Raw genomic sequence first — 144,179 nt, 5'->3', positions numbered from 1 at the left:
AGACTGCTCTATCAAATCATAGACTTAATTATAACATAACACACAGAAATACGAGCCTTAGGACATTAATATGGTCGAATCTGAAAACGATCATTTCGAAAACGTTTATTATTTCAGTGAAATACGGAACCATTCTGTATTTTATCTAACGGGTGGCATTCCTAAGTCTAAATATTCATGTTACATTGCACAACCTTCAATGTTATGTCATAATTACGTAAAATTCTGGCAAATTAGTTCGCAATGAGCCAGGCTGCCCAAACTGTTACACAATCCATGTCAGGGTATATGCATGTGTGCCATAAAGCTGGTGAATGTGCAAGACAAAATATTTAAGTGCCTTTGAACGGGATATGGTAGTAGGTACCAGGCGCACCGGTTTGTATCAAGAACTGCAACGCTGCTGGGTTTTTCACACTCAACAGTTTCCCGTGTGCATCAAGAATGGTCCATCACCCAAAGGATATCCCGCCAACTTGACACAACTGTGGGAAGCATTGTAGTCCACAAGGAACAGCATCCTTGTGGAACGCTTTTGACACCTTGTAGAGTCCATGCCCTGATGAATTGAGGCTGTTCTGAGTGCAAAAAGGAAGGGGGGGGTGTAACTCAATATTAGGAAGGTATTCCTAATGTTTGGTATACTCAGTATAAACAAGGATTCTATTTAAAGGCTTTTGCTGAACCCTGTTGTGTCAGATCAGTGATCTGTTCAAGGCTGTTAAGAAGCCTCCAGCCAGGCCTCCACACAGGACAAGGCTGTTAAGAAGCCCCCAGCCAGGTCTCAGACCTCCACAGTAGTTTCCATAATGGGTGGATGATGGACAAGGCTGTTAAGAAGCCCCCAGCCAGGTCTCAGACCTCCACAGTAGTTTCCATAATGGGTGGATGATGCTCTCGCTCCCTCTTGCATCCCCACAGAACACAGTCCTGACGGAACACTGCAATTCATCCCTTTCCCGTTTCAGCAGAACGACTGTAACCGTGTCTCTCCCCCACCCTCTCCCTCTCTCTCTCTGCCTCCCCCTCAATTCAATTCAAGGGGCTTTATTGGCATGGGAAACATATGTTAACATTGCCAAAGCAAGTGAAGTAGATAAACAAAAGTGAAATAAACAAAAATAAACATTACACTCACAGAAGATTTGAAATGTCATATGTATATATACAGTGTTGTAACGATGTGCAAATGGTTAAAGTACAAACAGGAAAACAAATATGGGTTGTAATTACAATGGTGTTTGTTCTTCACTGGTTGACCTTTTCTTGTGGCAACAGGTCACAAATCTTGCTGCTGTGATTGCACAGTGGAATTTCACCCAATAGATAAAGGCGTTTATCAAAATTGGATTTGTTTTCTAATTCTGTGTGGGTCTGTGTCACGACTTCCGCCGAAGTCGGTCCCTCTCCTTGTTCGGGCGGCGTTCGGCGGTCAACATTACCGGCATTTTAGCCATCGCCGATCCATTTTTCATTTGTTTTGTCTTTCACACCTGGTTTCAATCCCCCAATTACTTGTTAATTATTTAACCCTCTGTTCCCCCATGTTTGTTTGTGAGTAATTGTTTATTGTATTGCGGTCCGTATTTGTGGCCTTGTATTTATACGACGTGTATTGTGATATATTTGAGTAAAATTGCTTTCATTGCTCATATCTGCGGTGCTGCGCCTGACTCATCTCACCAGCTACACACAGACGCATTACAGAATTACTCACCACCGAATGGAGTCAGCAGGACCAGACGACCTCCCTGTGGCGGTAGAGGAGCGCGTCCAGCAGCACGCGACCGTATTGCAATGTCTGGGCAACACCATGGATCGGGTGCTGCAGACGATGGATCGTTGCGAGAGAGGAGGAGGTCGTCCAGCGCCTCCACCAGCCCCACTACAGCAGGCCACACTGTCCACCCCTCCTTCACCCGGTCCCAGTGGGATTCGGCTCGCTCTCCCGAGGGAGTATGATGGGACGGCTGCCGGATGCCAGGGGTTCCTACTCCAGCTGGAGCTCTACCTGGCGACCATCCACCCGGCTCCTTCGGGAGGTAAGAGCGTGTCCGCCCTCGTCGCCTGCCTCTCAGGCAAAGCCCTGGAGTGGGCCAACACCGTATGGAGTGAAGGAGAAACGGAGTTGGACAATTACGCTAAGTTCACCCGCTGCTTCGGGCAGTTTTCGACCACCCGCCTGAGGGTCGAGCAGCAGGTGAACGTCTGTTCCACCTGAAGCAGAGGACGAGGAGCGCACAGGATTTCGCTTGGGACTTCCGGACCCTGGCCACCAGCGCGGGATGGAACGACAGGGCCCGGATCAATCACTACCGGTGCAGTCTGCGCGAGGACGTTCGTCGGCTGTTGGCCAGCCGAGACACCACCCTCATGTTGGACCAGCTGGTGGATCTGTCCATCCGGCTGGACAACCTGCTGGCTGCCCGCGGATGTCCGGATCGGGGCCTGTCAGTTCCATCCCCCAGCACCTCCGCTCCGACGCCCATGAAGCTGGGAGGTGCTGCGCTTAGGGCGACCGGAGGAGGGGCCATTCCCTGCACCATCTGTGGCCGCAGAGGGCACACTGCTGGTCGGTGCTGGGGAGGTTCCTCAGGGAGTCGAGGCAGCAGGCAGAGCACTACCGTGTCACCCCAGGTGAGTCGGCACCAGGCTCACCCAGAGCCCCCTGTTGCTCACATGTATGTGTTTATTACATTTCCTGAGTTTTCCCCGCATTCTCAGCATAAGGCGCTCGTAGATTCAGGCGCAGCTGGGAATTTTATTGACCGTTCATTTGCTCATAGTTTAGGGATCCCCCTTGTTCCTGTGGTTATACCCTTCCCTGTGCATGCCCTAGATAGTCGACCATTAGGGTCAGGGCTGATTAGGGAGGCGACCGCTCCACTAAGCATGGTTACGCAGGAGGGTCACAAGGAGAGAATCAGTCTCTTCCTTATTGATTCTTCTGCGTTTCCCATGGTGCTGGGCCTACCCTGGTTGGCCTGTCATCACTCCACTATTTCGTGAAAAGATAGGGCTCTCAAGGGGTGGTCACGAGAGTGGTCTCCGTCGGTGCAACTACGGTGGAAAGTCCAGACCAGGTCTCCACCGTGCGCTTCCCCTCAGAATATGCCGATTTGGCTCTCACCTTCTGCGGCTTCTGCTCTTTGTGCGATAAATCTCCTGGTAGACGCAGCACTTCCCAGGAGTCATGTGTATCCTCTGTCACAGGAGGAGATGGCGGCTATGGAAACGTGTCTCCGAATCCCTGGGGCAGAGATACAGTTGGCCCTCCACTTCACCTGCCTCCTCGAGTTTCTTTTTTTGTGAAGAAGGATGGAGGACTGCACCCGTGTATTAACTATCGAGGTATCAATCAGATCACAGTGAGGTACAGCTACCCACTGCCTCTCATCGCCAGTGTGATCAAGTCAATGCATGGGGCGCACTTCTCCACAAAATTGGATCTCAGGAGCACATACAACCTGGTGCGTATCCGGGAGGGGGACGAGTGGAAGACGGCATTTAGTACCACCTCAGGGCACTATGAGTACCCAGTCATGCCGTACGGGTTGATGAATGCTCCATCAGTCTTCCATTCCTTTGTTGAAGAGATTTTCTGGGACTTGCACAGGAACCTGCAGGGTGTAGTGGTGTATATCGACAACATTCTGATATACTCCGCTACACGCGCCGAGCATGTGTCCCTGCTGTGCAGGGTGCTTGGTCGACTGTTGGAGCATGACCTGTACGTCAAGGTTGAGAAATGTCTGTTCTTCCAACACTCCGTCTCCTTCCTAGGGTACCGCATTTCCACTTCAGGGGTGGAGATGGAGTGTGACTGCATTTCAGCCGTGTGTAATTGGTCGAGTCCCACAACGGTAAACGAAGTGCAGCGGTTTCTAGGGTTTGCAAACTACTACCGGAGGTTTATCCGGGGTTTTGGTCAGGTAGCGGCTCCCATTACCTCAGTGCTGAAGGGGGGGCCGGTGCGACTGCAGTGGTCGGCTGAGGCGGACAGGGCTTTTGGTCACCTGAAGGCTCTGTTTACCTTGGCTCCCGTGCTGGCTCATCCGGATCCCTCTTTGGCGTGTATAGTGGAGGTGGATGCGTCCGAGGCTGGGATAGGAGCCATGCTCTCTCAGCTCTCGGGCACGCCACCAAAGCGAAACTATGATGTGGGGGACCGAGAGCGGTTGGCTGTTGTCAAGGCTCTGAAGGCATGGAGACATAGGCTTGAGGGGGCTAAACAAATCAAATCTAATTTTATTTGTCACATACACATGGTTAGCAGATGTTAATGCGAGTGTTGCGAAATGCTTGTGCTTCTAGTTCCGACAATGCAGTAATAACCAACAAGTAATCTAACTAACAATTCCAAAACTACTGTCTTATACACAGTGTAAGGGGATAAAGAATATGTACATAAAGATATGAATGAGTGATGGCATAGAGCAGCATAGGCAAGATACAGTAGATGGTATCGAGTACAGTATATACATATGAGATGAGTATGTAAACAAAGTGGCATAGTTAAAGTGGCTAGTGATACATGTATTACATAAGGATGCAGTAGATGATATAGAGTACAGTATATACGTATGCATGAGATGAATAATGTAGGGTATGTAACATTATATTAGGTAGCATTGTTTAAAGTGGCTAGTGATATATTTTACATCATTTCCCATCAATTCCCATTATTAAAGTGGCTGGAGTTGTGTCAGTGTGTTGGCAGCAGCCACTCAATGTTAGTGGTGGCTGTTTAACAGTCTGATGGCCTTGAGATAGAAACAGTTTTTCAGTCTCTCGGTCCCAGCTTTGATGCACCTGTACTGACCTCGCCTTCTGGATGATAGCGGGGTGAACAGGCAGTGGCTCGGGTGGTTGTTGTCCTTGATGATCTTTATGGCCTTCCTGTAACATCGGGTGGTGTAGGTGTCCTGGAGGGCAGGTAGTTTGATGATGGTGATGCGTTGTGCAGACCTCACTACCCTCTGGAGAGCCTTACGGTTGTGGGCGGAGCAGTTGCCGTACCAGGCGGTGATGCAGCCCGCCAGGATGCTCTCGATTGTGCATCTGTAGAAGTTTGTGAGTGCTTTTGGTGACAAGCCGAATTTCTTCAGCCTCCTGAGGTTGAAGAGTCGCTGCTGCGCCTTCTTCACGATGCTGTCTGCGTGAGTGGACCAATTCAGTTTGTCTGTGATGTGTATGCCGAGGAACTTAAAACTTGCTACTCTCTCCACTACTGTTCCATCGATGTGGATAGGGGGGTGTTCCCTCTGCTGTTTCCTGAAGTCCACAATCATCTCCTTAGTTTTGTTGACGTTGAGTGTGAGGTTATTTTTCTGACACCACACTCCGAGGGCCCTCACCTCCTCCCTGTAGGCCGTCTCGTCGTTGTTGGTAATCAAGCCTACCAATGTTGTGTCGTCCGCAAACTTGATGATTGAGTTGGAGGCGTGCGTGGCCACGCAGTCGTGGGTGAACAGGGAGTACAGGAGAGGGCTCAGAATGCACCCTTGTGGGGCCCCAGTGTTGAGGATCAGCGGGGTGGAGATGTTGTTGCCTACCCTCACCACCTGGGGGCGGCCCGTCAGGAAGTCCAGTACCCAGTTGCACAGGGCGGGGTCGAGACCCAGGGTCTCGAGCTTGATGACGAGCTTGGAGGGTACTATGGTGTTGAATGCCGAGCTGTAGTCGATGAACAGCATTCTCACATAGGTATTCCTCTTGTCCACACCCTTATCTCATCTGGAATGACCACTGCAATCTGGAGTACATCCGAGCGGCGAGGAGACTGAACCCTCGCCAGGCAAGGTGGGGCATGTTCTTTATACGTTTAGTTTTCACTCTGTCCTACAGATCAGGTTACCAGAACGCTAAGGCAGACGCACTTTCCCGGATGTATGACACAGAGGAGCGGTCCATGGATCACACTCCCATACCTCCGGCCTCTTACCTGGTGGCACCGGTGGTGTGGAGCTGGACGCGGACATTGAGCACACTCCCCCCCCCCCCAGTGTCCAGCTGGGCGCCTGTACGTTCCGTCTGCTGTCCACGACCGTTTGATCTATTGGGCCCACACGTCACCCTCCTCTGGTCATCCTGGCATCAGTCGGACAGTGCGTTGCCTTAATGGGAAGTACTGGTAGTCCCACTAAACCCACTAAATTCTCTCTCTTCCAGTGCATACTGGGGTATCAGCCGGTTCTGGCACCTTGGCATCAGAGCCAGAACGAAGTTCCTGCGGTAGACGAGTGGTTCGGAGGAGACCTGGGACGCCGCCCATGTGCACCTGCAACGGGCCGTGAGGCGGCAGAAGGCGAGCGCCAACTGCCACCGTAGTGAGGCCCCGGTGTTCGCACCGGGGGACCAGGTCTGGCTCTCGACCCGAAACCTTCCCCTTCGCCTGCCCTGCCGGAAGCTGGGTCCGTGGTTTGTGGGGCCATTCAAAGTCCTGAGGAGACTGAACGAGGTATGTTACAGGTTACAGCTTCCCTCAGATTACCGTATTAATCCCTTGCACCATGTGTCTCTCCTCAGGCCGGTGGTGGCAGGTCCACTCCAGGAGTCTGAGGTGCGGGAGGTCCCTCCACCCCCTCTGGACATCGAGGAGGCCCCGGCGTATGCTGTGTAGAGCCATCCTGAGCTCGAGGCGTCGGGCCTTCATTACCTCATGGAGGGGTACGGTCCAGAGGAGATGCTGAGTGCCGGTGGAGGACGTCTTGGACCTTTCGTTGCTGCGGGAGTTCCACCGTCTCCATTCGGATCGCCCTGCTCCTCGTCCCTAGGTCTGTGTCGGTGCGTTGCTGAAGTCGGGGGGATACTGTCACGACTTCCACCGAAGTCGGTTCCTCTCCTTGTTCGGGCGGCCTTCTAGCCATCGCTGATCCACGTTTCATTTTCCATTTGTTTCGCCTTTGTCTTACACACCTGGTTTCAATCCCGAAATTACTTGATCATTATTTCACCTTCTGTTCCCCCATGTTTGTTTGTGAGTAATTGTTTATTGTATTGTGGTCTGTATTTGTGGGCTTGTGGCCTTTGTGGCAATACACAACGTGTATTGTGATATACACTGCTCAAAAAAATAAAGGGAACACTAAAATAACACATCCTAGATCTGAATGAATGAAATATTCTTATTAAATACTTTTTTCTTTACATAGTTGAATGTGCTGACAACAAAATCACAAAAATTAAATCGATGGAAATCAAATTTATCAACCCATGGAGGTCTGGATTTGGAGTCACACTCAAAATTAAAGTGGAAAACCACACTACAGGCTGATCCAACTTTAATGTAAATTCCATAAAACAAGTCAAAATAAGGCTCAGTAGTGTGTGTGGCCTCCACGTGCCTGTATAACCTCCCTACAACGCCTGGGCATGCTCCTGATGAGGTGGCGGATGGTCTCCTGAGACCTGGATCATCCTCCTGGACAGACCTGGTGGATGGAGCTGAAATGCATCCTGGGGAACGGGACAGTCCATAGCATCATTGCCTTCCTCTTGCAGGAACTGCTAACACACTCCAGCCACATGAGGTCTAGCATTGTCTTGCATTAGGAGGAACCCAGGGCCAACCGCACCAGCATATGGTCTCACAAGGGGTCTGAGGATCTCATCTCGGTACCTAATGGCAGTCAGGCTACCTCTGGCGAGCACATGGAGGGCTGTGCGGCCCCCCCAAAGAAATGCCACCCCACACCATGACTGACCCACCGCCAAACAGGTCATTCTGGAGGATGTTGCAGGCAGCAGAACGTTCTCCACGGCGTCTCCAGACTGTCATGTCTGTCACATGTGCTCAGTGTGAATCTGCTTTCATCTGTGAAGAGCACAGGGCGCCAGTGGCGAATTTGCCAATCTTGGTGTTCCCTGGCAAATGAAAAACGTCCTGCACAGTGTTGGGCTGTAAGCACAACCCCCACCTGTGGACGTCGGGCCCTCATATCACCCTCATGGAGACTGTTTCTGACCGTTTGAGCAGACACATGCACATTTGTGGCCTGCTGGAGGTCATTTCATTTTGCAGGGCTCTGGCAGTGCTCCTCCTGCTTCTCCTTGCACAAAGGCAGAGGTAGCGGTCCTGCTGCTGGGTTGTTGCCCTCCTACGGCCTCCCCCACGTCTCCTGATGTACTGGCCTGTCTCCTGGTAGCGCCTCCATGCTCTGGACACTATGCTGACAGACACAGCAAACCTTCTTGCCACATCTCGCATTGATGTGCCATCCTGGATGAGCTGCACTACCTGAGCCACTTGTGTGGGTTGTAGACTCTGTCTCATGCTACCACTAGAGTGAAAGCACCGCCAGCATTCAAAAGTGACCAAAACATCAGCCAGGAAGCATAGGAACTGAGAAGTGGTCTGTGGTCCCCACCTGCAGAACCACTCCTTTATTGGGGGTGTCTTGCTAATTGCCTATAATTTCCACCTGTTGTCTATTCCATTTGCACAACAGCATGTGAAATTTATTGTCAATCAGTGTTGCTTCCTAAGTGGACAGTTTGATTTCACAGAAGTGTGATTGACTTAGAGTTACATTGTGTTGTTTAAGTGTTCCCTTTATTTTTTTTGAGCAGTGTATTTGAGTAAAATTGCTTTCATTACTCATATCTGCCTGACTCATCTCACCAGCTACACACAGACGCATTACAGTCTGTGTAATCTGAGGGAAATGTGTGTCTCCAATATGGTCATTATTTTGGCAGGAGGTTAGGAAGTGCAGCTCAGTTTCCACCTCATTTTGTGGGCAGTGTGCACACAGCCTATTTTTTTCTTCAGAGGGTCTGCCTACGGCGGCCTTTCTCAATAGCAAAGCTATGCTCACTGGGTCTGTACATAGTAAAAGCTTTCTTTAAGTTTGGGTCAGTCACAGTGGTCAGGTATTCTGTTTAGGGCCAAATAGCATTCTAGTTTGCTCTGTTGTTTTGCTAATTACTTGACACATTGGAAATAATTATCTTTTTGTTTTCTCATGATTTGGTTGGGTCTAATTGTGTTGCTGCCCTGGGGCTCTGTGTGGTCTGTTTGTGTTTGTGAAAAGAGCCCCAGGACCAGCTTGCTTAGGGGACTCTTCTCCAGGTTCATCTTTCTGTAGGTGATGGCTTTGTTATGGAAGGTTTGGGAATCGCTTCCTTTTAGGTGGTTGTAGAATTGAACGGCTCTTTTCTGGATTTCGATAATTAGCGGGTATCGGCCTAATTCTGCTCTGCATTCATTATTTGGTGTTTTACGTTGTACACAGAGGATATTTCTGCATAATCTCAATTTGGTGTTTGTCCCATTTTGTGTATTCTTGGTTGGTGACAACCATAAAGGGCAATGGGTTCTATAACTGATTCAAGGGCCTCCTTGGTTCTCTCTCTCTCCCCCTCTCCTAACGCTGGGGCCGCCGCTACTGACTACTAACGCTGGGGCCGCCGCTACTGACTACTAAAGCTGGGGCCGCTACAACTAACTACTAACGCTGGGGCCGCTACAACTAACTACTAACGCTGGGGCTGCCGCTACTGACTACTAACGCTGGGGCCGCTAATACTAACTACTAACGCTGGGGCTGCTTCTACTACTAATGCTGGGGTTGCTGCTACTACTAACGCTGGGGTTGCTGCTACTACTAACGCTGGGGTTGCTGCTACTACTAACGCTGGGGCTGCTGCTAGGGCTACTACTACTACTGCTGCTACTACTAACGCAGGGGCTGATACTACTACTACTACTACTGCTGCTGCTACTAACGCTGGGGCTGCTACTACTACTGCTGCTACTAACGCTGGGGCTGCTACTACTACTGCTGCTACTAACGCTGGGGCTGCTACTACTACTGCTGCTACTAACGCTGGGGCTGCTACTACTACTGCTGCTACTAACGCTGGGGCTGCTACTACTACTGCTGCTACTAACGCTGGGGCTGCTACTACTACTACTACTACTACTGCTGCTACTAACGCTGGGGCTGCTACTACTACTACTACTAACGCTGGGGCTGCTACTACTACTACTACTACTACTACTACTAACGCTGGGGCTGCTGCTACTAAAGCTGGGGCTGCTACTACTACTGCTGCTACTAACGCTGGGGCTGCTACTACTACTACTACTACTACTACTAACGCTGGGGCTGCTACTACTACTACTACTACTACTACTAACGCTGGGGCTGCTACTACTACTACTAACGCTGGGGCTGCTACTACTACTGCTGCTACTAATGCTGGGGCTGCTGCTACTACTACTACTACTACTACTACTACTACTACTACTACTACTAACGCTGGGGCTGCTACTACTACTACTACTAACGCTGGGGCTGCTACTACTGCTGCTACTACTACTAACGCTGGGGCTGCTACTACTGCTGCTACTACTACTACTAATGCTGGGGCTGCTACTACTACTACTAATGCTGGGGCTGCTACTACTACTACTACTACTACTACTACTACTACTACTACTACTACCTCTAATACTGGGGCTGCTACTACTACTGCTGCTACTAATGCTGGGGCTGCTACTACTACTGCTGCTACTAACGCTGGGGCTGCTACTACTACTGCTGCTACTAACGCTGGGGCTGCTGCTACTAACGCTGGGGCTGCTACTACTACTGCTGCTACTAACGCTGGGGCTGCTACTACTAACGCTGGGGCTGCTACTACTAACGCTGGGGCTGCTACTACTAACTACTACTACTACTAATGCTGGGACTGCTCTGCCAGGCCTTCTGTAGTCTGATAAGGGCTGTTATGTGGACAGTGTTAGTGGAGGAGAGAATGGTATAGTGAGATGTCGTCTCTGTGTGTGAATATGCGTGCATGTGAGAGGGTATTCTGTACCGTGTGAGTGGGGCAAGGGGAGCTCTTGGACAGGGGTTGGGTGGTGTTGTGCTGGAAAGTGATGGTGGTGGCTTCGTGGCAAGGCTCCAGGGTGGGGTCCTCATCCTCTATTTCCATTCCCTCGCCGAACACGCCTTCGCCCAGATAGAGGCTCACTGGGTTGAACTGGTTACACAACTGAGAGGACAGATGGGATGAAGAGAAGGTTATGGGAGATTGCATTGAATCACTAAATGGGAAATGCCTTGACATTTGATAGGTTTGTATGTTCAGCACGTGACTGACCGCTGCGCTGACGGTGGGTGCGCAGCAGAGCCCATGGCCCTGGGCCTGCAGGGCGCTGTGGATGTACACGTCCTCCTCGGTGTGTGTGTCGCACAGAAAGAGCTGCAGGAAGTCGGCGTGGTAGCCATGCAGGGCGGCCACCAGGGTACGGTCACAACATAGCTTCTGGAAGGAGGTCTTGGCGTTGGCACTCCAGCTGCCCTGGGAGGAGAAACACACGGTGGGTTTCAGTTCTTCTCAGACCAGAGACTGTATGTATTAAGAGGGCGGGTTTCAGTTCTTCTCAGACCAGAGACTGTATGTATTAAGAGGGCGGGTTTCAGTTCTTCTCAGACCAGAGACTGTATGTATTAAGAGGGCGGGTTTCAGTACTTCTCAGACCAGAGACTGTATGTATTAAGAGGGCGGGTTTCAGTACTTCTCAGACCAGAGACTGTATGTATTAAGAGGGCGGGTTTCAGTACTTCTCAGACCAGAGACTGTATGTATTAAGAGGGCAGGTTTCAGTACTTCTCAGACCAGAGACTATGAATTAAGAGGGCAGGTTTCAGTACTTCTCAGACCAGAGACTGTATGTATTAAGCCTCTCAGAGAAGTAGTACTGATATAGGATTTGTTTGATATTATATGGACAGCAGGGTGGGGGATCTGATCCTAAATCAGTAATCATACTCGAGACACTTAATTCATAAATCTGGGTCCACGGAAGGTAGATTGTGTAAACAGTAGCGTAGAAGGTCTTACACCGAAAGGCTTGATTCCAGCCAGCGATGATGGGACTGCTTGTGCTGGGAGCTCTGAGTAACAAGACCTGAGGGGGATAGACAAAACTCTCTCTGTTACCACCTTGCACAGAGTAACGCATTGATCAACACATGGTGACATCAGATACTAGGGATACAAACAGTCACTTCCAACACCTTTCCTTCTCAGTTCTACAGCTGATGATTAGTGGGCAAAAGAAAGGAAAACATTTGTCTTCATCCCAAATGACACCCTATTCCCTTTTCAGTGCACTCACTACCTATCCAGTCCTCTCAGATCTAGACAAGATCTTAGACAAGTACCTAAGGAGTAGGGGTCTAGGGTTCTGGACATGACCACAGGCTACGTCCCAAATTACACACTACCTATCCAGTCCTTTCAGATCTATGCCACGGGCAAGGGGAAAGGGGTTGGTTGTGGACAGGGGATTTGTCCCAAATGGCTGGTCAATAGTAGTGTACGATATACAGGGTTCATACACATTTTGACAGATGGAATTTCATGACTTTTAACCAAACACGTATTATGCCTTTTGAAATCATTCGCTGATTCAATATATCAAAGATTAAATGGAAATGGTAGGCTACAAATCTTTATATTCAACCAGACCAAAAATGGACTTGAGGAAATGTAACTTCGCTATGCATCTTAGCGAACTTAGAATAAGTGTTTACTTAGCAGGCTGACAAGCATCTATTGAGTTGCAATGTCCCCTACATTGGATGTCCAAATCAACTGGAAGTATCTACAAAACTAGTTTTGAAGCCACATAATCCAAAAGAAAGGCTAGATATATTTTTTTTCTAAAATTACTGTTTGCGATTCACATGATTCGATTCACCGCAATTGAACCGAATCCCAACTAATACAACGGCGTGAATTGTTTGTTTCGTCAAAAAGGTTAACTTTCTATGTCCTTGTTCGCAATTGTCGTTGGAAAGTTTTTTGGAACATGCCGAAAAAATGAATATACGCTAATAATAGGTTAACAGTTACCGAGCGTGTACAAGATATGTTTTGAATTGGCTACCAAGTTATTAGTCTGTTCTCCATCATATTCTAAAGGCCTACCTGCTGCTGCAATGTCCGACTGTCCCTCTAACATAGACGCACTAAAGATCCTGGCTGATATGATAATGTGCCTAAATAAATTACATTAACAGACATTTTGAAATTAATTACCATTACTTTTCCAAAACATTTCAGATTTGATCAATACCCAAAACTTTTCCAGGACTGGAAAACATCATTTTAAAATTGTATGACTTTCCCAGGATTTTCATGACCTTACAAACCCTGTATATAGGAAATATGGTGTCATTTGGTCACAGTCCTACTTGAGGAAGTTGAGGCTGCTCCTCTGGACAGTGGTGAGGTCTCCAAAGTCCACGTAGTAGACCTCTGCATGGGTGTTGTTGAGGACACGGTGAACCACCACGCGGTAGAACCAGATGCCCTGGGGCGCCACGCAGCACACCTGGCCTGTACGCACGTAGCGCTCCGGTAGACGGTAACGCTCCAACACCTCGGGACAGGTGTAGCAGCTCCTGGAGGGAGGGAGGGAGGGAGGGAGGGAGGGAAAAGAGAAGGTGGGATAGAGGGAGGACAAGAGAGCACCACCACATAGCATTCGGCTTCTCACACCCCTAGTCTCTACTCTTTCATGTGCATTGACCTAAAAACACATGAGCTAGTTGAGGGTAACACAGTGGACGACTACTAGATATGAACAGTTACTACACATTCATACCAAATAAGCCAATTGGACTACATGTCAAATCCCAGCCACTGAGGCAGGGAAGCCTCTCCTCCCTATCCCTTCAGTCCAGCAGAGGGCTGTTGTTCACCTCATCTCAATCATCATGTTCTCCAGGGCGCGGGCCTCTTGGCTCTCATGAAAGCGGATGTAGAAGTTCGAGGGAGACTCCACATGCTCCACCAGCACGGCCACCAGCTCCCGAGGGCCCTTGCACGTGGGGGCCCTCAGCCTCTGGCCCCGCATGGCGTCCGGGGGAATCACCGCCCCACGCCGACAACGCACCGGCAACGAGCCGTACAGATCCACCACCTGAGGGAAGCAGCCATAAACAGAATGTGTGTGCACACTCTTATGCATGTGAAGTATACATAAACACATTCTACAGATATGGACCATAGTGAGACAGATTTTCCTGTCTGTTAAACTGCAGCAATGGGTGCAGGCTTACATTTGTGCCCAGCACGTACACACTAAATGTATTTTATCAGGACTTTGAGCGTTGTGACCTTCCTTTCCCCAGGCTCCAGCTCACCTGGTAGAAGGTCTTGGTGGTGATGCGGAGCTCCAGGTCTTCCTCCAAGTTGGGCTTGGTCTCGCCTCCCTCTCCCTCCCAGGGAGACTCCTCACAGCTGAAATAGTAGCCTGTACCTGACGGGTTCAGAGCCTTGACACACTCAACGGGGCCTTCGGGCTCCGCCGTTCCTACCACACAAATAATACCAAAGTGACATATTGAATGAGATCAGTCATGACACACTTAGACCCAAAAATACCTGTTTTGTTGAATCTTAAATGGGCAGCAAAAGTTATACTTTTTGGTTATAACAATGAGTTAGTAATCAATCAAAATGTGATTGTCCTGTACTATCATATGGCTAGGAATAAAGTGGATAGGTGTTGTGTGTGAACCAGATATTTCCCTCTAACCACTGATCTAAGGTCAGATATTTGTTTACCCCCCTGATGGTTCATTTGAGGATTGGTAATGGTGTAATCTGATCCTAGGTTAAAGCCAGAGGAGTGTAGCAGACCTGGTTGTTGAGGCGTTGTGTGTCCAGGGACATTCTGGATGTCCATGACCACCCAGTGGTTGCCCTCGTCGCCCGCCATGGGCCGCAGGTAGAGCGTGTCGCTCAGGGCACCCACCATCTCCGTGGTACTCAGGAAGCCACTCTGGACCACCGGCAGCTCCTCCCCAAACACCCTCTGGGGTCAACCGTGGGTCATAAGGGCAACAAAGGTCAGAGCAACATACAAGACACTAACAAGAAGTAATACTTGGTGATTTAAAAAAACTCAAAAATGATTAGTCTTCATTCGGCATTGGCTAGTATGTAGGCATTCCAAAGGAAATGTATTTGATTTGTCAGTATAAAATACCTTGAATTCTGCAGGGAGATCGTGGACGGACAGTCCCTCACTGTTTTGGGCTACAACCTATATGGAAGGTTCGTTGTGTTAGAATCTCTACTGTCATTAGATGGATTTGGTATTTAGGTGAAGACAACATGTGTCCCAAATGGCACCATATTCCTTATATAGTGCCCTGGTCAATAGTAGTGTACTATATGAACCCTGGTAAAATTGGCCCTGGTCAATAGTAGTGTACTATATGAACCCTGGTAAAATTGGCCCTGGTCAATAGTAGTGTACTATATGAACCCTGGTAAAAATTGGCCCTGGTCAATAGTAGTGTAATATATATGCCCTGGTCAATAGTAGTGTACTATAAAGGGAATAGGGTGCTCATTGGGATGCAACCAGTGGACTGACCTGGCGAAGCTTGGCCTTTAGTTCTGGACTGACAGTGCCCGCTTCCCCGTTCTCCAGAATACGCTGCCTAAGCTCCTCCTCCAGCTGCAGATGCCAATCAACACAAGCAAAACATGACGAAGAGGAGGGGCTACAAGGCATTTGTTCTACTTTTCACTACTGCTATTCAGAAGCACATTCGATTCCCTTCTCTAAAAATCAGGACTTTTGCCCTCTAAAGCTTCAGCAAAAGCACAGACCCAATATACAGCACAGTAACTTGGTTGTAAGCCTGGTGTTGGCAGATCTGAATGTTACGTTGGCAGGCTTTGCACCCAATCAAAAACCAGATCACGGGGGAAACTATTTTTACGTGGCTGAACACACACACCAGAGCTACAGACAGCAGTATACACACCTTGATGACACACTTCTGAAACAGTTGTTCGTCCTGCGTGGGTTCAGGTTCAGGCTGTGGTGTTGTGTAATCCATTGGCAGAGAGCCCTGGTCCCCCTCTGGGCTGTTAAGGACTGCAGCCTCAGGGAGTGGCGCTGGTACCACAAGATTCTGAGTATTGGACACTGGATTCGGAGTACTGGACTCAGTGGTGTGTTTTTCTACTGGGACTGGATATATAAAACAGATTATTTTTTTAAATCAATGTGTACTGTACATGAGCAGCAATCAATTAAATTCAACACTATATGCTTGAAATGGAGTTATAGCTTTCACTGTGGGACCAACCAACCTGAGTTTGTCTGGGTCATCTGCCTTACGATAGGAACAGTTTTGAAGGTCTGCTTCAATGGGAATAACGGCTTTATGGGTCCAGTCCTCCGTGATGCCACCCCTGCCCCCCTGAGGGACAGCTGGGAGCCCATCCTGCTTTGTGTCACTGCCACCAGGTCGGCGGCCGCCGCCAGCATCTCGGCGATGGAATAGAAGCCGTAGTTGTTGACTCGTAAAGGGAAGCCGAAGCGGCGGACGAAGGCTGTCTCCAGCTCCGATAAACCCACGGCCCCATGGGAGAGCAGCTGGTGGAGCTGGGCCCGGAGTTGAGCCGGCAGGGCCGGGGGTGCACGGCCACGCCGCGGCAGAACCATGGGGTTGTGATGCTGGTAGCGTGGGGAGAAGAAGCCCACACCGCCACGCTGAGCAGGGGTCTTCTTGGCACTGCGCTGCTTGGCCACCAACTCCACTATGCCTCTGGTGGTGTCATCAGCCACTGCTGCAGAATGGGGAAAAAAAGATGCACTGGTGAAAAAATATACTCCCCCCCGCAGGGCAGGAGGGCCCACAGGCTCTGGGGACCCCCGCCCCCACCAAAAAAACAACAACAAATAATGTTGGTTGGGGCCCCCTGGAGGTCACCCCCCCTTCCCAGATAGCATATGAACAGAACAGGTCATAAGCCATGGCAAAAATGTTTAGAATTACAGAACATTTGCTGTAAAATATTTTCACTCAGCCTCAATGCAAAAAGGCCTTGCTCAGACCTTGCAGAAAACTACCTTGAAACTACGGTATGCCACTGGTGTGATGGGTTGATATGCTGGAGTTGAATTGATATCTGTGTTCTGATATATTCTTCCTCTCCTGATACTGTGCATACTACACTCAAGCACGAGGCAAAATGTAACTCTTGTCAACAAATATGAAAACTATAGCATGCTGTGTGCCAAAACAATTCTGCCTATAATGTCACATGTTAAAGACAAAACAAACTTGCTTTGACATAACAGTCAGCAAATCCACAGTGGGAGGAGTACTCAGTACTTACCCTTCAGCACTATGCTGCCATCTCCCAGATAGAGGATATGCACCACGTCGGGCATCTCGCGGATCATGTCCAGCACGTTGCGGAAGCCAAGGATCCTCAGGGGCATGGGGTGGCCCAGCATGTTGATGTAGTCTCTCTTCAACTGATCTGGGGTCAGGCCCTGCTTGGCTGAGATGAGCAGGGAGCGCACATCCTTCTTCAGGCTCGAAAGCAACTGCTCCTGGGTCATTCTGCGAGACTTGACAGAGGCTACAGTTTAGCTAACTAATGCATTTTCTGAACAATAAACACTGAAATGTGCAAAGAATCCACCCCCCATTGGACCAACTAGCTAATTAGGCTAACGACTGTTACAAGCGATCACAATGTGAAACGTATTTCATCAAAGTACTGTAGGTTGCTCACAAAAAAAAGATAGACTGGCTAGCCTATTTCAACAAGCATTCAGTTTCCATATTTTAGCTAACTTACACTAACAACTCGTGAAGACCAACCTTTCCTACAGGTCAATCAGCCTGTCAATTTATTCCACGGTACTCGTCTGAAGTCTGCAGGTGCAGATAAATTAATGGATTCAATTCGTTAACAGCATGTAGCCAACACTGTCCAAATAGCATCAATTAGCACAGCTGGAACAGGTGGTTAGCGGTGTTCCATTCCACTTAGCTCTGGTGAAGGGCGTTGGTAACGTGCTGGACCAGAGATACATTCCACTTAGCTCTGGTGCAGGGCGTTAGTAACGTGCTGGACCAGAGATACATTCCACTTAGCTCTGGTGAAGGGCGTTAGTAACGTCTGGTGCAGGGCGTTGGTGCAGTTAGTAACGTGCTGGACCAGAGATACATTCCACTTAGCTCTGGTGCAGGGCGTTAGTAACGTGCTGGACCAGAGATACATTCCACTTAGCTCTGGTGCAGGGCGTTAGTAACGTGCTGGACCAGAGATACATTCCACTTAGCTCTGGTGCAGGGCGTTAGTAACGTGCTGGACCAGAGATACATTCCACTTAGCTCTGGTGCAGGGCGTTAGTAACGTGCTGGACCAGAGATACATTCCACTTAGCTCTGGTGCAGGGCGTTAGTAACGTGCTGGACCAGAGATACATTCCACCACACTAGCGAGACAAAATCAGAGCACGTCACGAGCCGTACAGTTAGAAGATAACTACTTAAAGATTAATTTAGATTTTTTTTTAAAATGCATTTGGCTTATTCACACCTAGTAGTCTCAGAACACATGTTTTCTTCCAAAGCTGTGCAATATATAGGAAAATTGAATGGTTTACTCACTTAAGACACATTTTCTGGAATCACGAACACACACGTGTACGTGCAAGTATGGCGAGCAAATACAGACAAAATCACTTCCAAAATCATGATTAACCTTGTTATTGCCATGGCAAGTTGCTTAACGTTATCAAAAGTTATTACATACATCTACAAAAGTTACTACAACTATGAATACAATACAATTATTATATTAAAACAATTAATTATTTCAAAAGCTGAAACAACGGAGCCATAATTAATAGCCTAATATTAATGAACAATAATAAGACATATGAATGACAGACTATTCAATCATTTGTTCATCAAATCTAATAATTTCTAATAAACTAAAATACTTTGTTTCTTGGCCTAGGTGAGGGCCTTGATGAGAATTCATTACAGAAGGGGAAATGTAGGTCAAATACTTAATTTACAGTTTAATTCAATGATGTCTGGGAGGATGTGTGTCTTTCCTGCACGAAAAACCAACACCTTTTTCTAAAAGACAAACATCTGAGTCTGCACATTCCCAACAGTGACTCCCAGACACAAGCACAAACATCTGAGTCTGCACATACCCAACAGTGACTCCCAGACACAAGCACAAACATCTGAGTCTGCACATACCCAACAGTGACTCCCAGACACAAGCACAAACATCTGAGTCTGCACATTCCCAACAGTGACTCCCAGACCCAAGCACAAACATCTGAGTCTGCACATACCCAACAGTGACTCCCAGACCCAAGCACAAACATCTGAGTCTGCACATTCCCAACAGTGACTCCCAGACCCAAGCACAAACATCTGAGTCTGCACATTCCCAACAGTGACTCCCAGACCCAAGCACAAACATCTGAGTCTGCACATTCCCAACAGTGACTCCCAAACCCAAGCACAAAGATCTTCAAAGTAATCCCTTTTCCAATGATATTCCTCACATGACTGGGTATGATCATGTAAACAAAACAAAAAATTACAACTTATATTTCAAACTAGCAGTCCTTGACAAAGGCCTCCTTCCTGTCCTATAGGTGATCACAACTGAGGAAGGGAGGGCCGTTGAAACCAAGACAGCCACTCAAACAGCAAACCAACTAGCAACAAGCTTTGGGTTGCAAGCTTCTCACCAGCCACAGACATGCCAAGAGGGATGGAAACACCCGGAGTCAGCTTCCCCTCGCCGTGGGCATGGAAGATGGCGAAGAGAGAACATTCTGGGTCCCCGACTTTCAGGGGCCGCCGTCACAGGGGCACCAAGACAGTGAGGCTCCCTGAGGAACATGAGGACGGTAGTACCAAGAGGGATTACCCAGGAGACCAAGGGAGAGGAAGAGATAGAAGACAGGCCAGTCATGTCCACCTCAACTGTTGTGGACGTGCACAGCGTGAGAGAGAACGTGAGCGGGGAGGAGAACAAAGAGTTTATGGCCTTAATAGAGAGTGAATGGCAGGAGGAGGAAGGTAAGACGTTATCAATATCTTAAATGTCACTATAAACTGGTTGGTTCGAGTGCTGAATGCTGATTGGCTGACAGCCATGATATATCAGACCGTATACTACGGGAATGACAAAACATGTATTTATACTGCTCTAATTATGTTGGTAACCAGTTTATTTTATTTTTTATTTCACCTTTATTTAACCAGGTAGGCCAGTTGAGAACAAGTACACATTTACAATTGCGACCTGGCCAAGATAAAGCAAAGCCGTTCGACACATACAACAACACAGAGTTACACATGGAGTAAAACAAACATACAGTCAATAATACAGTAGAAAAATAAGTCTATATACAATGTGAGCAAATGAGGTGAGATAAGGGAGGTAAAGGAAAAAAAAGGCCATGGTGGTGAAGTAAATAAAATATAGCAAGTAAAACACTGGAATGGTAGATTTGCAGTGGAAGAATGTGCAAAGTAGAAATATAAATAACGGGGTGCAAAGGAGCAAAATAAATAAATAAATAAATACAGTAGGGGACGAGATAGTTTTTTGGGCAAAATTATAGATGGGCTATGTACAGGTGCAGTAATCTGTGAGCTGCTCTGACAGCTGGTGCTTACAGCTAGTGAGGGAGATAAGTGTTTCCAGTTTTAGAGATTTTTGTAGTTCATTCCAATCATTGGCAGCAGAGAACTGGAAGGAGAGGCAGCCAAAGGAGGAATTGGTTTTGGGTGTGACCAGAGAGATATACCTGCTGGAGCGCGTGCTACAGGTGGGTGCTGCTATGGTGACCAGTGAGCTGAGATAAGGGGGGACTTTACCTAGCAGAGACTTGTAGATGACCTGGAGCCAGTGGGTTTGGCGACAAGTATGAAGCGAGGTTCAGCCAACGAGAGCGTACAGGTCGCAGTGGTGGGAAGTATATGGGGCTTTGGTGACAAAACGGATTACACTGTGATAGACTGCATCCAATTTATTGAGTAGGGTATTGGAGGCTATTTTGTAAATTACGTCGCCGAAGTCGAGGATTGGTAGGATGGTCAGTTTTACGAGGGTATGTTTGGCAGCATGAGTGAAGGATGCTTTGTTGTGAAATAGGAAGCCGATTCTAGATTTAACTTTGGATTGGAGATGTTTGATGTGAGTCTGGAAGGAGAGTTTACAGTCTAACCAGACACCTAGGTATTTGTAGTTGTCCACATATTCTATGTCAGAACCGTCCAGACTAGTGATGCTGGACGGGCGGGCAGGTGCGGGCATCGATCGGTTGAAGAGCATGCATTTAGTTTTACTTGTATTTAAGAGCATTTGGAGGCCACGGAAGGAGAGTTGTATGGCATTGAAGCTCGTCTGGAGGGTTGTTAACACAGTGTCCAAAGAAGGGCCAGAAGTATACAGAATGGTGTCATCTGCGCAGAGGTGGATCAGAGACTCCCCAGCAGCAAGAGCGACATCATTGATGTATACAGAGAAGAGAGTCGGCCCAAGAATTGAACCCTGTGGCACCCCCATAGAGACTGCCAGAGGCCCGAACAACAGGCCCCCCGATTTGACACACTGAACTCTATCAAAGAAGTAGTTGGTGAACCAGGCGAGGCAATCATTTGAGAAACCAAGGCTATCGAGTCTGCCGATGAGGATGTGGTGATTGACAGAGTCGAAAGTCTTGGCCAGGTCAATGAATACGCTGCACAGTATAGTTTCTTATCGATGGCGGTTAAGATATAGTTTAGTACCTTGAGCGTGGCTGAGGTGCCCTCATGACCAGCTCTGAAACCAGATTGCGTAGCGCAGAAGGTTGCGTGGGATTCTAAATGGTCGGTAATCTGTTTGTTGACTTGCCTTTCGAAGACCTTAGAAAGGCAGGGTAGGATAGACATAGGTCTGTAGCAGTTTGGGTCTAGAGTGTCTCCCCTTTTGAAGAGGGGGATGACCGCAGCTGCTTTCCAATCTTTGGGAATCTCAGACGACACGAAAGAGGGGTTGAACAGGCTAGTAATTGGGGTTGCAACAATTTTGGCAGCTAGTTTTAGAAAGAAAGGGTCCAAATGGTATAGTCCGGCTGATTTGTAGGGGTCCAGATTTTGCAGCTCTTTCAGAACATCAGCTGACTAGATTTGGGAGAAGGAGAAATGGGGAAGGATTGGGCGAGTTGTTGTGGGGGGTGCAGTGCTGTTGACCGTGGTAGGGGTAGCCAGGTGGAAAGCATGGCCAGTTGTAGAAAAATGCTTTTTGAAATTCTCAATTATAGTGGATTTTTTAGCTGCCCACTGCACTGAGTTTCCTATCCTCAGTGCAGTGGGCAGCTGGGGTAGGTGTTCTTATTCTCCATGGACTTTACAGTGTCCCAGAACTTTTTTGAGTTTGTGTTGCAGGAAGCAAATTTCTGCTTGAAAAAGCTAGCCTTGGCTTTTCTAACTGCCTGTGTATATTGCTTTCTAACTTCCCTGAAAAATTGCATATCACGGGGGCTGTTCGATGCTATTGCAGAATGCCATAGGATGTTTTTGTGTTGGTTAAGGGCAGTCAGGTCTTGGGAGAACCAAGGGCTATATCTGTTCCTGGTTCTAAATTTCTTGAATGGGGCATGCTTATTTAAGATGGTGAGGAAGGCATTTAAAAAAACAAACAGGCATCTTCTACCGACGGGATGAGGTCAATATCCTTCCAGGATACCCCGGCCAGGTCGATTAGAAAGGCCTGCTCGCTGAAGTGTTTCAGGGAGCGTTTGACAGTCATGAGTGGAGGTTGTTTGACCGCTGACCCATTACAGATGCAGGCAATGAGGCAGTGATCGCTGAGATCTTGGTTGAAAACAACAGAGGTGTATTTAGAGGGCAAGTTGGTTAGGATGATATCTATGAGGGTGCCCGTGTTTACAGCTTTGGGGTGGTACCTGGTAGGTTCATTGATCATTTGTGTGAGATTGAGGGCATCAAGCTTAGATTGTAGGATGGCTGGGGTGTTAAGCATCTCCCAGTTTAGGTCACCTAGCAGCACGAGCTCTGAAGATAGAGGGGGGGCAATCAGTTCACATATGGTGTCCAGGGCACAGCTGGGGTCAGAGGGTGGTCTATAGCAGGTGGCAACGGTGAGATAATTGTTTTTAGAGAGGTGGATTTTTAAAAGTAAAGTTTAAATTGTTTGGCTACAGACCTGGATAGTAGGACAGAACTCTGCAGGCTATCTCTACAGTAGATTGCAACACCGCCCCCTTTGGTGGTTCTATCTTGTCTGAAAATGTTTATAATAACAATTAGGCACCTCGGGGGTTTGTGGTGTATTCAGGCACTCTGCTTGGGTCTTACATAGTTACAGCCATTAGCCATGGTATATTGGCCATATACCACACCCCCTTAGGCCTTATTGCTTAAATATGCTGGGCCCTTATTCACAAAGTGTGCCAGAGTGAGAGTGCTGACTAGGATCAGTTTAGAAATCATAATGAATAAGAGGGAGGAGCTGATCCTAAATGAGCACTCCTACTCTGAGACACTTTGTGAATACGGGCCCTATTTTTTTGTTTTCAATTATAATTTATTTGAAAGGACCTTAGTTTACTGTTACTGTACAGTACATCTGAATGCAGTGTACTGTAAGTCAATGTACTGTGCAGTAAATCTGAATGTACTGTGCAGTAGGTCTGAATGTACTCTGCAGTAGGTCTAAATGTACTCTGCAGTAGGTCTGAATGTACTGTGCAGTATGTCTGAATGTACTCTGCAGTAGGTCTGAATGTACTCTGCAGTAGGTCTGAATGTACTCTGCAGTAGGTCTGAATGTACTGTGCAGTAGGTCTGAATGTACTCTGCAGTAGGTCTGAATGTACTGTGCAGTATGTCTGAATGTACTCTGCAGTAGGTCTGAATGTACTGTGCAGTAGGTCTGAATGTACTCTGCAGTAGGTCTGAATATACTTTGCAGTAAGTCAATGTATTGTAAGTCTGAATGTTGTTATTTGTCTCCACCAAGCTTGAAGTCGTGGAGTCTTGGAGTGTGTGAGTCACTACTCATGATGTCATCTCCAACGGGGTCTGTGTGAAGGTAAGCTTTTTCCACCTTCCCTTACTGTGGACAGACGACGCGTATTACACACAGGATGTATAGTACAGTATAAACCTTGACGTTGACTGTGTAAAAATATTTCAGGCAATAGTTCTGCTTAAAATATTTCTGGGTTTGACTATTTTCCACATTGAGTTGAACAGCACTCATCAAATGGTAGATTTCCTTATTGTATTATGTAATCATATCATTGTATTATGTAATCATATCATTGTATTATGTAATCATATCATTGTATTATGTAATCATATCATTGTATTATGTAATCATATCATTGTATTATGTAATCATATCATTGTATTATGTAATCATATCATTGTATTATGTAAGCATATCATTGTATTATGTAATCATATCATTGTATTATGTAATAATTGTATATCATTGTATTATGTAATCATATCATTGTATTATGTAAGCATATCATTGTATTATGTAATCATATCATTGTATTATGTAATCATATCATTGTATTATGTAATCATATCATTGTATTATGTAATCATATCATTGTATTATGTAATCATATCATTGTATTATGTAAGCATATCATTGTATTATGTAATCATATCATTGTATTATGTAAGCATATCATTGTATTATGTAAGCATATCATTGTATTATGTAATCATATCATTGTATTATGTAAGCATATCATTGTATTATGTAAGCATATCATTGTATTATGTAATCATATCATTGTATTATGTAATCATATCATTGTATTATGTAAGCATATCATTGTATTATGTAAGCATATAATTGTATTATGTAATCATATCATTGTATTATGTAAGCATATCATTAATATTATGTAATTTAATCATATCATTGTATTATGTAAGCATATCATTGTATTATGTAAGCATATCATTGTATTATGTAATCATATCATTGTATTATGTAATCATATCATTGTATTATGTAATCATATCATTGTATTATGTAATCATATCATTGTATTATGTAATCATATCATTGTATTATGTAATCATATCATTGTATTATGTAAGCATATCATTGTATTATGTAAGCATATAATTGTATTATGTAATCATATCATTGTATTATGTAATCATATCATTGTATTATGTAATCATATCATTGTATTATGTAATCATATCATTGTATTATGTAAGCATATCATTGTATTATGTAATCACACATCATTGAAATGTAATATTTTGTGAATGACTACATTTACAAGGATTCAGAAGCCCATGTATTTTTTAAGAATAATATAAACTTTAGAGTAAGAAGGTGTTTGGTTCTTTGTATATTTCATTGACAAACACAGTGGGCTGTCTTTCTCTGTGTTATTCCAATACGGCAAGTATAGATTGACATATAGCCACTGTGTTGATTGACAGGTTGTGAGGGAGCATGAGAGAGCTGTGATCTTCACTTACTGCGAGTGAGACCCAGGGGACTTGTTATTATAATATTATTTGATGACTCATTGAACGAGTCATTCATAGTTTCTACGAATAATTGGATTGTCTTGGGGACACACCTTGCGGGTTACTCGTAAAATGGTGACACAGGAAAACACAATGACAAAAAAAAAATTAGAACATGGAAGAATTGTCTTAGGCGAGATGAGACATGCATCAAACAAATCTCTCTGAATTTCTCAAATGGGTTTAAAATGGATTTGAAAAGGTAACTGGAAAGATTTACCACAGCACTTGTGAACAACCTCCATTGTCCATATGTTCATTATACTGTACACTACACAGTAAGTCAGTACCTCTCCAATCCCTATCTACTGCTTCCGGGACCAAGGCCTACTTTAATACCTCCCACTTTTAGAAAGTGGAAATCCTTCCAAAAATGCTCAATTGTTATCCAATTGGTCACAGTACAGTAACTCCTCTGACAACACAAACTACATCAAATATTCAAATATAATTTTCTCTGAGCATGAATCTTTTCCAGGTGGTAACCAAGGATCTGATGAGCAGGGAATGTTATATTTACTGAAAGGAGAACATGGCTCTATGCTGGACTGCCCTGTCAAGTGTGAGTGCCGTGCTGCAGGTGACAGACAGACATGCTTACCTTTAAGTGCCTTGCTCAAAGGCACCATCACCTAGTCGGCTTGGGGATTCAAACCAGCGACCTATCGGTTAATGGCTTAACTTTTAACCGCTAGGCTACCTGCCGCCCCATTTTAGCCCACCACAACTTCACCCACATCCTTCTGGACAGGAAGAGGACCGCCCAGGAGATCCAGGTACCTAACCTACAGTTCACTCTTTGATACAGGTCTGTATATTTTCCAGACCTGGTATCAGATACTATTTAAAATAGTTCAAATACTGTTTGCTCAGTCGAACCTAACTAGAGTGCCAGATAGGTGGGGTTTACAGTTTGAACTATCCAATTGGTCCATTAATTGGTCCATTAAGCCAGGCAAGCTCTGAATGGATGGTGGTATATATTCTCAACACTAGAGTGAATCATGCTGCCTTTTATATCTACATGTGGCTATTGATTCTGTAGCTTGCCAATGTGGGATCAAGATGGACAGAGCAAAAATGTAAGACTATCATCAATGACTGATTACAAATGGGCATTTGTAACATTTCCTGAACAAAACAACGCAACAACTTTTCAAAGGCTGGTTCATTTTCAAAGGCTGGTGTCGTAAAACATTCTGCGAATGGAGCAGGTACATGTTGGAATTTCCAAAAATATGTGTCCACTGTGTGCGCATTTCACCATTGTGATGGACTGAAAGGGTGGGTGTGTGAAGGCCGTTCTATTCCTGCTCGTTGGCGACATCTGCTGGCCAGAAGAGAGGTAGGCCTGGAAGGGTAAGAGCCTAATGACACACACCAGAATAAAGCTTAGCTTGGAGGTTGGGTGGTGTTATTAATTATTTTTTGCCTGGCTTTAGCCAGATCTGTTTTTGGCTTGGAGCAGCAAGAGCTGACATACAAAGCCCTCCAACGCTGGGAGGGATCTCGAACCCAACTGGACAGGAACCTACCGGATGTTATTTGGCCCTAGACCTGACCCCAGTAAGATTAAGCCTGTTGGATTTCTGTTTTCTTTTGTTGGATATGCCGGTAAACAGCTTAGCTGTCCGGTAGCTGAGAGGGACCGGAAGACCTGTGTAGAAAGGCTCAAAGACGAGCTAGGTTTTGGTTTTATTGTTTTGCGGCGCTATGGCCAAAAAAGCAAGCATTGCCAACCCTAGCCTCCCCTCCTCCCTGTCATGTAGGTGATTGTTGCAGCCTGTGAGACTCTGAAGTCTTCCCTGAACGCCCTCTCTGGTTCCCCCCCGCCACCACCACTGTCCACCTCCTGCTACACACCCTCACCATCCCCTCTGACCTGCCCTCTGATGCTTAACCACCCCAGCTCCAGCCAATCCCATCTGACAGGAGAGACCAAAGAGAAAGACCGATGGCCCATGATGTAGTAAGTAGACAGACAAAGGGAAGCGTCTTAATTCAGATGCAAGAGCTGCATGTTGGGTCCCAGGGAACCTGATTTTGCCACTCGTTGTTTCATATCAGTGCTGATGAAGGGAAGGAAGCAAGGAGAGGGGACACCATTTAAGATTGAGATACACCCTTCATATCAGATTGAAGAAGTGTGAAAATATAACTGTTTTATATAACTCAGTAGAAATAGGTTTTAATTGTATGATTCATTCAACATACTGATGACGACACACTGCAAACCAGCTAAATCAGACAGGGTAATATGAAGGTAAATAGGGTCCATAATAAATAAATATTATTATTATAATTATTGAAAAGGAACCATATAGTATAAACATGACTATAGAGGGAACCATAGTGTAAACATGACTATAGAACCATATAGTATAAACATGATTATAGAACCATATAGTATAAACATGACTATAGAGGGAACCATATAGTATAAACATGACTATAGAGAGGGAACCATATAGTAGAAACATGACTATAGAGAGGGAACCATATAGTATAAACATGACTATAGAACCATATAGTATAAACATGATTATAGAACCATATAGTATGAACATGACTATAGAACCATATAGTATAAACATGACTATAGAGAGGGAACCATATAGTATAAACATGACTATAGAACCATATAGTATAAACATGACTATAGAACCATATAGTATAAACATGACTATAGAACCATATAGTATAAACATGACTATAGAACCATATAGTATAAACATGACTATAGAACCATATAGTATAAACATGACTATAGAACCATATAGTATAAACATGACTATAGAACCATATAGTATAAACATGACTATAGAACCATATAGTATAAACATGACTATAGAGGGACCATATAGTATAAACATGACTATAGAGGGAACCATATAGTATAAACATGACTATAGAGAGGAACCATATAGTATAAACATGACTATAGAGGGAAACCATATAGTATGAACATGACTATAGAGGGAACCATATAGTAAAAACATGACTATAGAACCATATAGTATAAACATGACTATAGAACCATATAGTATAAACATGACTATAGAACCATATAGTATGAACATGACTATAGAGGGAACCATATAGTATGAACATGACTATAGAGGGAACCATATAGTATAAACATGACTATAGAACCATATAGTATAAACATGACTATAGAGGGAACCATATAGTATAAACATGACTATAGAGGGAACCATATAGTATAAACATGACTATAGAGGGAACCATATAGTATAAACATGACTATAGAACCATATAGTATAAACATGACTATAGAGGGAACCATATAGTATAAACATGACTATAGAACCATATAGTATAAACATGACTATAGAGGGAACCATATAGTATAAACATGACTATAGAGGGAACCATATAGTATAAACATGACTATAGAGGGAACCATATAGTATAAACATGACTATAGAGGGACCGTAATAGTATAAACATGACTATAGAGAGGGAACCATATAGTATAAACATGACTATAGAACCATATAGTATGAACATGACTATAGAGGGAACCATATAGTATGAACATGACTATAGAGGGAACCATATAGTATAAACATGACTATAGAGGGAACCATATAGTATAGACATGACTATAGAGGGGAACCATATAGTATAAACATGACTATAGAACCATATAGTATAAACATGACTATAGAGGGAACCATATAGTATAAACATGACTATAGAACCATATAGTATAAACATGACTATAGAACCATATAGTATAAACATGACTATAGAGGGACCATATATAGTATAAACATGACTATAGAGACCATATAGTATAAACATGACTATAGAGGGAACCATATAGTATAAACATGACTATAGAGAGGGAACCATATAGTATAAACATGACTATAGAACCATATAGTATAAACATGACTATAGAACCATAATAGTATAAACATGACTATAGAGGGAACCATATAGTATAAACATGACTATAGAGGGAACCATATAGTATAAACATGACTATAGAGGGAACCATATAGTATAAACATGACTATAGAGAGGGAACCATATAGTATAAACATGACTATAGAGAGGGAACCATATAGTATAAACATGACTATAGAACCATATAGTATAAACATGACTATAGAACCATATAGTATAAACATGACTATAGAACCATATAGTATAAACATGACTATAGAGGGAACCATATAGTATAAACATGACTATAGAGGGAACCATATAGTATAAACATGACTATAGAGGGAACCATATAGTATAAACATGACTATAGAGGGAACCATATAGTATAAACATGACTATAGAACCATATAGTATAAACATGACTATAGAGGGAACCATATAGTATAAACATGACTATAGAACCATATAGTATAAACATGACTATAGAGGGAACCATATAGTATAAACATGACTATAGAACCATATAGTATGAACATGACTATAGAACCATATAGTATAAACATGACTATAGAACCATATAGTATAAACATGACTATAGAGAGGGAACCATATAGTATAAACATGACTATAGAACCATATAGTATAAACATGACTATAGAGGGACCGTAATAGTATAAACATGACTATAGAGAGGGAACCATATAGTATAAACATGACTATAGAACCATATAGTATAAACATGACTATAGAGAGGGAACCATATAGTATAAACATGACTATAGAGAGGGAACCATATAGTATAAACATGACTATAGAGGGAACCATATAGTATAAACATGACTATAGAGGGAACCATATAGTATAAACATGACTATAGAGGGAACCATATAGTATAAACATGACTATAGAGGGAACCATATAGTATAAACATGACTATAGAACCATATAGTGTGAACATGACTATAGAACCATATAGTATAAACATGACTATAGAGGGAACCATATAGTATGAACATGACTATAGAGGGAACCATATAGTATAAACATGACTATAGAGGGAACCATATAGTATAAACATGACTATAGAGGGAACCATATAGTATAAACATGACTATAGAGGGAACCATATAGTATAAACATGACTATAGAGGGAACCATATAGTATAAACATGACTATAGAGGGAACCATATAGTATAAACATGACTATAGAGGGAACCATATAGTATAAACATGACTATAGAACCATATAGTATAAACATGACTATAGAACCATATAGTATAAACATGACTATAGAGGGAACCATATAGTATAAACATGTATAAACATGACTATAGAGGGAACCATATAGTATAAACATGACTATAGAGGGAACCATATAGTATAAACATGACTATAGAGGGAACCATATAGTATAAACATGACTATAGAGGGAACCATATAGTATAAACATGACTATAGAGGGAACCATATAGTATAAACATGACTATAGAGGGAACCATATAGTATAAACATGACTATAGAACCATATAGTATGAACATGACTATAGAACCATATAGTATAAACATGACTATAGAAACCATATAGTATGAACATGACTATAGAGAGGGAACCATATAGTAGAAACATGACTATAGAGGGAACCATATAGTATAAACATGACTATAGAGGGAACCATATAGTATAAACATGACTATAGAGGGAACCATATAGTATAAACATGACTATAGAGGGAACCAAATGTCACATAATCTTGTTGTAAGGATATGATTGCTTAACAAATAGCATGCAAATGACAGAACAACCCAAAAAAAGGCAACTGATTAAACATTGTTGAACGCCAAGTCATATAATACTTAGACATCACTTTGCGTTTATTCGTTTGTCAAATACAAAGACGTTGGATCTTCAGAGGAGCAGAGTTTCACATTACATCTGAAGCTACAGTACTGTTTTCAGGGTTCAGCGTTTCTTGGGCTTGGTTTGTCTGGGGCTAGGCTCAGGCTTCTGACTCACTGGTTTGGGTTCAGGGCTGGACACCTTTGACTTGGGAGACGCTGCCACAGACTGCTTGCTCACTGCAATGCAAATTGTATGGATGAGTGTCCAAAACACAAATTCAACAGTTTTGACCTATCACTGAAGGGGTGTTACAGTGATGACCTATCAATGAGGTGTTTTACGGTGTTGACCTATCACAGCGGTGTGTTGACCTATCACAGAGGTGTGTTATGGTGTTGACCTATCACAGAGGTGTGTTACGGTGTTGACCTATCACAGAGGTGTGTTACAGTGTTGACCTATCACAGAGGTGTGTTACAGTGTTGACCTATCACAGAGGTGTGTTACGGTGTTGACCTACCTTTGGCCTCCAGACTGGGCCTGCCCTGTAGCTGTCTCTCCAGATCTTGGATCTTCTCCAGCGCAGCCTGGAGGGCCTCCTCTGCCTTTAGGGCCCGTTCCTCTGCTCGCTGGACACGAGCCTCAACCCCACTGACAGACAGACAGACAGACAAACAGGCACACAAAATCAAAAAAGCACACAGGCAAGATGGCCCTTGTTGGACAGAAAAATAAAGTGAAGCACTGTAGATAGTGTGGCCGCTCATGAATGACAAATAACTTACAGTAACTCGTGCTGCAGAACCCCTACTGTGGCCAGGGCATCAAAGGCTCTCTGACCGTTAGGTGTGTGTGGACGGGCAACCATGTCTTCGGTCTGCCGAGGGCCAAACAAAGAAGATTTGGACATTGGATCTGAATGTCTGTCTTTTTACAACAATGTTTTCATAATGAAATTATATACTGGTAAAACACACAGCACCATGTACTGACCCCATCCAGCTGAATAGTATCCTCCCCCAGGGTTCGCTCAATGATGTTACCATCATGGCCTATCAGCTTCATAATAGAGCCGGCCAGTGAGCACTCCAGGGCCTCTTCTGGGTACTCTGCCTCCACCTACAGGTCAAAAATAGGTATTGCAGAACAATTCCAAAACTGCAGTCGATGAGACATCCAACCTCTGGCTCTCTGGACAATATTAAATCGTGAGTGAAAATATGTGAAGGGTGAAGTTGCTAATAGAACTAGGGTCCTTTTAGCATTTCCCCATTAATGGTAAATATTAGGATTAGGGGATGGGAAGCGCATTCTAGATCTCACCCCGGAGCTGTATAAAAACAAGTCACTTGCAAGTCAAATCAAAAGTTATTTGTCACATAGCCAAATATAACAGGTGTAGACCTTAACGTGAAATGCGTACTTATAAGCCCTTAACCAACAATGCAGTTCAAGAAGTAAAGTTAAGAAAATATTTACTAAATAAACTAAAGTTAAAAAAATCAAATAAAAAGTAACAATAACGAGGCTATATACAGGGGGTACCGGTACCAAGTCAGGTAATTTCAATGATTTGGATTAGGAGTCCTTGTTGAACACCTCTCAGGTACTGGAATAGGACATGGCCAGTTTTGTTTCAAAATGTGTTTTAGTAGTATTCTTTGGTGTAGCTACTGCAGGTGTAAGCTCACCATGTGTACGACCTCAATGAATTCCATTGGACTCTTCTTGTTCGGCTCCTCTTCTTCATCCAAAGCTTCTAGTGGGACAACTGCCGGTAGGTTCATCTGAGGAAAGCAGGTGATGTAATTATAAACTGCGCAATAAAATGAACTGCCTTTTTTAGGACCCTGTCTTTCAAAGATAATACGTAAAGATCCAAATAACTTCACAGATCTTCATTGTGAAGGGTTTATACACTGTTTCCTATGCTTGTTCAATGAACCATAAACAATGTATGAAGATGCACCTGTGGAACGGTCGTTAAGACACTAACAGTTTACAGACGGTAGGCAATTAAGGTCACAGTTATGAAGACTTAGGACACTAAAGAGGCCTTTCTACTGACACTGAAAAACACCAAAAGAAAGATGCCCAGGGTCCCTGCTCATCTGCGTGAACGTGCCTTACAGGCTGACTACATCGCTCGCGTCGTGTGCACGATCGTTGCAAAATAAATGTAGAAATCTATATTATTAAATTATTGCATCCACACTGCTTGCTCGCGCCAACGAGCGTCTGCGTTGTCAAGGGCTAAAATAGAAGTCAGTTCTATTTCTGACGCAGATCACGCTGCAAGTCCTGCCTCTCCCATCTCCTCATTGGTTTATAGAAGCAGGTACCCACGTGGCATCTCCTCATTGGTAATACCCACGTGAGTGACTGAAGACAAACGATAATGTGGTGGTAATGCAACTAATTTATGAAAGTTGCCAATTGCAATATAAAGTCAAGAGAAGAAAAAGCCTGGAAGGATGAGAGATGACTAGAAATGATTCGGTTGACCGTTTTATGTGTGGATTAATTGGTGGAGTAGAGGACCTTGTGCATTTCAGGTAAAATAACAACTCAATGTTTGTATCCCAGGACAAATTAGCTAGCAATTGCAAGCTACCTAGCTAAATTGCCATAAAAGTTTCATGCTTTTCAACCTGTCCCCAAATTAATATAATTGGTTTGTTTTGATATTTTAACCTGAGTGTCGTGATCGCGTTTGGTGTGGGGGGACAAAATACATTTATGCACGATGGCGCACGCACACAGCCAGTTTGGGTTCCGTCTCTTAGGCATGCTGCAAGGAGACATGAGGAATGTGTCCAAATGTGTCCAGGGCAATAAATTGCAATGTCTGTACTGTGAGACGACCGCTGATCGTCCTCGCAGTGGCAGACCACGTGTAACAACACCTGCACAGGATTGGTACATCCGAACATCACACCTGCGGGACAGGTACAGGGTGGCAACAACAACTGCCCGAGTTACACCAGGAACGCACAATCCCTCCATCAGTGCTCAGAATGTCTGCAATAGGCTGAGAGAGGCTGGACTGAGGGCTTGTAAGCCTGTTGTAAGGCAGGTCCTCACCAGACATCACCGGCAACAACGTTGCCTATGGGCACAAACCAGACAGGACTGGCAAAAAGTGCTCTTACTGACAAGTCATGGTTTTCTCTCACCAGGGGTGATGGTCGGATTTGCGTTTATCGTCGAAGGAATGAGCGTTACACCGAGGCCTGGAGCAGGATCAATTTGGAGGTGGATGGTCCATCATGGTCTGGGGCGGTGTGTCACAGCATCATCGGACTGAGCTTGTGGTCATTGCAGGCAATCTCAACGCTGTGCGTTACAGGGAAGACATCCTCCTCCCTCATGTGGTACCCTTCCTGCAGGCTCATCCTGACATGACCCTCCAGCATGACCATGCCACCAGCCATACTACTCGTTCTGTGAGTGATTTCCTGCAAGACAGGAATGTCAGTGTTCTGCCATGGCCAGCGAAGAGCCCGGATCTCAATCCCATTGAGCACCTCAAGGACCTGTTGGATCGGAGGGTGAGGGCTAGGGCCATTCCCCCCAGAAATGTCCGGGAACTTGCAGGTGCCTTGGTGGAAGAGTGGGGTAACATCTCACAGCAAGAACTGGCAAATCTGGTGCAGTCCAATGAGGAGGAGAAGCACTGCAGTACTTAATGCAGCTGGTGGCCACACTTACTTTTGACCCCCCCCCTTTGTTCAGGGACACATTATTCCATTTCTGTTAGTCACATGTCTGTGGAACTTGTTCAATATATGTCTCAGTTGTTTAATCTTGTTATGGTCATACAAATTCTTACACTTATTAAGTTTGCTGAAAATAAACGCAGTTGACAGTAAGAAGACGTTTCTTTTTTTGCTGAGTTTATATCACATAAACAAAGCACTTGACTTTTTAAAAATGTTTCAAATGACATCAAAACAGCCATCAAGCTAGTTGAATCAACGATGTTTCCACGTCATTTCACCAACAACAATTTAGGCTATATTTTTCCTACAGATGTTCACAAATGAAAACGGAAAACTGATTGGGTTTCAAAGAAGTCATCAACGTGAAGGAATTTGGGATTATTTTTTTACCCAGCTTTTTACCTACATCTATATATTTAACCTACAATGATATGGCAAAAAAATTCATTCACTTTGAATTTACATTAGTTGACATCTCAATCAAATGTAAATCAAAACTAAACATTAAACTGATGTCAGTGCCCAGTGGGATGGTATTCACACATCAGGTGGCTAACTGCAAGGTAGCGAGGGATAGGTAAAGGATTATGACAGGCTCACCAGAGATTCCATGCTGGGCATCGCAGAGGGAAGGAGTTCCGTGAAAGAACGATGGACCAAATTCAGTGTGACGAGCAGCTCCACGGGACTGCCCTTCTTGTCGGACAGCAGGATCCGACAGGACTCCATCCACTCGCCACATTCCCTCTGAGCAGCGTGAATGCGCACACACACACACAAACACATACACGCATGCACACACGAGCACAAACACACAAGCTTAGCATTCACATCCTTGAGTGCAAAACAATGAGAATGTTAGCAGGCTCTACACAGCAAGCCTCTGTGTGGGTCAGTGAGTACCTGCAGTTTACTAAGCTCAGAAAGCTCATTCTCTGAGTCATCCCGAGCCATGCTCCTCTGAATCTCCTCCTCCACAATGGCCCGACAAGAGCTGCACAGAGAGAGAGAAAAAAAAGCTCTGAGTTAGTGTGAACCATCTTCTTACACCCGAAATCCCCATGATCCACTCATCGTTATGCTTACAAAATTTACGATCCAGTGTGGCTCAGTTGGTAGAGCATGGCGCTTGCAATGTCAGGATTGTGAGTTCGATTCCCTCTGGGGCCACCCACACGAAAATGTATTCACGCACTACTGTAAGTCGGAAAAAAGCTTCTGATAAATGGCATTGAGGAGTATACCACCTCAGTCATCGGCTTCTTCAATAGGTGCATCGACGACGTCGTTCCCACAGTGACCGTATGTACATACAGTGGGGCAAAAAAGTATTTAGTCAGCCACCAATTGTGCAAGTTCTCCCACTTAAAAAGATGAGAGAGGCCTGTACTTTTCATCATAGGCACACTTCAACTATGACAGACAAATTGAGAAAAAAATCCAGAAAATCACATTGTAGGATTTTTGATGAATTTATTTGCAAATTATGGTGGAAAATAAGTATTTGGTCACCTACAAACAAGCAAGATTTCTGGCTCTCACAGACCTGTAACTTCTTCTTTAAGAGGCTCCACTGTCCTCCACTCGTTAGCTGTATTAATGGCACCTGTTTGAACTTGTTATCAGTATAAAAGACACCTGTCCACAACCTCAAACAGTCACACTCCAAACTCCACTATGGCCAAGACGAAAGAGCTGTCAAAGGACACCAGAAACAAAATTGTAGACCTGCACCAGGATGGGGAGACTGAATCTGCAATAGGTAAGCAGCTTAGTTTGAAGAAATCAACTGTGGGAGCAATTATTAGGAAATGGAAGACATACAATACCACTGATAATCTCCCTCGATCTGGGGCTCCACGCAATATCTAACCCCGCTATGCCCTATTACGGACTACAAAGGGAAACCCAGGCGAGAGCCTACCAGATGAGCTAAATGCCTTTCACGCTCGCTTCAAGGCAAGCAACACTGAAGCATGCACGAGAGCACCAGCTGTTCTGGATGACTGTGTGATAACGCTCTCGGTAGCCGATGTGAGCAAGACCTTTAAACAGGTCAACATTCACAAAGCCGCGGGCCAGATGGATTACCAGGACGTGTCCTCAAAGCATGTCCGGACCAACTGGCAAGTGTCTTCGCTGACATTTTCAACCTCTCCCTGACTGAGTCTGTAATACCTAAATGTTTCAAGCAGACCACCATAGTCCCTGTGCCCAAGGAAGCGAAGGTAACCTGCCTAAATGATTTCCGCCCCGTAGCACTCACGTCAGTAGCCATGAAGTACTTTGAAAGGCTGGTCATGGCTCACATCAACAGCATCCTCTCGGATACCCTAGACCCACTCAAATTCGCATACCGCCCCAACAGATCCACAGATAACGCACTCAACACTTCCCTTTCCCACCTGTACAAAAGGAACACGTGAAAAAAAAAAACGTTCAACACCATAGTGCCCACAAAGCTCATCACTAAGCTAAGGACCCTGAGACTAAACACTTTCCTCTGCAACTGGATCATGGACTTCCTGACAGGCCGCCCCCAGTTGGTAAGGGTAGGCAACAACACGTCTGCCACGCTGATCTTCAAAGCTGTGCTAAGGACCCTGAGACTAAACACTTCCCTCTGCAACTGGATCCTAGACTTCCTGACGGGCCGCCCCCAGTTGGTAAGGGTAGGCAACAACACGTCTGCCACGCTGATCTTCAAAGCTGGGGCCCCTCAGTGGTGTGTACTTAGTCCCCTCCTGTATTCCCTGTTCACCCACGACTGCGTGGCCAAACACGACTCCAACACCATCATTAAGTTTGCTGACAACACAACAGTAGTAGGCCTAATCACCAACAATGATGAGACGGCCTATAGGAAGTAGGTCAAAGAACTGTTACAGTGCCTTGCGAAAGTATTCGGCCCCCTTGAACTTTGCGACCTTTTGCCACATTTCAGGCTTCAAACATAAAGATATAAAACTGTATTTTTTTGTGAAGAATCAACAACAAGTGGGACACAATCATGAAGTGGAACGACATTTATTGGATATTTCAAACTTTTTTAACAAACCAAAAACTGAAATATTGGACGTGCAAAATTATTCAGCCCCCTTAAGTTAATACTTTGTAGCGCCACCTTTTGCTGCGATTACAGCTGTAAGTCGCTTGGGGTATGTCTCTATCAGTTTTGCACATCGAGAGACTGAAATTTTTTCCCATTCCTCCTTGCAAAACAGCTCGAGCTCAGTGAGGTTGGATGGAGAGCATTTGTGAACAGCAGTTTTCAGTTCTTTCCACAGATTCTCGATTGGATTCAGGTCTGTACTTTGACTTGGCCATTCTAACACCTGGATTAGTTTATTTTTGAACCATTCCATTGTAGATTTTGCTTTACGTTTTGGATCATTGTCTTGTTGGAAGACAAATCTCCGTCCCAGTCTCAGGTCTTTTGCAGACTCCATCAGGTTTTCTTCCAGAATGGTCCTGTATTTGGCTCCATCCATCTTCCCATCAATTTTAACCATCTTCCCTGTCCCTGCTGAAGAAAAGCAGGCCCAAACCATGATGCTGCCACCACCATGTTTGACAGTGGGGATGATGTGTTCAGGGTGATGAGCTGTGTTGCTTTTACGCCAAACATAACGTTTTGCATTGTTGCCAAAAAGTTCAATTTTGGTTTCATCTGACCAGAGCACCTTCTTCCACATGTTTGGTGTGTCTCCCAGGTGGCTTGTGGCAAACTTTAAACAACACTTTTTATGGATATCTTTAAGAAATGGCTTTCTTCTTGCCACTCTTCCATAAAGGCCAGATTTGTGCAATATACGACTGATTGTTGTCCTATGGACAGAGTCTCCCACCTCAGCTGTAGATCTCTGCAGTTCATCCAGAGTGATCATGGGCCTCTTGGCTGCATCTCTGATCAGTCTTCTCCTTGTATGAGCTGAAAGTTTAGAGGGACGGCCAGGTCTTGGTAGATTTGCAGTGGTCTGATACTCCTTCCATTTCAATATTATCGCTTGCACAGTGCTCCTTGGGATGTTTAAAGCTTGGGAAATCTTTTTGTATCCAAATCCGGATTTAAACTTCTTCACAACAGTATCTCGGACCTGCCTGGTGTGTTCCGTGTTCTTCATGATGCTCTCTGCGCTTTTAACGGATCTCTGAGACTATCACAGTGCAGGTGCATTTATACGGAGACTTGATTACACACAGGTGGATTGTATTTATCATCATTAGTCATTTAGGTCAACATTGGATCATTCAGAGATCCTCGCTGAACTTCTGGAGAGAGTTTGCTGCACTGAAAGTAAAGGGGCTGAATAATTTTGCACGCCCAATTTTTCAGTTTTTGATTTGTTAAAAAAGTTTGAAATATCCAATAAATGTCATTCCACTTCATGATTGTGTCCCACTTGTTGTTGATTCTTCACAAAAAAATACAGTTTTATATCTTTGTTTGAAGCCTGAAATGTGGCAAAAGGTCGCAAAGTTCAAGGGGGCCGAATACTTTCGCAAGGCACTGTAGTGTGGTGCCAGGACAACAACCTCTCCCTCAATGTGAGCAAGACAAGCTGATTGTGGACTACAGGGAAAGGCAGGCCGAACAGGCCCCCATTAACATCAACGGGGCTGTTGTGGAACGGGTCCAGATGTTCAAGTTTCTTGGTGTCCAAATCACCAACGTACTATCATTGTCCAAACACACCAAGACAGTTGTGAAGAGGGCACGACAAAACCTTTTTCCCCCTCAGCAGACTGAAAAGATTTGGCATGGATCCTCAGATTCTCAAAATGTTCTATAGCTACACCATCGAGAGCATCCTGATCGGTTGCATCACCGCCTGGTATGGCAACTGCTCAGCATCTGACGATAAGGTGCTACAGGTGGTAGTGCATACGGCCCAGTACATCACTTGGGCCAACCTTCTTGCCACCCAGGACATATATAACAGGCGGTGTCAGAGGAAAGCCCATAAAATTGTCAGAGACTCCAGTCATCCAAGTTAGACTGTTTTCTCTGCTACTGCACAGCAAGCGGTACCAGAGCGCGAAGTCTAGGACCAAAAGGCACCTTAACAGCTTCCACCCCCAAGCCATTAGACCGCTAAACAATTAAACAAATGGCCACCGGTACCCCCTCCATTTGTTTGTATACTGCTACGACTTGCTGTTTATTATCTAGGCATAGTCACTTCACCCCTACCTACATGTACAAATTACCTCAACTAACCTGTACCCCCGCACACTGACTCGGTGCCAGTACCCCTGGATATAGCCTCGTTATTGTTGTGTTATTGTGTTACTTATTTTCAATTATTATTATTACTTTAAAAAATGTATTATTATTTTTTACTTTAGTTTAATTGGTAAATATTTTCTTAACTCTTCTTGAACTCCGCTGTTGGTTAAGGGCTTGTAAGTAAGCATTTCACGGTAAGGTCTACACTTATTCGGCGCACGTGACAAATAAAGATTGATTTGATATTTACCTGGTGATATATTTGGAGAAGTAGTCCAGTTTCTCTGAGAGGTTCTTGGCGTCTTCCTCTAGTTGCTCCAGGGAGACCTCCATGATGGCGGTGGTGTTGATCCCCGGCAGGGCGTCTTGCTCCTGGTCGTCACAGTGGTCTGGGACCATCTGGAGGAGCATGTCCACCATCCAGCGAGTCAGAGCCGTGTGGATGGAGTTCACCTGGAAACACAGGCCAGAGACAATACGTAGGGGCTGGAGGGGTACTCTACTCCTTTTATAGTGACCCTATTCCCTCACAGTAGTGCACTATATAGGGAATAGGGTGTCATTTGGGACGCATCTAATATCTTCCCAGAAGGTCTCTGGTCAAAACCAGTGCACTATAAAGGGAATAGAGTGCAATTTGGAATGCATCCATAAAATCAAATGTACACACATTCCAATAGCAGGTAAAGGAATTGCTATCCAGGGACAGCTATGCCCGTCTCCAGTACCTCCTCACATAGCCTTCGGTTCTCACAGTCAAAGAAGTTGGCTTGGGTCAAGATGAACTCCCGGAGAGTGTTGAAGACATCATTGATCTCGATCCTAGAATACACAAATTGTTTGACAAAAAAAAAAAGAAGCTTTGCAACAAACGGGCTCTGGTCAAAAGTAGTGTACTATACAGGGAATATTGTGCCATTTGGGACAAACATATAGCATACAAAGAGGAGCCAGGAGAACTCACTGGACGTGTGGTTTGTGCTTGACCCTCTCATTCTCAGGCTGGGTGCTGTGGACGTGCTTCAAGGACTCCTCCGCCAGCAACATCCAGCTACCCAGGGCCTTCTCCAGCTTCAGCCAATCACAGTGGGGCAGCCTCTCTGTGCGGCCAACAAGGGCCTTCAGTCGGGTGGCCCAGAATTCCATCACCCCGACCAGACTCATCAGTTGCTTGTGGATTCCTGAAAGGGCCACACAGACCAGTTGGTAAGGGATATTCAGGTATGTATTGGATTATCAGGGTTCTTCAGTATGGACCAACATTTGTTGAATCAGGGGGGGTTCGTGATGGGATGAAAAAAACCCTGCACACCCAGTACGTAGTTCTCCAGAATTCTACCTTCGTGCTCCGGTTTCCTGGGATCTGCTGTATATTCCCTCCAGACTGCGTCCGTCTCTCACACTCTCTCACCGCCATAGAAATACAATCTATAGAACATGCAGCCCAATTCTAATAAACTTTTCTGTGACGATGGGTCATTCCATTTCTAAGCTCACCACTCTCGCCGTTGATGCGCGTGCCCAGCTGCTTGTGGAGCTCCGACACGGCCAGGCCCAGCTCCCTCATGGCCTCCTGGCCCCTGGGGGGCTCGCCGTCTGGGGCCGGGTGTCTCCTGAAGAGCCGGAGGCCCACCTCCTCCCAGGCCTCCTGCAGCTGGCCCAGCATGTTGAGGGTCTCCTGGCAGGAGAGGAGGTCTTCGCCCCCGTAGCGCTCACACTGAATGGTCAACGCCTGGAGGATGGGGGAGAGGATGGAGATGTCAGTGGGACTGTCCATTATACCTGACTCACAGCAGCAGCTCCCGAGTGGTGCAGAGGCTAAGGCATTGCATCTCAGTGCTCTAGAGGCGTCATTATAGACCCTGGTTCGATTCCAGGCTGTATCACAACCGGCCGTGATTGAGAGTCTCATAGGGCGGCGCACAATTGGCCTAGTGTGGTTCAGGTTTGAGTTTGGCCTGGGTAGGCAGTCAATGTAAATATCTGTTCTTAATTTTTTTTAAATGTGTATTTATTTTATTTCACCTTTATTTAACCAGGTAGGCTAGTTGAGAACAAGTTCTCATTTACAACTGCGACATGGCCAAGATAAAACAAAGCAGTTCGACACACTCAACAACACAGTTACACGTGGAATAAACAAACATACAGTCAATAATACAGTAGAAAAAAAAGTATATATATACAGTGTGTGCAAATGAGGTAAGATAAGGCAATAAATAGGTAAGGCAATAAATAGACCATGGAGGCGAAGTAATTACAATAAAGCAATTAAACACTGGAATGGTAGATGTGCAGAAGAAGAATGTACAAGTAGAGATACTGGGGTGCAAAGGAGCAAGATAAATAAATAAATAAATACAGTATGGGGATGAGGTAGTTGGACAGGCTATTTACAGATGGGCTATGTACAGGTGCAGTGATCTGAGAGCTGCTCTAACAGCTGGTGCTTAAAGCTAGTGAGGGAGATATGAGTCTCGAGCTTCAGCGATTTTTGTAGTTCGTTCCAGTCATTGGCAGCAAAGAACTGGAAGGAAAGGCGGTCAACGTAGGTATTGGCTTGGGGGTGACCAGTGAGATATACCTGCTGGAGCGCATGCTACGGGTGGGTGCTGCTATGGTGACCAGTGAGCTGAGATAAGGAGGGGCTTTACCTAGCAAAGACTTGTAGATGACCTGGAGCCAGTGGGTTTGGCGACGAGTATGAAGCGAGGGCCAGCCAACGAGAGCGTACAGGTTGCAGTGGTGGGTAGTATATGGGGCTTTGGTGACAAAACAGATGGCACTGTGATAGACTGCATCCAATTTGTTGAGTAAAGTGTTGGAGGCTATTCTGTAAATGACATCGCCGAAGTCGAGGATCGGTAGGATGGTCAGGTTTACGAGGGTATGTTTGACAGCATGAGTGAAGGATGCTTTGTTGCGGAATAGGAAGCCGATACTAAATTTCATTTTGGATTGGAGATGCTTAATGTGAGTCTGGAAGGAGAGTTTACAGTCTAACTAGACCCCTAGGTATTTGTAGTTGTCCACATATTCTAAGTCAGAACCGTCCAGAGTAGTGATGCTGGACGGGCGGGCAGGTGCGGGCAGCGATCGGTTGAAGAGCATGCATTTAGTTTTACTTGCATTTAAGAGCAGTTGGAGGCCACGGAAGGAGAGTTGTATGGCATTGAAGCTCGTCTGGAGGGTTGTTAACAGTGTCCAAAGAAGGGCCAGAAGTGTACAGAATGGTGTCGTCTGCGTAGACGTGGATCAGAGAATCACCAGCAGCAAGAGCGACATCATTGATGTATACAGAGAAGAGAGTCGGCCCGAGAATAGAACCCTGTGGCACCCCCATAGAGACTGCAAGAGGTCTGTACAACAGGCCCTCCGATTTGACACACTGAACTCTGAGAAGTAGTTGGTGAACCAGGCGAGAAAATCATTTGAGAAACCAAGGCTGTTGAATCTGCCAATAGGAATGTGGTGATTGACAGAGTCAAAAGCCTTGGCCAGGTCGATGAATATGGCTGCACAGTAATGTCTCTTATCGATGGCGGTTATGATATCATTTAGGACCTTGAGCGTGGCTGAGGTGCACCCATGACCAGCTCGGAAACCAGATTGCATAGCGGAGAAGGTACGGTGGGGTTCGAAATTGTCGGTAATCTGTTTGTTAACTTGGTTTTCGAAGACCTTAGAAAGGCAGGGTAGGATAGATATAGGTCTGTAGCAGTTTGGGTCTAGAGTGTCACCCCCATTGAAGAAGGGGATGACCGCGGCAGCTTTGCAATCTTTGAGAATCTCAGACGACACGAAAGAGAGGTTGAACAGGCTAGTAATAGGGGTTGCAACAATTTTGGCAGATAATTTTACAAAGAGAGGGTCCAGATTGTCTAGCTGTCTGATTTGTAGGGGCCCAGGTTTTGCAGTTCTTTAAGAACATCAGCTATCTGGATTTGGGCGAAGGAGAAATGGGGGAGGCTTGGGCAAGTTGCTGTGGGGGGTGCAGGGCAATTGACCGGGCTAGAGTTAGCCAGGTGGAAAGCATGGCCAGCCGTAGAAAAATGCTTATTGAAATTCTCAATTATAATGGATTGGTGGTGGATCGGTGGTGACAGTGTTTCCTAGCCTCAGTGCAGTGGGCAGCTTGGAGGAGGTGTTCTTATTCTCCATGGACTTTACAGTGTCCCATAACTTTTTTGAGTTTGTGCTACAGGATGCAAAATTCTGCTTGAAAAAGCTAGCCTTAGCTTTCCTAACTGCCTGTGTATATTGGTTCCTAACTTCTCTGAAAAGTTGCATATCACGGGGGCTATTCGATGCTAATGCAGAATGCCACTGGATGTTTTTGTGCTGGTCAAGGGCAGTCAGGTTTGGAGTGAACCAAGGGCTATATCTGTTCCTGGTTCTATACTTTTTTAAAGGGGCATGCTTGTTTAATATGGTGAGGAAGGCACTTTTAAAGAATAACCAGGCATCCTCTACGGACGGGATGAGGTCAATATCCTTCCAGGATACCCGGGCCAGGTCGATTAGAAAGGCCTGCAAGCTGAAGTGTTTTAGGGAGCGTTTGACAGTGATGAGGGGTGGTCATTTGACCGCAGGCCCGTTACAGATGCAGGCAATGAGGCAGTGATTGCTGAGATCTTGGTTGAAGACAGCAGAGGTGTATTTGGAGGGCAAGTTGGTTAGGATGATATCTATGAGGGTGCCCATGTTTACGGATTTGGGGTTGTACTTGGTGGGTTCATTGATAATTTATGTGAGATTGAGGGCATCAAGCTTAGATTGCAGGATGGCCGAGGTGTTAAGCATGTCCCAGTTTAGGTCACCTAGCAGCACAAGCTCTGAAGATAGATGGGGGGCAATCAATTCACATATGGTGTCCAGGGCACAGCTGGGGGCAGAGGGTGGTCTATAGCAAGCTGCAACGGTGAGAGACTGGTTTGTGGAAAGGTGGATTTTTAAAAGTGTTAAAATTTTAGATTGCAACACCGCCCCCTTTGGCAGTTCTATCTTGTCGGAAAATGTTATAGTTAGGGATGGAAATTTCAGGGGTTTTGGTGGTCTTCCTAAGCCAGGATTCAAAGGCTATAAGAACTGGTCGTCTAGTATGTTTGAAACAGAGAGTAAAAGGGGTATGTTTCTGGAGGCGATAGAATAGATTCAAGGCATAATATACAGACAAAGGTATGGTAGGATGTCGATTCAGTGGAAGTAAACCTATGCATTGAGTGACGATGCATAGCCGAGTGATCACAGGAGTCCAGTGAGTAGTGAGGCTGGCTGGAGACACGGCGATTCAGACAGCTAGCTGGCCGGGGCTAGCAAACTAGCAGGAGGCCCTTAGAGGGACATCGCAACGGAGGAAGTCTGTTATAGCCTCCTCGTGCGGAGACTCCTCGTCAGTTGTGATGGATTAGTAGGGTTCAGTGTGGTAAAGGGGTCCAGTTCCATGTGGTAAAGGGGTCCAGACTAATTGGCAAAATAGGTATTGTGGCCAAAGAAATTCAGCTAACAGTCCGATATGCTCTAGACCGCTAGCGGGCCGCGGCAAGCAGGCTAGCAGATGGTCATTCAGGGGACGTCGCGACGGAGGGGCCAGTTGAATAACCTCCTGGGGCAGATTACGTCGGTAGTCCTTTCGTGAAGGATCGGTCGGGGCTTCGTACCGGCAGTAAAAGGGGTCCAGGTATATGTATTGTAGCCCAGGAATGGCTGATGGACCTCTTCAGTTAGCCGGGAGATGGGCTTAGCATGGACTAGCTCCAAGCTAATTGGTGATTGCTTCGGGACAGAGACATTAGCCAGGAGTAGCCACTAGGATTGCAGCTAGCTAGCTGCGATGATCCAGGTGAAAAGGTTCAGAGCTTGCGGTGGGAATCCGGTGATATGGAGAGAAAAATAGGTTTGGTATGCTCTGGTTTGAATCGCGTTGTGCAAACAGGCGAGAGTTTTCCGAGCTAAAGGATAGCTGATGACCGCTAGCAGTGGTTAGCTGACTACTAGCTAGTAGCTAGTTAGCTGGCTAGCTTCTGTTGGGGGTTCCGATTCAGAAGTAAGGAAAAATACTTTAGAAAAAAGCAGATCCATACCACATTGGGTGAGGTGGGTTGCAAGAGAGTATTTTGAAGTTAAGGTTTAGAAAAATATGCAAAGAAAAAATATATAAAAGATATATATATACACATGCGACACGACAAAGACGAGGACAAAGACATCTGACTGCTACGCCATCTGGGATTAAGAAGAACTGATTTGCCTAGTTTAATAAAGGTTCAATAAAATAAACAGGCCAGCTCAGTACAGCTAAGCTTGGCTCAGCACGGTTTCACTCAGTAGTGTGAAAAGGGTATTACAGTGGTGCTACACTAGTGACATACAGTTGAGCAGTATTCTTCAATCCTGGTCCTGAGGACTCACAGAGTGTGCAGAGTTTTGCTCCAGACTAGTACTAAAATATATCCGGTGATACACATATGAAAGTGTTAAAAACCTCAACATTAAAACAGGAACAGAAGAACAATTCTTACATTGGACCACTGTTTCAAATCTGAATAAAGCTGTTCTTCTGAAACTTTCTCAAATTTCGGATCCGGGCTCCTACAAAACAAACAAGCATCACAATGATATGAAGACAAAACAATGACAACTGCTCTCGTGACAGGCTGACAGTCATTTCTATGAGTAGGTGCCAGTGGGCATGTCTACGCTACCTGATGTTGGCGCCAACGAACGTGTGCCATTTGACGATGTCAGCTTGTATGCTACTTATCCCCTCACAGTGACCGTGCTCAGCCTCTCTCAGACTCTGCACAAAGGACGTCAGCTGCTCCTTCCACTGCTCTGTCAGCTGCATGATATGGTTCAAGTCTTCTGTGTCCTACGAGATACAAGGTTTATGTTTCATTATTATTTTCATCAGTATGAAGTTGTTTTATTCCAATTCAGTCAATTTGAGGGACGAGACCAGGACAACATAGAAAAATAGAATACCTTATCAATAATAGATGATTTCAGAAAAGCAGGAATTCCCATCCCAGTGAATGGCCTATGACAGTGTGGAGTTTACCTTGGAGGTCAGGAAGAGTGTAAAGTGCTCAGCAGTCTTGGTCCAGGTCTGCTCACTGACGTGAAGCCTGCTGGCCAGCTGGAGGTTGTTCAACTTGATCACCTGGGAGGAAACAAATCAATATGAACAACTCTGACACATAGGCAAATAGGGTTGTATTCATAACGGTACTTCGTAGCAAAATATTTTGCAACGGAAAACTAAAATGTCCTGGTAGCTCCTCCCTGTTTCTTCCATTTGGTGCCAAAAGAATAAACCCCAGTTAACACTAGGATCAGGACAAGAGAAGTCTGCGGTTCTGCTCCCTTCTCTCCTCGTCTTCACTTTGAAATCTACAATACCAGTCAAAAGTTTGGACACACCGAGTCATTCAAGCGTTTTTCTTTATTTTGACTATTTTCTACATTGTAGAATAACAGTGAAGACATCAAAACTATGAAATAACACATATGGAATCATGTAGTAACCAAAAAAAGTGCTAAACAAATCAAAATATATTTTAGATTTTAAATTCGACACAGTAGCCACCCTTTGCCTTGATGACAGCTTTGCACACTCCTGGCATTCTCTCAGCCAGCTGCATGAGGTAGTCACCTGGAATGCATTTCAATTAACAGGTGTGCCTTCTTAAAAGTTAATTTTGGGAATTGATTTCCTTCTTAATGTTTGAGCCAATCAGTTGTGTTGTGACAAGGTAGGGGTGGTATACAGAAGACAGCCCTATTTGGTAAAATACCAAGTACATATTATGGCAAGAACAGTTCAAATAAGCAAAGAGAAACGACAGTCCATCATTACTTTAAGACACAAAGGTCAGTCAATGCGGAAAATTTCAAGAACTTTGAAAGTTTCTTCAAGCGCTATGAAGAAACTGGCTCTCATGAGGACCGCCACAGGAAAGGAAGACCCTGAGTTACCTCTGCTGCAGAGGATACGTTCATTAGAGCACCTCAGATTGCAGCCCATATAAATGCTTCACAGAGTTCAAGTAACAGACACATCTCAACATCAACTGTTCAGAGGAGATTGCGTCAATCAGGTCCTTCATGGTCAAATTGTTGCAAAGAAACCACTACTAAAGGACACTAATAAAAAGAAGAGACTTGCTTGGGCCAAGAAACACGAGCAATGGACATTAGACCGGTGGAAATCTGTCCTTTGGTCTGACGGGTCCAAATGTGAGATTTTTGGTTCCAACCGACGTGTTTTTGTGATGAACTCCGCAAGTGTGGTTCCCACTGTGAAGCATGGAGGAGGAGTTGTGATCGTGCTTTGCTGGGGACACTGTCAGTGATTTATTTATAATTCAAGGCACACTTAACCAGCAAGGCTACCACAGCATTCTGCAGCGATACGCCATACCATCTGGTTTGCGCTTAGTGGGACTATCATTTTTTTTCTCAACAGGACAATGACCCAAAACACACCTCCAGGCTGTGTAAGGGCTATTTGCCCAAGAAGGAGAGTGATGGTGCTGCATCAGATGACCTGGCCTCCACAATCACCCGACCTCAAATCAATTGAGATGGTTGGGGATGAGATGGACCGCATAGTGAAGGAAAAGCAGCCAACAAGTGCTCAGCATATGTGGGAACTCCTACAAGACTGTTGGAAAAGCATTCGTCATGAAGCTGGTTGAGAGAATGCCAAGAGTGTGCAAAGCTGTCATCAAGGCAAAGGGTGACTACTTTGAAGAATCTAAAATATATTTTGATTTGTTTAACACTTTTTTGGTTACTACATGATTCCATATGTGTTATTTCATAGTTTTGATATCTTCACTATTATTCAAGTAAAGGAGTAGGTGTGTCCACTTTTTGACTGGTACTGCATGTCCTAACCTAGCTATGCATTCTATTGTATTTCAACATGTCCTAATGTTGCTAATGCTACGACAAGATGGCTGACAAGGACTGACAGACAGACAAGATAGATGGAAAGATAGACGGAAAGACAGACAGAAATACTGACAGAAGTACAGCAGGCCGACAGACAAGACAAGACAAGACAGGCAGACAGACCTTGAGTGACAAGTGGTAGGAACGGACAGGCGGACAGACTGACACAGACAGACGGACAGACGGACAGACAGACAGAGGAACAAAGAGAGACGGACAGATAAACGGACAGGCGGACAGACAGACAGAGGAACAAAGAGAGAAGGACAGATGAACGGACGGGCGGACAGACAGACAAAGACCGACCTTGAGGGCCAGGTTGTAAGTGACTCTGCTCCACAGGTCCCTCTCGTCCGTCAGTCTGGCCACCTGTCCCTCCAATCTCCTCCTCTGCATCTCATACAGGCCATGGTACTCTCCCACCACACTGAGGACACAGGTACATAGAGGTCATAGGTCATACATCCAAGTACAGTTTATAGTATAGTAGATAAGAGTTGTTCCTACTTGTTCATATTTAGCCATTTGTGTGCATATTATCCCAGATTATTTTCAGAGATTTCATCTTTGCAAAGTTTGCACAATTTAGATAGGGGTTAGAAGGATAGGAGACATAAAGCATATTCAGATAGGGGATAGAAGACAGGGAGCAAAGCTTAAATCATTAAACTTAGTAAATAGTGTCAGCAGCAGGTATGATGGCCAATCAGTCACTTACTCAGAGTTCTTCTGTGATTGTTCCAGAGCCTTGGCCAGCTCCTCCTGTGCTCTCTCAGCCTGCTTGGACACATACTCGTCATGCTCCCTCATCTTACACAGCTCTCTGAAGTGCACACGCACAATAATACACAGACAAAAATCATATTATACATAGCTAAAGGGAAAAAATCGTATAAATGATGTACTGTATATATCAATATAGATTCTGTAATTGCAGACACACACAACCACAGTCCCAGGCTCACGTGTTAAGCTTAGAGATGGAGCTCCTGAAGCAGATGATCTCCTCTGTGAGCCTGCGGTCCAGAGCTCTCTGGGCCAGTGTCTCTGTGTGGAGACCCTTCAGCTGCCTGGGGATACGGTCCAACAGAGCCACATACCTCTGTCTGGACCACAGGAGAACACAGGGAGGGACACAGTTAGACCTACACTGAGTATACCCCCCCTCTTCCTTTTTGCACTCAGAACAGCCTCAATTCATCAGGGCATGGACTCTACAAGGTGTTGAAAGTGTTCCACAGGGATGTTGGCCCATGTTGACTCCAATGCTTATCCCTACCGGCCAAACCCTCCCTAACCCGGATGACGCAAGGCCAATTGTGCGTCGCCCCATGGACCTCCCGGTCGCGGCAGGCTGCGACAGAGCCTGGGCTCGAACCCAGAGTCTCTGGTGGCACAGCTTAGACCACTGCGCCACCCGGGAGGCCATTTTTAATACACAAGGGAAAGTGTTGAGTGTGAAAAACCCAGCAGCGTTGCAGTTCTTGACACAAACCAGTGCGCCAGGCACCTACTACCGTACTCCGTTCAAAGGCACTTAAATATTTTGTCTTGCCCATTCACCCTCTGAATGGCACACATACACAATCCATGTCTCAATTTTCTCAAGGCTTCAAAATCCTTCTTTAACCTGTCACCTCCCCTTCATCTACACTGATTGAAGTGGATTTAACAAGTGACATCAAAAAGGGATCATAGCTTTCACCTGGATTCACCTGGTCAGTCTGTGTCATGGAAAGAACAGGTGTTCTTAATGTTTTGTCCACTCATTGTATGAACTGGATCCTGGATCACATTCATAAGGGCACACTGCAGAAAAAGGTTCATGGAGTCCCCTCCCCCCTGTACTTACCTGAGCTTAGCCAGGAGCTGTCCTCTCTCTGCACACTCCACACTGACCTGTCTGATCAGCTCATGGAACACTATGTTGTAGATGTTCTGTTCCACACGCACCAGCTCTAGAAGGCCTTGCATCTGGGTAGGGGGTCACAGAGATGATGTGTGTCTCAAATGGCACACTATTCACTACATAGGGTAATACTTTGACCCGGGACCCATAGGGCTCAAATGGCACCCTACTATAGGGAATAGTGTGCCATTTGGAACGCAAACGATATCATCAAACATATTTAGTGGACAAGGCACAGAGAACAAAATGAGCTAAAATGGTTGAATTAAGTCAAAGGGAATGTCCTGTCTAATCCAGTTACCTACATTATGTCACTTCAGGAAACTTACATATGTTACCTATGCCAATTCGGTCACACTTGATTTGAACTGTATGTCATTACAGTGTCATAATCATGACAACAAATGTGATAAAATGTCAGATACAGAAAGCTATAGAATAAACATGATACTGTTTGCATCCCAAATGGCACCCTATTCCCTATATAGTGCATTATTTATATGCCCTGGTCAAAAGTAATGCACTACCTAGGGAATAGGGTGCTATTTGGGATTGACCCTGTGTCCTGTTTTACCTGTGACAGTCCAGTCAGTGCTCTGTACTCCTGGTTGACCCCTGCTCTGTCCAACATCTCATCCATCACCTTCATCAGCTGCACTGCCTCCAGCCGCCCACTGGGCCTCCTGTGGCACACACATACACATACACATACACACGTATACACACACGTACAAACACACACACACACACACACACGTATACACACACGTACAAACACACACACACATATACACACACGTACAAACACACACACACGTACAAACACACACGCACGTACACAAACACACGCACAGAAACACACACATAACAGTGGTCACCAACCCTGGTCGTGAGAGCTACAGTGTGTGTACAGATCAAGAATCTGATCAGCTGAATTAGGTGTTAGTGCTGGGATAGAACAAAAGTCTGCACTTCCTGTAACTCTGATTACTGCTTTAGACATTTGCCATGTTGTTACACCCATCATGATCCAGTCATTCAGAACACTGCATGTTGACATGATCACTTTTTCACTCACATTGATGGAAAGACTTTGAGCATCCTTTCGTCGTCCTCCAACAGTACTGTGAATTTACTAAAACGGGAGAGAGGAATAGAAGTCAGAAGGTGAGGACATTATCATTATGCGGAGGGGGAAGATACAACACACAGTAGAATCCTCCACACTCACTCGTCATAGCACTCCAGTCCTTGAACCCCTTTGTTTTTCACAATGTGATATTCCTCTGGGATGAGGCTCTCCATAAGGCTCATGTCCTGGGGAGAACAACACAAAGGCCTGTTAAATAACACAGAACAGACTGTGTCTGGTAATGACCGTGTCTTGAATCAGATCAATTCATTGACGATGGCCACACATTTAAAGGCAATGGCATTTGGGTGCACTCATTTGCATCTCCCGCTTCCCCGGTGCGTGGAGATTTCACTTTAGGACCAATGGAATGGTCTAAAATGAGCAGCCTACGCCAATCTAGGGCACCGGACATTGCAAAATATAAGCGTCCATTTGTGGTTTTATATGCATGTCCGGGCTCTGCTTGCCTTTTGAATGCCCTGTGTGTGGGTGGTGCCCCTGTCAGCCATGGGTGGCAGGGGAATCCTCTCCCTCTGAGAGGCCATGGAATCACACAAAAAGGAGATGTCCCTGAGCCAACACACAGTACACAACACAAAACAATCACAGACAGAAAATGAGTAATGCATTTTTCTATAAACATTTAGATACACTGATATGGCAGCTCATGTCCCCCCCTTCCATTGCAAATTCCCAACAAGGATTCTTATTGGTCAAACCTGCCCGCTCCAGTCAATGACGTTGGTTGGTCGAGAAAGTATTTGTATTTCTTGCGTCCAACTGGGTGATGCCAAACCGCGTCCGTGTGTCGTATTCCATAGACCTAAGGGAGGCAGTTAAACCAAGAATAAACAACCATAGACAAACAAAAAAAATGATTTGTAGTGTGGCATGTGACAGGAATCTGGTTAGACTTGACTCTGGCATTTGACATCTATGCTGGACCAAACCGCACTAAAGCCCTGGATCAGAGTTACCATACATAAACCATACCTTGAAGTCTTTGGGGGTCTTGGTTAGCTTTGGGGGTCCCAGCCTATCATGGGGACAGATGGTTGAGGTGAGGGTGGCCAGGAGCTCATCTGGGATTAAGTCATTCTGCATCGGGACAAGCTGCATCTTTGATCGATCTGTCACTGGCACCTGTTTCTCTTTCAGCTCAGGGAGTTCTGAAAGGGCTGAGGACAGTACACAGACATACAACATAATGCTCAATTGAGTCAATCAATCAAATGTATTTATAAAGGTGTTCTGCAAAGTATTGTATTGTAAGGGAAACTGTCTGGAAGCTGAAATATTGGAATTCATAGGTACATGATAGAGAGAGAGCACATGTCTACCTGGTTAAATAAAGGTGAAATAAATAAAAAATAAAAATGTTATGCCACAGCTACTGTTGCAAGTTATGTGTAACTAGGTTCAGTGCTATGCAAGATCCTTGGGGCGTCCCCCCCAACCTTAACCATTTTAAATGTCAACTCCAGGGACGTCCGAAGGATCCCAGATACCACAAACGGTGTAGCTAGTAGCTAGCTTAACAAGCAGGATAGAAACAACACGCATACACCTGTCTGTCCATAGTTTACCTCTGTCATGATCTTCCACAGGCGATACAAGAGAATGACTTGACTTTATCCTTCGGCCCTCTGGTTTCGGTAAGACAGGAGGTGACGGGCTTGATTTTATGGATGCAGACATCCTCAACTAACATTAGCTAGCTAGCTACAAAATGTAAACAATAATACTAATTATAGCGAGCTATCTAACGTTAGCCAAAAATAGCCCAATTAACGTTAGCATGTTCGCATGTAGTCGATAACTCGCCACTTCCAAGCAACTTTGTTCTGCATAGCGTTGTTATAAATATTAGCGTCCATGAGAGAGCAAAGTAGCTAGCTAAAACCTCACTAAAGAACTTTAGTGTCACTGGAACTATTTCAAAACTCCTGTCAGTCACTTCCCCCCCATGGAGTTGTTGCTATGGACGCTCAACTGCAGCAAATGGGCGTGTCTGTAGACGAGGAGGGTCGGAGGAAAGCCCTCGTTCCCATGGAGAGTCAAATTTCATAAACCCAGTCCCAGGAGGTTGGTGGCACCTTAATTGGGGAGGACGGGCTCGTGGTAATGGCTGGAATGGTATCAAATACATCGAGAGCATCCTGACCGGTTGCATCACAGCCTGGTATGGCAACTGCTCTGCATCTGACCGTAAGGTGCTACAGAGGGTAGTGCGTACGGCCCAGTACATCACTGGGGCCAAGCTTCCTGCCATCCAGGACCTATATACTAGGAGGTGTCAGATGACAGCCCCCAAAAATTGTCACAGACTCCAGTCACCTAAGTCATAGACTGTTCTCTCTGCTACTGCACGGCAAGCGGTACCGGAGCGCCAAGTCTAGAACCAAAAGGCTCCATGACACAGCTTCTACCCCCAAGTCATAAGACTGCTGAACAATTCATCAAATGGCCACACGGACTATTATTTTTGTTTTTTAATGCATTGGTCTCAGAGCATTTCGTGTTATATTATATGTAAATCAGAGACTATGATATGTTACGAACTACAAATCGTATTAAATGTTACGAACTGCAAAACGTAAAATATCTTACGAATTCTAGCTGGTTAACGTTAGCTAAACTAGGGTTTAGGGCTAAGGTTATGGATACTTTTAGGAGTTAAGTTAAAAGTTTGGCGAAAGGGTTAGCTAAAAGAGAGAGTTCATGTTAGGGTTAGGCGATGAGAGGGTTAGCTAAAAGGATAAGGGGAAGGGTTAGCTAAAAAAGTTGTAAGTAGTTGAAAAGTTGCTAATTAGCTCAAATTTGAACTCGCAACCTTTGGGTAGCTAGACATTCGCGTTATATTGAAGCGGATTAAACAAGTGACATCAATAAGGGATCATAGTTTTCACCTGGATTCACCTGGTCAATCTATGTCATGGAAAGAGCAGGTGTTCCTAATGTTTTGTACACAATGAAATTGTTATTGTCTAATGCTGACTATTCTAACTATTTGCGGTATAATCAAATACAAACAATTTATGAATTTTAAAAAAACATGCGACTAATCACAATAGCAAGTAAATCAATGTTAGTAGACAATAGTTAATCAGGTGGCAAGGCATGGGAATGTTTCCTGGGGAATGTCAATGCTTGTTATCACTTCAGTGTTGTTTTGCCCATTTAGCCACACCGATCTTAGGTTTAAGCATATTTTGTAACGTTTTGAGCAGTGGTGTAAAGTACCTAAGTAAAAATACTTTTAAGTACTACGGTATCTGTACTTCACTTTACTATTTATATTTTTGACAACTTTTACTCAACTACATTCCTAAAGAAGATAATGTACTTGTTACTCCTTACATTTTCCCTGACACCCAAAGGTACTCGTTACATTTTGAGTGCTTAGCAGGACAGGAAAATTGTCTAATTCGAGTACTTATCAAGCGAACATCCCTGGTCATCCCTACTGCCGCTGATCTGGCAGACTCACTAAATACAAATGCTTCGTTTGTAAATGAAGTCTGCGTGCTGAACTGTGACCCTGGCTATCCGTAAATTTAAAAAACAAGAAAATCGTGTTGTCTGGTTTGCTTAATATAAGACATTTTAAATTATTTATACTTTTGATCTTTAAGTACATTTAAAACCAAATACTTTTAGACTTTTACTCAAGTAGTATTTTACTGGGTGACTTTTACTCGAGTCATTTTATTTTAAGGTATCTTTTACTTTTACTCAAATATGAAAATTGGGTACTTTTTCCACCAGTGGTTTTGAGTTTAAAACATGTTAAAATGATTCAAACGTAGGCCTATGCTATGTTAATGTGTACGTCCATCCACATAATTATATATAGAACAGTATTGTAATGTTTCTTTATTGACTTAAAATATTTAAAAAATTGTAACAATGTCGTTTTTTGGGTCCAAGATTTTTTTTAAAATAAATGGAGTTAATTAATTGTCTTCATATCTGTGTCCTCTATCTATATCCTCTATTCTCACATTTCTATGACACTCAGACATATCCGACAATTGTAGGGACTAAATGTACTATATTTTTAATTGGTTTCTAAATGGATTATGTAAAGATTCGAAAAACCGCCTTCATCTTTGGTTTATGTCTGTAGTCCACGCTGGACAAGCGCGTGCGCATTGTGTGCAATGATTTCCAACAAGCAACCCCATTGGGTAAGAATTTGGAAACGTGATTGGCGTAGTACTCTTACGCAGTCTTGTAGTGCGGAATGCTTCTTCCTTTACGGTAGGTTGGAGTCTCTATTACAACTGTAACGTTATAAATCCTCTAACAACATCAACTGACTCATAGACAAATGCCGCGTGTCTGTGTGGATTAGGGTACAAAATATTTGGAGGTACCTTGCTGTAACAAGATTGTCAGTCCATTTGTGGGACACAATGTCGTCTTCCGTTCCTTTTCACACACAGCTCACCTCCATTATGGAGGTCTTGATGAACGCGGCCGTGTCAGAAATATGCGAACTTGTGGACGATGGATACGCCGTTTTACACTTGGAAATATCTCGAAGTCAAAAAGAAAATGACGTTTTGAGGGAGAAGTTACATATAATGGAGACACGTAATGCGCATGGACATGGAAAGAAGTCAGTTGGCCTAGCTCACGAGCGCTCCATCAGAAATCACCTCCCAGTGAGACCAGTCCTCAACTTGGGTAACTTTTGTTTACAATTGCAGGGATTTAACCAATGTTTTTGATACCACCACTAGTTTACTATCCACCGTAGTCAATTCTATAGTTTGCATGGGTTTTCTCCTAATTTCTGTTGTGCCAGGTCCGTTTTGAACTCTTTTTTTTGTGTATTTAGAGACGGGTGAAAATCGATATAACGGGAGTCCCATGGGGAAAGAGTTGAACCACCTTTGCAACGATGAGGAGCATCCAAGCAACGAAAATGAAGATTCTATAAAACAGTCTTGTGCTGTCATGAAGGTAGATGACTAATAATGTGGAAAATGTTAACTACGGTTTCAGGCACCCTAGTTAAAAATGTAGTACTGGTATGATACTCTAGGACAGGGATACTCAAGTACTATTTGAGAAGGTCTGGTCACACAAATTTCCTAGGTGGTTAAGATCGGATTGGATAATGCAATTTATCGGCGTAGTAACAAACCGTCACGTCGCAACCCATGCAACCCCAATCTGTTCACACCCTCTTGTTTGCGGAGAGAAAATGTTGCATTTTTTAAAGCAGATTTCACACAATTCTGCACATTTTGCATGGGGTAGAGATTTTTTTGTTACTGTTGTAAAGTGAATTTCCTACGCATTCTCCCATGTCTTATGTGTGTTTATATGATACCAGAGGACGAAGCCCCGATTGAGTAAAAAAGCCCCAACTTTATATTTAATTTTTTCAGAACCCGCAGTCCGAATTGACCGCGTTCTGGGTCCAGATCCAGTCCGCAGTCCGCCAGTTGAATATGGGGGGTCTAGGAGTCCTTCTCAATGGACTATTACATTATTACTTTCTTTACATAATTGGAGTGACATGCTCTTCTTGATATGTTATTGACAATTTTTTTACTGGCATTGGTCATAAAAAAGTGCATATTCAATACATACAACAATACAGACCATACTTATATAATGATCTATGAGACGTCATATTATTGAAAACTTTTAAAGAAAGGATGAATCTGGTTCCCTTACAGTCTATGGTGAAGGACATGCGTAAGCCTGGGTGCATCCAAATCAAAGAGGAAAGACTGGAGGGCACCATAAGCCTACACAATTACCCAATGATAAAGGGGGAGAGTAAGTGCAATGGAAGCCTATAATAAATTGTAAAATGCCAGTCATATGGAATTATCTACAATAGAAAATACCAACCCCATCTTAGGAAAGGAAAGGCAATTATACACTATGATTCACTGTTCAGTTATATTTAATCAATTATTTCCTCTCTATAGGCAGTGTTGAATCAGGTGCTGATGAAGACAAAAGAGATGTGATTGGGCACACTCAGACCGACAGTCTCTTTGAGGACTATGATTCTCACATCAACGCAGACCAAGAAAGTGAGAGCACGTTCCAGAAGCTTCAGCATACGAACGTTGCACACCACGTACAGAGGCAGGGATACTCAGGCTTGTGGACACCAAGAAGCACTGAAACAGATTCTGAGGATCCAGCTTGCTCTTATGCTGCAGAAATGAGCCCCACTCGTGTCACAGCTCACACAAAGCAACAACGACAGACTTCCGTAGCTGAGGAAACGTTCGCTGTTGAATCTCACAATGTGAAACCAGAGGCTGCAATGCTTGATTCTGGACCCTATGAAGAAAAATATCAATCTAGCAGTAATGATAATTATTATGATAATGATAGCAGTAATGATTTGCATCCGCAAAACAGCATCTCTTCCGAGGCTAGTGAAAACTTTGGAAATATTTTCTCTAACAGTCAAGAAAATATGAGAGAGAACACCGCAAGGTCAAAGGTGGGCATAGTCCAACGCTACATGGCAGGACATACAATTCAGCACAGGGTTGGCAAGCGAGAAAAACGGTTTGTTTGTGGCTTCTGTAGAAAAAGTTTCACTTGTCCAAAGTATCTTCAGTCTCACCAGCGGGTTCACACAGGAGAGAAACCCTTCAGCTGCTCTCAGTGTGGGAAGAGGTTTGGCCAAGCCGGTTATCTGAAGAAACATCAGAATGTCCACACGGGAGAGAAACCATTTGTTTGCCCACTGTGTGGAAAGCGGTTTGCGGACTCTAGTAATCTCATCAGACACAAGAGTGTTCACACAGGAGAAAGACCCTTCATCTGCATACAGTGTGGGGAGAGGTTTGCTGCGAAAGACAACCTTAGAATTCACCTAGAGAGAAACCATTCTGGTTGCTCAAGTGCTGGAGATGTGATGTCACCGAGTATACCGTGAACACGATTAGTCATGAATAATTCAGCATTTTAACATTTTTGACTGAACTCGTTTTGTCTTTAGTGGGCTATTTGACATTTACAGTTGAGGACTAGTTTTGTAACAAAATGAATGGAATATATGAAAGGTGCAATAAAGGTTTTTCAGAATTGCTTGTGAAAATGTATGTTTTTGTGAAGTAAACAATTTGAAGAATAAGGCCGTGACCTCTGCGATTTCCCTGCAAATGAAGGCCATTTTTTAAAATTGGTTTTTATTACAAATGGTCGAAATTTGTAAGACTTATCATTTTGTTTAACAATACGAAAAAGCGGCCATCAGCAGTAGAAATGATAACAAAGCGGACTGTCCTTGATTTAGTAAAAATCTGAGGGATGAGGCAGGGGATATGTAACCCCTCTCAAATTCATAGACAGAACTATGGATGACTGACCATCTATGATATCAAAATTATAGTTTGAACCATGTTTTGAGGCTATATTGTTCACATGTTCTATGTTTACAAACATTGGAGCGAAACAAGCTTATATTTTGGGATCTGATGGGGTACGACAGTTGAACAAAGCTCATGAGGCATTTTATAAGTTAAATTCTTCAAGAATCAATGAATACATATTTTTTATAGGTCCAAAAATGGATGTAACAACTGCTGATTGCCCCTTTAATAGCACAAATCATATTATAGCATTGACAATAGTTACAAGTAGTGATTATAGTAACAGTAATACAAATAAAACAATGCTATTCTTAATAGTATTTACAATATTATAATATTACAATTATAAACTTTAGGAAACACATTTTAAACACATTGTTATTTAGCCCATTCGTATTGCACGGTGTCCAGTACATTTTTCATTTTGGGACATGCATATTGCACAGTACATAATTGCCTGCACGTTGTGTCGCAGCAAAAGGGAGTCCATTCTACTCAGGAGCAATTCTAGTTTATAATCCATCAAAATAAACAAGAAAGTAACTCAACAATATTAGAGAATAACACATACCGTACAATACATTTCAATATTCAGGCCTTCGTATCTGCAGAATCTCTCTCTACCTGTACAACTGTACTTGTTGTTCGTATGAGTTTCTCTCATAATACAATATGCTCATTACATAATTGTACGGTTGGTCCTACAGTTATTTACATTGATTACCACAATGTTACAACATGTACAATATCTGTGAAATTGAGATATTTACAATAGATGTGTATTCACAGTCCTGCTGCAACATAAAGATAAGTGTCACCTTGAAACAACGTTTCATATTCATTTTTTTCAGGTTGATATGCCAAAACTAACAATGCACACACACACGCAATGCTTCATTATTCTCCATTCTCAAATCTACTTGTTAGACATCACATGCATTTTCCTGCATTTCTGGACATTGCATCCAGGAGCACGTAGAATGTCTCGTCTTGACAGTCTTTCGTCATTCCTGCAGTTACTTCCCTGGTTTCTCCCAGGATGGCAGGATGTAAACTTCACAGATATTTTACATTCTTCAACATCCAGATTGAAAGGACTATATATATATATATATATATATATAATTTAAACTCCTCGTTGCATCAGCATTTCCAATATCGCTGGATGTTTCTCCAAACACTAGAGACTCAAAGTATATACAGCTCTGAGGTCGAACTCTGGCAGTAACCTCATTAGTCATCACTCTCCCCAGTAAGAACACTTGTTGTTTGGTGCTGGCGCCTATGCACACTGAGTAAAACACATCATTCTCATTCTTGTCTCAATGAGTAAGAGAGAAGTATTGAACCGTATTACTAAATCGCAGTCTCTACCAAATATAACCCAGAGGATTGGAAGAGTAAAACATCTGCCTTCATGGTAGTCTGGTGGCTGTTTAACAGAAAAAAGTAGCCTATACTACAAGTATCCTAATGGAAACCATGCAGGCAGCAATCCAGTTTAGTTAGGTTTAATAACTCAGAAGGCAGGTAACTTAAAATGCAGTCCACAGAGCTACTATCTGCTAGTACTCTTGGCTAGGTTTGTCATATTAGCAGACACTGCTAGTTAGTAACACCCAGTTAATGATGCTGTGCCTAACTAATAAATCCCAGATAGATCAGACATCGCTACGGTTTCTGAGATATATCAAAAGTCAATAACATTCTCCTTTCCTAGTACAAATACTCACGATCGTGGACTGTTTCAGTACAAACAATTAGTATTTCAGAGTAGCATGTATTTTTCCCCCTTTTTTTGCTCTTCACATGAACAATTCCCATAACTGTGTCAACTAGGACACTGCGGTAGACAGCCGTTTGTCCGCAGCAACATAGGGACTATTCTGCCCTGCAACAGCTGCTGTCTCTTTTAAAAAATTAAAAATAAATCAGAAAGTAAGTACTTTCGGAATTGAAAGATTTTTTTGTCTCAATGTTGTTGTTTTCTCAAGTGTCTCTAAACCTCAGGAGGTCATTCTCACGGTTGTGGTGAGGCTGGCTTGTTGGTGGTCTGGCTCACAGACAGGGCCTGTGCAATGTTCTCACTGGTAGACTGAGTGACTTTGGTACAGCCTGAAGGTGTCGCCTGTTTCGATGAGCGACGTTGCCGTGTTAAGTTTCAACAACGTAGGATCTCAACTCTGGAGACTTGCTGATGACCACTGCTAGTGTTTTCCATCCCTTCTCTCTGTCCAGCTTGACTCTTATTTTGTAAAATTTTATTTAACCTTTATTTAACAAGTCAGTTAAGAACACATTCTTATTTACAATGATGGCCTAGGAACAGTGGGTTAACTGCCTTGTTCAGGGGCAGAACAACAGATGTTTACCTTGTCAGCTCAGGGATTCGATCTAGCAACCTTTCGGTTACTGGTCCAACGCTCTAACCACTAGGTTACCTGCCGCCCCAAAGATTAGTTCCCTTACACTCTGTCAAGGTTATAGTTCAGGTAAGGGGCGCACTGAATACCTCCTGTTGTAGAAGCTTGTTTGACTTTCTGATCCTTATGTTTCACACTATCGTGGCTGATGTGCTTTGGTTGTAGTTTTTCAGCATGGGGACGGTCATCCGGTTCTGCCGTCCTGTCATGAGTTGCGCTGGTTTGCTCCCGTTGCACTGATAGGCGTGGCTCGGTAGCACATCAAAGCTGGTTGTTTGAGAATTTGTTTCGCTGTTTGACAGCTTTTTCTGCAGCGTCGTTTGCCTGCAGGTAATAGAGGCTGGAGGTGGTATATGGATGAAACCATACCTCTTTCTGAACTCGTCTAACTCAGTACAAACAAACTGGGTAGCGTTGCCGCTAACGAGTTTGGTAGGAATCCCCCATCTCACTTGTGGTAGTTGGTAGATGGTCTATGTCTCTGGAGAAGTATTCCAGCACTTCAAGGTATTTCTTGCCCTCTATTGCTCACACAGGTCAACCGTGATCTTCTGACACATACCTTTTAGATAAAGGTGTCGTGACAAGTGGCCCTCTCTTTTGAGTTGGTTTATTCTCTGTACAGAACTTGCATGATGTCACTTTTCTTGCTTTGTGGGTGCTGATGCCCGGCAACCACACAGACATCTTGGGCCTTTCTCTGGCACTTTGTCAGCCCCATGTGACCTTTGTGTATCGGTTGTAGAACATCTTCTTCTTGTGAAGCTGGGATGACGATCCCGTCTTGATACAGCACTAGTCCATCCAGCTCTCGCTGTGTGGTATTCCTGTAGCGAGTAGGGTAGCTGCGCTATTCTCTGAGGACAGCCTTTCGGATGTGGCTGATAACCATTTGGAGGTCTCTGTCGCTGCATGTCACCTCTCTGATGTTATCCAGCCTGTGTGTAGACTGTAGACACTGGTCTGCTTTCCACCACGTGCTTGGACTTCTTGTTCTTCTGACTGCTTTGTTTTCTTTCAGTGGGTTTCTGGCATTGATTATCCTTGCCTCCATTAAGCAAATGTGTTTTGGACGGTGTCTTGTTTTTTTGATTGTCAGGTTGTGGTTAATCCATACTTCCCCCATTGACCACACTCTTGGACCACAACATACAGTTGAATCATTGAGGCCTTTTTAACATGGGCTTCTCATAGCCTATTCCTACTTGATATCGTATGCAAGTGGTCCATCTATGGCAAATCCTAAGAAGAACGACACCTTTTCAGTGCTGAAACCACTTCTTATTCCACCCAGATAGGCTGGCCGAACTGGGATTTTGAGGTTGCCGTAATTGGCATAAAGTTCTGATTGCTCAACGGTTCCATTGACCCTATAGAGACGGTCAACGATTTCCCTCTCCTTAAAAATGTTTCCACTCCGCCAAAGTTGGGCCAAATCAGCACGTGGTAGGCGTGAAAAACACTCATCAAGTTTGGGTTTAGTTACAAGTCTTTGTAATCCTTCTTTTGGACCCAAGTAGAAGTGAGCAATGGTGCTGCTCTTTCTCAACAAATAAGACATTTGCCTGTGGGATGACTTCCCAAGTGAGTTCACATATGCCCTTATATTGGTGTCTTCTGCATTTGAATCTGGCCAAAGCAACAACAAAGCCAGATAGTATGGCTCTGGGTAGGGATGTTGCAATCCTATATCTTGCAATGTTTTCATAAGAATATCACTGAGTTCATTGTGTCTCTTCACGTGTTTAGATCTTGGCTTCAGTGTGTGGAGAATTATATTTACCAAAATGAAATTGGTTTCTACTTTTCTATTTTGCACAGAATTATGGCGCAGGAATGTGTAGCATTCTGTGATTTTTTCCACTTCCTCTGCAGTCTTGTCGATCTTTTGATGCAACTTTGCAAGTATCCCTGCAAAGGTGTCTGCATTCTTTTCCTCCAAAAACATCCTATGCTCTTCAATATCCATGCTTAATCTGAGTTCAGGGTTGTCCGCTCGTTCTTTAAATATTTCCGCTGGGGAAGAGCAGACCAGTGTTATGTATCTGGTGAAATGATCAGAGATTTTCTTCTGATTCAGTGATTCAAGCTCTCCTGTATTGTTTCCTTTTATGTATGTGAAGTAACCATTGAAGAATTCAAAAACTTCCTTGACCTGAGGTTTCAAAGCAAGGAGAAATTGTGTATGTTCTTTGATAATATCAACATATTTACTGTTGATTTCGTTATCTTCTTTGGGCACATGTTTGATGGATAATGTTCCTTTCAGAAAGCTCTGCATGTTCATCCTTTTCACTTTATCAGTACCTTCAAAGAACGGCAGGTTGCTTATCATTTCAAAGACTGTCAGTGTAGTTTCCATCTCTCCCACATAACCAGAGGTGTTGTAGGGTGTTTTTGTGAGATTTTCATCAGTTTGCTCTTCCGTTTCATTCTTCATGGCCAGCTTTTGAGCCATTTGAAAGGCATTTGAGGCTTTTTGTGCTATCTTTAGGTTAGTCTCAAAGTCCTCTGGCTTGAGTGGAGTCTTTAGCTTTTCACTCTGAATATTATGTTTAAGATTACTTTTGTAAACCTGTCCAACTGTATCAGCTGTGTATGAGTTTTCTTTGACGCCCATGGCCTTTACTGCCCAAATGAGTGCTTGGGGAAAATCTTGCTCATAGAGGTAGAGATACCTTGCAAGAGCTTGAGGAATAGATGCCCTTGTAACAAACCGGGAAGATGCTTTCACAAAGATGTCTCGGATGTTTTGTCCTCCCGCTTGACTGTGAATCTTTTCTATCAATGGAGAAAAATGAGTCGCTCCAACTTTTTTGCGCTGCCTTTCAACTAGCACGCGTTGAATTGTTAGCATGAGGGTGTCTTTTACTACACGGGGTTTGAACAGTATATCACAGTGCAGCATGTCCAAGGTTATTTCACTCCGTTTAATGTTGTAGCGTCTGTCCAACTCTTCAAGACATGCAGAGGCTATATCATGATGAAGGATTCGAATTGCTTTGTATCTTCCACGTTCCTCAACATTGAATTGTTTTAGCAAATTGGAGTAAGGCTCCATTCTGTCAAGTACATGATCTTGACCCCAGTAAGCCATTTGCAAACTTTTCATCCCCAAAAATTCCTCACAGAGAGACATAGATATGTCTGATTCTGCATCATATGAGTTCAACAGTGCTAAGAAAGCAAGGAGTTGAGCTTTCTTTGTGCTCATGTCCAAGTCCTTCAGAGTGTTGCTCACAACATCAGCTATGTACTTCTTGTCAAAGTTACTCTTCATGATCATAAAACTGTAGAAGTTTTCAGGTTTTTCATGACTTCCTTTAAGTTCCACCAGTTTTTCCTCAAAATTATCTTGTTCCTTTTTGGTCAGTTTAGCAGTTATCTGCAGTCTGTTTGTTGAGCACTGTTTGAACTGGTCCTCAGGGTTATGGCAACGAACACAACTCACAATAATGACTTTTGAGTTTGATGAATCTTCTACAGTTCTGCTTGTGTTTTCCTCTTCAAAAGTTTGGCGAATGCAGTTCTGGAGAGCTTGTGTGTTCTCTGCTTCCTTTGAGTCATCTACTAACAGCAGAACTGGTGTGGATTTCTGGCTCCCGAGCCTCATTAGGTTTTTGACTTGAAAAGCCACTTCAGCTTTTGGTAATGTATTGTCCTTCAACACAGCACATCTGAACACTCTGCGTAAATCCCACATCACATGCATGGCTAAGGTGGTGCCTCCGCAACCTGGGTGATGGAACAAATTCAGCAAAACACATGTGGTTTTGGGATCTTGATATTTCACCATCTTTTTCAGATTGTCATATTTGTCTCTTCTAATGAAAGGCTTTGCTTTGGGTTTCTCACAAAAATAGAAGTTCCACCAGTTGACTTTACCCCCTCTGTAGAACTCCTCTTCAACTTTAATTTTGAAGTCTTGAAACTCTGTGCAATTTTCATCATAGACTTTCTCACATTCATTCTGACACAAAATGTCTAGAGCTGTCATCCGGTCTTCATCCTTTTGTTGGAGAACAACAGTGCTGGAGTCAGAAGATGGAAGGAGTCTTCCTGATGGCTGATTGTGTGGTCCAAGTGACATTATAGTACCATTGACTTCACCGAGTGTTAATTCAAATATTGATTGCCTGGTGATGTCAGACTCACATTTCTCCTGTATCAAGTCTTTCCATTTCTCAAATGTGCTCCTAGATTCACAAATACTCACAATGCTTTCCTCGGCATGTGAGTAGAATGCCAGGAAAGTATCAAAGACAGGATCTCTATCAGTTACAGGTGACAGTAAAAGAAATATGACAAGAGTTCTTCCATTTGGAAGAACTTCAGGTTTGCAAATGAATGAAACCATATGCTCAATCTCTCTGCGTTTTCCCCTGAACCAGTCTTTGTAGTCCAGCTGTCTATCCGATTCCCTGTCAAGGTCATGCCTCCCATTACAAAACACCCAGCTGGTCTGCTTATACAGGTTGAGATTTTTTATCACAACATTTGGTTCGCCTTGGAATTGGGCTGGGAGATGGAGATTTGCCACTCTTGATTCTCTGTATGAACTGCATACGCCACCAGGAGCTGCAGAGTCAGGATCAAAGTCCAGGACACAGAACAATTTCAACTTGCTCAGAAACTGTAGATGTTCTATTTGCTCACTGTGACACTTGTTCACAACAATAACGAATTGATCATAGTAGTCCATCATATTTCCTCCACAAGTTAATACGTTTTTCAATTTATCACCCTGATTGGTCTCTCTCCTCAAATCCTTTTTGGGGTCCTGTGCGGTCATCATTTGTGAACCTGAAGAAATAATTACAAAACGAAATCAATTACTGGTGATCCTAACAAATATTACTGATGGTCTTGTTTGTGACAAACTGACAATTATGACTTTTTAATGTAAAAACAGTTATTGTATTAATACAGGTCCAATGTTAATTGGCTGTGATTGAGATTCAAAGACTCATTTGACTGAATATTGTTTCACTTACCCATATCCCTTTTCAGACGGGCAGCCAGTTCATTGTGTTCGATTCTCCCTAGAATCTGAAGAGTGACATTTAATGCCTCTTCCTCATAGTGCTTTGTCATCGAGTCCGCTACTTCTGTGCGGGTCTTGCTGTCTTCCAAGTGACTCCGTGCAATCAGTCTATATCCGTTCAGTTTTAGGTCTTTCAGAGAAGACTTAAAGCGTTTAAACTCGTCCTGATGTAAGTCGTCAAGGGTATTCTGGAGCAAGGTAAGTGAACTTGGCGTGCTTGAGATCTGTGGGAATGAAATAGGGTTCGTTTGAAATGTGTTTTTTTGGGGCCGAGAAGTCAATCAAAATGGTAATGGTTTGCTGCCACACACATGTATCGTTGTGTTTAATTTGCAAATATAACCTGCTTTACTAAGCAAGGACTTACTGTATGTTGAGTGTGTGTGTGTGTGTGTGTGCGAGAGAAGCGTACCTCATTAAATAAGCGAGATGCTAAACAACCCCTACCTTGGACGGTAACTTTTCTGCAACCATGGCCTGTGGTTTTGGTTCTTCCTTCTTTTGTGTAACTGTTTTCCCTGATGGTTTCACTATTTTGAGCTCTTCTATGTTTGGTTCGCTCTTCATGGGGGATACAGTCTGAACTGGTAGAACTTGACATAGTTCTACTTGCTTCTCAGGTGTTTTCTGTAGATTGTCTTGGTCACCGTTGATGTGTGTGGGGGGTTGTAATATAGGCTCTGGTCCATTGTTTAACTTTTCTAGCATGCCAATTATTTTAACAGCAGGACCATGTTTAATGCCTAGTTCCACAAGATCATTCTTTTTGAAGCAAAACAGGCAATTGCCTGACACTTCCTCTTCCAAAATACGGTCTACATATTGGTGGTATACCTTCGCCTCTTCCCTTAACCACTGACAAACTTGTTCTTGTGTCCATTTCTTGATGTATGCAGGAAATTGTGATTTATGCTGTAATCCACTCTTCAAATTCTCAAGCATTGACACAATTTTCACAGCCGGACCATGTTTTATGTTCAGATCCAGAAGATCCTTCTTTTGGAAGTATTCTAGGTCTTCCCCTGATACCTCCTCTTCTAGCAACTTGTCTGCATAGATATGGTGAATGTTAACCCGCGTCGTCAACCACTGATGAACTTCTTCCTTCGTCCACTTTTCAATCTGAATTGCAGACTCCATTGAATGGCTCATTGTGAATAAAATATTACTGAAATAGAAAAGAGAGACAAACCAAATTGTTTAGTTTTTGCTGTATGCTTCCCTGGTAGTTTTTTTTGCCTATACTTCAAGATTATATAATACAATTCATGAAAATGTGGTAATTTAAATTAAGGTAGCCTATATCTAAAATATATATAGTGCATTCAGAATGTATTCATACACATTTGACTTATTCCACATTTTGTTGTGTTACAGCCTGAATTCAAAATGCATTAAATTTATTTTATTTCATGCCCATCTACACACAATACTCCAAAATAAAAAATTGAAAACAGGTTTTTTGAAATTGTTGCAAATGTATTGAAAATTAAATACAGAAATATCTCTTTTACATAAGTATTCACACCCCTCAATCAATACATGTTAGAATAACCTTTGGCAGCGATAACAGCTGTGAGGCTTTCTGGGTAAGTTTCTCAGTGGTGTAAAGTACTTAAGTAATATTTTACTTTCTTTTTTTTAACTAGGCAAGTCAGTTAAGAACAAATTCTTATTTTCATGGCGGCCTAGAAACAGTGGGTTAACTGCCTTGTTCAGGGGCAGAACAACAGATGTTAATTTTTAATTAAGTCGTTTTTGGGGGGGGTATCTGTACTTTACTATTTATATGTTTGACTACTTTTACTCCACTACATTCCTAAAGAAAAAAAAATGGTCCAATTCACACACACTTATCAAGAGAACATCCCTCGTCATCCCTACTGTCTCTGATCTGGCGGACTCACTAAACACAAATGCTTCATTTGTAAATTATGTCTGAGTGTTGTTGTGTGCCCCTGGCTATCCTTAAATTAAAAATAAAATTTAAAAAGTAAAAAGAAAACTGTGCCGTTTGCTTAATAATATAAGAAATGTGAAATTATTTATACATTTACTTTTGATACTTAAGTATATTTAAAACCAAATACCTTTAAAATTATACTCAAGTAGTATACTCAAGTAGTACTGGGTGACTTTCAGTTTCACCCACTTTTTACTGGGTGACTTTCACTTTTACTTGAGTTACCTTAATAGAAAATATCTTTACTTTTACTCAAGTATGACAATTTGGTACTTTTTCCACCACTAAGAGCTTTGCACACCTGAATTGTACAATATTTGTACATTATTATTTTAAAAATTCTTCAAGCTCTGTCAAGTTGGTTGTTGATCATTGATAGACAGCCATTTTCAAGTCTTGCCATACAATGCCGTCTTGGTAAGCAACTGTACATTTGGCCTTGTGTTTTAGGTTATTGTCCTGCTGAAAGGTGAATTTGTTTGCCAGTGTCTGTTGGAAAACAGACTGAACCAGGTTTTCCTCTAGAATTTAGCCAGTGCTTAGCTCTATTACATTTATTTTTATTCTAAAAAAACTCCCTAGTCATTGTCGATGAAAAGCATACCCATAAAATGATGTAGCCACCCCCATGTTTGAAAATATGAAGAGTGGGTACTTAGTGATGTGTTGTATTGGATTTGCCCCAAACATATCACTTTGTATGCAGGACAAAAAGTAAATAACTTTGCCACATTTTTTGCAGTATTACTTTAGTGCCTTGTTGCAAACAGGATGCATGTTTTGGAATATTTTTATTCTGTAGACTTCCTTCTTTTCACTCTGTCATTTAGGTTAGTATTGTGGAGTAATAACTACAATGTTGTTGATCCATCTTCAATTGTATTATTTTATAACCATTAAACTCTGTAACTGTTTTAAAATCACATTTGGCCTCATGATGAAATCCCTGAGCGATTTCCATCCTCTCCGGCTAGTGAGTGAGGAAGGACGACTGTATCTTTTTAGTGACTGGGTGTATTGATAACCCATCCAAAGTGTAATTAATAACTTCACCATGCTTTTTAGAAAACATTTCTTAAAACATCCATTCCACTTTGACATTATGGATATTGTGTGTAGGCCAGTGACACAATCAACATTTTATCCATTTTAAATTTAGGCTGTGGAACAAGTCATGGTGTGTGAATACTTTCTGAATCATTGTATTTGGTAGCCTAGAGACAGATTAGTCTTCTCTTTTCATCAGAATCCATTTGCTTTCCAACCTGTGATTTTATTTTAAGGCCTGTTTTGGCTGCATGTAGACATGCCTTGTGATTGGGCTACACAATCCACAGCAAGGCTATGAAAAATTAAATAAGCTATTGATCCTCTGTGGCTAAATTGTATGCCTACTCCTGGTGTAGTACAGTTGTGGCCAAAAGGGTTGAGAATGACACAAATATTAATTTCCACAAAGTTTGCTGCTTCAGTGTCTTTAGATATTTTTGTCAGATGTTACTATGGAATACTGAAGTATAATTACAAGCATTTCTCAAGTGTCAAAGGCTTTTATTGACAATTACATGAAGTTGATGCAAAGAGTCAATATTTGCAGTGTTGACCCTTCTTTTTTAAGACCTCTGCAATTCACCCTAGCATGCTGTCAATTAACTTCTGGGCCACATCCTGACTGATGGCAGACCATTCTTGTAAAATCAATGCTTGAAGTTTGTCAGAATTTGTGGGTTTTTGTTTGTCCACCCGCCTCTTGAGGATTGACCACAAGTACTCAATGGGATTAAGGTCTGGGGACTTTCCTGGCCAAGGACCCAAAATATCAATGTTTTGTTCCCCGAGCCACTTAGTTATCACTTTTGCCTTATGACAAGGTGCTCCATCATGCTGGAAAAGGCATTGTTTGTCACCAAACTTTTCTTGGATGGTTGGGAGAAGTTGCTCTCGGAGGATGTGTTGGTACCATTCTTTATTCATGGCTGTGTTCTTAGGCAAAATTGTGAGTGAGCCCACTCCCTTGTCTGAGAAGCAACCCCACACATGAATGGTCTCAGGATGCTTTACTGTTGGCATGACACAGGACTGATGGTTGCACTCACCTTGTCTTGACAAGCTTTTTTCCGGATGCCCCAAACAATCGGAAAGGGGATTCAACAGAGAAAATGACTTTACCCCAGTCCTCGGCAGTCCAATCCCTGTACCTTTTGCAGAATATCAGTCTGTCCCTGATGTTTTTCCTGGAGAGAAGTGGCTTCTTTGCGGCCCTTCTTGACACCAGGCCATCCTCCAAAAGTCTTCGCCTCACTGTGCGTGTAGATGCACTCACACCTGCCTGCTGCCATTCCTGAGCAAGCTCTGTACTGGTGGTGCCTCGATCCCGCAGCTGAATCAACACAAATCAATTCTTACACAGAACCCTAACCGGCTGCGCGCGTGCGCCATCGTAAGCCATTGTGCGCCATTGTGCATAAATATATTTTGTCCCCCTACACCAAACGCGATCACAACACGCAGCTTAAAATATCACAACAAAATCTGAACCAATTACATCAATTTGGGGACAGATCGAAAAGCATTAAACATGTATGGCAATTTAGCTAGTTAGCTTGCACTTGCTAGCTAATTTGTCCTGGGATATAAACATTGAGTTGTTATTTTACCTGAAATGCACAAGACCCTCTACTCCAACAATTAATCCACACATAAAACCGTCAACCGTTTCTAGTCATCTCTCCTCCTTCAGGCTTTTTCATCTTTGAATTTATATTGTGATTGCCATCTAAACTTTCATAGTATTACCACAACGACCGGCAAAACAGATCATCTTTCCATCACCCACGTGGGTATAACCAATGAGGAGATGGCACGTGGGTACCTGCTTCTCTAAACCAATGAGGAGATGGGAGAGGCAGGACTTGCAGCGCGATCTGCTTCAGAAATAGAATTGATTTGATCTATTTTAGCCCTTGGCAACGCAGACGCTCGTTGGCGCGCGAGCATTGTCTGTCCAATAATTGAATAACATGGATTTTTAAATTTATTTTGCAACGCTGGCGCAAGCGACCAGAGCGGTGTGGTCAGCCTGTTAGAATATCAGGCACTTTTCTATGACTCAAAAGTCTAACTGGCGCAAGATGGCACACGCGAGCAAGATGAAACATAATTGCTCGAGCAAACACTTGAGTCTAGAGAAGAAATGTGGCGAGCAGAGGACAGGCCAGTGTGGTGCGTGCAAATTATCTTGAGATCTTGCTAGTGTGACTGAGCGAGAGAACTGCATTTCCACAATTAATTAGAGAGTAGAGATTTTTGTTCACATGAAGAAATACTTACTTTATGTCAAGACTTTACTGCACTTTCATAAATACGCCACATCCCGACTCCCCACAGGGATGTCTTCTCTCTCCCGTCACACCAATTTTCCAGTTTGCTCCCCAATGACCAATTTGCTCTCGCAACTGCTTACTTTACTTTTTAACAGGGAAATTCAAGACAATGAAGATAGCCTGTAGCAGTCCACTGAAACGCAATTGGTCAGGTTTTTGGACCAATCACGGCCTGACTGCTCTCCGAACCGAATTTTCGACCAAAGAGATGAAAGGAGATGGTGAAAGGTGAATGATGGCTGATAATAATACAGAGCTAAGTTTGATCGTTTTTTTAGTAGAGAAACTACACTCAAAAAAATATAGAAACGCAACATGCAAAGATTTCTAAGATTTTACAGAGTTACAATTTATATAAGGAAATAAGTCAGTTGAAATCTATGGATTTCACATGACTGGGACTACAGCTATGCATCAGTTAGTCACAGAAACCTTTAAAAAAGTAGGGGTGTGGATCAAAAATCCAGTCAGTATCTGGTGTGACCCCTATTTGCCTCATGCATCTCCTTCGCATCGAGTTGATCAGGCTGTTGATTGTGGCCTGTGGAATGTTGTCCCACTCCTCTTCAATGGCTGCGTGAAGTTGCTGGATATTGGTGGGAACTGGAACACGCTGTCGTACACATCGATCCAGAGCATGTTAAATATGCTCAATGGGTGACATGTCTGGTGAGTACAGTACGCAGGCCATGGAAGAACTGGGACATTTTCATCTTACAGGAATTGTGTACAGATCCTTGAGGCCGTGCATTATCATGCTGAAACACGAGGTGAAGACAGAATGAATGGCACGACAATGGGCCTCAGGATCTTGTCACGGTATCTCTGTGCGTTCAAATTGCCATCAATAAAATGCAATTGTGTTCATTGTCTGTAACGTATGCCTTCCCATACCATAAACCCACCACCACCATGGGGCACTCTATTCACAATGTTGACATCAGCAAACCGCTCGTCTACACGACGCCATATTGCCATCTGTCCAGTAAAGTTGAAAGCGGGATTCATCCGTGTAGAGCACACTTCTCCAGTGTACCAGTGGCCATCGAAGGTAAGCATTTGCCCACCGTGTCAAGACCCTGCTGAGGATGACGAGCTTTCCTGAGACGGTTTCTGACAGTTTGCGCAGAAATTCAGTGGTTGTGCAAACTCCGTTTCATCAGCTGTCTTGGTGGCTGGTCTCAGATGATCAAGCAGGTGAAGAAGCCGGATGTGGAGGTCCTGGGGTGGCTTAGTTACATGTGATCTGCGGTTGTGAGGCCAGTTGGACGTTCTGCCAAGTTCTCTAAAACAATGTTGGAGGCGGCTTGTGGTAGATAAATTAACATTCAATTCTCTGGCAACAACTCTGGTGGACATTCTGGCAGTCAGCATGCCAATTGCACACTCCTTCAAAACTTGACACATCTGTGGCATTGTGTTCTGTGACAAAACTGCACATTTTAGAATGGCCTTTTGTCCCCCGCACAAGGTGCACCTGTGTAATGTTCATGCTGTTTAATCAGCTTCTTGATGTGCCACACCTGTCAGGTGGATGGATTATCTTGGCAAAGGAGAAATGCTCACTTACAGGGATGTAAACAAATGTGTCCCAAACCTTTGATGGAGTAAGCTGTGCGTATGGAACATTTCTGTGGTCTTCTATTTCAGCTCATGGAACATGGGACCAACACTTTACATGTAGCGTTTTATATTTTTGTTTAGTATATATTCATTTGACAGGTCTTTGATGATGCATCCAATCAGATCAGAGTTTATGACTCAAAGGGCTCCCTCCAAGGCATCGGGTCAGATGGTCTAGACTTGCTGACGTACCTCAACCCTCTCTATACTTCAATTCCAAAACATAGGAAATCGTGGATGTGGTATATTAACCCTTTACACTTGTGGGATTTGGCCTACAGTTGAAGTCGGAAGTTTACATACACCTTAGCCAAATACATTTAAACTCAGTATTTCACAATTCCTGACATTTAATCCTAGTAAAAAATTCCCTGTCTTAGGTCAGTTAGGATCAACACTTTATTTTAAGAATGTGAAATGTCAATAATAGTAGAGAATGATTTATTTCAGCTTTTATTTTTTTTCATCACATTCCCAGTGGGTCAGAAGTTTACATACACTCAATTAGTATTTGGTAGCATCGCCTTGAAATTGTTTAACTTGGGTCAAACGTTTGGGATAGCCTTCCACAAGCTTCCCACAATAAGTTGTGTGAATTTGGGCCCATTCCTGCTGACAGATCTGGTGTAACTGAATCTGGTTTGTAGGCATCCTTGCTCACACACGCTTTTTCAGTTCTGCCCACACAATTTCTATGGGATTGAGGTTAGGGCTTTGTGATGGCCACTCCAGTACCTTGACTTTGTTGTCCTTAAGCCATTTTGCCACAACTCTGGAAGTATGCTTGGGATTGTTTACGGTTGTCCATTTGGAAGACCCATTTGCGACCAAGCTTTAACTTCCTGACTGATGTCTTGAGGTGATGCTTCCCCTTTTTCCTCCCTTTTTCCTCCAAACATAACAATGGTCATTATGGCCGAACAGTTCTATTTTTGATTCATCAGACCAGAGGACATTTCTCCAAAAAGTATGATCTTTGTCCCCATGTGCAGTTGCAAACAGTAGTCTGGCTTTTTTATGGTGGTTTTGGAGCAGTGGCTTCTTCCTTGCTGAGCAGCCTTTCAGGTTATGTCGATATAGGACTGTTTTTACTGTGGTCCTTTGCTGTTGTTCTGGGATTGATTTGCACTTTTTGCACCAAAGTATGTTCATCTCTAGGAGACAGAATGTGTCTCCTTCCTGAGTGGTATGACTGCTGCCTGGTCCCATCATGTTTATGCTCGCATACTATTGTTTGTACAGATGAACGTGGTACATTCAAGCGGTTGGAAATTGCTCCCAAGGATTAACCAGATTTCTGGAGGTCTTCAATGTTTTGGTTGATTTCTTTTGATTTTCCCATGATGTCAAGCAAAGAGGCATTGCGTTTTACGGTAGGCCTTGAAATACATCCACAGGTACACCTCCAATTGACTCAAATGATGTCACTTAGCCTATCAGAAGCTTCTAAAGCCATGACATCATTTTCTGGAATTTTTCAAGCTGTTTAAAGGCACAGTCAACTTAGTGTATGTAAACTTTTGACCCACTGGAATTGTGATACAGTGAATTAAAAGTGAAAATCTGTCTGTAAACAATTGTTGGAAAAATGAATTGTGTCATGCACAAAGTAGATGTCCTAACAGACTTGGCAAAACTATAGTTTGTTAACAAGAAATTTAGGGCTAAACTGAAATGTTTCTCACAGAAGAAATATGAAATGCATAACCATGGTAGCAATTGTTTTGAGATTATGGGAAAATTATTCAACCAAATAGTTGAGGACAACAATAGCAGAAGCATAAATATTAACGAAATCTGATTATACTCTGGATACAATCAGTAACATGAGAATAATATTCCTGGCAAATATGGGGTAGGTGCAACATAAGACAAAAACATTTTGAGTTTGAGGGTTTGAGTGAGATGACTAACTGGTGTCTCCAAGTGGACAAACCTCTCCAAAGTGTGCATAGTTCCTCAGTAATTTCAATGCACTTTTATGACTCAAAGAAGAGTCTAGGACTATAGGGAGCTTTTTTGAGCTCTTCTAGCTGTCGTTGAGGAATTAGAGCAAGCACAGTTGTAGTTGTTTGGAACACAACCCTACATCCTTACCATCACACAATTACTGTTCACGCAAACCAGAAACGTTCCATTATAAATCGCAATCTAGGTCAGGTGGGCATCATTTGAAAGCGTGTTATAAAATACGATATTAGGGTGTTAGGCTTTCACAATGCAATTCAGGAAAACATATCGTTGTGAGGAATCATCGAAAGGAATCATTGTGAGTGCATTCAGATGTGTGCCACGGTTATTTTTCTTCACAAAAGTCAATTGATGCAGCGGTGTGTCAATCTAAGTAACATAATTTTAAAAATCTCCATCAAAATCCGTCAATTTAATTTAGACATATCCACCGATGTCGCACTTTCGCATCAGCAGTGAAAGGTGGCAGAGCTAGATGGTGTGTGAGACATTCCGAAAATCAGTCTTCTCTCGAAAGCGTCTGTAGTGTCCGAACACTCTATGGAAGGGGGAGACTCTCACAATGGTTCTCTCTGTTTGGTTCTATGACCCCCACAAGTGTCACGGGACTCGTCTGCAGGTAACCTGTACCGGTTAAACATTTTTTAATGGAAGTACATTACAGTTTTTGGTTCCAACCGCTGTGTCTTTGTGAGACACAGAGTAGATGAACGGATCATCTCCACATGTGGTTCCCACTGTGTGCCTACCCAAAAAATGAGTTATATGTGTAAAAAAAAAATATATATATACACACACACACACACACACACACACACACAGTACCAGTCAAAGTTTTGGACACATCTACTCATTGAAAGGTTTTTCTTTAGTTTGACTATTTTCTAAATTGTGAATAGAAGTGAAGACATCAAAACTATGAAATAACACTTATGGAATCATGTAGTAACAAAAGAAGTGTTAAACAAATCAAAATATATTTTATATTTGAGATTCTTCAGAGTAGCCACCCTTTGCCTTGATGACAGCGTGAACCCAACATTTAATTTGTTAAGTTGTCAACAAGTTAATAGGCTATTTACCGTATTGCAAAAGTGATATTGAATTGTGTTTGATTTTCAAAGCAACCAAATATCAACTTTTGAAGGAGATGTACTGTATTACGTTATATGTTTACTGTATGAATTTAAACATAATCCACCCTGACATTTATTTTGTTTTATTATTATTCCATAGGAGCTTGTCAATTTATTGCTGTGTGGACAGGCTGTGTCCAATGTCTTCAACAACAATATGGAGCTGGATTCAGGCAATGGAAACCTGACCCTTCTCAAGGGAATAAGATGTCGCAGTGACATTGGACTGCTGTAAAAACACATGGTTACATGACACAGTATTAATGTCTACACTTCTCAACCAAGACGTTCTATTTCCAGATACCTTTTTTTTTCTAATGATCATGTATGGTTTGATACATTTTGAAGGTTGGCTCCAACCTGAAGACTCCCAAGTTCCCTATCTGGGTGGTGTGCAGTGAGAGCCATTTCAGCGTGCTCTTTGGTGTGCAGGAGCTGCTGAGTGAGTGATCGGGGAGTTTGACCTGTACTACTACGATGGCCTAGCCAATCAGCAGGAGGAAATCTGCTTAACTGTCTGTACGTATGGATCACCGATGATGATGATCTGGGTTGGTTTGATCTGCTAGAGAACTCAACACAGATACATCCCTTTCTTATGTACTGTAGCTATTTGGGTAATTCTGTTATTGATGTGAAATGATCAGGCTCTATTCATTCATCTCACATATCACTCATATGTATTTCACTTGAAAAATGAATGACTTACAGTGCTAATCATAAGTTAATATCAAGTTAATGTTCCTCATGAAGAGTTTGTATTCTTGTATTTATGTCCAGTTGTAGGTACCTCAGGAATATCTGCTGGCTGCCAAGGTGTGGACACTGATCTCATTCCTCCTCTTGAACACTGTATACGGACCAAGTGAGTCAGTTCATTTTTCTTGAACTTAAAAAACCCCCGAGAGTCTATTGATGCACCGGTGCTTATATATAAGGAACATAATAGAATCATTCCCATCAAAATCCATCAGTTTATGCTAGTGACTTGTCTGAAGGTAACCAGTACTGGATTAAAGAGATGAATGGAAGTATGGAGCTTAGTTTTGTGCCTACTCCCAAAAAAGTGTTTAAATATGTATAAAAAAATATTTATATATTTTCTGTTCTGAGCTTTCTTATATCTCCTAGATATAGGACAGACACTTATTTTTGGACTGTCATTTTTGCCATTTATGAATGTGTTATTCAATGCGTTTCTATGTGCTATAGTAGTGAAAGGCCAAATTCAAACGTTTACAAACAATTTTATATTTTAAACCTAAAGAGGTCCTAAAACTCCAAATCAAATAGCTAAATGATCCATAGTATGACCATCTTATAACAAATCCACATGTCAGCTTAGAACCCCCGCCCCAACAGCTTAGACTTAAATACACAACATGTGTGTTCCAGGTTCTGAATCAAGGGTCTGAATGAAGATGTTCAAACTCTATCATATAGTTGCGTATGTATTACAGATGGCAGAACTTGAGATTCACGGCCTTGGTGAAGACACAGGAACTCGATGAGTCAACATTATGGCATCTTCGTCGATACCATGCCGCGTCTCTGGCAGAGTATGCGGTGATGAAGATGACACACCACAGGTATGTAACTGGAGTCCACCTCATAGTTTATGCATAATTTTGCAATTGGAATGTTTGATCAATAAAATATTATTGAACTTTATATTTCCAGAACATTTTTTTTTGTTGTTGAATTTATACCTCCTTTTTCTCCCCAATTTCGTGGTGTCCAAATGGTTGTAGTAGCTACTATCTTGTCTCATCGCTACAACTCCCGTACGGGCTCGGGAGAGACGAAGGTTGAAAGTCATGCGTCCTCCGATACACAACCCAACCTAGCCGCACTGCTTCTTAAAACAGCGTGCATCCAACCCGGAAGCCAGCCGCATCAATGTGTCGGAGGAAACACCATGCACCTGGCAACCTTGGCTAGGGCGCACTGCGCCCGGCCCGCCACAGGAGTCGCTGGTGCGCGATGAGACAAGGACATCCCTACCGACCAAGCCCTCCCTAACCCGGACGACGCTAGGCCATGTGCGTCGCCCCATGGACCTCCCGGTCGCGGCCGGTTACGACAGAGCCTCGGCGCGAACCCAGAGTCTCTGATGGCACAGCTGGCGCTGCCGTACAGCGCCCTTAACCACTGCGCCACCCGGGAGGCATTTCCAGAACACTTGCTCTCCACTGCCACCTCGGCTCCAAGTTAGCTTATGCTGCAGTCTCCAAGTGCCAAGAGGCAACCGGCTTCATTAATAAGTGCATTGACGATGTCATCCCCACAGTGACCGTACGTACATATCCCAACCAGACGCCATGGATTACAGGAAACAGCAGCCTTGAGCAAAAGGCTAGAGCTGCCTCTTTCAAAAGAGCGGAACACTAACCCAGATGCTTATAAGAAATCCCGCTACGCACTCTAACGAATCATCAAACAGGCAAAGAGTTCATACAAGACTAAGATCGAATCCTACTACACCGGCTCTGATGCTCGTTGGGTGTGGCAGGGCTGGGAAACTATCACGGATTACAAAGGGAAACCCAATCACAAGCTGCCCAGTGACACATGCTTACCAGATGACCTAAATGCACTCCATGTTCGCTCTAAGCCAAGCAACACTGAACCATGCACGAGACCACCAGCACAACACATCCACCACACTGACCCCTCAGGAGGACGTGCTTAGTCCCCTCCTGTACTCCCTGTTCACCCACGACTCCAATACCATCATTAAGTTTGCAGACGACACAACGGTGGTAGGCCTGATCACCGAAGAGACAGCCTATATGGAGGTGGTCCCGACAGTGTAATGCCAGGACAACAACCTCTCCCTCAACATCAGTAAGACAAAAGGAGCTGATCGTGGACTAAAGGAAATGGAGGGCCGAGCATACCACCATTCACACCGACAGGGCTGTAGTGGAGTGGGTCAAGTTCCTCTGTGTCCACATCACTAAGGATCTATCATGGTCCACACACACCAACCGTACAGCTTCACCACCGAGAACATCTTGACTGGCTGCATCACCATTTGATTATAGCAATTGCAAGGCACTACGGAGGGTAGTGCGTACGTCCCAGTACATCACTGGGGCCGAGCTCCCTTCCATCCAAGACCTCTATACCAGGCGGTGTCAGAGGAAGGCCCAAAAAAATTGTCATAGTCTCCAGCCACCCAAGCCACATACTGTTCCCTCTGCTGCCGTATGGCAAGCAGTACCATTGCACCAAGTCTGGAACCAACAGGACCCTGAACCCCAATGCCATAAGACTTGTAAACAAGACTGTTAAATACACTACATGACCAAAAATATGTGGACAGTCTGCGTTTCAATTCATCCCAAACGTGTTCGATGGGGTTGTGGTCAGGGCTCTATGCAAGCCATACAAGTTCTTCCACACTGATCTCAACAAACCATTTCTGTATGGACCTCGCTTTGTGCATGGGGTATTGTCATGCTGAAACAGGAAAGGGCCTTCCCCAAACTGTTGCCACAAAATTGGATGCACAGAATCGTTTAGAATGTCATTGTATGCTGTAGCGTTAAGATTTCCCTTCACTGGAACTAAGGGGCCTAGCCCAAACCATGAAAAACAGCCCCAGACCATTATTCCTCCTCCACCAAACTTTACAGTTGGCACTATGCATTGGGACAGGTAGCGTTCTCCTGGCATCCCAGACCCAGATTCTTCCGTCGGACTGCCAGATGGTGAAGCGGGATTCATCACTCCAGAGAACGCTTTCCACTGCTCCAGAGTCCAATGGCAGCGAGCTTTACACCACTCCAGCCAACGCTTGGTATTGCGCATGGTTATCATCTTAAATGTCACCGACCGCCACTGATGCCCACACACACATAACATGCACTGTCTATTATCTATCCTGTTGCCTAGTCATGTTACCCCTACTTATATGCACAGCAGAGGAGGCTGGTGGGAGGAGCTATAGGAGGACAGGCTCATTATAATGGTTGGAATGGAGCCAAACATGTTGCTTCCTTGTGTTTGGTACCATTCCATTAATTCCATTCCAGCCATTACAATGAGCCCGTCCTCCTATAGCTCCTCTATAGCCTCCTATGATGTACAGTACATAGCAACCTCAAATACCTCATACCCCTGCACATCGAATCGGTACTGGTACTCCCTGTATATAGCCATGTTATTTTCTACTCATGTTATTTTTATTCGTGTCACTATTTCAATATTTTATATTACATTTTGTATTAACTGCATTATTCGACCCGTAAGTAAGCATTTCACTGTTAGTCTACACCTGTTGTCTATGAAGCATTTGACAAATAAAAAATGTGATTTGATTCCGAGTCATTACTAATGATTGTTTGGAATGGCAAGGAGTGGAATGTTAACACCAACAGACTGGATTTCTCCATGCTACTGTTAACGTGCTTTGCTCCAATTTGAAATACAGGTGTGCCAAGCTTGTGGCGAGTCAGGTATGCCAATGACTCAAGGCTGTAATCGCTGCCAAAGGTGCTTCAACAAAGTACTCAGTAAAGGGTCTGAATACTTATGTAAATGTGATAGCAGTTGTTTAGTTGTATCAATTAGCAAAAATGGCTAAAAAACTGTTTTTGCTTTGTCATTTTGGGGTTGTGTGTAGGTTGATGAGGGGGAAAAACGATTTAATCCATTTTAGGATAAGGCTGTAACGTAACAAAATGTGGAAAAAGTCAAGGGGTCTGAATACTTTCTGAATGTACTGTATAGGCCTAAGGCTGAGACAATAAGAAGACACCGTGGCAGAATAAATTAAACCACACCTTAGTTTTAAAACAAAACCGGAGAGCAACCTCTGTCCGGTGAAGTCCACAAAGCATAATACATGTAACAAACAGTTATGTGACCTACAGCATGGTCAAGCAAGTTAATGTTAATGACATTTTCGAGTTACCGCAAGTCTCAAAGAAAACAGGAGCTACCTCCAGTATTCCGGCACCAATTCAACATCATCTAATCACCTATGCTTAGTCTAATACTGTGACAACTAAAAAATTACAAAAACAATTTATTCCAATCAACGTAAGCTAACAATTATGTGGCTGTCCATGGTTCTGTTGTGTGTTTGTGTGTGGGTGTTCGCAAGTAGAAAAAACACGTTGACTCACCCTACTTGTAGAGAAACGCCAATGCCATCCTCCACACTTTCATGTTGATGAAACAGTCTATGACTGTCCAACAGTACATGCTTTTTTTGTTGTTGTCCTAGGCTACCTGGCTAAAATGCTTGCTCGCTAGCCTTTCTTTTATGGAGAATGTTAGCTAGTTAATATTAGCCTACTACATCTAGCTATATATTGAACGTCCATCCTCTCAGGCCAGGGGAACAATGTATGAATGGATCAGAATCGCCGTTATAATCATTGGACAGTACAGAGAATTAAGAAAATCCACAAGTCCAAATCCCCATCCATGGCTAATTTAGGAAAAATACAATTTTAGCTAGTTATCCAACAACACAACGAGATGCAACAATTCAAGTAGTTTCTGTCAATGAAGTATTGCTCTCGATGTGATTGAAGTGAAGCCAAATTCAAACTGGCTTCCCTTGACACTTGTTTTAGTGCGCCAGGACCATTAACAGTTTAGCTCAACACTGATTGGCTATTATTTAATACTTGTAGTTTTTTTATCAAGGGAGGCCAAATGCTCACCGACTTACCTTGCATTCAATGCTACAGGTGGCAACAATGTCATACTCTTTTTGACCAGACAGCATCAGATAGATGGGCTACACATACAGAGACAGAGGGGCGCTGTTTCGCTTGCTTTCTAATGATGAGATACAGTTGAAGTCAGATGTTTACATACACTTAGGTTGGAGTCATTAAAACTTGTTTTTCCAACCACTCCACAAATTTCTTGTCAATAAAATATAGTTTTGGCAAGTCGGTTAGGACACCTACTTTGTGCATGACACAATTCATTTTTCCAACAATTGTTTACAGACAGATTATTTCACTTATAATTCACTGTATCACAATTCAAGTGGGTCAGAAGTTCACATAGACTAAGTTGACTGTGCCTTGAAACAGCTTGAAAAATTCCAGAAAATGATGTCATGGCTTTAGAAGCTTCTGATAGGGTAATTGACATCATCTGAGTCAATTGGAGGTGTCCCTGTGGATGTATTTCAAGGCCTGCCTTCAAACTCAGTGCCTCTTTGCTTGACATCATGGGAAAATCTAAATAAATCAGTCAAGACCTCAGAAAACAAATTGTAGACCTCCACAAGTCTGGTTCATCCTTGGGAGCAATTTCCAAATGCCTGAAGGTACCACGTTCATCTGTACAATCAATAGTACGCAAGTATAAACACCACAGGACCACGCAGCCGTCATACCGCTCAGGAAGGAGACACGTTCTGTCTCCTAGAAATGAACATACTTTGGTGCGAGAAGTGCAAATCAATCCCAGAACAACAGCAAAGACCCTGTGAAGATGCTGGAGGAAACAAGTACAAAAGTATCTATATCCACAGTAAAACCAGTCCTATATCGACATAACCAGAAAGGCCGCTCAGCAAGAAAGAAGCCACTACTCCAAAATCGGCATAAAAAAGACAGACTACGGTTTACAACTGCACATGGGGACAAAGATTGTACTTTTTGGAGAAACGTCCTCTGGTCTGATGAAACAAAAATAGAACTGTTTGGCCATAATGACCATCGTTATGTTTGGAGGAAAAAGGGGGAGGCTTGCAAGCCGAAGAATACCATCCCAACCGTGAAGCATGGGGGTGGCAACATCATGTTGTGGGGGTCCTTTGTTGCAAGAGGGACTGGTGCACTTCACAAAATGGATGGCATCATGAGGAAGTACAATTATGTGGATATATTGAGGCAACATCTCAAGACATCAGTCAGGAAGTTAAAGCTTGGTTGCAAATGGGTCTTCCAAAAGGACAATGACCCCAAGCATACTTCCAAAGTTGTGGCAAAATGGCTTAAGGACAACAAAGTCAAGGTATTGGAGTGGCCATCACAAAGCCCTGACCTCAATCCCATAGAAAATTTGTGGGCAGAACTGAAAAAGCGTGTGTGAGCAAGGAGGCCTACAAACCGGACTCAGTTACTGCAGCTCTGTCAGGAGGAATGGGCCTAAATTTATCCAAATTATTGTGGGAAGCTTGTGGAAGGCTATCCGAAACGTTTGACCCAAGTTAAACAATTTAAAGGCAATGCTACTAAATACTAATTGAGTGTATGTAAACTTCTGACCCACTGGGAATGTGATGAAAGAAATAAAAGCTGAAATAAATCACTACTATTATTCTGACATTTCACATTCTTAAAATAAAGTGTTGATCCTAACTGACCTAAGACAGGGAATCTTTACTAGGATTAAATGTCAGGAATTGTGAAAAACTGAGCTTAAATGTATTTGGCTAAGGTGTATGTAAACTTCCGACTTCAACTGTATGTTCAGCCTCTTGCGAATTGAAGGATCCATGAATACACGCCACTGCTGAAGTCAGTCATTGAAATTATTAAACCAAAATGTATATAAAACATGCTTGTCAAAATACGCTTACTTCAAAACAGGAATAGAATGTTCATCCAGTTTTGTACACAAGTTGAATAAACGAACACTGAAAAAAAAATTGACGAGCGTTATTACACGATAGCTGCTGGTTCAAAATGCATTCCATACATTACTTTATTTTCAGGACTTACATTTATTTTAAATCACAAAGCTAATTTCAGCAATCATAATGTACAGAGATTATTTTAAGTGTTTATTATTTTACACGTCAAGTTGAAGCCATTTCAGAATGCTATAATTAACTTATTCAGAACTGGCCCCAAATGTGCTTTATTTGTTATATGTCACCTCTTAAATGTGTAGCCTGATCCACTAGCCTGATTGCTGCCTTAGTTTCGTTTCACTGAATCCATGTAGCATACCCATAATAATTCATTAAAGTAGCTCATCATAGTGTGTAAAATAAATAGATGGTTGTATATTTTTTGTTTGTGTTGGTAGAATGTTTATTCCGGTTCTACATCGATGGTTTACTCAAACATTTAAAATAATGTATGACCTTTATTCTAAATCACTTTTATTTATCACCTCAGATTTTCTATTGTTTGAGTTCCTGTTCCTCTTATAGAATTTTTGCTCAAAAGTTTGTGGAGCTCCTGCACTTAAATATTAACAAATCAAATCAAATGTTATTTGTCACATACACATGGTTAGCAGATGTTAATGCGAGTGTAGCGAAATGACAGTACCCACACCCAAAATGAGTAATGGCACCTATTTCAGTCCAAGTCAAGCACTGATCTATAGCAACGAATAGGACTTACCCATTCCAGCTGCATAGAGATACCGTCACATCATTGCTCCTCTACATTTCTTGTTTGTAGGCTACTTCCTTACAACAAGGCGCTTTCTTGTGTCTTGTTAGGAGACAGCTTTTTTGATTGGTCAGAGTTTGATCACTGAACCAATCAAATGATTGTTTACCCTATTTGGGCATAGATGATCCTCATAGGAGGCTGACGTTTGAGCTGAGCCAGATCTTTACAATGGCAACCTAAAAAGTAGGTCACGAGCTAGGGTGTGGTGCATTGGTATTAATCCTAGTGCTTTACAGGTAGGCCTATTTCATGTACAGTACACGGAAAGTTTGCCCCAAGCATACCTTCTTCCGTTGTGTTAAGCAATAATCTAAATAGCTGAGATTACTTAAAGCATTCTCCAAGGTACAACAGTCCAAATAAACCGAAAATAACAAGTATAGTGCTTTTCACAAGACCTCAAAGCTCTTGACCTGGATAAATAACCCCATCTACCGACAATGTTTTAACACCCACCTGTAAATGGGTATTTAAAATAATTGGTCATCAATACTGCATGATATCATATGTAAGAGAAGACTAAAAAGAAATGAAATGTTCTACATTCACTTAATAAATACTTACATTTGAAGATGATGATGACAACAGGCTATAGATTGAAACATGCCAGTCGTCCAGTAGTTTTAAAAGGCAGAGGTAGGGCTGAAATGTTGTATTAGGCACGTGACAAATAAAATGTGATTATTTTTTAATACATACCATGTAGCAGGCTACTCATCTTACCATTATGACAACATACTGACCACGTATCAGGCTCCTCATCCTACCATTATGACAACAAACTGACCATGTATCAGGCTCCTTGCCTTATCATTATGACAATGTTGTGTCTTTGGCTATGCCGGATTAAGTGATATGACATGCTATTATTTTTTGTTGTTTTTTTTGTTTTGATTTTTACCCCCAATTTCATTGTATCCAATAGTTTTTTTTTAGTAGCTACTATCTTGTCTCATCGCTACATCTCCCGTACGGGCTCGGGAGAGACGAAGGTTGAAAGTCATGCGTCCTCCAATACACAACCCAACCAAGCCGCACTGCTTCTTAACACAGCGCACATCCAACCCGGAAGCCAGCCGCACCAATGTGTCAGAGGAAACGCCGTGCACCTGGCAACCTTGGTTAGCGCGCACTGCGCCCACAGGAGTTGCTGGTGCGTGATGAGACAAGGACATCCCTACATCCCTACTTTGTCCTTTAATTAACTAGAAAGTCGGGGCACCACGAAAGAATGTTTATAGAGCTGTTATCTTCCAAATAAATTCTTAAAGACCTAGTAATCTTTTACATCAATAGCAGTCAATATTTAATCGTCACCTTATTTAGTATCATCTGAAAGTTGTAAATTCTTGGTTATCTTCACGAACCCTGGCTAACAAGTTGAAACAGCAATACAAAATTTGGTTTAATTATTTATTTACTAAATAATTTACTAAATAATCACACTCAATGGATCATACATTGATTACAAATTATGTCATAAAGAAACGTCCCTGGTGGACGGAACAGATACGATGGCTGGTTACACAAAGAGAGGGGGTTGGGCTTGAGTAAAAGAGTGGGAAGACTGAGTAACAAAGGGAGAAGCTATGCTATCGTAAATACAGAATCTTATGCATTCTAAATAACCGCCCTTTTGAAAAAGTAGAATGCAATTAATATTTACACTGAGCTGCGCTTCGGTAGATTGGTCATCGACGGAAGGCCGGTTTGTCCTTTATGGATCTCTGGTCCTCTGAAGAATGTCTAGTGGTGAACTGGAGCATGGTAGAATGGATACTCTGTCCGTCCTCTGCTATCCCACGTTTAGCGACTGCTGCTAACTCAACGGTATCACTTCTGGAGTGAATAAGAGTTCAAAGTTCATTCCAAGTTGCCATTCTTTTAAGCTCATGCTATATTCTGGCTGGTATAGTCGAAATTCATCCTTTCGGCGTGTAGGTCACATTGAAATTCAATGCCAATTGTGTGAGGTTGTCTTAGTTCTGTAGGTGGTCTTTGTCCTTTCAACATGGGGATAGAAAGTCCTCACATCCTTGAACAGCTTATTATCTGAGCCCTTTTAAATGTAGGATTGTCGCCCTAACGTCCTCGGAACAGAAAGTTAAATTTTCGTCAAGGGCTTTATATAGGAGGGGAGAGAAGGGCGTGTTTCATAGTTTATAACCAATGTCTGTTCACATGGGCAGGGCCACTGAGTTGAGCATAGTTCCCTCATGAAACCCCAATTCTCTCATTTGGAAGCTAAAATGACATTTATTCTTTTCACAAATAGTTTAATATTTAAACATTTAAATTGCACAATTCCATGTAAATCTGATAACTATAATGTGTAGACTTTCCAAGATACAGTTTATGTCGTCCGATCATCAGTAATAATGTTTCAGGTGTCAACTGATCTGGCATCATATTCATTTAGTACCGACGCATATTTTCAGCTGGTTGGATTACCGAAATATGTTTCCGTTCCCATCTTTCGATGTCACCAAACTCTCTCTCTCAATGTTAATCAGGGGATTTTCAATCGTCACATCAGTAGACTAGAGAGGAAAAGTTGAAAGGCATTTATGGGGGTCATAAACCTCCGCCACTCAGACCAACGTCATGACAACAACATACTGACCATGTATCAGGCTCCTCGCCTTAACAATATGACAACATTATGACAACACTCACCCAGAGGCGGCGCTCCTAGTGGCCAGGGACTTTAATGCAGGGAAACTTAAATCAGTTTTACCTCATTTCTATCAGCATGTTAAATGTGCAACCAGAGGGAAAACAAATTCTAGACCACATTTACTCCACACACAGAGATGCGTACAAAGCTCTCCCTAACCCACCATTTGGCAAATCTGACCATAATTCTTTCCTCCTGATTCCTGCTTACAAGCAAAAACGAAAGCAGGAAGCACCAGTGACTCAGTCTATAAAAAAGTGGTCAGATGGAGCAGATGCTAAGCTACAGGACTGTTTTGCTAGCACAGACTGGAATATGTTCCGGGTCTCTTCCGATGGCATTGAAGAGTAGATCACATCTGTCACTGGCTTCATCAATAAGTGCATCGAGGACGTCGTCAGCTGTTCTGGACGACTGTGTGATCACGCTCTCCGCAGCCGATGTGAGTAAGACCTTTAAACAGGTCAACGTTCACAAGGCTGCAGGGCCAAGACGGATTACCAGCACGTGTACTCCGAGCATGCGCTGACCAACTGGCAAGTGTCTTCACTAACATTTTCAACCTCTCCCTGTCCAAGTCTGTAATACCAACATGTTTCAAGCAGACCACCATACTCCCTGTGCCAAAGAACACTCTGATAACCTACCTAAATGACTACCAACCCATAGCACTCACATCTGTAGCCATGAAGTACTTTGAAAGGCTGGTCATGGCTCACATCAACACAAATATCCCAGACACCCTAGACCCACTCCAATTTTCTTACCACACCAACAGATCCACAGATGATGCAATCTCTATTGAACTCCACACTGCCCTTTCACACCTGGACAAAAGGAACACCTTTTGGAGCACAACTCCAACACCATCTGTTACATACGCCTCTAGGAAGAGGGAATGCAACACCCTGCTAAAACTCAACTCCCCGTGGAGTGAAAGAGGTATGGGACTGTAGGTGCGAGTAAGGATGACAAAGGCAGAGAATTGACTGTTTACTGGGAATTGATTTATTCCTTCACACTGTAAATTTGGGGGAAAGGGGCTGAACGGAACCAAAGCAAAGAAAGTACATGTCAAAGCCCCTCTCCTACCTTACCTGCCTACCCACAACTTACCTAACTTAGCACCACCTGGTGCACTAACCAAAATACAGGGGGTAGTCCGCCCAGGTCTTACCTAGTGTGCATAGACCGTGAACACTACGGGTTATGCATGCCCGCAGGCCTCTTGCCAAAGCACTCCCTAGGTGCCCTCCCCTTACCCCTTGGGAACAAATTAAACAGAATACAAACCATTTCAATAACCCTAACAGTCCTTTGGACATAAACATACCTCTGCAGGACCGGTTACAAACTACTTCACAAAAAAAAAACGAACACGTAACAATTCCCATTTTTTTCTTCTCTGTTGGGGTGGCCACCTCTCTAGTGGGTTGTTCTCTGTCACACGCCATCCCCCTCATCCTCTCCTCCAGCAGTCTGATCTTCTCCTCTAGTGCTCCGTTCTTCTCCTGCTCCTGCTCCTGTTGAAGTTGTCTCACCACTGTCCAGAGTGCAGATATGTCTCTGTCCACCTCCAGCACTCCAGGTCTGGTTAAGAGAGTGTTGTTGTGCTGCACTGTTGTCTGGGTCTGTGCTGACTGGAGTGTAATCACCTGCTGTTCCAGCTCCACCTGCCTTACCTCCAGCTGGATAAATGTATCCTTCATTTCAATGAGGGAGTAGTAATCTGTGCTGGGAGGTTGACTTTCCACTGGGGGTTTCTCATCTGTGGGGTTATATAACGAAGAGGTCTGATCTGACCCGCTCGGGGTGGGGTTATCTTTCTCAAGGGAGAGCTTCTCCTGCTGGGCTAATTCTTTAATTAGGTGAAAGTCCAGCTGAAAATGTTTGGGGTTACCCTGTACCATTACTGTTCCGGACTTATAGTGATTTATATTAGCTGACTCAGAGTCTTCGTTGTCAAGTATCCTGAGTTTCCACCCCTCATTAACACCCCTTCTCTTTTAACAGAGGGGTAGTGTGCTAATATAGCACTGTGCCATGCCAGGGGATGGTTTGTGTGGAAGATAAGGTTGCTGATGTTCCCATTTTTGTAATAGTCAGCAAAAAGCATCTCTTGATTTTCCATAAGGAGCTTCATTTTGTTATCTTTTCTTGCCTTATCATTCTTTACATACATATGGTACTGTATTTTAATTACCTCTGAACAGCAGGAGGCAGCTTCTAAGGACTCTCCATTTGGTTGGAGTAGACTGTTTGACTCTCCTGCCATTGTTGTGCTAATGGACTTTGACACCTCTCACTTGACACGTCAGTGCTAGTTGAAGCTGTATCAAGCCTGGCAGAATTATGTTAGCATTCATCAGCTTCCTGTCTGAGCAACAAACGCTGGCTTTTCTAGCTTCAGAAGGAGTCTAATGGGATACAGCTGTATCCTCTGACGAGAGTGCAGGGTCAGCTCCAATTAGCAATGGCACCGACCAATCAACTGCTTGGGGGAATTTCAGGAAACCATCCTGAAACACACACATACAAAACTACAACACAGAGACTGGGGAACGTAACACCATCATTAAGTTTGCTGATGACACAACAGTGGTAGGCCTGATCACCGACAACGATGAGACAGCCTATAGGGATGAGGTCAGAGACCTGACCGTGTGGTGCAAGGACAAAGACCTTCTCCCTCAATGTGATCAAGACAAAGGACATGATTGTGGACCACAGGAAAAAAAAAGGACCGAGCACGCCCCCATCCTCATCGACGGGGCTGTAGTGGAGCAGGTTGAGAGTTTCAAGTTCCTTGGCATCCACATCACCAACAAACTAACATGGTCCAAGCACACCAAGACAGTCGTGAAGAGGGCACGACAAAACCTATTCCCCCTCAGGAGACTGAAAAGATTTGGCATGGGTCCTCAGATGGTTTTACAGCTACACCATCGAGAGCATCACTGCTTGGTACTGCTCGGCCTCTGACCGCAAGGCACTACAGGGGGTAGTGTGTACGGCCCAGTACATCACCGGGGCCAAGCTTCCTGCTGTTAGGTACTAATTCTAAGAGTAAATGACTCCACAGACACTAGGAAAGCTTAACCAAGTTTAATTATTCCCAAAGGGTCGATACAGCTGCATTCAGACACAGACATGGCTTCCCTCGTGGTAATATTCATACCCCACTTTGGGTGGAGTCTCCTCCTAAACATCACATTGATCCTATGATCCTATCCTAACATCGCTAACATCGCTATGATCGCTATGATCCTTCAACGGTTTCTCTCATTATCAGTACTGCCACATGTGATCGTGTTCCCTGCACTCAGCACCTCCCAAGCTTCATAATGGCTCCAACCCTCATTATTGTTATCTCTTACTTTTTTGGGGGCAATTTCTTAAAACTGCATTGTTGGTTAAAGGCTTGTAAGTAAGCATGTATTCGGCGCATGTGACAAAAAAATGTAAATACATACCATGTATCAGGCTCCTCATCTTACCATTATGACAACATACTGACCATGTATCAGGCTCCTCATCTTACCATTATGACAACATACTGACCATGTATCAGGCTCCTCATCTTACCATTATGACAACATACTGACCATGTATCAAGCTCCTCATCTTACCATTATGACAACATACTGACCATGTATCAGGCTCCTCATCTTACCATTATGACAACATACGGACCATGAATCAGGCTCCTCATCTTACCATTATGACAACATACTGACCATGTATCAAGCTCCTCATCTTACCATTATGACAACATACTGGCTATGTATCAGGCTCCTTGCCTTACCGTTATGATAACATACTGACCATGTATCAGGCTCCTCATCTTACCATTATGACAACATACTGGCTATGTATCAGGCTCCTTGCCTTACCATTATGATAACATACTGACCATGTATCAGGCTCCTCATCTTACCATTAAGACAAACACTTAATTTTTATAATCAACTAAATTTGACAGTATGAACATGTGAAATCTTAACCCTGATGTCCATTGTTAAAATACATGCAATCCTTTTTCCATGTTAGCGATGAGGAGATGTGTCTGTGATATGAAAAACTCTAAATAAAAATAATGAATATACAGTATGACATGATAGAATCTCCGTCCTCTTTTCCACCCTCTCTGTCCGCCCTCCTGCCAGCCAAACCCTGAGTCTTTACTACTGCCATTCACAGCAAAGACGGTTCCTCCTATTAAATCAATCAGAGACTGGGGAGAACAAAATGACAAACTGATGAGCTCTCGACCAATTCTGTTTCTTTAACAGTGCTTTGGTGTAGCTGACTAGTGGTGAATGCCATTTTTAATACTAGTGCCTGCTTCTGCTGTTGATATTTGATTAACAGAGAGAGCGAGAAAAGAGAGAAGCAGAGATATGAGTTTCTCTTCTGAAAGCACCACTGTACTGCGTTGTGGCATGGCCTGGCTAGTCACCCGGAACCAAATGGCTCCCACTGCTCCTTCAGTTGCCTACTGCAATGCGGAAACAATGCGTGGAACCGATCTACTAAAGGATTTTGTGGTAGGGGTAGAGGGTGAGGGAGGAAGTGAACGACCGGATGTCATCGATGAGCGTGGCGTCGGCCAGCATGAGGGAGGCAGGCAGCAAGGTCAGCTTGGACACGTCTCACGTCTAGGAGGAGGTCATAGAGGCCTGGCCTTGGTCCTCTTCCCCCTCTGAGGGGCTGGGGCTGGAGCTGCCAATGGAGTGGCTGTGTTTTTTCCCCCAGAGTTTCCGCCATAAATCCAGAGAATGCCAGACTTTGACAAAGTTATGATGACCATATTTGCCCACAAGGGACCCCGCTGCGCCGCCTTCACAACAAGGTGAGTCCAAAAATGTATTGTATGCTGCTGCATAAATGATGTAATATGCCAGGGAGGTATGTATACTGTAGCTAAGAAAGTACTACGAAGTGTATGTTGTGTAGTAAGCTGTTAGTAGCCCATGTGCCTCACCATAATCATTTGGTCTATTTTCACCAACAGTGTTGTAAACACATCGTTCGTGGCTTGTTTGGCTACTTGGTTGTACAGCTTTGACAGTGCTACTGAAAGTACTGGTGGTGCTTGGCTTGCATGTGCAAATTCAGCACACACAACATTCGATAATATAATTGGGTTATTTGACGAGTCAAATTAAAAGCTTTATTTAATGTGTCAAATCGTGTTATGACGTGCATTTTTTTTTTACACGCAAAGACCCAAACTGCGTTCAATGTGCCTCACCCTAATCATTTGGTCTATTTTCACCTCTTAATTTTGCCTACTTTTCTAACTTGGTAGTGCACAAATAGCCGATAACCTGTTTTAGAGAAATTTAATCATTGAATATTGTAAGAGCTTTCATTGTCTGCTTATATGCCACCTTTATTTATCCTACAGTTCTGACTTGTTGTACAGTGAGTACACTAATTTTACTGTGGATATAGATACTTGTGTACCTGTTTCCTCCATCATCTTCACAAGGTCCTTTGCTGTTGTTCTGAGATTGATTTGCACCTTTTGCACCAAAGTACGTTTCTCTCTAGATGACAGAACGCGTCTCCTTCCTGAGCGGTATGACGGCTGCGTGGTCCCATGGTGTTTATTGCGTACTATTGTTTGTACAGATGAACGTGGCTCCTTCAGGTGTTTGGAAATTGCTCCCAAGGATGAACCAGACTTGTGGAGGTCTACAATTTTTTTCTGCGATCTTGGCTGATTTCCCCATGATGTCAAGCAGATATGCCTTGAAATACATCCACAGGTACACCTCCAATTGACTCAAATGATGTCAATTAGCCTATCAGAAGCTTCTAAAGCCATGACATAATTTTCTGGAATTTTCCAAGCTGTTTAAAAGGCACAGTCAACCTCAGTGGATGTAAACTCCCGACTTCAACTGTATGTGCTTGCATGGTAGAGGGAGTATATCAAGTGTTATCCCCCATCAGCTCCTCCAGAGCTTACTGTACCTACTCTCCCTCTGTCAGATGGTAGGCTTTGGAGAGAAGGAGAATGGCCAGGCAAGTCAGAGCAGAGTAGCAGAACAATGTTTGTGGTTTCTTTGCAATGCTTGCAGTTAGTCACTGATTCCTTCCATACGACGGATTTGCGATTTCCAACGTGTTGTGTAATCTTTATGTACAATGGCCAATGAGCACCGATTCGTTTCATCTATAATTTCTCTTCATTATTTATCTTCATACGCCAAGGATTAAAAAGGATTTGCCAGTAGATTGTCGACTTGATGACAACTGTAGATGACTGCTAGATAAGATTTTGAAAGTAAGATGTTGACATCAGTCTAATCAAAGCTACTGTAGCTATAGAATGACATCAAATTACGTTATCTGTGGCCAATAACCTTGAGCCTTCTTGGATGGGCACTTCCAATATAACTCCAATATAATGTCAGAACCCAAAGGGGCTAAAACTTTCGAGCTCTAAGCTTAGAATTGGGGATAACATACTGTCCCATGAGCGACAGAAAACTGAGCCAATCAGGTGCAATGTTTGGTATTTTCTGCTGGCTAGCCCCACCACCACAGAAAGGACTGAGCTTGGCTGAAACACCTGCATTTTGGAGCTGCCTTACTCAAGAAAGCAAAAAAGAGACCATGTTTGTATGCGGCTTTATAAACTCAATGATGTTTTTGTTTTTTTACATTATTTGCTAACTGATGTGACACGTATTAATGCCAAAATAACAAGCAAAACAGGCAAGTGCCCCCACTGCCCTGAATGACGGGCAGTGGGTGTAACTCAATATTAGGGAAGGCATTCCTAATGTTTTGTACACTCAGTGTATATACACACACAGGTCACTACCAAAATAAAGGAAACACTTGGGTAAATGAGGGATACAAAGTATATTAAAAGCTGTTGATTTCTGAGTTAATCACTGAATTAACATACTATCATGCTTAGGGTCATTGATCAAAATGCCCAGTTGCCCATTATTTTGCCTACCATGACTAGAAGAGATCTCTGTGACTTTGAAAGAGGGGTGGCAAAGGAGCATAGGAGGTTTAATGGGGGTGTGTATATGTATATGTCTCAGTTACCAGATCTCAACCCAATTGAACACAGATGGGAGATTCTGGAGCTGCCAGAGAGCGTTTTCCAAAACACCAAAGGATGGAATTTCTCATGGAAGAATGGTGTTGCATCGCTCCAAGAGTTCCAGACACTTGTAGAATCTCTGCCACTGCGCATTGAAGCTGTTCTGCCTCGTGGTGGCCCAACGCCATCAAGACACTTTACGTTAACTTTATTTTGGCAGTTACCTGTATCTTTAGTATTATTGCTACTATTCTTATTGCTGTCACTGTTTTTATAATTGATGTGTATCACTTCGCTTTGGCACCATCAACAACCTTTGAACTTGTCATTAATTAAAGAAACTAGAATTTGAATTTGAGAGAAAGACAGCAAGAGAAAGAGACAGCCAGAGAGAGACAACCAGATACTGGTTCTAGAGGGTTGAGCAGTCAGGTATGTTGAATCACTGAACTGATCAATTACCTCAGTTGTGGTGCCTAGTTGGAATAAAATCCTGCAGCACCTCAGGAACAGGGTTGCCTACCTCTGCTGTAGCCTATAGAGGGTTGAGCAGTCCCAGTGTCAGAAATCAGACTCACTTTCCCAGCCTCTCTGGCTTGATGAGGATGTTGAAGTAGGTCTTCTACAGCTGCTCTGTGAACATGGTGAACACGCCGGGCTCAGCCGCGAAGTCTGCCATGTAATTCACCATCAGGTTCAACAGTAATGAGCACAGGGACAGAGGTAGTTGAGTTGGCAGGTCAGCTGTAAGGTTGGCTGGGTTGCCATGGCACATTTGTTGAGTATAGAATGGGTTTATAGATTGGGGTTGTATCAGTGGAGGCTGCTGAGGAGAGGATGGCTCATAATAATGGCTGGAATGGAGTGAAAGGAATGGAATGGTATCAAAAAAAATGCTTGATACCATTCCATTCACTCCATTCCGCCCTCCCCTCAGTAGTCTCCACAGGGTTGTATGAATGGGCAGAATGAGTATGAGTGCAGGAGAGGTGTGTGTGTGTGCGCATCTACTAGGGGTGGGAATTGCCAGGGACGTCACGATACGATATTTTTATGATACTTAAGTGCCGATAACACATGTATTGCGATTCGATAATGTGATTTTGTTGCGATTTGTTGTTCCAAACATATTGCTCTCTTACATGTCTGCTGCAGAGAGACTAGAGAGAGCATGAGAAAATGGGTTTATCAGTCATGGAAATAAAAGTTCTGAAAACATGTTGGCTCACGATTTAAAAAGAAGATGGAGAACAAGCTATATGATAAAAAATACCAGCGTTTTGGTCCAGGTACATTGCTACCTAGCAATATTTTTTAACATATCTTTCCTTCAAATCCAATGTTAATTGTCACGTGACAAATACAACAGGTCTTACCATGAAATGCTGAACTGAACTGCATTGTTGGTTAAGAAAATATTTACTAAATAAACTAAAGTAAAAAATAAAATAAAAAGTAACACAAAATAACAATACCGGGGCTGTATACTGGGGTACCGGTTCCGAGTCAATATGCAGGGGTACAGGTTAGTCTCAAAGTATCAATATAATATCGTAATATGTCACTTTATCGAATTCCCCCCATCACTAACATTACATACACATACTGCGTGGCTCTGTACGTATAGTGCATGTGTGAGACTAACAGGCAGCTTGTGGTTAAAGCCCTTGACCCTGATGACCAGGCCATGTTCCCCGGCGATCAGTTTGTACTCCAGCTGGGCCACGTCAGCCTCGTAGGCCAGCTCTGCCAGGTTGTGGGCCAAGATGTTCACAAAGATGTCAAACAGCACCGGGGTAGAGGGCCACAATACATACACTACAAACAATAAGGGTTTTGTATTCAGATAAAATACTAACTTCTCTGGAGATTTCTAAATCATCGGGGAGATAAGGTTGAAACGGACATGAGCTAGAAGAAAAATTAGGGGAAGTATTAAATAACTAAAACAGGATATCATTTGAAATGTGTCAGCCTACTAGCTACTAACATTTCTCTTACACATATTGAGAAATAGTAAATCCCAGGTGTCACTGCAATTCCCTAAGGTTATACACACTGCCTAAGCAGAGGTTATACACACTGCCTAAGCAGAGGTTATACACACTGCCTAAGCAGAGGTTATACACACTACCTAAGCAGAGGTTATACACACTACCTAAGCAGAGGTTATACACACTACCTAAGCAGAGGTTATACACACTACCTAAGCAGAGGTTATACACACTACCTAAGCAGAGGTTATACACACTACCTAAGTAGAGGTTATACACACACACTACCTAAGTAGAGGTTATACACACACACTACCTAAGTAGAGGTTATACACACACACTACCTAAGTAGAGGTTATACACACACACTACCTAAGTAGAGGTTATACACACACACTACCTAAGTAGAGGTTATACACACACACTACCTAAGTAGAGGTTATACACACACACTACCTAAGTAGAGGTTATACACACACCTAAGTAGAGGTTATACACACTACCTAAGTAGAGTTACACTACCTAAGTAGAGGTTATACACACACCTAAGTAGAGGTTATACACACACACTACCTAAGTAGAGGTTATACACACACACTACCTAAGTAGAGGTTATACACACACTACCTAAGTAGAGGTTATACACACTACCTAAGTAGAGGTTATACACACTACCTAAGTAGAGGTTATACACACTACCTAAGTAGAGGTTATACACACTACCTAAGTAAAGGTTATTCACACTACCTAAGTAGAGGTTATATACACTACCTAAGTAGAGGTTATATACACTACCTAAGTAGAGGTTATAACTAAGTTATAGCTAAGTTATAACTAACTAAGTAGATTTTTTTCTTTACCTTTTATTTTACTAGGCAAGTCAGTTAAGAACAAATTCTTATTTTCAATGACGGCCTAGGAACAGTGGGTTAACTGCCTGTTCAGGGGCAGAACGACAGATTTTGTACCTTGTCAGCTCGGGGATTTAAACTTGCAACCTTTCGGTTACTAGTCCAATGCTCTAACCACTAGGCTACCCTGCCACCCCAAAATATACTAAGCTGCGCCTTCTTCACCACGCTGTCTGTGTGGGTGAACCATTTCAGTTTGTCCGTGATGTGTACGCCGAGGAACTTAACTTTCCACCCTCTCCTCTACTGTCCCGTCAATGTAGGTAGGGGGGTGTTCCCTCTGCTGTTTCCTGAAGTCCACGATCATCTCCTTTGTTTTGTTGACATTGAGTGTGAGGTTATTTTCCTGACACCACATTCCGAGGGCCCTCACCTCCTTCCTGTAGGCCGTCTCGTCGTTGTTGGTAATCAAGCCTACCACTGTAGTGTCGTCTGCAAACTTGATGATTGAGTTGGAGGCGTGCATGGCCACGCAGTTGTGGGTGAACAGGGAGTACAGGAGAGGGCTGAGAACGCACCCTTGTGGTTGAGGATCAGCGGGGTGGAGATGTTGTTACCTACCCTCACCACCTGGGGGCGGCTCGTCAGAAAGTCCAGGACCCAGTTGCACAGGGCGGGGTCGAGAACCAGGGTCTCGAGCTTAATGACGAGTTTGGAGGGTACTATGGTGTTAAATGCTGAGCTGTAATCGATGAACAGCATTCTTACATAGGTATTCTAGTTGTCTCTGGTAACGCTCGTTAGACCGGTAAAAAACATTTTTGGGGGGAAAATCCATAGAGATAGAGGACTTTATATATTTATATCGGTGCCATTATAGTATCTGTGACTGACAGCATTGGCAGACACATTGAGCCTACAACCAATAGGAATCCCCACCCAGTTGATTACTTGTCTACTTTAAAATGGTGGATCGTGAAAATGTCCAAGAGCAATGGCAATAGAGCTGGGCAATTTATAATCCTAAAAACCAAAAAAGGCCAAAATAATGTCTGTGGTTAACACAGATATAGGGATTTTATACTTACCCAAACCAAAAACCATGGATAGATGGCAGCATTCACGCAAAACTGAATGCGTAAACCACCACATTTAACTCCGCAATGTGTCTGGGAATATGGTTGAAATATAAACAGTGGAGTTATGCCCTCCATAAGGCAATCAAACAGGCAAAACATGAGTACAGAGACAAAGTGGAGTCGCAATTCAACGGCTCAGACACGAGACGTATGTGGCAGGGTCTACAGACAATCACCGATTACAAAGGGAAAACCAGCCAGGTCGCGGACATCAACGTCTTGCTCCCTGGAAGCTAAAATACAATAACATTGTATTTGTCACATGCGCTGAATACAACCTTACAGTCATTAACCAACATTGCAGTTTTAAGAAAATAAGTGTTAAAGTATTTACTAAAATAAACTGAAGTAAAAAAAATAAATCATTTAAGTAAAAAATAAGAAAACAGAAAAATACAAAATAATTAAGGAGCAACAGTAAATCAACAGTAGCGAGGCTATATACAGGGGGTATCGGTACAGAGTCAATGTGCGGTTAGTCGAGGTAATATGCACATGTAGGTAGAGGTAAAGTGACTATGAATAGATAACAGAGTAGCAGGAGCAATGCAAATAGGGGAACCACCTGGGGGCGGCCCTTTTCCCACCTGGGGGCGGCCCGTCAGGAAGTCCAGGATCCAGTTGCAGAGGGAGGTGTTTAGTCCCAGGGACCCTAGCTTAGTGATGAGCTTTGAGGGCACTATGGTGTTGAAAGCTGAACTGTAGTCAATGAATAGCAATTTTCACATAGGTGTTCCTTTTGTCCAGGTAGGATAGGGTAGTGTGGAGTGGCCCTTAAACACCTTCACCCACTATGAGGATAACACAGTGCCATCGACGCGGCCTGCTCCCAAGGACTGTGGGCTCTCCTTCTCCGTGGCCGACAATGAGTAAGACATGTTAACCCTCGCAAGGCTGCTGGCCCAGATGGCATAACTCGCCACATCCTCAGAGCACTCCAGCCAGCTGGTCTGCGCATGTTTATGGACATTCAATCTCTCCCTATCCCAGTCTGCTGTCCACACCTGCTTCAAGATGGCCACCATTGTTCCTGTCCCCAAGAACGCAAAGGTAACTGAACTAAATAACTATCGCCCCGTAGCACTCACTTCTGTCATTATGAAGTGCTTTGAGAGACTAGTCAAGAATCATAATCACCTCTACCTTACCTGTCACCCTAGACCCACTTCAATTTGCTTACCGCCCCAATAGATCCACAGATGATGCAATCGTCTGTTGCACTGCACACTGCCCTGTCCCATCTGGACAAGAGGAATACCTATGTAAGAATGCTGTTCATTGACTATAGCTCAGCCTTCAACACCATAGTACCCTCCAAGCTCATCATCAAGCTCAGGGCCCTGGGTCTGAAACCCGCCCTGTGCAACTGGGTCCTGGACTTCCTGACAGTCTGCCTCCAGGTGGTGAAGGTAGGAAACAACACCTCCACTTCAATAATCCTCAAAACAAGGATGTGTGCTCAGCCCCCTCCTGTACTCCCAGTTCACCCATGAGTGTGTGGCCACGTACACGTCCAACTCAATCATCAAGTTTGCAGATGACACAACCATAGTAGGCCTGATTACCAACAATGATGAGACAGCCTACAAGGAAGAGGTGAGGGCCCTGGCGGAGTGCTGCCAGGAAAATAACCTCTCCCTCAACAAAACGAAGGAGCTGATCGTGGACTTCAGGAAAAAGCAGAGGGAGCACGCCACTATCCACATTAACAGGACTGCAGTGGAGAAGGTGGAAAGCTTCAAGTTCCTTGGCGTACACATCACTGATGATCTGAAATGGTCCACCCACACAGACAGTGTGGTGAAGAAGGTGCAACAGTGCTTCTTCAACCTCAAGAGGCTGAAGAAATTTGTCTTGGCCCCTAAGACCCTCACAAACTTTTACAGATGCGCAATTGAGAGCATCCTGTCGGGCTGTATCACCGCCTGGTATGGCAATTGCACCGCCCGCGCCCGCAGGGCTCTCCAGAGGGTGGTGCGGTCTGCCCAACGCATCACCGGGGGCACACTGCCTGCCCTCCAGGACACCTACAGCACCCGATGTCACAGGAAGTCCAAAAAGATCAAGGACATCAACCACCCGAGCCACTGCCTGTTCACCCCTCTATCATAAAGGCGACGAGGTCAGTACAGGTGCATCAAAGCTGGGACTGAGAGACTGAAAAACAGCTTCTATCTTAAGCCATCAGACTGTAAAATAGCCATCACTAGCCAGCTACCACCCAGTTACTCAACCCTGCACCTTACAGGCTGCTGGTCAATATACATAGACATGGAATCACTGGTCACTTCAATAATGTTTACATGCTGCTTTACTCATATATATATATATATATATACACACTGTATTATATTCTACTGTAATTTAGTCAACGCCACTCTGACATTGCTCGTCCTATAATTTATATATTTCTTAATTCCATTATTTTACTTTTAGATTGGTGTGTATTATTAAATATTACTACACTGTTGGAGCTAGGAACACAAGCATTTCACTACACCTGCAATAACATCTGCTAAATATGTGTATGTAACCAATAACATTTGATTTGAAGTGCTCTGACAACAACAACAATTCATAATTATTTCAGGTGTGTCATCAGTGGGGGAATATTAAAACGAATGTTTTAGCATGTCACTACAACTGCTCACACCATTGACTGTACATTTATTTTATTCTGTCTGAAATTGACAATCAGAAAAAAGTCACAGAGCAGTGATGATTCTGCCCGTAGCATTAGAATTCTAGTGATGATTCTGCCCGTAGGATTAGAATTCTAGTGATGATTCTGCCCATAGCATTAGGGTTCTATTGATGATTCTGCCCATAGCATTAGGGTTCTATTGATGATTCTGCCCGTAGCATTAGAATTCTATTGATGATTCTGCCCGTAGCATTAGAATTCTATTGATGATTCTGCCCGTAGCATTAGAATTCTATTGATGATTCTGCCCGTAGCATTAGAATTCTATTGATGATTCTGCCCGTAGCATTAGAATTCTATTGATGATTCTAACCATAGCATTAGAATTCTATTGATCATTCTGTCCATACAGTGCCTTCAGAAAATATTCAGACCCCTTGACTTTTTCAAAATGTTTTTATGTTAGCCTTATTCTAAAATGGATTAAATACAAAAAAATCTTTAATTTTCACACAAAAAAAAGAATGAAATAACCTTACTTACATAGTATTCTGACCTTTTACTATGAGACTCGAAATTGAGCTCAGGTGCATCCTGTTTCCATTGATCATCCTTGAGATTAGAGTCCACCTGTGGTAAATTCAATTGATTGGACATGATTTGGAAAGGCACACACCTGTCTATATAAAGGTCCCACAGTTGACAGTGCATGTCAGAGCAAAAACCAAGCCATGAGGTTGAAGGAATTGTCCGTAGAGCTCCAAAACAGGATTGTGTCGAGGCTCAGATCTGGGGAAGGGTACCAAAAAATGTCTGCAGCATTGAAGGTCCCCAAGAACACAGTGGCCTCCATCATTCATAAATGGAAGAAGTTTGGAACCACCAAGACCCTTCCTAGAGCTGGCCGCCCAGATAAACTGAGCAATCGAGGGAGAAGGGCCTTGGTCAGGGGAGTGACCAAGAACACGATGGTCACTCTGACAGAGCTCCAGAGTTCCTCTGTGGAGATGGGAGAACCTTCTAGATAGACTACCATCTCTGCAGCACTCCACCAATCAGGCCTTTATGGTAGAGTGGCCAGATGGAAGCTAATCCTCAGTAAAAGGCACATGACAGTCTGCTTGGAGTTTGCCAAAAGTCGTAAAGACTCTCAGACCATGAAACACAAGATTATCTGGTTTGATGAAACCAAGATTGAACTTTTTGGCCTGAATACCAAGGTTCACGTTTGGAGGAAACCTGGCACCATCCCTACGGGTTTTTCAGCGGCAGGGACTGGGAGACTTGTCAGGATGATGACAAAGATGAACGGAGCAAAGTACAAAGAGATCATTGATGAAAACCTACTCCAGAGTGCTCAGGACCTCAGACTGGAGCAAAGGTTCACCTTCTAACAGGAACATGAACCTAAGCACACAGCCAAGACAACGCAGGAGTGGCTTTTGGACAGGTCTCTGAATGTCCTTAATTGGCCCAGCCAGAGCCTGGACTTCGACCCAATCAAACATCTCGAGAGACCTGAAAATAGCTGTGCCTCAACGCTCCCCATCCAACCTGACAGAGCTTGAGAAGATCTGCAGAGAAGAATGGGAGAAACTCCCCAAATACAGGTGTGCCAAGCTTGTAGCGTCATACCCAAGAAGACGGATGAGGGGAAAAGAAGGTTGATGAGGGGGGAAAAAAAGCAGTTTAATCCATTTTAGAACAAGACTGAAACGTAACAAAACGTGGAAAAAGTCAAGGGGTCTGAATACTTTCTAAAGGTACTGTAGTTCTAATTATGCTATTGCATGAATACAGTGTAGCTGCCATAGAATTAAACAATAAGGCATATGGCCAATATACCATGGCTAAGGGCTGTTCTTGCGCATGACAAAATGCAGAGTGCTTGGATAAAGCCCTTAGCCATGGTACAGTATATTGGCCATATACCACAAACCCCCGAGGTGCCTTATTGCTATTTTAATCCAATGTAATTAGAAGAGTAAAAATATATGTTTTGTCATACCCGTAGTATACGGTCTGATAAACCACGGCTTTCAGCCAATCAGCAGTCAGGGCTTGAACCATCCAGTTTATAATTAGGAATTAAAATACTTAATTTAATAAGATTTCGATGCTAACTGCCTATAAGAACATTTGATTCGTTGTAGTTTAAGTGATTGTACAGAATTCAAAAGCCCATTCGTGATAAATGGAATCAATGAATTAAAGTAGAGTTGTGCTTTTTAATATACTAAATTGCATCTATAATATACAAACATCCACAAAATGGTGTACAATCACTTTGTGCTTTTCTCCCACTGTCTAGGAGTTCACTGTAACAACAAGTTCACATTAATGGTCTATATTTCTTCCCATAATACAGCATCAAAATAAATTCAGCAAACACCATTATAGATTTGAACTATGATTTACAAATTCACGTATTAAATCATTATATTAAGACATTTAAATATAAAACTGAAAATACACATGGTGGGAAGCTACACTTAAAAACGTGCTACTTTGCGATACAAAGATTTTGCAGAATATGTTTAAGATTTTGCCATAGTTTTTTTTTTAAGCAGAACATTTTAAAATATAATTTTCTGTCTCTTCCATTTCACAATGTTTTTTGATGTTGACATGTACCTCAGCCCAAGTTACATGATACACAAATGAAACCGTTACAACTGAAAACTCAGTTATGTGTCACACACAACAATAGACTGCTTTGCTCTCTAAAACACACACATTTTCATGAAATAAACACTGTACATAAACATGGCTTACATAACAGCTAGGAGATGATATTAGCTGAAGGATAAAGAGTGTGCTCTCCAATGAACATCTATATTCTATATAGTCCCTCAGAATGTCAGAACTCCCTGTACATGGCATTGGCTTAGTGTTGGTGGTGAAAGACGTATTGACATCTTGCCATTTCAACAGTGTACCATTGTTATTACCTCTTCAAGAGACAGTTGCACTGCATATTGTTAAGGGACTCAAAAATCTACAGGGAAGATTGTTACCCACTGGGCAAAAACTGGTTGAATCAATGTTGTTTCTACATAATTTCAACCCCAAAAATATATGTGATGTTGAATCAATGTGGAAAACTGATTTGATTTGCAAAAAGTCATCAACATTAGGGCATTTATATCTTTTTATCCAACTTTGAACCTAAAGCCAATGTCATGGTGAATTTGTTGATTTCACGTTAGTTGACAACTCAACCAAATGTAAATCAAAACTAGATTGAACTGGCGTCTGTATCCAGTGGTTAATTTGTCTTCGCATTAGTGCTTGTAAAGGACGGTCAACAAGAGCACTAAACCAAATTATTCTGAACTTGAAGACTATGCAGCTATCGAGGCTCGTCTCCTAACCCGTGTAAAACTTGTAATGTGAACTGATGTGGTCTTGTGTTTCTTTGTGCGGTGGTGAAGCCACTTTTTGGAAGATAGAGGCAATGCTGTGCTTACCTGTATACCCTGCTTAGTGTTCCCTGACCTCTGAACCAGCTGGAGGTCAAGGCTACAGGGGGGAAACATATGTAAATAGTCGTAGTAGTGGTGGTAGTGGTAGTTATTGATGGTAGTAGTTTTTGATGGTAGTAGTTTTTGGTGGTAGTAGTAGTGGTTATTGGTAGCTTGATAAATTACATTGTATAGTTGGCTACCTTTTTGGAAAGAGGTTTGTGGAACTTGTAATAGCTTTACAGGGAGTTGGGAAAGAACAGTAGTGGAATGCTACCTGTCCCAGGCCTGCTGTTTTCAACTCTCTAGAGACAGCAGGAGTGGTAGAGATACTCTTAGTGTTCGGCTATGACAAGCCAACTAACATTTACTCCTGGGGTGCTGACTTGCTGCACCCTCGACAACTACTGTGATTATTATTATTTGACCATGCTGGTCATTTATGAACATTTGAACATCTTGGCCATGTTCTGTTATAATCTCCACCCGGCACAGCCAGAAGAGGACTGGCCACCCCTCATAGCCTGGTTCCTCTTTAGGTTTTTTCCTAGGTTTTGGCCTTTCTAGGGAGTTTTTCCTAGCCACTATGCTTCTACACCTGCATTGCTTGCTGTTTGGGGTTTTAGGCTGGGTTTCTGTACAGCACTTTGAGATATCAGCTGATGTATGAAGGGATATATGAATAAATACATTTGATTTGATTTTGATGTGAATGGCAAGTATCGTAGTGGAGAACTGAGGGGCCAAATGAGTAGTAGCTCATTCATACTATAGGGCCAACCCCAGCCGCACGGTGCTGGCTCAGATAGTTTCTATTCAAATGGTATTTTCCAGCATGCTTCCAGCAACTATGGTAGAAGCGTAACCAGGCCAGCCAAGTACGGCTCGGCATAGCTTGGCTCGGCATGGCTTGGCTCAGCCCTATAAGTGTGAGTCAGGCACAGGTGCACTTCTGAGGTAACTGGGGGGGCTTGTCGGTGAGTCTGGTAGTCTTGACGCCGGGGACCATGGGCGGCTCCACGTCCACTCGCTCGGACATCTTGACGCAGATGATGTCGACCAGCCGTTCAAACACCTGGCGGACATTAATGTTCTCCTTGGCGCTGGCCTCGTAGTACTCGAACCCTGCACACAGACAGAAGGAGTACATACAGTATGGTGAGTACATAGCTCTGGTCCAGGGCGTTAGTGTGCGTTCCTCTAATAAGTTAATAAGTTAGTAGTGGAATGCACACTAACACCAGAGCTATGTGAGGACACGGCATACTAAATATTACACAGGTTATACCATGCTGTGTACCAAGTACGAACACGCTCCAGGATTCGATAAGATACCCTCAACAGTGGTCACACTTCAGCCAACCGTTCAACAGTTGAGAGCAAGAGGCTAACACAAAGCTCCAGGAGTGACAGGTCGTCTCAGAAAGGTGACATCGGAGCAGACAGCATGAAACAACTAGCACTGATTAGCTTGCCTCCACAACATGGGGCGCAAAGCACAGACATGGCACGTTATGCCGCACAGCTATAGAGATGACGTACAGCTATAGAGATGACGTACAGCTATAGAGATGACGTACAGCTAGAGATGACGTACAGCTATAGAGATGACGTACAGCTATAGAGATGACGTACAGCTATAGAGATGACGTACAGCTATAGAGATGACGTACAGCTATAGAGATGACGTGTGTAGACTCTTGACAAGACTAGAGTAATGCTAATAACACATATAGAGAAGAACTGATGTGGATTTGCTTATACAGTGCCCTCCGTAACTACTGGGACAGTGAATAATGTTGGATGTGTTGGTTGTGTTTCAGATTATTTTGTGCCTAGTAGAAATGAAATGTAAATAACGGTGCAACTGTAACTTTCTCACTCATCATATTTCACAATTCATTCAGGACTATCCATTATCATGGAAGCATCCACATTAATGTAGATGTGTTTAGAAACATATTATATTCTTATTTACAATAAAAGTGACTCCAAGATGACACAATGCATTATTGGGCACAAAATAATCTGAAACACAACCAAAACAAACAGCAAATGCACACAATGAGGTCATTGTGTGCTAGGAATATGGGACCAAATACTAAACTTTTTTACTACTTTAATACACATAAGTGATTTTGTCTCAATACTTTTGGTCCCCTAAAATGGGGGGAGGTCTATGTGAAAAAAAAGTGTTGTAATTTCTAAATGTTTCACGCAATATAAATTAAAATGCCCTCAAATGAAAACAGACAGTCTGCACTTTAACCTCATAGTCATTGTTTGATTTCAAATCCAAACCTTTCGAGTATAAAGCCAAAAGACAAATGGCTTCACTGTCCCAATAAGGGCACTGTATAGCCCCAGGGGATAAATCTTTATTGTGTATTACCAATTTATTCTTCATTCATACTAGAATAGAGTAGAGTAGACACCATTTTGTTCACCACCACAATTCCTCAGTGTGGTTTCAATTAAAATCTCACAAACATGGAATCTTGTCCTGGCCAGAAATACCATGCAGGTCAGCACTGCTATAAGGCGAAATAACATGAATTTCAGCAGAAGGACAGTCTTGACAATATGGTAATCCAGGCAATTAACTCACCTAATTGGTCAGCCAAGTGCTTCCCCTTCTCTGTGGGCACCACCCTCTCCTCGCCCACATCACACTTGTTGCCCACCATGATGACCTGAGCGTTATCCCACGAATAGGTTTTTATCTGGGTAGCCCTGAAACACACACACACACACACACACACACACACAATCAGTGTCTTCTCCAGTGGTGAGTAATGAAAGCAGCAAAGGAAGCCATTTGAGAGTATTGAGAGACAGCCCTGGTGTCTCAGTCAGCAGACCCACCAGTCCTGCACAGCATTGAAGGACTCTTCATTGCAGATGTCGTACATGAGGATGAAGCCCATAGCTCCTCTGTAGTAAGCGGTGGTGATAGTCCTGTACCTCTCCTGCCCTGCTGTATCCTAGGAGAGACAAAGGCATATTAATATTGTTCAATGTTCATATAGCATCTTATGATAATAAAGAAGCTTTCAGTGCTGTGTGAAAGAACCACTGTACAAGAGTAAAAAAACATGTTTGAAAACTGCAATGGTACAGGGCAATATTATAGGTTGGCATTTATTGAGAAGACTCATGTACTGGAGGCAGCTCTGCAAAGTGGTCACTAGATAGCACAGCCACAAAGTCATCACGTCTGATTTTAAACCTAACCACACTGCTAACCCTAATCCTAAACTTAAATTAAGACCAAAAAGCACATTTTGGTTTTCATACATTTTGACTTTGCATCTTGCCCATCTAGCAGAAACTCGTGACAATAAACGTCAACCTTCCAATGACACAGGAACTGCCATCGACAGAATGGTTTGCTATGGCAGACAGATCTTTGTCAAAGGGACTGACTGTGACTGGGGGACATTAAGACATGTTAACGGGAGTTGGGGGGTTAAAAGAGGCTTGGATGGAAAGTGACGCCAATACCCTTATCTGGAATCTTCCAAATCTAGGCTTATAACCACGCAGGAGCTGTTGCCTGGGAAAATCCCAAGACACAGACGCTACATCTTTGAAATGCCAGAATAACCACCGGGATTGTCAAACTCACGCTTTTCTCACCTCAACTCATGGCACGTGATACGTGTGGAAGTTGCAATGTCACATTGGCAATCAGAACAGTAGCAGTTGCATGGCCAAGCTCTCGGCTTGCCACTTATCATTTAAGATTTATTTATTTTTATTATTATTATTATGTTTTCTTCTTGGGCCTCTATAACTATATTTTTTATTTTTGTTGTTGTTGTGTGATTTGGATTAATCCCCTCTACCACATGGAACCCCACTAATCTACTGACGGAACGCAAGAGGTGGCTAACAACAGACCTCCATCCTATGCTAGCTTGCTACCGATGGCCTGGCTAGCTGTCTAAATCGCCGTGACCCCCAACCAACCTCTCCACTCACTGGACCCTTTTGATCACTCGACTAAGCATGCCTCTCCTTAATGTCAATATGTCTTGTCCATTGCTGTTCTGGTTAGTGTTTATTGGCTTATTTCACTGTAGAGCCTCTAGTCCTGCTCACTATACCTTATCCAACCTATTAGTTCCACCACCCACACATGCAATGACATCTCCTGGTTTCAATGATGTTTCTAGAGACAATATCTCTCTCTTCATCACTCAATACCTAGGTTTACCTCCACTGTATTCACATACTACCATACCTTTGTCTGTACATTATACCTTGATGCTATTTTACCGCCCCCAGAAACCTCCTTTTACTCTATGTTCCAGACGTTCTAGACGACCAATTCTCATAGCTTTTAGCCGTACCCTTATTCTACTCCTCCTATGTTCCTCTGGCAATTTAGAGGTGAATCCAGGCCCTGCAGTGCCTAGCTCCACTCCTATTCCCCAGGCGCTCTCTTTTGACGACTTCTGTAACAGTAATAGCCTTGGTTTCATGCATGTTAACATTAGAAGCCTCCTCCCTAAGTTTGTTCTATTCACTGCTTTAGCACACTCTGCCAACCCGGATGTTCTAGCTGTGTCTGAATCCTGGCTTAGGAAGACCACCAAAAATTCAGAAATTTTAATTCCAAACTACAACATTTTCAGACAAGATAGAACTGCCAAAGGGGGCGGTGTTGCAATCTACTGCAAAGATAGCCTGCAGAGTTCTGTCCTACTATCCAGGTCTGTACCCAAACAATTTGAACTTCTACTTTTAAAAATCCACCTCTCTAAAAACAAGTCTCTCACCGTTGCCGCCTGCTATAGACCACCCTCTGCCCCCAGCTGTGCTCTGGACACCATATGTGAACTGATTGCCCCCCCTCTATCTTCAGAGTTCGTGCTGCTAGGTGACCTAAACTGGAACATGCTTAACACCCCAGCCATCCTACAATCTAAACTTGATGCCCTCAATCTCACACAAATTATCAATGAACCTACCAGGTACCTCCCAAAGCCTTAAACACGGGCACCCTCATAGATATCATCCTAACCAACTTCCCCTCTAAATACACCTCTGCTGTCTTCAACCAAGATCTCAGCGATCACTGCCTCATTGCCTGCATCTGTAATGGGTCAGCGGTCAAACGACCTCCACTCATCACTGTAAAACGCTCCCTGAAACACTTCAGCAAGCAGGCCTTTCTAATCGACCTGGCCGGGGTATCCTGGAAGGATATTGATCTCATCCCGTCAGTAGAGGATGCCTGGATATTTTTTTAAATGCCTTCCTAACCATCTTAAATAAACATGCCCCATTCAAGAAATTTAGAACCAGGAACAGATATAGCCCTTGGTTCTCCCCAGACCTGACTGCCCTTAACCAACACAAAAACATCCTATGGCGTTCTGCATTAGCATCGAACAGCCCCAGTGATATGCAGCTGTTCAGGGAAGCTAGAAACCATTATACACAGGCAGTTAGAAAAGCCAAGGCTAGCTTTTTCAAGCAGAAATTTGCTTCCTGCAACACTAACTCAAAAAAGTTCTGGGACACTGTAAAGTCCATGGAGAATAAGAACACCTCCTCCCAGCTGCCCACTGCACTGAAGATAGGAAACACTGTCACCACTGATAAATCCACCATAATTGAGAATTTCAATAAGCATTTTTCTACAGCTGGCCATGCTTTCCACCTGGCTACTCCTACCCCGGTCAACAGCACTGCACCCCCAACAGCAACTCGCCCAAGCCTTCACCATTTCTCCTTCTCCCAAATCCATTCAGCTGATGTTCTGAAAGAGCTGCAAAATCTGGACCCCTACAAATCAGCCGGGCTAGACAATCTGGACCCTTTCTTTCTAAAATTATCTGCCGAAATTGTTGCCACCCCTATTACTAGCCTGTTCAACCTCTCTTTCGTGTCGTCTGAGATTCCCAAAGATTGGAAAGCAGCCGCGGTCATCCCCCTCTTCAAAGGGGGAGACACTCTAGACCCAAACTGCTACAGACCTATATCTATCCTACCGTGCCTTTCTAAGGTCTTTGAAAGCCAAGTCAACAAACAGATTACCGACCATTTCGAATCTCACCATACCTTCTCTGCTATGCAATCTGGTTTCAGAGCTGGTCATGGGTGCACCTCAGCCACGCTCAAGGTCCTAAACGATATCTTAACCGCCATCGATAAGAAACATTACTGTGCAGCCGTATTCATTGATCTGGCCAAGGCTTTCGACTCTGTCAATCACCACATCCTCATCGGCAGACTCCACAGCCTTGGTTTCTCAAATGATTGCCTCGCCTGGTTCACCAACTACTTCTCTGATAGAGTTCAGTGTGTCAAATCGGAGGGTCTGCTGTCCAGACCTTTGGCAGTCTCTATGGGGGTGCCACAGGGTTCAATTCTTGGACCGACTCTCTTCTCTGTTTACATCAATGAGGTCGCTCTTGCTGCTGGTGAGTCTCTGATCCACCTCTACGCAGACGACACCGTTCTGTATACTTCTGGCCCTTCTTTGGACACTGTGTTAACAACCCTCCAGGCAAGATTCAATGCCATACAACTCTCCTTCCGTGGCCTCCAATTGCTCTTAAATACAAGTAAAACTAAATGCATGCTCTTCAACCGATCACTACCTGCACCTACCCGCCTTTCCAACATCACTACTCTGGACGGCTCTGACTTAGAATACGTGGACAACTACAAATACTTAGGTGTCTGGTTAGACTGTAAACTCTCCTTCCAGACCCATATCAAACATCTCCAATCCAAAGTTAAATCTAGAATTGGCTTCCTATTTCGCAACAAAGCATCCTTCACTCATGCTGCCCAACATACCCTTGTAAAACTGACCATCCTACCAATCCTCGACTTTGGCGATGTCATTTACAAAATAGCCTCCAATACCCTACTCAACAAATTGGATGCAGTCTATCACAGTGCAATCCGTTTTGTCACCAAAGCCCCATATACTACCCACCATTGCGACCTGTACGCTCTCGTTGGCTGGCCCTCGCTTCATACTCGTCTCCAAACCCACTGGCTCCATGTCATCTACAAGACCCTGCTAGGTAAAGTCCCCCCTTATCTCAGCTCGCTGGTCACCATAGCATCTCCCACCTGTAGCACACGCTCCAGCAGGTATATCTCTCTAGTCACCCCCAAAACCAATTAATTCTTTGGCCGCCTCTCCTTCCAGTTCTCTGCTGCCAATGACTGGAACAAACTACAAAAATCTCTGAAACTGGAAACACTTATCTCCCTCACTAGCTTTAAGCACCAACTGTCAGAGCAGCTCACAGATTACTGCACCTGTACATAGCCCACCTATAATTTAGCCCAAACAACTACCTCTTTCCCAACTGTATTTAATTTTAATTTATTTATTTATTTTGCTCCTTTGCACCCCATTATTTTTATTTCTACTTTGCACATTCTTCCATTGCAAAACTACCATTCCAGTGTTTTACTTGCTATATTGTATTTACTTTGCCACCATGGCCTTTTTTGCCTTTACCTCCCTTCTCACCTCATTTGCTCACATTGTATGTAGACTTGTTTATACTGTATTATTGACTGTGTTTGTTTTACTCCATGTGTAACTCTGTGTCGTTGTATCTGTCGAACTGCTTTGCTTTATCTTGGCCAGGTCGTAATTGTAAATGAGAACTATTTCTCAACTTGCCTACCTGGTTAAATAAAGGTAAAATAAATAAATAAATAAATAAATAAGATCACAGTATACTTGGTCGCGCTGCTAACGGCGATCTGTAGTGATGGGCTGTGAACCCAAGGCATGTATCAAGCATCTTAGCATCTGGATCAGCCCCACCTGGATATGTAATCTTATTAAAACCTGTTATGGCTAGATGTCCCGCTAGCGGCACACTTCAACAACATCCGATGAAATTGCAGTGTGAAATTCAAATGACAGAAATATAAATATTTAACACTCATGAAAATACAAGTGCTATACATCAAAATAAAGCTTAACGTCTTGTTAATTCAGCCGCTGTGTCAGATTTCAAAAAGGCTTTACGGCAAAAGCACACCATGTGATTATCTGAGGACAGCGCCCTGCATACAAAAGCATGTAAAACATATTTCAACCAGGTAGGTACGCCACGAAAGTCAGAAATAGCGATATAATAAATGCTGTTGGCACTCCAAAATGTCCCAGAATCATCACAAATGGTCCTTTTGTTCGATAATGTCCTTCTCTATATCCCCAAAAACTCAGTTTAGCTGGTGCGCTTCAGTCAATAATCCACCCAGTTTCCCTCCATCAAAATGCATACAAAATGAATTCCAAACGTTACTAATAAACTTCTCCAAACAAGTCAAACAATGTTTATAATCAAACCGCAGGTACCCTAATATGTAAATAAACGATAAAGATGGAGAATCGTTATTGTCTTTACTGGAGAAAAACAACAAAGAACGTGCTCACATCCACACACATGAAAACACTACAGCCAAAATGGGAGCCACCTTGAAAAACTACAAATTCTAGCTCATTTGTCCAAAAACAAGCCTGAAACTCTTTCTGAAGACTGTTGACATCTAGTGGATGCCCTAGGAACTGCAATCTGGGAGGATTTTGCCTCATAATAAAAATGACAGCCATAGGAAACAGTGGTAGGGTGAAAACATTTTTTTGGGGGGATGGTTTGTCCTCGGGGTTTCACCTGCCATATCAGTTCTGTTATACTCACAGAAATACTTTTAACGGTTTTAGAAACTTTAGAGTGTTTTCTATCCATATCTACCAATTATATGCATATCCTAGCTTCTGGGCCTGAGTAACAGGCAGTTTACTTTGGGCTGCTTTTCATCGGGACGTCAAAATACTGCCCCCTAGCCCAAAGAGGTTTTAACGGGAGCTAAAAGGCAGCATTTATCCTAAATAAGCAGTCCTACTCTGAAACGCTTGATACGGCCTCTGAGGTTTCTGATCACTTGACATCATCTGTGCCCCAGCTTTTTTTTATTGTAAGGAAAGGACAGGTTTGAATGTGTACACGTGCACTCAGTGGGTGCCATCCATATCAATGATCTGTTCCCAGATCTGTTAGTGCTGTATATAGTCAACTCCTATGGTCATACAAACAAAATACAAGGACCAGGCTACCACACCAACCTCTCCCTAATCGTAATAAGACTCTAAACCTAAATCTGATAAAAGACTCAATGACTCACCCATCTATTGATACCAATGACAGATCCACTGATCTCTCCACGTCATGATTGCCATCAATGTGACTTTCAGAAGTGTCAATATCTTATCTGTCAGTCCTTATGGCAGCTCAGACTCTTCCTAACATAACTGTTTGATCTTGATTGCAGAATGTAACAATGGCTGTTTTTCCCCGTCTAAATATAGAAAGCAAATTTTCCAGTAATGCTGATTTGTTGCTGCTTTGCTGCCTCTGTGTCCATTCGTTTGATTAATGCACATAAGCAAGCATATGTGTAGGACAAAGCCTAGCACTTTGTCCTGATCTAATTAATGGAGATTTCATATTCATAGACATAGGCTCCACCTTCGTGACCAAACACAATGGTTTAACACGAACAACGATGCGTTGTGTTTTTACTAGGAATGACGTAATTCTCGTTCAGATCTGAAAATGGATGGATTTTGAGGTTGCATGGGTAGATATACTTCTTCCTAAATGTCGTCCTATACTTGTTGGTGTATCAGCCTCCTAAGCAGAATGATTTCTAGGATGTCAATATAAATGAATATATTATGGGGATTTGTAATTTTGTCTTTTAATAATTATATGTGCTTGTTTTTACCAGAGGACCACTTTGGAGACAAGTTGTCACGGATTCCCCCAGTACTGCTGCTCATTCCGTTCACTAGCTCCGGAGGTCTACGTCACCGGCCTTCTAGGTGTCACTGAACTGGATTCATTACCACCAGCCCCGGACTGTCGTCTCATTATGCACCTGGTTCCCATTCCTCCTGATTAGAATATAATATATATATATATATATATATATATATATATATATGCCTTCTGTTCCCCATTGTCCTTGTCGGTTATTGTTACTATGCCCATTGGTCTTGTGAATACCTGTGCTGTTGTATCGGCTTCCATGCTACGCGTTATTGTGCACTTGTTTACGGCAGGCAGCGTAGCCCCAGTGATGTACTGGGCCGTTCGCACTACCCTCTGTAGCGCCTTGCGGTTTCGGAGGCCGAGCAGTTGCCATACCAAGCAGTGATGCAACCAGCTCTCGATGGTGCAACTGTAGAACCTTTTGAGGATCTGAGGACCCATGCCAAATCTTTTCAGTCTCCTGAGGGGGAATAGGTTTTGTCGTGCCCTCTTCACGACTGTCTTGGTGTGCTTGGACCATTCTAGTTTATTTTTGATGTGGACACCAAGGAACTTGACGCTCTCAACCTGCTCCACTGCACCCGTCGATGAGAATGGGGGCGTGCTCGGTTCTCTTTTTCCTGTAGTCCACAATCATCTCCTTTGTCTTGTGCCTGGCCTTTAACACGGGTCTTACCCCGTGTGTTGTTTAAAGGTTTACACCTCGCTCTTTTGTTTGGGTGGAGAAATAAAAAAAACTATTTCGTATTCCTGCGCTTGTCTCCTATCATTTTCCATCTTGACACAAGTGTTTTAATTAATACTTTTAAGTGCCTTCCTCTTGAGTCCACATTGTACATTTTATCCCCCAAAATTCAATTCAATCCCTGGGAGACAGTAAAACAATATGTAGCAGGCCGCATACCACTTCAGTAAAAAATTTGTCCGGATGCGTTGCCACCTTCCACCAGACCTGGGTTGAAATACTACTATCCATCCTGGGGGTCTAGAGTCCTGTGGAATGTCACTCTGGCCCTGGGGGTCTAGCGTCCTGTGGAATGTCACTCTGGCACTGGGGGTCTAGAGTCCTGTGGAATGTCACTCTGGCCCTGGGGGTCTAGAGTCCTGTGGAATGTCACTCTGGCCCTGGGGGTCTAGCGTCCTGTGGAATGTCACTCTGGCCCTGGGGGTCTAGCGTCCTGTGGAATGTCACTCTGGCCCTGGGGGTCTAGCGTCCTGTGGAATGTCACTCTGGCCCTGGGGGTCTAGCGTCCTGTGGAATGTCACTCTGGCCCTGGGGGTCTAGCGTCCTGTGGAATGTCACTCTGGCCCTGGGGGTCTAGCGTCCTGTGGAATGTCACTGGCCCTGGGGGTCTAGCGTCCTGTGGAATGTCACCCTGGCCCTGGGGGTCCAGCGTCCTGTGGAATGTCACCCACCCTGGCCCTGGGGGTCCAGCGTCCTGTGGAATGTCACCCTGGCCCTGGGGGCGTCCTGTGGAGCACCCTGGCCCTGGGGGTCCTGTGGAATGTCACCCTGGCCCTGGGGGTCCAGCGTCCTGTGGAATGTCACCCTGGCCCTGGGGGTCCAGCGTCCTGTGGAATGTCACCCTGGCCCTGGGGGTCCAGCGTCCTGTGGAATGTCACCCTGGCCCTGGGGGTCCAGGCCCTGGGGTCCAGCCCTGTGGAATGTCACCCTGGCCCTGGCCCTGGGGTCACCCTGGCCCTGGGGGTCCAGCGTCCTGTGGAATGTCACCCTGGCCCTGGGGGTCCAGCGTCCTGTGGAATGTCACTCTGGCCCTGGGGGTCCAGCGTCCTGTGGAATGTCACTCTGGCCCTGGGGGTCCAGCGTCCTGTGGAATGTCACTCTGGCCCTGGGGGTCCAGCGTCCTGTGGAATGTCACTCTGGCCCTGGGGGTCCAGCGTCCTGTGGAATGTCACTCTGGCCCTGGGGGTCCAGCGTCCTGTGGAATGTCACTCTGGCCCTGGGGGTCCAGCGTCCTGTGGAATGTCACTCTGGCCCTGGGGGTCCAGCGTCCTGTGGAATGTCACTCTGGCCCTGGGGGTCCAGCGTCCTGTGGAATGTCACTCTGGCCCTGGGGGTCCAGCGTCCTGTGGAATGTCACTCTGGCCCTGGGGGTCCAGCGTCCTGTGGAATGTCACTGGCCCTGGGGGTCCAATGTCACTCTGGCCCTGGGGGTCCAGCGTCCTGTGGAATGTCACTCTGGCCCTGGGGGTCCAGCGTCCTGTGGAATGTCACTCTGGCCCTGGGGGTCCAGCGTCCTGTGGAATGTCACTCTGGCCCTGGGGGTCCAGCGTCCTGTGGAATGTCACTCTGGCCCTGGGGGTCCAGCGTCCTGTGGAATGTCACTCTGGCCCTGGGGGTCCAGCGTCCTGTGGAATGTCACTCTGGCCCTGGGGGTCCAGCGTCCTGTGGAATGTCACTCTGGCCCTGGGGGTCCAGCGTCCTGTGGAATGTCACTCTGGCCCTGGGGGTCCAGCGTCCTGTGGAATGTCACTCTGGCCCTGGGGGTCCAGCGTCCTGTGGAATGTCACTCTGGCCCTGGCATAGTCCACACAAAGCCAATAATAAATGTTTCACTACGGTTCTGCAGCTGAGTGGGGTGTGTCATGTCGGAGCTCTGCGGGTCGGTGGACCCCTGGGGTCGGAGCGGGACGACCAAGTTAAATTATGTGCAGAACAGGGTTCAAATACATATGTATTTCAGTATCTGGTATTTGAAATGCTTTTCTGTGTATTTGACTTATATCAAATACACAGACCAAAACAGGTGCTTTTGTTTGCGTATTTGAGTGTAAATGCCAGGTGGTCTGCCAAGTGATATTTGACAGGATTTTCCGCTGCTTGTTTCAAGTACCATTGTCGGATGCTTGGGTTGAATGCATTCAGAAAGTATTCAGACCCCTTGACTCTTTCCACATTGTTACATTACAGCCTTACTCTAAAATGGATGAAAAAAAACATCTCATTAAATCTACACACAATACCCCATAATGACAATGCAAAAACTTTTTTTTAAACATTAAAAAAAAAAATTGAGCAAATTCATTAAAAAAATATAAAAAATGAAATATCCCATTTAAATAAGTATTCAGACCCTTTACTCAGTACTTTACAGCCTCAAGTCTTCTTGGGTATGACTACAAGCTTGGCACACCTGTATTTTGCGAGTTTCTCCCATTCCTCTCTGCAGATCCTCTCAAGCTCTGTCAGGTTATTTGGGGAGCTTCGTTGTACAGCTATTTTCAGGTCTCTCCAGAGATGTTAGATGGGTTCGGGCTCTGGCTGGGCCACTCAAGGACATTCAGAGACATGTCCCAAAGCCGTCATCAAGGTAAAGGATGGCTACTTTGAAGAGTCTCAAATATATTTTTGATTTGTTTAACACTTTATTGGTTACTACATGATTCCATACATGTTATTTCATAGTTTTGATGTTTTCACTATTATTGTACAGTGTAGAAAATAGTAAAAATTAAGAAAAACCCTGGAATGAGTAGGTATGTCCAAAATTTTTGCTGGTACTGTGATAGTGGTTGGACTATTTGGAATACTATTTGAACCCAGGACTGATTGTGTTCAAGTAAAGAACACTACATTATTATTATTATGAAATTAGTTATATGGAGGCAAGGGGTGTGAACGTTTAAAATAAATTGTGATAGTTTTGTTTTTCTTCTAAACGTTAACAAACTGAAAAACGTTTCTTAATTTAATTAATTTTTTTAATAACAGTGCCGTTATCACAAAGCTATCCCTAACAGGTCCCGATCATCATGATGAATGTAAACATTTTAATTCAACAAATACCCAACGCAACAATGCTGTAACGTTATTTGCCATGGATATAAAGCGTCATTGTCGTTAACAGTTGGACAAATGGCAGAGTGAGATAGCAGCGAAGTCCTGTTTGGCAACACTTTGAGAAGTTAAATGAAAAGGTGGTGAAATGCAAACTTTGCGAGGTGGAAGTGAGCTACAGTGGCAGTACAGGTGCAATGTTTAACCATCTGAAAGGGAGGCACCACGAGTCAAACCATTGCTAGCAGCAGCGTATGCCCCGAACAGACGAAAGCAGTGCGATAAAGGGACGGAGTGAGAAAATCACAGCGCTGATTACAGAAATGATTGCAGTTTATATGCAGCCATTGTCAATGGTAGTGGATGTCGGCTTCAATGCCCTGATGGCATATCTACACGATGCCATGTCGGAAAACCGTGATGGCCCGGATGGACATATTGTACAATGATTGCTCAATATGTACAAAGCGAAAGCTCTCAAACACCCCATATGTGGCGTTAAACACAAATTGTTGGGTGTGTATGAACACGCAATCATACATCACCGCAACAACTTCCCATCGATGGGAAGTGGGATATGAAGTCCCATGTACTGACCACTGAGAACATGGAGGAGAGGCACACAGCAGAGAACCTGAAAACTGCATTAATTACCATCGTTGCTGAGTGAGTGGGAGACAGCAGTAAGGTGAGCGCCATCTGGTTGCCATGACTGCGGTAGATTGAACTGCATCGCCCCCTAGCGGTCATACGCAGGACCATATCTACATTGGAAATTCGCATGAAATTAAGATTTTTTCTTAGTGTTTAAAGCTACAATATGTAACTTTTTGGGCAACTTGATCAAATTCACATAGATGTGAGTTATAGATCTGTCATTCTCATTGAAAGCAAGTCTAAGACACAGTAGACCTGTTCTATGTGCACAATTTCTATGGTTCCCGTTCTTTCGTATTAGCGTCTTTTACTTTCAGTTTTGTACATCAGCTTCAAATATTTTGGGTTATTGAAAATATATTTCACAGCGGTTTTTATGGTACATTGATTCTATACAGTCTTGAGTACTTGTTTTGTCACATAAATTATGTGAACTATTAGAATTTTAGCTACCCTGAAATTGTGGAGTGATTTCTGCATATTTCACCTTTAAGCATTTTTTTTAAGCAGTTTAAACTTTAAAAGGACCAATGCAGCCGTTTTTATCTCAATATCAAATCCTTTTTGGATAAGAATGACGTACCTTACTGTGATTTTTGACCATTTAATTGAAAACAATAAACAAAAATAGCTTCTTAGCAAAAGCAATTTCTCAAGCAAGAATTTTGCTAGTGTACCCGGTGTGAAATGGCTAGCTAGAAATAAATATTAAGTGGTCTTTTCAAACAGCTCCTACACTAAAAGGGCATCATCATCATTTTCACAGTGTTGTTTTAACCTCATAGTTTGGAAATATATTTAAAAAACACGTTTTTGACTGCACTGAGCCTTTAAGAATTGTTTTACAATGGAGGCTGTGCTGTTGCTGTGTGTATATGTACAGTACCAGTCATAAGTTTGGACACACCTACTCATTCAAGGGTTTTTCTTTATTTGTACTATTTTCTACATTGTAGAATAAAACGATTAAATAACACATATGGAATCATGTAGTGTCCAAAAAGTGTTAAACAAAGCTTTGCACACTCTTGGCATTCTCTCAACCAACTTTGATCATTTGCTTTAGCCTGCCTGAAGTGCCAGATGGGCGGGGCTTGCATTTTTTTTTTACTATTCTATTGGTCCAACCAGGCATGCTCAATCCCGCACAGATGAACTATTTTAAATGATTTGAACCCAGATCTGCATTCTACACCACTGGTTCTAGAGAAGCACTGGGTAAATAGGCTAGGCAGCAACCCTAACTGTGCTTAGAGTTTGCTGTAGTGGAGCTTGCTGTCTGCTCTCACAGAGCCAGTGATGACATTACTGTATGTCTTTTAAAGATTGTCGCTGCTGCTGCCAACATCAATCGCGCCGCAGCTGTTTTGAGAGGGACCACACCGCATTCTATTTTTACACCTCCAGTCTGGCATTGAAGACGGGCTCAATCTGCACTGATTACCACTCTCGGTTTATCACAAATTGCAATTTACTCTTGCAGTCGAGTCTGCATAGCTCCTCCCCACACCCCCACCACCCCCTGTATACCCTCTGTGGGTTCTTACCCCTTACCCCTCACTCAATTACCTCACAGAATCTTGCTGTTGGGGAGTAATGTGAAGAGCTGCTGCCATGACAACAATCATTATTCAATGATGCAAGCTCACCAGAAGCTTCTGTCTCCCTAGGCCTGCAGGGGAAATACTGTGTGTGTGTGTGTGTGTGTGTGTGTAATTTATCTACAATACAGTCATGACATCGTCCTGGCTGTAGTTACAAGGATTGGGTGCAATTGTGAATGTGGAGCTCAAGCCAGAAACAAATACTAAATGGATCAACAAAGCATAACCCAGAAGAGACTGAACATAATAATCATTATGCACATAATAACATGATTATCTATCCTGTATTTAGTCTACTTGTGCGTAATTATTATAATCCTTATGCACAGTGCACTCAAGCCCTGTATCTTGAGCAGTGGACTTTTAGCATGTATAACTAACTGCAGAATGACCATATAGGCCTAATTGAATGAAATATGATCCTCATCTTATGTTAGGTCTGATCAAGCTCAGACTGACTGAAAACAGGTGACAAAAACTTCAGCTGCATCACATGGCACATTTATGGTGACATAGATATAGAATAGAACACAATAGAAACATAATAGCTTCAAAATCCACAAGGTGATAATAGATTCAGTTTGAATTGACTAGAGAAAACGGTCTACAACTCACCCATATCTGGAGCTTAACCCTCTTGTCATTCCTGTAGACAGTCTTGACTTTGAAGTCTATGCCCACTGTGCTGACGAAAGAGTTGCTGAACGAGTCGTCTGCGTAGCGGAACAGAAAGCTGGTTTTTCCCACGCTGCTGTTTCCAATGATGAGGAGCTTGAACATGTAGTCAAAGTTCTGGTCGGAGCCATCTCTCTGCCCAAAGCGCTGGTCTGCCTTCGCCATCTGTGGAGCATTCATCATGTGGGCAGCAGGCAGACGGGTGGATGAGTCAAGAAAAGGTAGAAGGAGGAAGTGGAGGACGCTATATCAAATGTTTCAGTCATTTGCAGGAAACCATGGTTACTGGACAAGTATAGTAGGGCTATAATGTGATGTTGTGGAATGTCGAATCCATTATCAACACATTTGAGTTATACGTTGAACATCTTCTAGATCGGATCTCAGCAATGTCATGACACTTGGAGAAACGCATGTTGCCTATTAGCCTATAATATATAATTAACAAAAAGGGATTTTTAATACACAATGGTGTTAACTGGATATATTAGCCTAGTTGAATTTATTTCAGTCATGTGCTAGTTTATTTTGAATGTGTTTTGTCGGCTATGTATGTAGGCTAAATGGTTTGTCAGTGCAAATATTCTGCATTAAAACAGGTTTAAGCCTAGGTGTGCTACATTATTCAAAAAAGAAGAATAAAGCTCTAACTCAAAGTGCAACGTTTATAAGATAACATCTTCATTCAGATAAGCCAGAGACATCCATGTCTGTATACAGCAGGCTTGTGAAACCATCAATGGACGAATTGATGCCATCGTTATGCTTGAGGCACAGGTGTAGCTACTATGCAAATATATCATTTGACACAAGGGAAATTGTCTTAGGCCACATTATGGTACTGCTGTCAGAGACAACGACCGATACAGTTACTTCTGTAATTATAAATGTATACGGATAACAGGTAAAATGCCAATACATAATGTTTTATTACCTCTATAAATCTTCTGTGGGTGGTTCTGTTTTCTCGCAGTTCTTCGTTGGCTCGCCTACTGAACTGAGCTGTAGGCTATGCACCTGACGAAGTCAACTCGTTGGCGAAGCGACCTCTTGATTATCGATATGAATCAGCTTCTGACTTAATCTGTAAAGAGATTGGATAACCTATAAAGTAATGGGAGTCGAATTGCGAGTGTTGGATGAAAAAAATGTCAGAAGCGAAATAATGAATGTTTATCATGCGTTCCTATACTGCTCTACGCGGCCATAAACATTGTCGACAGACATCCTGCAATTTACAAAGGTGCTGAAAAGAAAAAGGTCTTAAAAACATGAACTCCGCTGTGAATGAATGTACCAAATTTCCAGACAGACACACCTCTGTAGGAACAGTAGCCTATCAGATCACCCGACGGCATTAGAGGAATTTGCACGGGTGAGACATGACTCATTCATGAAATACCAATAAAAATGTAGTTAAACATGTATTTATAGCCAGTGGTACCAGAGGCAGCTCGAAAGCACCGCGCAATGTTTACATTGATTGAGCAAAGTACATATGCAACCGGAAAAGCATCTATGCATTGTTCATAACCGTACAAACCAGGGTAGCTATTTTGCATGTTATGAACGTTCCTTTTGAATTTATTGTAACAATATATCAGGACACTAAATAAATGGGTGCAACAGGTGAATGATACTGTACGTGGCCAGTCATACCGCTCAAGTTGCAACTATGTAAAATAAGTGAACACAGAAATTGTCTAACCATTCTTTCAGTATTACACAGTTACTCTATAATATAAACTCAGGAAAAAAAAGAAGCGTCCCCTTTTCAGGACACTGTCTTTCAAAGATAATTAGTTCAAATCCAAATAACTTCACAGATCTTCATTGTAAAGGGTTGAAACACTGTTTCCCATGCTAGTCCAATGAACCATAAACAATTAATGAACATGCAGCTGTGGAACAGTCGTTAAGACACTAACAGCTTACAGACGGTAGGCAATTAAGGTCACAGTCATGAAAACGTAGGACACTAAAGAGTCCTTTCTACTGACTCTGAAAAACACCAAAAGAAAGATGCCCGGGATCATAGCTCATCTGCTTGTACATGCCTTAGGCATGCTGCAAGGAGGCATGAGAACTGCAGATGTGGCCAGGGAAATAAATTGCAATGTCCATACTGTGAGACGCCTAAAACAGCGCGACAGGGAGACAGGATGGACAGCTGCCTGCCCTCGCAGTGGCAGACCACGTGTAACAACACCTGCACAGGATCGGTACAGCCGAACATCACACCTGCGGGACAGGTACAGGATGGCAACAACTGCCCAAGTTACACTAGGAACGCACAATCCCTCCATCAGTGCGCAGACTGTCCGCAATAGGCTGAGAGAGGCTGGACTCTCTCAGCCTATTGTACGGCAGGTCCTCACCAGACATCACTGGCAAAAACATTGCCTATGGGCACAAACCCACCGTCACTGGACCAGACAGGACTAGCAAAAAAAAAGTGCTCTTCACTGACGAGTTGCGGTTTTATCTCACCAGGGGCGATGGCCGGATTCGCATTTATCGTTGAAGGAATGAGCGTTACACCGAGACCTTTACTCTGGAGCGGGATCGATTTGGAGGGTCTGTCATAGTCTGGGGCGGTGTGTCACAGCATCATCGGACTGAGCTTGTGGTCATTGCAGGCAATCTCAACGCTGTGCATTACAGGGAAGACATCCTCCTCCCTCATGTGGTACTCTTCCTGCAGGCTCATCCTGACATGACCCTCCAGCATGACAATGCCACCAGCCATACTGCTCATTCTGTGTGTGATTTCCTGAAAGACAGGAATGTCAGTGTTCTGCCATGGCCAGCGAAGAGCCCGGATCTCAATCCCATTGAGCACGTCTGTGACGTGTTGGATCGGAGGGTGAGGACTAGGGCCATTCCCCCCAGAAATGTCTGGGAACTTGCAGGTGCCTTGGTGGAATAGTGGGGTAACATCTCATAGCAAGAACTGGCGAATCTGGTACAGTCCATGAGGAGGAGATGCACTGCAGTACTTAATGCAGCTGGTGGCCACACCAGATACTGACTGTTACTTTTGATTTTGACCCCCCCCCCTTACGTTCAGGGACACATTATTCCATTTCTGTTAGTCACATGTCTGTGGAACTTGTTCAGTTTGTCTCAGTTGTTGAATCTTATGTTCATACAAATATTTACACATGTTAAGTTTGCTGAAAATAAACACAGTTGACAATGAGAGGACTTTTCTTTTTTTGCTGAGTTTACTTATATGTACAAATATACTTATGTACGAAACCTCATTGTACACTCCATTGTTTTGAAAACCAAATTCCTGCAGTTATTCTATCTAAAAATAACAAGAATATTTGGAAAGGGAACACCATACACGAAATGGCACTCTATTCTGTGTATAGAGCACTACCTTCCACAAGGGGTCATAGTGCATTACATTTGACCAGAGGCCTATGTACAGTATAGAGTGCCTTATGGGTTGTAGGCTGGGTTCTGACAGGAATATGAGACTACTGTCAAGTACAACAGTAAGATGGACAGGGGAGAGGTGAAAAAGAACATTTAAGGCTTTGATAAGATTAAATAACATTGATTCATTACATCATCTATGCCCGGGAATTTAGCATAAATTTTGACTGATGCATCTGGTCAACCAGGTCATTAGTGCCAAGCAAAAGACGTCATTCTCGCAAATGCAAGATTGGCGCCAAATGAATGACCATGTGCCAATCCCTTGGTAAATTGGAGCAAAATTTCACTGTCTGACAACTCTTGATCTAGTTCCCAGAGGTGAGAGCAGGATTGACGCCACTCTGTTCCAACTCAGCAATCACTGCCATGTGTTTAAAGTCAGCTGGTTTGTGGTTGAAGGTCTCCACCAATCCAAAAATCTCCTGCCGCTGGGTTCCGTAGAACAGCTGCACCTGATTGGCCAAGCACTGAGCCAGATGTACTGTCTGCAAAACAGGAGTATTAGGTTAAAAGCCTTCCCCCACTTGGACCAAACCAAATAAAACAAGCTATAAATTAGAAAAAGTTCTCTGGTAAATACAGTGCAAAAAATACCAGAGGTGAATGACATTGCCGTAATCTACAGAACACCTACTTGACTAATTACCATTTCACATTGCACAGTTGTTGATATAATTGATTAAATGTGCCGTGTGTATACAGTAGTGATTAGCCTGTATGAGTAAAGCTTATGTTGAATGTGGAGTATAACTGGGCTGCTGCCTTCTAACATTGACCGCAACATCATTATTTTTTTATGGATTTTTAAAGTGGTATTGCATCAGGAACAATGACTTATTAGAAACAGCTTACCATGAACTTAGGGTCCATCTCAGCAGTCATGAGCACTACACCCTTGTCTTTCTGCAGGTCAGAATAGTGGTAGAGGATCAACTGACTGGGGGCGTGCTCTCCCATGGTCTGTGGAGGGGGTCAGGGAAACACCAGAGTCGATATAGTATAGAATCTACACCACAGATAAAACAAGTTATCTAGGACTATAATCGTATTTCTATGCATCATATACTGAACAAAAATATAAAACGCAACATGTAAAGTGTTGGTCTCATGTTTCATGAGCGAAAATAAAAAGATCACAGAAATTTTCCACACGCACAAAAAGCTTATTTCTCTCAGATGTTGTGCACAAATTTGTTTACATCCCTGTTAGTGAGCATTTCTCCTTTGGCAAGATAATCCATCCACCTGACAGGTGTGGCATATCAAGAAGCTGGTTAAACAGCATGATCATTAGACAAATCAAAAAAGGCCACTCTAAAATGTGAAGTTTTGTCACACAAAACAATGCCACAGATGTCTCAAGTTGAGGGATGTGAAATTGGCATGTTGCTGCAGGAATGTCCACCAGAGCTGTTGCCAGAGAATTGAATGTTAATTTCTCTACCATAAGCGGCTTCCAACGTCATTTTAGAGAATTTGGCAGTACGTCCAACCGGCCTCACAACCGCACACCACGTGTAACTAAGCCAGCTCAGGACCTCCACATCCGGCTTCGTCACCTGCAGGATCGTCTGAGACCAGCCACCTAGACAGTTGATGAAACTGTGTAGTATTTCTGTCTGTAATAAAGCCCTTTTGTGGGGAAACATTTATTCAGATTGGCTGAAATCTATAGATTGGGCCTAATTTATTTATTTCAATTGACTGATTTCCTTATGTATGAAATTGTTGCATGTTGTGTTTGTATTTTTGTTCAGTGTTGAAACCTATGGTGTTGTTTGGGTGAGCTAGGAAGAGGGGCTCCCGAGTGGTGCAGCGGTCTAAGGCACTGCATGTCTGGCCGTGGTCGGGAGTCCCATAGGGCGGCGCACATTTGGCCCAGCATCGTCCGGGTTTGGCCGGTGTAGGCCGTCGTTGTAAATAAGAATGTGTTCTTTACTGACTTGCCTAGTTAAATAAGGTTCAATAAATAAAACATTAAAAGGGGAGCTATAAGATAAATGATATAGGAGTTACCTGGACATTGATCAGGGACGTGAAATGCAGTTCGTGGTCCGACCACTGCCCCAGGAAAAATTCATAGCCCTCCTTTTGGGGTAACGCATACAGGAACTGGATGTCGGGGAGTAACACATTGTTATATCGGTGAGTGATACCTTTAAATGTTTTAGTATTCAACTATCAGATAGATTAAAACCATTCAACATGAGTTCCAATAGTGGACTCATGAGTATAACATTTCTAAAAAAAATAATGAAATGCTGGGTATTAAATCATCTCAATTCACTGTTGTCCATACATTATTCAGGTTGTGGTCAACATGTTATGGAAGCACTGAATATTAAAGCTTCTCTTTCTTTGCGTGTACAATACTGCCATCAAGTGTCCTTTGATGCATGATACTCCTCAAACAACCACATTTGCTCTGTCACCATGCCACACAATGTGTGCAATGTCATTGTAAACACACTGCTTTATCATCAACCTTTGAACAAAGTACAGTACAGTTCTACTAGGCACAAAGCTTATACATGCTTACCACAGGGTTGCACTTAGCTCTGTTGAAAATCACTTCAAAAACATGGGCCTAAAATAGAGCAAGAATTATGTAATTGTAATTATGTAATTGTTAAACTACTGTCAAAAGTGTTATCTGACAAAATGGCAAACTTACTGGTATGACGGCGCTTATGGTGTCTTTTGTGGCATAATATTGCCTCCAAAGCTGAAAACAAAATGAAAGTTACATAAATGGGTTTTATTCCTCATATGAAAACATGAAAAATAATGTTCTTTACATAGATATGCAATGTTTGAATTACTCTAAACATTTAAACACGTACCTCTGCAATTTCTTCTCCTGACTTATCCTGGATCAAGTCCAAGTTCAGGATAGATCCTAGGGTCTGTGCAAGAAACTTTAAATGTTATTATCCAGGTGGACAGGGTGATTTACCCTCATACAAATCCATGGGCTTTAAAACCTAGTGTAAAGCAGTACACAAAATTCAACCGAATTATGCAAATTGTATTAATACATTGATTTGACTTCTCACCTTGTCTTTGGTGAATCTGCCTGAACCATCAGCCTGGTTGTCACGCTTCTCTAACTGCAAATAAGATAAGATTTGTTGCATATAAATGGATGTCAATCAAACATATTGGCACAAAGGCTGTCAGAGCATCTAGGGGTTGGCAAAAACATTGTTTCAGTGTAAAGAATTGTACAACCGTGGGACACACTCCTAAGCAGCAGAGGGTAATCCATTACACCCAACAAAAAGTGTTACATAGGCAAGTCAGTTAAGAACAAGTTCTTATTTACAATGACGGCCTACCCCGGCCAAACCCGGACGACGCTGGGACAATTGTGCGTCGCCCTATGGGACTACCAATCACGGCCGGATGTGATTCAGCCTGGAATCGAACCAGGGACTGTAGTGACGTCTCTTGCACTGTGATGCAGTGCCTTAGACCCCTAGGGTCAATATACAGAGCCTTCAGAAAGTATTCATACCCCTTGACCTTTCCACATTTTGTTATGTTAGAAATTGGGATTAAAATTGATTTAATTCTCTTCTTTTTTTCAAACTTAATTTATTTTATTTTTTTTTTACAATCTACACAAAATACTCAAATATCAAAGTGGAAGAAAAATTATATCTACTAATACATCTTGAGTAGATAAGTATAACCCCCTGAGTTAATACATGTTAGAATCAACGTTGGCAGCGATTACAGCTGCGAGTCTTTTTGAGTAAGCCTCTACGAGCTTTGCACACCTGCATTGTACAATATTTGCCCATTATAATTTTAAAACTCATTTACATTTGAGTAATTTAGCGGAAACTCGTATCCAGAGCGTATGCCAGACATCCATTTTCAAGTCTTGCCATAAATGTTCAAGCCAATTTAAGCCAAAACTAAATTAGGCCACTCAGAAACATTCAATGTTGTCATAGTAAGCAACTCCAGTGTATATTTGGCCTTGTGTTTTAGGTTATTGTGCTGCTGAAAGGTGATTTTTTTCCCCCCAGTGTCTGTTGGAAAGCAGACAACCAGATTTACCTCTAGGATTTTGTCTGTGCTTAGCTCTATTCCATTTCTTTTAATCCTAAACAACTCCCTAGTCCTTGCTGATGACAAGCATTCCCGTAACATGATGCTGCCATCACCATGCTTGGAAATATTAAGATTGGTACTCAGTGATGTGTTGGATTTTCCACCAACATAATGTTTTGTATTCTGGGCAAAAAGTACATTACTTTAGTGCCTTGTTGCAAACAGGATGCATGTTTTAGAATATGTGTATTCTGTACAGGCTACCTTCTTTTCACTCTGTCCATTAGGTTAGTATTCTGAAGTAACTACAATGTTGTTGATACATCCTCAGTCACCATTGGCCTCATGGTGAAATTACTGAGCAGTTTTTTTCCTCTTCGGCAACTGAGTTCAGAAGGAAGCCTGTATCTTTGTAGTGATTGGGTGTATTGCTACACCATTCAAAGCGTTATTAATAACATCACCATGCTCAAAGGGATATGTCTGCTTCTTTTGTTTACCCTTCTACCAATAGGTTCCCTTCTCTGTGAGGCATTGCTAAACCTCCTTGGTCTTTGTGGTTGAAATTCACTACTCGACCGAGGGACCTTACAGACAATTGTATGTGTCGGGTACAGAGATGGGGTAATCGTTCAAAAAACACATTAACCCCTATTATTGCACTCAGAGTGAGTCCATGCAACTTATTGATTCAAGACATTTCAGCAAATTTCTAAAAACAAAATTCCACATTGTAAGGTATTGTGTGTTGATCAGTGGCACAAAACCTCAATGAATATCCATTTTAAATTCATGCTGAAGTGTGGAAAAAGTCAAGGGGTGTGAAAACTTTCTTTAGACACTGTAGCTTAATACGTCGGCCGGTGATAGCTAGCTAATGCTAACCCTAGCTAGGTACCCTCTGATACATTGCTGTGTCCGGTCCTCTCACAACCCCTCCAATTACATTGGAACTTACTCTACTGTTTATCTGGGTGGTTGGTCCAAATGACGCTAGGAATGATTATTAAACTTCTCAAAATGCTGGTATTGGGTTCAGATTCCTATAACCTGAAGCATAACCACACAATCTAAATACACGCCATTAACACATACCAGCCCAGCTCATGCTTACATGGTTGTGCGCATGAGTCAGGTGAAATCATGAACCCAGAATATTTTTTAAAAGTTTCCTAGCATCATAAGGACAAACCACCCACACAACCAGCTTATAGAGGGCCTGCGAGGTCAATTTCCAAAATCAAAACACTGGGTTCTATTAGATTGAAGACTTGCTTGCCATCACCCGTCTGGTCCAAGGGACTAAGGTCATTATAACCTCCGATCTTAGTAACCTACCTGCTGCTCCATGAGTTTGACGAACTCTGATTGTTTAGAGTGTCCGAGTGGCTCCCGTTTAATTTCATTTCGCTTCTCGAGCCGACCATTGAACTCCTGCGGTTTGGCACTGAAAAAAATATAATAAAGGCTGGTTAGGAAATCCCTAAGTTCAAAACTAAGCTACAGTTCAGCCTAGATGAAAGACAAAATGGTAAAAAGAACAGTGTATTTTGTAGCAGGAAACATCTCAGAGGAGAGTGACTGTCATGACTTCAGTTAGGCCTTTAATTATCCAGACCAGGACAAAAGACTTACAAGCTCTACAATATCAAAGTTAGCTCTGGCTAGTAGTTATTAGTACTGTCACTCAATCCTTGTCCTGGTATGTGCAGGCTTTTGTTCCTGCCCAGTCCTTAAAAAAGCAGTGAATTCTCTTGATTAAGTTAGTTGAATCAGGAGGGTAAGTACCGAGTAGTAGAAAGTTCAGATTAGAAGTCTTCTTGGGTCTCAGAAATGAGACCCGCAGAATCCCCACCCAACCTAGAAATAATTTAAAAAAATATATATATATATATATATATATATGACCAGATCCGACCCAAACATGTCATAGATTAGAGAGACCGGGTCGGGTCTGTATTGGATCCAAATGGGGAGGCAGGTAGTCTAGTGGTTAGAGAGTTGGACTAGTAACCAGAAGGTTGCAAGATCGAATCCCTGAGCTGACAAGGTAAAAATCTGCAAAAGATGGGCAAAAGAACACAGACAGAGGAAGATTGGAAAAAAGTGTTATGGACAGACAAATCTAAGTTTGAGGTGTTCGGATCACAAAGAAGAACATTCGTGAGACGCAGAAAAAAAGAAAAGATGCTGGAGGAGTGGTTGATGCCCATCAAGCCAATCCAACTTGTGGGAGGTGCATCAGGAAGCATGGGGTGAAAACTCTTCAGATTACCTCAACAAATTGACAACTAGAATGCCAAAGATCTGCAAGGCTGTAATTGCTGCAAATGGAGGATTACTTGACAAAAGTTAAGTTTGAAGGACAGAATTAATATTTAAATTAAAATCATTAATTATAACCTTTTCAACATCTTGACTATATTTCCTATTCATTTTGCAACTCGTTTCATGTACGTTTTCATGGAAAACAAGGACATTTCTAAGTGACCCCAAACTTATGAACGGTAGTGTATTTCTACAGCGCTGGATAAAAATAAGAGACCACTGCAAAATTATCTATTTACAGGTATGTGTTTGGGTAAAATGAACGGTTTCTCTGGTTTTACTATTTATAGGTATGTGTTTGGGTTAAATTAACATTTTTTGTTTTATTCTATAAACTACTGACAACATTTCTCCCAAATGTATTTGGAATTTAGGAGAAATGTCAGTAGTTTATAGAATAAAAAAAAATAATGTTAATTTAACCCAAACACATACCTATAAATAGTAAAACCAGAGAAACTGTTTTTTTTCCAGAGCTTGATATATCCGTTTTATAGAATTAACCTATACAGTCTTAAGTTTGGTTTGAAAGAAAAGTCATCCAAGCCACAGCGTCCAGGGAGGACGGGGTCTGGAAAGAGCACCAAAAGGCAACTCTTCCAAATCCTACTACAGTCACATGCATGTAAGACGTTTTGATATTTAAATACTAATCAAAAAGAACAGATTCTGATGTTTCCAAATAACCTATCTTTGCCAAACAACTCGCAAAGAAAAATGCGTGGAAGAGCTATGCTTGAAATGATACCTTTTTGTCAGAATTGCCGTGATACCATGCGTTCCACACATGGGCACTCACGACACTCAAAAGCACTAACATAATTAAATAAAACACATGCTATTATGTTTGTTAAAAAAAAAAACATTTTCATATTGTTCCCTAAATTAAAAATAATGGATTTCCTTGTGATGGCGTATGTTAAAAATGTAGCCTATTTATAAATAAACACTTGAATTGTGTTAATGGTTATTTTTTAGATTAATAAGTGCTTTTGTATTCTTTGAAATATATATATTTTTTTTTATCGTATTCTAATGTCACCTAAAACCTTCATAAACAACCACCTGATACATTTTGTGATAGCATTGGAATGTTGAGGCAGGCGTCAGCTGAATTGGGATGCCTCGAATATGATACCTTTTTGTTTGTCATTTAGAAATACAACTCTAAACACTCATTTTGGTCTGGTCAGTATTTCACACAGACCTGAGGTGTGTGGCCACCAAACAGGACTCCAAGTGTCAACTTCAGATTTGTGGAACCCTGTGTCATCGGGTTGGGGTGGACCCGTGAAGGCCTCTAGTTCAGATAGCAAGCTAGTACTACACTGGAACAAAAAGCCAATACACGCCACACTCAGTTGACCAAGCATTAGCAAGGATGATACATCTGCAGCAATCAACATTCATTATAACCCTTCATCTCACGCTGTACTATTCATGTCAAAAGCCAAGATATCGTTATCTAGCTGGGGTGTATTCATTATGCCGATTCTGTTCCAAAACGTTCTCGGTTGCAAAACGTCAACAAATCGTTTACTCCAAACGGACAAAGTTTTGGAAAAGTAGTTATTTAACTAAATCAGGTAGGTTCCCCCCCGTTACGTTTGGTTGTCAAACGGTACACTTTTTTTCGAAGACGTAATGAATACAACCTTGAGACCAGGGGTGTATTCACTAGGAACCAAACGAAACGGGACTAACCTGAATTTGTCCAATAACTCGTTTTCGTAGGAAAAAGTTCTGGACTAATGATTTCACCCCTGCTAGCTAACGGTTGGCAAGACTTGGCTAGCTGACTACACATGGGAAATTAATTTGACAAACAGTGAAAGTTGCGCACCAAGATTAGCTAGCACCCAGTGTTATTGCCATGTAATGTAGGTAAGTTAGCAAGCTAACGTTAAATTAATATTTGCTAGCGTGTGACTTTTTTTTCCGCTTATAACGTTACCTCCTTAGCTTTCTGATCTTTTCCTGGTATTTATTATAATATGGATTGTCCTCCAGTTCCGGCTCTTTCTCCTTCTTCACAGAAAATGCTCTAAACTGCGACGGCACCAGGCCAGGGATGAGCGGTCGGATTCCAGTTGCCCTGACCGCTAGCATCCCACGGTACAAACAAGACATTTGCACCATGGCGGCCGCCATCTTTCCCCCTTCGCCGTCGTCGCACATGAATAACATGCCGTAAAGAAACAATGTCAACATAAAATTCGTTCCGAGGACCTGTAATGTGTCAGTTACAATTATGAGAAAGGCCTATATAATAATTTTAATTCAATCCACAAATGTCCCAAAATCACTACAGAAGGAACAGTCTTCTATAAAATGTGCATTCATTTCCAAATTAGTTTGGAATGCATCAAAACTAGCTTGGAATGCAACAGCAATGGCACAGACAGAGTATATGAGAATTCTCCAATTCATCCGTGCGTGTAACCCAAGTAGAAGTAATACATGAGACAAATATACAGAGCAAAGTTTTGTCCTATATTTATATTTTATTTGTATTACTTTTTCAAATCCCAGCCAGAATCCACGCAGGAGGCCTTTTGCCTTTTGGTAGTCCGTCATTGTAAATAAGAATTTGTTCGTAACTGACTTGCCAAGTTAAATAAAGGTTAAATAAATAAATAAAATAAAACTTCAAGGTAATAACTGTAAATATGAACAAAACAAGCTCAACCTTTTCAAGCACTGAAATCTAATTTGTAGTTTTTAATTTCCCAATCCCCACCCACCACAAAATGGCACATTTACTGCACATTGCCGATCTTTTGTTCTGAGAGGTATCCCAGCTAGTACATAATGTTCTGAGAACCATATGTTTCTTCGAGCTTGGTGAGAGCGTGGTTGTCCTATGGTGATTTTGCATACAACCTTCCCACAACTTTCTGGGAATGGTGCAGAATCGTTGCTTGGCTTGTGAACATTCTCAGCACATTTAAGGAACTTGACAAAAAAATGAATAGTTTCTTGGTATTTTGTAAAATTTCAAGATGGCTACAATTAATTTCTGTTGTAGGAAAGTTCAACAACTGCTTTTGACATTGGAAATGTTCTGATAGTTTATCGAACGTTAAGATTTGTATTTAATTTGATTTAAAATGTATTTAACTTAGTCAGGTGGGTAAGAAACAACATTCTGTTGAGGGAAATACAGCATCAATTGTTATTGGTCACATACGCATATTTAACAGATTAAATAGTTTTTAATGTTTTGTACAGTCAGTGTATGTCGGTTGTGTTCTGTAGTCAGGTAGTGAGAGTGGCCTCTTCTGGTGAGATGGTGTAAGTGCACTATGTTCAATGAACAGTGACAGTAGGCTACAGTTATGTATTGTGGTTATTATCATTGGTCCTAGACACCCACATGGTGTGCAGGCTTTTTGTTCCTGCCCAGCACCAACACACATAATTCAACCAATGAATGTCTCTGTGATTAGATTAACCAAATATGTTAGTGATGTGCTAGAACAAAAGCCTGCATGGCCTGTGGTTCTCCAGAATCAGTGTTAGTGACCACAGTAAATATAGAGGCATGTGCACTTCTATCAAAACGCCACAAGAGGGCACTCTGATTATGTCTCATGAGAGGAGAACCGTTGGTCGTTTGTATGTTAACTTCTAGAGTAGAATTATCAAAGATGCATATTTTAAAATATATTTATCATGTTGTATTACATTCTGGTACATTCTTTTAGGAAAATATCAGACTCAATAAATTATGTTTGGCCCAAATATAGTCCTCTCTGATTTCACACAACGCAATAGAGCGACCAATAAGAGCTTAAACATATTTAAAGGATTAAAGTGATTTTTACTGTTGTCATTCACTGAGTGTACCTGTACTATACCTTCTGAGGTCTGTAATAGATATTATTCATGGTGCGACAGTACCTTATGCAGAATACAGTCTTAAGGCGTTGAGCATTGAGAGGAGCTGCGTTGTTTGGCTCACGGTAGCAGAGCATAACTCTAGCCAAGTGTCAGAGAGGGGAGTTCCACTAGGCCGAGGCCGAGGAACTCTGGCTGGGCTGCTTCACCTGCATGCACGCCCCACACATGCACAAACACACACAAGCACAAACACTTATACACCCCCCCCCCACCCCCCCACCCACCCACACACACTCAGAGGCCCAGAGTGTGCCGGCCAGCAGGTTTTCCGCCTGGCTGACCTCTCTAGAATATGTGAGTGCATGGCTGGCCACAGGAGAGGTGAGGGACGAGGTACACAGTGTCACAGCAGCAGCCCATCCACCTGGCCACAACAGCCTGACAGGTTAACATGCAATACTGTAGGGAGGCCTGGGTTATAACGCTCTCTGTCTCTCTTTGTCTCTCTCTGTGTCTGTCTGTCTGTCTGTCTGTCTCTCTCTCTCTCTCTCTCTCTCTCTCTCTCTCTCTCTCTCTCTATGTGTCTGTCTGTCTCTCTCTCTGTCTCTCTCTGTCTCTCTCTCTCTCTCTCTCTCTCTCCATCTCTCTCTCTCTCTCTCTCTCCATGTGTCTGTCTGTCTCTCTCTCTGTCTCTCTCTGTCTCTGTCTCTCTCTCTCTCTCTCTCTCTCTGTGTCTGTCTCTCTGTCTCTGTCTCTGTCTCTCTCTCTCTCTGTGTGACTACAATTACAAAGATGTCTCATGTTGAAATTATTACTACTGAATTGTAGGTTATTATTTTTAGAAATAATTGTTGAAAAAATGTTTTCTGTTTGTGAAGAGTGGGTTAGAGAACTGAGATTAGAGGGGTGAAAGTAGCAGCCATAGTTTTGTACATTAGATACTTTTTTGTGTCACATGAAAATGAAGGATATACCCTAATCTCAGTCTATTTGGATCTTGACGCTACAGAAAAAAGGCTTCAGGGTTGGGGTCAATTCCATTTCAATTCAGTCAATTCAGGACATAAACTGAAATTCAAATGTTCCTTAATGCTTCTTAATGAGGATGTACTCTATGTATTCTCTATTAGTACCATCTGATGGCAGCCGGCTGACCCTGTAAATCTGGTCCGGGCTGCCCTGGCAGTGCTGGTAAGCCAGTTCCAGGTTGTTATCAGTCTAGGTGAAACAGGGTACCGTTAGTGGGTACACCTTGAGGAGCAGTTTGCCGTACTAGGAGGACTAGGTGATTAATTAGGCTTTGGATGGTGTAGCAAAACACCCAGTCACTACAAAGAGACAGGCTTCCTTCTGAACTCAGTTGCCGGAGAGGAAAGAAACTGCTCAGTGATTTCACCATGAGGCCAATGGTGACTGTAAAACAGTTAAAGAGTTTAATGGATGTGATAGGAGAGAACTGAGGATGTATCAACAACATTGTAGTTACTTCAGAATACTAACCTAATGGACAGAGTGAAAAAAAGGAAGCCTGTACAGAATACACATATTCTAAAACATGCATCCTGTTTGCAACAAGGCACCTAAGTAATACCAAAGACAGTACCGTATGAAGATTTGCTAAACCTGCTTCTCCAAAAGAAATCCCTGATCACACTTGTAGGCGATGTCATGGCGACGTTGGCTAGTTAAGCTCATGTGTTGAAACAGTCATCGGGTCTAACGGTCGTCTAGCGTCGAACTGCTCTCCTTTGATATAAAGTTATTTTTGACAAAAATGAGAACGTGTAAGTTTGTCCTTTCACAAGGTTGGAGTAATAACATGTTCAAATACTAAAGACATTGGCTTGAATACAGGCTGTGCCTTTTATATTTCAAGAAATTTAACAACTAAGGAAGAATTGTTCACTTCTCTCATTTACTTCTCAAACCCCGGCCTGGTCTGTTTGGTCTGTTTCACAAGCGTTCCAGGAAGTCTTGCGATGTTGTGCCTCTGGGTTTAGAAAGTCTCTGGTAATACTGCAAAAAGTGTGGCAAAGAAACACTTTTTGTTCAGAATACAAGCATTATGTTTGGGGCAATCCAACACAACACATCATTGAGTACCATATTTTCAAGCATGGTGGTGGCTGCATCATGTAATGGGTATGTTTGTCATTAGCAAGGGCAGGCATCTCCAACATGTCGATCATGAGCTACCAGTATCTCGCTGCCCACCTATGAGTAGCTCACCAAACAAGTTTCACATGTTCCACCGCAAACTGTCCAACAAATATCACAAGTATGAAATGCCACAAGATCCCAGCCTTTATCTAACCAATGCAACATTGACATTATCCCACCCCTGGTTAGCCACTATTGACCTCAAGCCAAACCTAACACAGTATCTGCCAATTCATTTCCAGCAATATTACCTCTTTCTGTCTGTGGTGCGGGCATATGTCTATCACTCTGTGCAGCCAGTTGATGTGGGTTGACAGAAATACTTTCTCCAAACCATTCTCATTTAAATGTTAAATGCAAAGTAGGCTTACCTGGCAGAAGTATGTCAGGAGTAAATATATTATTTGTATAAATTTGTTATTTGCAAACTTTGCCATGAAATGAGCACCAACAGTACTGAACCATTGCTAGACGGCACAGTAGAAGGCACACTAGATGTGCAACTAAAGGGGAATTACACTCAAATGTTTCGTTTTCTTTCAGACCTAAACAAACATTGTCTTCTGATGTGATTGAAGCATTGACATCGACTCAGAATATCACATTTTGTTGTTTCTCTATGAACAATTCTAATTTTGACAGTAAAAAAAACTATAATCTAAAACCAGGAAAAAATATAACTGAGAACAAATTTGGAAAATCATTTTGAGGGGAAAATCACAGATTTTATAGGGACCTCCTTAGTTGTTTATGAACCATTATTTGACCAGGTATATTGACAGAGAACAATGCACTACGTTCTCTTGTTCACTAAGGACCCGGGGAAGAGTTGCAGGGGAAATAAAATAATGTGCCTATTTGAAAGCTAAAAAAATGTGTAACTCGCGACATGTTTCATTTTAAAGTTTAAAGTAGCTCTCATGCTAGAAACAGTTGGAAACCCTAGGCCTAGGGTTTTGTTTATAAGCACAAATAAAATCCTAGAGGGAAAACCTGGTTCAGTCTGCTTTCCAACAGACACTGCGAGACTAATTTACCTTTCAGCAGGACAATAACCTAAAACACAAGCCAAATCAACACTGGAGTTGCTTACCAAGATGACATTGACTGTTCTGGAGTGTCCTAGTTCCAGTTTTGACTTAAATTGACTTGAAAATGTATGGCAAGACTTTAAAATGGTTGTCTAGCAATGACCAACAATTAAATTGACAGAGCTTGAAGAATTAAACAAATAATAACGGGCAAAGCTCTTAGACTTACCCAGAAACACTCACAGCTGTAATCACTCTTAGACTTACCCAGAAAGACTCACAGCTGTAATCACTCTTAGACTTACCCAGAAACACTCACAGCTGTAATCACTCTTAGACTTACCCAGAAAGACTCACAGCTGTAATCACTCTTAGACTTACCCAGAAAGACTCACAGTTGTAATCACTCTTAGTTACTTACCCAGAAAGACTCACAGCTGTAATCACTCTTAGAGTTACCCAGAAACACTCACAGCTGTAATCACTCTTAGACTTACCCAGAAAGACTCACAGCTATAATCACTCTTAGACTTACCCAGAAACACTCACAGCTGTAATCACTCTTAGACTTACCCAGAAAGACTCACAGCTGTAATCACTCTTAGACTTACCCAGAAACACTCACAGCTGTAATCACTCTTAGACTTACCCAGAAAGACTCACAGCTGTAATCACTCTTAGACTTACCCAGAAACACTCACAGCTGTAATCACTCTTAGACTTACCCAGAAAGACTCACAGTTGTAATCGCTGCCAAAGGTGCTTCTACAATGTATTGACTCAGGGGTGTGAATACTTATGTAAATAAGATATTTCTGCATTTCATTTTCAATACATTTACTAACATTTCTAAAAACAGGTCTAATTTTATCATTATGGGTTATGTGTATAGATGGGTGAAGAACAACATCTATTTAATCCATTTTGAATTCAGGCTGTAACAACAAACTGTGGAATAATTCAAGGGGTATGAATAGTTTCTGAAGGCCCTGTAGGTGGGCATAGAAAGCACAGATCACGTTTGTTGTAAAAACAAGTTATGGTTGGTTGGATTGTATATTGAAGTGAACTGGTGGTTTGGCTGTGTGATATTGTGGTGGTGTGTCCATTAAAACACAGGAGACAGAGGTACAGTAAAAGGGCTAATGCCGACTCGTGGACATCTTGTATAACAGAAGAAGATGGATGGAGAAAGTGTACGAATCAAAGCATCAGCAGTCAGGCCATGTTTGCCACTGGCAACAGTGTCTATGTGATAGAAAGACATAGCATTGAAAAATAACTACCAAAATTAATCATTTCTCTAAATGATCGAAAACCCCTCCAAATCATTTACATTACTCTACCAAGAGGACTAGCTATTATTCCGATTCCAATTTAAAAAGCAATAAATCACTCTGAAGATTCCCTTTCCCACTTGCAAGCTGGGTAAGTTTTGGTGCGTGTTCACAGTTTTGCCCATGGCCCACCACATGTTACAGTGACAATGTACTGGAGCTGAAATGGGGACAGTGGAGTGTGTGTGGACAGATTTTAGTCCTCGTTCAACCCACTGCCAAGCCAATCTGCCTCACACACACAGCCCTGCAGCTGACAACTGCCCTAGGCTTCACCAGCCATGACAATCAACACACTGGCCACCACACACACAGGTCCCCTCTCTCAGCCAAACCGGTGCAACATCTGCCATCTCCATCATCACATATTTGCTGGGTAATTGTGCCCAGGGATGCCTGTCTGTCTGTACACTCCTCTCTGGCCGGCATGGCAACCAATGCCATCCGCTTTTATTATTCCCCTAATAATGTCCATTCATCATCCGCTGTCATGGCGACCAGGAGCCAGGAGAGTGGGCATAGAAAACACCTTCTGCCTGGGGGCCTGTGCCAAGCCCCTGCTCTGACACACAGGTGTGGCCTCATCCGCTGCCACCATTCACCCTCCAACAGAAATATACAGTAACACACCAATACAGCATGGATGAAGCTGGTCAGATACCTTCATGTGTTGGTTAAGACTGGGGTTAACCAGAAACCAGAAGAAATAGGCCTAGTGAAATAAATGGATGATCTAAAAATGTTATCAGTTTGTATTTGAGTGATGTGTAGCGGGTGGATAAAATTACTGATTGCTCTTTTGGGTCAGTGCGTCAGTTAAGAGATGCCATCACTACTGCCCCTGCTGGTCAGCTATCACCTCCCGCTCTGACAGAGAGCATAGGCAGTGGGTGTGTTCCCACTCTCCTCTCCTCTTGTCACCGGCTGGCTTAGCTGCAGAAGGGCTGCTGGCTCCCAGCTGACCCCGAGGTGGAATACAGCCAGGGTGCTCTCTCTCTCTCTCTCTCTCTCTCTCTCTCTCTCTCTCTGTGTGTGTGTGTGTGTGTGTGTGTGTGTGTGTATGTGCACCAGGCCTGTGGGTGATGGAGAGGAGAAGAGAGGGGGAGGAGAGGAGAGGAGAGGAGAGGAGAGGAAAGGAAAGGAAAGGAAAGGAAAGGAGAGGAAAGGAAAGGAAAGGAAAGGAAAGGAAAGGAAAGGAAAGGAAAGGAAAGGAGAGGAAAGGAAAGGAAAGGAGAGGGGGGAGAGGAGAGGAGAGGAGAGGAGAGGAGAGGAGAGGAGAGGAGAGGAGAGGAGAGGAGAGGAGAGGAGAGGAGAGGAGAGGAGAGGAGAGGAGAGGAAAGGAAAGGAAAGGAAAGGAAAGGAAAGGAAAGGAAAGGAGAGGAGAGGAGGGGAGAGGAGAGGACAGGTCAGTCATATGCCCCGCCATCTCTCTCTCTCCACCCAAGCTTAAGCTCATTAACATACTGTAGCAAAGACCGCTCCCTCATCTCTTGAAACTTGACTTTTATATATATACTGTATATATTTTTTGCATTTGATGAGCTTTGCTGAACTTCTTTTTATGCTCAAGTACTCCTTCCAAATGTATGTGGGATGGGCCATGTGATGAAAAAAATCAACCTTTTTTATACAGTCAAAATCAACTGACATTTCATGGTGTTTAACATCAGAAGGAGACATATTTGTAACATTTGTGACATAATTGTGTCTGGTTTTAGAGAAAAATGTAAAGATCCAATTAAATCTGACTGAACAAGAATGCTTTGAATTCAATCATTCAAGTCTGCCTTGAATGAGTCTTGCTGGACTGTGTACTGTTGTCATGGTTGTAACACACTCTCTGGGCTGTGTACTGTTGTCATCAAATCAAATTTATTTTTCAAATCCAATTTATTTTTCAAATCAAATCAAATTTATTTATATAGCCCTTTGTACATCAGCTGATATCTCAAAGTGCTGTACAGAAACCCAGCCTAAAACCCCAAACAGCAAGCAATGCAGGTGTAGAAGCACGGTGGCTAGGAAAAACTCCCTAGAAAGGCCAAAACCTAGGAAGAAACCTAGAGAGGAACCAGACTATGTGGGGTGGCCAGTCCTCTTCTGGCTGTGCCGGGTGGAGATTATAACAGAACATGGCCAAGATGTTCAAATGTTCATAAATGACCAGCATGGTCGTATAATAATAAGGCAGAACAGTTGAAACTGGAGCAGCAGCACGGTCAGATGGACTGGGGACAGCAAGGAGTCATCATGTCAGGTAGTCCTGGGGCATGGTCCTATAGGGCTCAGGTCCTCCGAGAGAGAGAAAGAAAGAGAGAATTAGAGAGAGCATATGTGGGGTGGCCAGTCCTCTTCTGGCTGTGCCGGGTGGAGATTATAACAGAACATGGCCAAGATGTTCAAATGTTCATAAATGACCAGCATGTTCGAATAATAATAAGGCAGAACAGTTGAAACTGGAGCAGCAGCACGGCCAGGTGGACTGGGGACAGCAAGGAGTCATCATGTCAGGTAGTCCTGGGGCATGGTCCTAGGGCTCAGGTCCTCCGAGAGAGAGAAAGAAAGAGAGAAGGAGAGAATTAGAGAACACACACTTAGATTCACACAGGACACCGAATAGGACAGGAGAAGTACTCCAGATATAACAAACTGACCCCCGACACATAAACTACTGCAGCATAAATACTGGAGGCTGAGACAGGAGAGGTCAGGAGACACTGTGGCCCCATCCGAGGACACCCCCGGACAGGGCCAAACAGGAAGGATATAACCCCACCCCCTTTGCCAAAGCACAGCCCCCACACCACTAGAGGGATATCTTCAACCACCAACTTACCATCCTGAGACAAGGCTGAGTATAGCCCACAAAGATCTCCGCCATGGCACAACCCAAGGGGGGGCAGACAGGATGACCACATCAGTGAACCCAGACAGGATGACCACATCAGTGAATCAACCCACTCAGGTGACGCACCCCTTCCAGGGACGGCAAGAGAGAGCCCCAGTAAGCCAGTGACTCAGCCCCTGTAATAGGGTTAGAGGCAGAGAATCCCAGTGGAAAGAGGGGAACCGGCCAGGCAGAGACAGCAAGGGCGGTTCGTTGCTCCAGAGCCTTTCCGTTCACCTTCCCACTCCTGGGCCAGACTACACTCAATCATATGACCCACTGAAGAGATGAGTCTTCAGTAAAAACTTAAAGGTTGAGACCGAGTTTGCGTCTCTGACATGGGTAGGCAGACCGTTCCATAAAAATGGAGCTCTATAGGAGAAAGCCCTGCCTCCAGCTGTTTGCTTAGAAATTCTAGGGACAATTAGGAGGCCTGCGTCTTGTGACCGTAGCGTACGTGTAGGTATGTACGGTAGGACCAAATCAGAGAGATAGGTAGGAGCAAGCCCATGTAATGCTTTGTAGGTTAGCAGTAAAACCTTGAAATCAGCCCTTGCTTTGACAGGAAGCCAGTGTAGAGAGGCTAGTACTGGAGTAATATGATCAAATTTTTTGGTTCTAGTCAGGATTCTAGCAGCCGTATTTAGCACCAAATAAACCAGGCCAGAACTTGTCCGTGTAGACCAATTTGGGTTTCCAATCTCTCCAAAAGAATGTGGTGATCGATGGTATCAAAAGCAGCACTAAGGTCTAGGAGCACGAGGACAGATGCAGAGCCTCGGTCCGATGCCATTAAAATGTCATTTACCACCTTCACAAGTGCCGTCTCAGTGCTATGATGGGGTCTAAAACCAGACTGAAGCATTTCGTATACATTGTTTGTCTTCAGGAAGGCAGTAAGTTGCTGCGCAACAGCCTTTTCTAAAATTTTTGAGAGGAATGGAAGATTCGATATAGGCCGATCATTTTTTATATTTTCTGGGTCAAGGTTTGGCTTTTTCAAGAGAGGCTTTATTACTGCCACTTTTAGTGAGTTTGGTACACATCCGGTGGATAGAGAGCCGTTTATTATGTTCAACATAGGAGGGCCAAGCACAGGAAGCAGCTCTTTCAGTAGTTTAGTTGGAATAGGGTCCAGTATGCAGCTTGAAGGTTTAGAGGCCATGATTATTTTCATCATTGTGTCAAGAGATATATTACTAAAACACTTGAGCGTCTCTCTTGATCCTAGGTCCTGGGAGAGTTGTGCAGACTCAGGACA

General features: G+C 43.2%; 6 protein-coding genes and 1 long non-coding RNA gene across 12 annotated transcripts in view; 2 read left to right on the top strand and 5 right to left on the bottom strand.

Moving 5' to 3' along the window:
* The window catches only part of tdrd5 (tudor domain containing 5), a 28,889-nt gene extending 10,281 nt beyond the window's left edge, over positions 1-18,608 (bottom strand). Inside the window, exons 1-14 of one of the 5 annotated variants that reach the window (XM_042323001.1) lie at positions 18,459-18,492; positions 17,664-17,717; positions 17,170-17,407; positions 16,138-16,617; positions 15,807-16,015; positions 15,410-15,493; positions 15,017-15,073; positions 14,668-14,842; positions 14,169-14,338; positions 13,725-13,945; positions 13,215-13,424; positions 11,857-11,923; positions 11,113-11,313; positions 10,828-11,004 (exon numbers count right to left, since the gene is read on the bottom strand). In XM_042323001.1, the coding sequence (XP_042178935.1) occupies positions 10,828-11,004; positions 11,113-11,313; positions 11,857-11,923; positions 13,215-13,424; positions 13,725-13,945; positions 14,169-14,338; positions 14,668-14,842; positions 15,017-15,073; positions 15,410-15,493; positions 15,807-16,015; positions 16,138-16,617; positions 17,170-17,398 (2,280 nt within the window). In that variant the 5' untranslated portion in view covers positions 17,399-17,407; positions 17,664-17,717; positions 18,459-18,492. Of the gene's footprint in view, positions 1-10,827; positions 11,005-11,112; positions 11,314-11,856; positions 11,924-13,214; positions 13,425-13,724; positions 13,946-14,168; positions 14,339-14,667; positions 14,843-15,016; positions 15,074-15,409; positions 15,494-15,806; positions 16,016-16,137; positions 16,618-17,169; positions 17,408-17,640; positions 17,927-18,458 lie in introns of those variants that run through there. The other 4 variants (XM_042323000.1, XM_042322997.1, XM_042322998.1 and 1 more) reach the window with 4 other exon arrangements.
* Positions 18,609-31,175: 12,567 nt separating this feature from the next.
* Positions 31,176-54,258, bottom strand: axdnd1 (axonemal dynein light chain domain containing 1). Its single transcript, XM_042322996.1, has 25 exons — positions 53,710-54,258; positions 53,117-53,301; positions 52,843-52,946; positions 52,591-52,693; positions 52,220-52,305; positions 52,067-52,123; positions 51,563-51,671; positions 50,932-51,053; positions 50,045-50,185; positions 49,798-49,902; positions 49,386-49,506; positions 47,182-47,283; positions 46,826-46,992; positions 46,643-46,712; positions 41,619-41,853; positions 41,086-41,302; positions 40,850-40,943; positions 40,372-40,574; positions 35,795-35,885; positions 35,492-35,638; positions 32,861-32,956; positions 32,163-32,288; positions 31,955-32,046; positions 31,690-31,820; positions 31,176-31,405 (listed from the first exon to the last, which is right to left on the bottom strand). Exons 1-25 carry the CDS (start codon positions 53,819-53,821, stop codon positions 31,290-31,292), a joined length of 3,132 nt encoding a protein of 1,043 aa, XP_042178930.1. The 5' UTR covers positions 53,822-54,258; the 3' UTR covers positions 31,176-31,289.
* Positions 54,259-56,332: 2,074 nt separating this feature from the next.
* LOC112252068 (zinc finger protein 816) lies at positions 56,333-59,200 on the top strand. The gene is made up of 4 exons (XM_024422980.2): positions 56,333-56,815; positions 56,970-57,094; positions 57,820-57,922; positions 58,078-59,200. Exons 1-4 carry the CDS (start codon positions 56,542-56,544, stop codon positions 59,046-59,048), a joined length of 1,473 nt encoding a protein of 490 aa, XP_024278748.1. The 5' UTR covers positions 56,333-56,541; the 3' UTR covers positions 59,049-59,200.
* A 492-nt stretch (positions 59,201-59,692) lies between these two features.
* LOC112252066 (sterile alpha motif domain-containing protein 9-like) lies at positions 59,693-85,421 on the bottom strand. The gene is made up of 4 exons (XM_024422979.2): positions 85,364-85,421; positions 67,399-68,119; positions 66,902-67,175; positions 59,693-66,710 (listed from the first exon to the last, which is right to left on the bottom strand). The coding sequence occupies exons 2-4, from the start codon at positions 68,101-68,103 to the stop codon at positions 63,109-63,111; spliced, it is 4,581 nt and encodes a 1,526-aa protein (XP_024278747.1). The 5' UTR covers positions 68,104-68,119; positions 85,364-85,421; the 3' UTR covers positions 59,693-63,108.
* LOC112252067 lies at positions 76,863-78,615 on the top strand. The gene is made up of 3 exons (XR_002953807.2): positions 76,863-77,546; positions 77,808-77,892; positions 78,488-78,615. It is a non-coding gene; the product is annotated as an uncharacterized LOC112252067 (long non-coding RNA).
* Positions 85,422-105,872: 20,451 nt separating the features above from the next.
* Positions 105,873-123,674, bottom strand: LOC112252065 (ras-related protein Rab-3B). The gene is made up of 5 exons (XM_024422978.2): positions 122,755-123,674; positions 121,761-121,985; positions 108,124-108,242; positions 107,867-107,991; positions 105,873-106,383 (listed from the first exon to the last, which is right to left on the bottom strand). Exons 2-5 carry the CDS (start codon positions 121,983-121,985, stop codon positions 106,193-106,195), a joined length of 660 nt encoding a protein of 219 aa, XP_024278746.1. The 5' UTR covers positions 122,755-123,674; the 3' UTR covers positions 105,873-106,192.
* A 1,351-nt stretch (positions 123,675-125,025) lies between these two features.
* LOC112252063 (ATP synthase mitochondrial F1 complex assembly factor 1) lies at positions 125,026-133,851 on the bottom strand. 2 transcript variants are annotated; one of them, XM_024422977.2, is made up of 10 exons: positions 133,615-133,851; positions 132,868-132,988; positions 130,671-130,779; positions 128,327-128,380; positions 128,114-128,176; positions 127,945-127,995; positions 127,810-127,857; positions 127,287-127,382; positions 126,123-126,230; positions 125,026-125,755 (listed from the first exon to the last, which is right to left on the bottom strand). In XM_024422977.2, the coding sequence occupies exons 3-10, from the start codon at positions 130,680-130,682 to the stop codon at positions 125,576-125,578; spliced, it is 612 nt and encodes a 203-aa protein (XP_024278745.1). In that variant the 5' UTR covers positions 130,683-130,779; positions 132,868-132,988; positions 133,615-133,851; the 3' UTR covers positions 125,026-125,575. The 2 variants fall into 2 exon arrangements, with proteins under 2 accessions (XP_024278745.1, XP_024278744.1); XM_024422976.2 differs by lacking the exon at positions 132,868-132,988.
* Between the last annotated feature and the right edge of the window lie 10,328 nt (positions 133,852-144,179).

This window comes from Oncorhynchus tshawytscha, linkage group LG06 (assembly GCF_018296145.1).
Source record: "Oncorhynchus tshawytscha isolate Ot180627B linkage group LG06, Otsh_v2.0, whole genome shotgun sequence".
NCBI classification, from domain to species: Eukaryota; Metazoa; Chordata; class Actinopteri; order Salmoniformes; family Salmonidae; genus Oncorhynchus; species Oncorhynchus tshawytscha.
This window is presented reverse-complemented; position numbering and strand designations above follow the sequence as displayed.

What these genes read in the sequence shown, in the direction of transcription:
- axdnd1 (XM_042322996.1), bottom strand. Translation starts at nt 53,821, where the DNA reads ATGTCTGCATCCATAAAATCAAGCCCGTCACCTCCTGTCTTACCGAAA. An exon ending in TTCGTTGGCGCCAACATCAG is followed by an intron (nt 46,713 to 46,825) that starts GTAGCGTAGACA and finishes TTTGTTTTGTAG; the next exon opens with GAGCCCGGATCCGAAATTTG. An exon ending in ATTTGAAACAGTGGTCCAAT is followed by an intron (nt 41,854 to 46,642) that starts GTAAGAATTGTT and finishes CCCATCCTCCAG; the next exon opens with GCGTTGACCATTCAGTGTGA.
- LOC112252068 (XM_024422980.2), top strand. Translation starts at nt 56,542, where the DNA reads ATGTCGTCTTCCGTTCCTTTTCACACACAGCTCACCTCCATTATGGAG. An exon ending in GAGACCAGTCCTCAACTTGG is followed by an intron (nt 56,816 to 56,969) that starts GTAACTTTTGTT and finishes TTGTGTATTTAG; the next exon opens with AGACGGGTGAAAATCGATAT. An exon ending in CCCAATGATAAAGGGGGAGA is followed by an intron (nt 57,923 to 58,077) that starts GTAAGTGCAATG and finishes TCCTCTCTATAG; the next exon opens with GCAGTGTTGAATCAGGTGCT.
- LOC112252065 (XM_024422978.2), bottom strand. Translation starts at nt 121,985, where the DNA reads ATGGCGAAGGCAGACCAGCGCTTTGGGCAGAGAGATGGCTCCGACCAG. An exon ending in GGGTTAAGCTCCAGATATGG is followed by an intron (nt 108,243 to 121,760) that starts GTGAGTTGTAGA and finishes TGTCTCTCCTAG; the next exon opens with GATACAGCAGGGCAGGAGAG. An exon ending in TTCAATGCTGTGCAGGACTG is followed by an intron (nt 107,992 to 108,123) that starts GTGGGTCTGCTG and finishes TGTGTGTTTCAG; the next exon opens with GGCTACCCAGATAAAAACCT.
- LOC112252066 (XM_024422979.2), bottom strand. Translation starts at nt 68,103, where the DNA reads ATGAGCCATTCAATGGAGTCTGCAATTCAGATTGAAAAGTGGACGAAG. An exon ending in CAGAAAAGTTACCGTCCAAG is followed by an intron (nt 67,176 to 67,398) that starts GTAGGGGTTGTT and finishes TCATTCCCACAG; the next exon opens with ATCTCAAGCACGCCAAGTTC. An exon ending in CCGTCTGAAAAGGGATATGG is followed by an intron (nt 66,711 to 66,901) that starts GTAAGTGAAACA and finishes TTATTTCTTCAG; the next exon opens with GTTCACAAATGATGACCGCA.
- LOC112252063 (XM_024422976.2), bottom strand. Translation starts at nt 133,847, where the DNA reads ATGTTATTCATGTGCGACGACGGCGAAGGGGGAAAGATGGCGGCCGCC. An exon ending in GCAGATTCACCAAAGACAAG is followed by an intron (nt 128,177 to 128,326) that starts GTGAGAAGTCAA and finishes TTTCTTGCACAG; the next exon opens with ACCCTAGGATCTATCCTGAA. An exon ending in CCATAAGCGCCGTCATACCA is followed by an intron (nt 127,858 to 127,944) that starts GTAAGTTTGCCA and finishes GCTCTATTTTAG; the next exon opens with GCCCATGTTTTTGAAGTGAT.